General features: G+C 50.2%; 1 protein-coding gene across 5 annotated transcripts; it reads left to right on the forward strand.

The window, feature by feature from the left end:
• Positions 1-6,999: 6,999 nt before the first annotated feature.
• On the forward strand, positions 7,000-95,403 carry LARP4B (La ribonucleoprotein 4B). Of its 5 annotated transcripts, none has more exons than XM_032881689.1 (18): positions 7,000-7,056; positions 33,935-34,069; positions 34,672-34,731; positions 50,557-50,707; positions 51,081-51,221; positions 63,901-63,979; positions 65,446-65,582; positions 71,496-71,599; positions 75,058-75,168; positions 76,538-76,591; positions 76,675-76,884; positions 79,218-79,324; positions 79,836-80,087; positions 81,060-81,105; positions 89,553-89,717; positions 92,003-92,127; positions 92,222-92,330; positions 93,451-95,403. In XM_032881689.1, exons 2-18 carry the CDS (start codon positions 33,989-33,991, stop codon positions 93,721-93,723), a joined length of 2,205 nt encoding a protein of 734 aa, XP_032737580.1. In that variant the 5' UTR covers positions 7,000-7,056; positions 33,935-33,988; the 3' UTR covers positions 93,724-95,403. The 5 variants fall into 5 exon arrangements, with proteins under 5 accessions (XP_032737580.1, XP_032737582.1, XP_032737579.1 ...); XM_032881688.1 differs by having other exon boundaries at positions 7,019-7,253; XM_032881690.1 differs by lacking the exon at positions 7,000-7,056 and adding an exon at positions 25,052-25,069.
• The last annotated feature ends 46,064 nt before the right edge of the window (positions 95,404-141,467 follow it).

Below are 141,467 nucleotides of genomic sequence, written 5' to 3' on the forward strand. Positions count from 1 at the left end.
AGGAGCTGGTGTTACAGGTGCACCTTGAAGGATGGTGGGGTGGAGGCAGGTATTCCGGGAAGGCTTCCCGGAGGAGGTGCAAGCGTCTACCTTCCGTATGGGAAAGAACCGCTGACTACTTCCAGGAAGGAGGACGGGAGAGACCGAAGGGGAAGCACACTGGGGCGCGGGCTGCTCAGCATGCTTGGGGACACTCTGGCTGGTTTATAATCAGGGGAAGGAGATGTCAAGCCCCATCAGGTGGTTGTGGTTAATGGTTAAAAATGGAGCCCGCTGCCCTTCGGGCTCTCCCGTCTGCGAGCTCTTCACGGCTGGTGAGCAGCAGGGGCCACACGTCTCTGATGACTGCACGGGGGCGTCCATTTCAGAAAAGAGTGAGGCTGACAGTCTTCATTAGAGAAGTTTTGCGGGGAGAGGCCTGCATCTCAGGAGACTTGTGGGAGCACAGCCCGGGGCACCTGCTCGGTCCTCCGGGAGGGGCTGGGGCCACGCTCCAGCTGGGGCAGGGGTGCTGCGGAAGCGGGGCGCAGCGGCCCAGAACAATCAGGAGCGAAGCTGGTGGTCGCCGTGGGCGCTCCAGGCTCAGGACACTGGCAGCCCACCTAGCCCGGGCTTCCTCTCCCGTTGGGGTGTCTCTCATTTCTCAGTAGGCAGAGTGTCCACAGATGCTGGGTTAAAAAGAGATGTCCAGTGTGCCAGGTCTCCAAGATTAAAATGTTCCCATTAATTTAAAAAGAGTTTATTTAGCCCAGTTTTCTGTCTGAAACATCCAGGCAAGTGTCTCCAAACGTGTCTCATCAACTCATCCTTCCTTTGGCTCAGGTCTCCTGCACAGGAGAACTAGTTGGGCAGCTAGTCATGGTGGAATGCGGTCTTTTCCCGGACCTAGAGGCAGCGAGGCCCCCGTGCAGGTCAGCTATCCCAGACGATCTCCGCCGGAAACGGCAAGAATTTAAGCTGCGGTTCCGGCCAGTGTCCTCCCTCCGCCCTGATGGAGCTGCTCTCCAAGGAAGCACGAATCCAACCACAGGAGCCTTGAAAGACCAACCTGGGTCTTCACCGTGGCTTTCCACAGAGGAGCTAGACTGAAACTGCATGGAAGTTTCTCAGACACTTTCTTGAAGTAGGGCCTCTCTTTCCAGAATTTCTGTACTCCCGTAAGCTCTGCACCTCCCCCAGCAGGCCCTCAGCCGTGTGACTCTCCCTTCTCCTGCTCCCCGTCCCGAGGCCTCCCAGACCTGGGCGATTGCTGCTAACACCCACACCCACCCTCCCAGCCTCTGCAGGTGAAGGCCTGGGGGTCTCGCCCTGACGATGTTCCTCCAGCCAGAAGGCCCCGGCGTAGCCTGGGAAGAAGTCCTCTCCCGCTGCTTTTGAGCAGAACATGCTCCTGGGTTATGGACAGTGACTTGAAACCCTCCATCTTACCCCCACATTTTTGTTATCTAGGGGGAATTTAAACACCTCCAGGAGTGGGGAGGAGTTTTGGGAGCCCCTACATGAGGGGTCTATCCTGGAGCTTGGACAGCGGCCTGCCCGCTGGCCTCTGTTCCCACTGACCACCTCCCTATCCGATGATCTGGAAGGAAATCTGAGACATCAGGTCATGTCGTTCCCCAATGCTTCAGTACTACCTCTAAGAGCAGACCTCCCCTTTGAAGAGTTCCCAACTCAGACAAGTCGCAGCACTTCGGATCCTACACCTAGACCTACCGAGTCAGCTTTGGTCGTACTCTCTCTCTGTGTGGGAGTTCCGACCGCGTCCACCATTGCAAACGTCACTCTGACGGAGCAGCTGGGGTGGGGTCACACACCGCATTCACTTGTCACATCTCCTCTGTTGCCTTTGATTTGGAAAAGTCCCTCAACCTTTCACTGTCATTTATGACCTTGATATTTTTGAGGATTAGGGGCCCATTGTTTTGTATATGTCTTTGCTTTAAATTTGTGATTGTTCCCTCTTACTAGTTTTTGCACTTTCAGCAGGAACACCACATAGCTGAGGTCATGTCACCTGACATTAGGAGGCCACCATTATTGGGGATGCCAACTTTCAACCCTTGATTCACATGAGGTCCACATGTGTATCCACTGGAAACACACCCTGTCCCCCTTGAAATGACGAAGCGGGGGCAGTTAATGAGCTGTGAAATGGTGGCATAACTTGTCCCTCAACAGCCTTCCCCCAGTGACTTTAGCCTTCATGGATGACTCCTGCCAGGATCCCATGACAGCTGCATGGGGCGATGTGTGAAATCATTCCTTTTCGATGTCTTAGTCAGCATACTGTAAAGAAAAGCTTTCCCTTTTCCTTCCTCATCTTTAGTAGTTTTTTTTAACTTACCCATGTATTTGCATTTCCTAGTATGAACTCATGCATTCTTTTTTCCCCACAATGTGTTCTAATGTATTACTGTCCTATTCCTTCAGACACTGCCACTAATTTGACTAAGCTAGTTCCTTATTATATATCTATTCGGGTGACTTTTTGGGGACAGAGCTCCACCAAAGCTTAACACCTTTTTTGAGTCCCCTCTTGCCTCTTAGTAAAATTTTGACTCACTGTCAAATCCAAATATCCAAATCACTAGACCCCTGGGGTTCTTCCTTCCTTGCCCCTTTGGGTCGGGTGCCCTCCACGCACCTCACCAACTTGACTTTTTGCTTTGCCGTGCTCAAATACTTCTGTTTTGACCTGGACTGGCCTCCCCCTCCTTGCCAGGGTGCTTCTCTGCAGCCTCTCCACTCTGGTCTCCTTGGCCTTGCCTCACTTCTCACTCAGATTCCCCCTGCAAGTGGGCTCTGGCCCCTCCAGTATTTGCTCTCCCCCGGGCGCAGGTCCATGCACGCACCGGGGGAACCTTTCCCTCACTATCCCTGACTGCCCGTCTACTTGCCTCCTGGGCTGTGCTCCTCTGTGCTGTCTCCCCAGCACTTAGCACAGCCCTGGATGGGAAGCAGGTACCTGGTGAGGACTTGTTTAACTTAATAAGTGAATAGTTCTAAATCATTAGGAATAAAGCTTGAGCATTGTGGCTAAGCCACAAATGAGCTCCCTAACATAGAGGTAATTTTTTTTAAAGGTTTTATTTATTTATTTGACAGACAGAGACCACAAGTAGGCAGCGAGGCAGGCAGAGAGAGGAAGGGAAGCAGGCTCCCTGCCGAGCAGAGAGCCCGATGTGGGGCTCGATCCCAGGAACCTGGGATCATGACCTGAGTTGAAGGCAGAGGCCTTAACCCACTGAGCCACCCAGGTGCCTCCATAGAGGTAATTTTTGATGGTGCTATACACAATGGAGAAAAAGTGTTTATTTTTCACAGAAAATGCTGGGAGAATAAAAGAAAATGTTCTCAGACACTAGCTGAAATTTCGGCCTTTACTAAGAGAAAAATATGTTGTTTTTTTCATTGGGCAATTCAGTGGACACTAGGGAGGTCTTAGGCACCCCCCTCCTCCCCACCACACACACACACACACACACACACACACACACACACACACACACACGGAGCTAGATACCACGGATGGTTTCTACCTGTGCAACTGACCACTGTCGGGGTTGACCGGCGCGTCCGTGGCAAATTCTAGCAGTGTTGACAGAGCTATGAATACAGCACTATGACGACCCGGAAAGGAAACCAACTGTCAAAAAAGAAAAGGTTTAAATGGTTGACATTTGAGCAGTACCTTGAAAACAAAGCCTGATTTTACCAGAAGTGGAAGGGAGAGGGACAGCCAGGCAGAGGGCAGAGAACAGACCGGGGGAGGGGGGGCCCACTAAAGAACCCAGGTGCTCGCAAGTGAAAAGAGGCTCCAGGCTCAACAGGAGCCCATGTCCCTCCTTCTGCTCTTTCCTTACAAGGACTGTCAGGGACGCCTGGGTGGCTCAGTCGTTCAAGCCTCTGCCTTTGGCTGAGGTCATGATCCCAGGGGTCCCCCCACTGAGCTCCTTGCCCAGCGGGGAGCCTGCTTCTCCCTCTGTCTGCCACTGCCCCTGCTTGTGCTCTCTCGGCTCTGACAAGTAAATAAAATATTTTTAAAGGGACGGTCAGGAAATGGTACCATCCTACCGTGTAGAGCCCGTGCTTCACTCCGTGACCACACCCAGTGACTCCCCCAGAGTCAGGTGCATGTGATGAAGGTCAGGTGTCTGACCCTAGGGCAGGGAAAGAGATGTGAGGAAACAGCTGCATTGAGGACCAATTTGTGAAGGGCTTTCTGCTCCATAAAACACAACCTGGACTTCACCCTCCATGGCCATCATCGGAGGAGGACGGCAAGGAGGATTTTTAAGGAAGTGTGTGTTGGCACAGTGAGTGGGGATGGTGGTGAACAGATATGAAACAGAGACCAGCCACCATGCTATTAAATCAGGAGAGAGGAAACAGGAAGTGAAACCATCCCAAGGGGGAGGAACGATTTTTTAGGTGGGATAGGTAGAACTTTTAACTGTATGACATGGGAAGTGAGGGGGACCATGGGTTGAGAAATTTATACTGAAAAATTTTTTTTAAATTGATCTTATTTTTCTGGGATGCCTGGGTGGCTCAGTTGGTTGGACGACTGCTTTCAGCTCAGGTCATGATCTCGGAGTCCCGGGATCGAGTCCCACATCGGGCTCCCAGCTCCACGGGGAGTCTGCTTCTCCCTCTGACCTTCTCCTAGCTCATGCTCTCTCTCACTGCCTCTCTTTCAAATAAATAAATAAAATCTTAAAAAAAAATTGATCTTATTTTTCTAAGCGGAAATGTCATTAAAATGTGTTTTGTGTTATAACCTCACATTCCAAGGTGAAAATGGGTGTTTCTTTTGAAACACAGGTGAAAAAGAAACAAACAAAAAAACAAAAACAAAACAAAAACAACACAGGGGCGCCTGGTTGGCTCATTTGGTTAAGCGTCTGCCTCTGTGCAGGTCATGATCTCAGGGTCCTGGGATCAAGCCCCTCGTCTGGGCTTCCTGCTCAGTGCGGAGTCTGCTTCTCTCTCTCCCTCTGCCCTTCCCCCTTGCACATGTTCTCTCTCGCTCCCTCTCTCTCAAATAAATAAGATCTTTAAAAAAAAAAAACCCACAAAAACAAAGGGGAATAAAAACCCAGTTTTTCTTTTATTTTGTAGATTTTATTTGTATTTTCACTCCAGCACAGTTCACATACAGCGCGATATTAGTTTCGGGGGTACAATGTAGTGATTCAACACGTCCATCCACCACCTGGTGCTCCTGCCTCCCCACCACCCATTCCCCCATCCCCCACCATCTTCGTGCTGGTGACCAGCAGTGTGTGCTCCACAGTGAAGAGTCCGTTTCTTGGTTTGTCTTTTTTTTCTCTGTTTGTCTGTTTTGTTTCTTAAGCTCCACATGTAAGTGGAATCATATGGTGTTTGTCTTTCTCTGACTGGCTTACTTCATTTAGCCTACTACCCTTCCGAGGACCCTCCACACTGTCTTCCAGAGCCGCTGCACCAGCTTGCATTCCACCAACACTGCAGGAGGGTCCCCTTTCTCAGCATCCTGGCCAGGACCTGCTGTTTCTGGTGTTGCTGATTTTAGCCCGACAGGTGTGAGTGGTATCTACCACTTTTTGATTGAAGAAGGATCACACTGTGTGAGTACGAAAGAGGAGATGTCATTTCAATACGAAGTATTCTCGGATCACTTAGGTTACTGACCTTTTCCGTAATTTAGGAAATTATCTATGTGTCAAAATGTCTGCCTGAATGTTGACACAGGCAAAAACGGTGGAAGTCTACCACCAGCTTTGGAGAATTCCCCATCTTCCCAAGGTGGTCTGCAGCACTGAGTTCAGCAGTGGGGAGGAGGGATCTGGGCCCAGAAGATGACAAGTGCAGGGAAGGAGGCCGGGCGCACTCCACAAGGCCCCCCTCGACCGGCCAGTCCTCTCCGGAAGGGAGCTCCAAATGCTCCATGTCAGCACTCTCCGCACTGCGGGACGTTCCACTCTTACCTGCCTGTTACGAAGTCATTACAACGATTTTACTATTTAATTTATTAAAAAAAAGATTTTTATTTATTTATTGACAGAGATCACAAACAGGCAGAGAGAGAGAGAGAGAGAGAGAGAGAGAGAGAGAGATTGAGAGAGAGAGAGAGAAGGAAGCAGGCCCCCGGCAGAGCAGAGAGCCCGATGCGGGGCTCGATCCCAGGACCCTGAGATCGTGACCTGAGCCGAAGGCAGAAGCTTAACCCACTGAGCCGCCCAGGCACCGGCCCCCCTTTTAGAATATTTTTATTTATCTAAAATGATTTTAAATATCATTATTTAGCCTGTGAGCTTTCTTGCCGCTTGGACGTGACAACGTTATCAAAGGGGGGGTGGGGGTCTGGGGTGTGTCGCTGCCCCTGCCTGAAGGGGAGCGGAGGCCTGGTTCTGCGGGGAAGGGGCCGGGGGCGCGGTCCCGGGGTCGTGGGGGTTGGATCGCGGTGCCGGGAGTGGAGGGCAGGGGTGTGGCTGTGTGGGTCGCTGCCCCGGGGGAAGGGGGGGTGCGGTCCCGGGCGGGAGGGCGGGGGGGGGGGGGGGGGGTGTCTGTCGCTGCCCCAGGGAGAGTGGGGGCTGCGGTCCCGGGGTGAAGGAAGCGGAGGGTGCGGTCCCTAGGGCCGGGGGAGCGGGTGCGGCGGCCGCCGGAAGACGGGTATCGCGGAGCCCGGTCCACGCCGCGCAGGGTTGCCGGCTCCGGTCGCAGCGTGGGCGGCGAGGGCGGCGGGGCGGGGCGGGGCCGGGAAGCGTGCGCGGGACGGGGCGGGGTTGCGTGCGCGCCCGCGCCAATCACAAGCGCCGCCGGGAGGGGCGCGCGCACGGAAAGGCCGGGAAGCGGAGGGGCGGGCCGGGCGCCGCGCGCAGCCAATCGGGACGTCACGCCGCCCTGACGTGAGGCTCTCCCGGGCTCAGAGCGCCAGTCGGCAGGCCAGGCCGCGGAGTGCGCGGGCGCGCGGGCGCGCGGACGCGCCAGGCGGGACTTCCGCCGAGCCCCGGAAGCGGGAGCTGTGTGTTCTCATGCGAACGGGAAGGAGCGTTGGGGCGCCGGAGTCGCGAGGTTGAGACATTTTCGGGCCCGAAACGGGAAGGAGCCGCCGCCGCCCGCCGCCAGCCCGCGCCGCGCCGCCCCCGCCGCTCGTCCGGGCCGGCCGCGCCCTCCCCGCCCCTCCCTCTCGGCCCGTCCGCGTGTGGCGCGGTCGCCGGGCACCGGGGCTGCGGCGGTCGGCGGCCGGGCGGCGGCGGCGCTGCTGACAGGTGAGCGCGGCGGGCGGCGGGCGGGCCCCTCGGTGCCCTCCGCTCCTCGCTCGGTGCTGGGCCGCCGCCTCGGACCCGCGCCGCGCCCGTCTGTCACGGGCCGCCATCTTCCCGGAGGACGCGGCGGGCGGAGTGCGGGCCGGACGGGGCCGGGCGGCGGGCAGGGCCGCGGTGGCGGGGGCCGCGGGGCGGCCGGCGGGGCAGGGCCCGAGTGCGGGGCGGGCCGGCTGGAGGGGGGGCCGGGCGGTGCCGGGGGTGGGGCGGCGGGCGGGGGCCGGGCCGGGGTCTGGGGCCCGGCCGCGCCGCCGTCCGGCCCGCACTGCGGAGGCCTCGCCCTGCCCTCCGCCCCGGGCCCCGGCCCGCCGGCCGGCCGGGCGGGGAGGTGACGGGGTCACTGGGACCAGGAAGTGGGGATCCTGTTGCTCCGGGCGTGTCCGGGCGCTCGCGTCCTCCTCTCGGGCGGCTGGAGCCGAGGCGGGCTCTGGAGGGGCTGGAGGAACCCGGGGTCCGGGGACGCGGGGTGCTGGCGGCGGCGCCGGGACTCGCGGTGGCGGGGCCAGGTCAGCGGCGTCCCAGCAGCGGCGCGCCGGGCGCGGCCTGTCAGTGGGAACTTCCCTTCGGCGCGGTGTCGCGCTCGTCCGGCTGCTCGTGGTGGCTGCGAGCGGCGGCCTGCGCTTCTGGACGCGCCGCGGCGGGAGCCTCCGGGAGGGCTTCGGGGCGTCCGGCGTCGTCCGGCCGCGGGCTGTGTGTCCTGCTGCAAGGGGACGTTCCGAGCCGGGGGCGGCCGGGCGAGCGGAAGGGCTTTCCTGCGGGGGTCGGTCGGAGCGGGTGCGGCGTCCGGAAAGGCCGGCGCCAGCCTGAGGACGAGCGTCGTTAGCGTGCGGGGGTCCCTTCGGGAGTGCAGGTTCTCCTCCCGCCGCGCTCAGCCGCGCTCGCCAGCCGCGTGAGGGACGCACGACGCGCCTGAGTCGGGGCTCCGGGGTCGTTTGCGGGAGGGGGAGGGAAGGACGAGGTCCCCGTCTCCGGGGCTCTGCCCTCGCGGAGCGCGGGGCGCGGTCTCCGTACTTGCCAGCGGCCGCTCCGTCCGGGCCGCAGCCCCGCCGCTGACAGGAGTTGACCCGCTGCGGCCGCCCGGCCTTCCCCGCGGGCAGCGCAGGAGCCGCGGTCGCGGGACTCAGGCTGCGAGCGACCGTCCGCTGCGGTGCGCTGCGGTGGCCGGAGGCCTCAGGCCGGCCGTGGCGGGGACCGCTGACCTCCCTCCGACGCTCGCCCGCGGCCAGAAGCGCGGTTCGCTCGTTCCGGAGCAGTGGCTGAGCTCACTGACCGACAGCAAGTCGTCTTCCTGCTCGGCGGTGACCGGTCCTCTCGGTGCCTCGCTTTCCTCGCCTCATCGTCCGGTGTCGGGCTCGCGGGGCTGCCGTGCCCCCGTCGGTGGTGCTGTCTCCGCCGAGTCTGTACGACGGCTTCTCCCCGACACCGGCGAGCGCCGCCTCGCTGTTCGCGTTCCGTTCGCGCTGTCGGTGCCGGTGGGTCGACGGCGCATGCCGGGCTCGCTTTCAGAAGCTCGGTCGCCTGCCTTTGCGCAGGGGAAGCAGCATCCGAGGATCAGGTGTGTGTTGGAGAAAGGAGCTGCCTGTGCGGGAGTGGGAGCGGGGAGACAGTGCGGGTGACGAGCTGGCAGGCGGTTATCGGGCTTCGGCGGAGAGCGGCGGACGTTGCGGCGGCGCACGGAGGGTCGCGCCGGGTTTTATGCAGGGCTCCGGGGGTTGTGCTTTCTTTTATTGATGTATGTTTTTAAAGATTTTCCGTATTTGGCAGAGAGACAGCAAGAGCAGAAACAAGCAGAGGGAGTGGCAGAGGGAAGGCGGGCTTCTGGCTCGGTGGGCTCTATCCCAGGACCCCGGGATCATGACCCACCCGAGGCAGACGGAGCAGCGGAGCTCCCCAAGGCGTCCCACGGATTGTGCTTTAGAAAACAGTTGGGAGTTGGAGAATTTATGGAACTTAATATGATTTCTGCTAATAAGCACAAATTTTGACAAATACATATTTCAACTCTGCGAAACATTCTAGTCGCTTGTCTTTGCGAAGCTTCACATACGGTAAAACATGGTTCTGGGCCGCAAAGGGCAAGTTGAGAGCCCCAGGTTGTTAACAGTCATACCGTAAGCAGCGCCTGCAAGGAGCCCCAAGACTGTGAGTGGATCTGCAACAGTTTTACAAGTTTTTGTAGTGGGAGACCTGAGGCCCTGTTACCAAGTGGGAAGTGGGTGCGACAGACTCCTTCCACCGTTACTTCCACGTTATGCTGCAGTTCATACTTTCCATAGTGATAAGTAGGATTATTACTTAGGCCTTCTAATTTTAGTAACATGCTTTTTTTTTTTTTTTTTTTTAGATTTTATTTATTTACTTGACAGACAGAGATCACTAGTAGGCAGAGAGGCAGGCAGAGAGAGAGGAGGAAGCAGGCTCCCCACTGAGCAGAGAGCCCGATGTGGGGCTCCATCCCAGGACCCTAGGATCATGACCTGAGCCCAAGGCAGAGGCTTAACCCACTGAGCCACCCAGGCACCCCTAACGTGTGCTATCTTCATGATGGTCCCTCAAGATTTTAAAAGCTGTATAGATAAATGATACTTTAAATGCCATTTGTAGTGTCTTCATGTTAAAGGCAGGAGTATTAAATATGCGTTCATAACCCCTGGTTGTACTCTTGCAGAGTTCTCTCACACCTAAGGGTTTTTTCAAATAGGTAAAGGCAAGAAAATCTCACTGTGTTCTTGTAATTCCTCCTACAAGGCCATTGACTCAACAGTTTTCTAATCGACAGAAGAAAACAAACACTGAGATTTGTTTTTATGGAAAATACATGGTTAGAAACAGAAACTGTTGCTGGGCATTGTTGCTTATGCTGTTTTGTAAGATTTTATTCCCATGAAGAGTTCTCTTTTCTGTAAGAGCTCATTTTAGAGTCTGCAGTAAGTGAGGCCCTGCCTTTTGAGCTCACTCACCAGATCTGATTTGAGTTTAGTTCAGTTCAGACTGAGCCGCTCGTTGTTGCACTCGTTGGTGTCCTCCTGGAGGGACGCCGCTGCTCTTGCAGTTCTCTGGGTGAGAAATTGAATTTCTTTATAGGAATGTTGAATTGTAAAGTGGAAAGTTTAGCTTCTCTTATTAGAAGGAAGAGAACTCCAGTGTGGAAATGATTTTTTTCCCAGTGTTCCAACACTTTATTTTTCCTGCACGTGTCTTTAACCTCAGGAACAGCTAAGAGAAGTATTAAGTCAGCTCATACTTCCTTCCGTTCCTGTCTTCCCTCACCCCAAAGCCCCTTCTGTCCCTTTGATACTTTTTTTTCCTTTGATACTTTTTTTTTAAAAGATTTTATTTATTTATTTGACACAGAGAGAGAGATCACTAGTAGGCAGAGCAGCAGGCAGAGAGAGAGGAAGGGAAGCAGGCTCCCTGCTGAGCAGAGCCTGATGCAGGACTTGATCCCAGGACCCTGAGATCATGACCTGAGCCCAAGGCAGAGGCTTAACCCACTGAACCACCCAGGCGCCCCCCCACCTTTGATACTTTCATAAACTATCTTTTCACCATTTTTCTGTGAATCCCTCAGAGCTTAGTTAATAAGGGCTGCTACTGAGTGATGCCAACACTTTTGTGTCCTCTCTCATGGTTCGGTTTTTTCTTCAGTGTCCTCCCTGCTTCCCTGATAGTGAGACCTAGGTCACAGAGTGCATTGTTGAACACTAAGGACATTTTGTATTTAAGTCAAATTTGAAAGCGTGCTACTTAATTTTTAGAGGGAGTTTAATAATCATTGAGATGAGACTTAGTCTTCACTGAAAGTGTTCTTAATGAAATTTGGTATGCATATGTATGGGCTTGAAAACTTAAAATTAGGATAGTATGTATTTGTGTGATAAAAATAAAGTGCCTTTTTTACTTGCAACATACCATTTTACACTGCGGCCAGAGGTTGCTTTACAGGCATATCCTGATTGCTAAGCCCTTGTAAAAACTCCTCCGTGACTGTCCCCTGTCTAAATGAGAAACGCCCAGGGGCCCTGCTCCAGGGGCCTTGGCATTTCTGCCTCCTCCTTGCTGGCTGGGCTGCCTTGCCTTGGCCTAAACTGACCACTGCCTCTCCCTCAGAAGCATGGAGTTGCAAGTGGTGTTGCCTTTGCTTCCCATTTCTCTGGTTGAGATGGAATCTTTTTTTTTTTTTTCCCCCTAAACTTCTTCTCTCTTTAATCCGTCTTTTTAAAGGTATTTCAGGAGTCCTTCAGGAATCCTTGCCGTAATTTCTAAGGTTGTGCTTAGTGCTTTGCTGTTTCTGTAGCAGCTCAGGCACAGCCCCTAATGAATTAACTTAAGCTCCTGTGGGTGAGATCTTTTTTGTTTGTAACCTCTTTGGCCAGCTCAGGTCCAGGTGCCCTATACAGATCTTCTCGACTTGGGATAGGTTATGTCCCGGTATACCTACTGAAGGTTGAAAATACGGAGTTGAAACTGGGTTTCATATACCTGACCTAGAGTATCACAGCTTAGCCTTGTTTGCTGTAAACAGGCTCAGAGCACTTACATTAGCCTGCAGTTAGGACAGAATCATCTAACACAAAGCCTATTTTTTTATGAAGTGTTGAGTATCTGTCTCCTGTAATTCACTGAATACTGTACGGAAAGTGACAGAATGGTTGCATGGGTGCAGGACTGTAGTCAGTGTATCTCAGTTGTTACTCCTGTGATCTAGGGGCTGACTGGGAGGGAGCTTCCTAACCTGGGGCAAGATCGAAATTCAGAATTTGAGGTATGGTTTCCACTGAATGTGTATTGCTTTTGCACCATCGTGAAGTTGAAAAATTTTAAGTCCAGCCATTGTAGGTTGGAGACCCATCTGTAGATGTTTAGTAAACTTTGTTCAACCAGGTGGAAAAAGGCATGTCTAAAGACACCTCTCATTTTGGTTGTAGGAAATGATTTGCAGATTGTACAGTTGCACGCCTTTGTAAACAAACATAAAAATCTTCACTTGAAATGAGTGCATTAGAGAGTGCACGGTTATACAAAATAGACAAAATATTAGTGATTTGATAGTGGTATCTAGTGCATGCTGTGAATTGGATGGAGTCATTTAATCATGTGACCTAGATTGTACTCTTTCTCAGTCTTTAAAAACTTGCCCCCCCTTTTTATTATTATTTTTTTATTTTTATGTATTTATTTGACAGACAGAGATCATAAGGAGGCAGGCAGAAAGAGAGGAGGAAGCAGGCTCTCAGTGGAACAGAGAGTCTGATGCGGGGCTCGATCCCAGTACCCTGAGATAAAACTTGCCCCCTTTTAATAAAAAATGTTTCTTGGCTTTAAAGTTAAAACAGATTGTATTAACCTAAAACAAATCAACTACAATACACAAAAATTATATTTATTTATTTACTTATTACAAGATTTTTAAAATTTATTTGACAAGAGAGAGACACAGCAAGAGAGGGAACACAAAGAGGGGAAGTGGGAGGGGGAGAAGCAGGCTTCCCGCTGAACAGGGAGCCTAATGCGGGGCTCGATCCCAGGACCCTGGGATCATGACCTGAGCCAAAGGCAGATACTTAATGACTGAGCCACCCAGGCACCCTGGGAATGTATTTTTAAACTTCAGTGGATTTTTCCACTTTTCATTTCCTGTAGAGAGTCTTCGCTTCAGGGTTTGGTAGGAACGAAAGGCACTGGAGGAAAGACAGGGGTTTGTGCCTTCCTTGAGCAGGTGTTTTTGATCGGTAAGACACTAGCAATACGAAGACAGATGATGCCGGAACTTTTCTCTAAGGCTCATGGCCTACGAGGGATTAGAAAAGTGGGATGTTTTATTGAAAGGAAAGCAGACAGGCATTTGGAGTCTTGAAGCTTCCATCCACAAAACTTACTGCTGGCACTCAGCACCACACTCCCTCGAGTGGTCTCGCTCTTACTGTAGCACATCCTGTGGCGGACCCTCTCATCTCCCTTCCCTGCCTTATTTTTCTCTGCAGCTCTTCCTACATTATAACGGACCCTGTCATTTCCATAGTTCATGTATGGTCTGTCTTCTGGGGCTTGAATTAACTCTGTAAGCTTGAGGGTTTCTATTTTGTTTGTTGACAGGAACCCAGAACTCTCCGTGGTACAGAATATTCACTAAATAATTCATGAATAAATCTGGGGGCTAGAGTGGTGAACGAAAGGGATGGATTGCCCTGCTTTTTGGAGCTCATGGGCCACGGAGGCAGGTGGATGACCAAATAACCACATAGGAGAGCCATACATTGTGCTGGCCTTGTGGGCCTCGCGGGGCCGGGAGGCTCTCAAGGAAGAGTGTGGTGGGGCAGAGTCAGCCTGCTGGGCAAACAGGATGAGTGTCAACGGTTTCGTGCACAGGGATTTGGACGTATAATCTGAATGAGGCTCGGTAAAGAAGGGTGAGTCAAGATAGCAGCTGGATCATATAGGATGTGAGACGTCTTGTGTAGGTGAGAAGTTTGCTCTGTATCCCACGAATAGTGGAAAGCGCTTGGAGGGTTTCCAGCAGGAGAATTACATGACCAGAATTGCCGCTTTAAGTGATTAGCCGGCTTTATGGAGAGTGACATGGAGAGGACGGAAAGGGCACACACATGGACGGGTGTTCCACACTGGTCCCTGAGGTGGAGGGCCCTGGTGTTTTTGCTTCCGTGCATCACGGGGGCAAAGGCCAAGCCCTGGCCTAAATGAAGAATAGCTTGCTTAGAAACTCATTCAATTTTATTATACAGAATGTTTAAAGTGATGGTTTAAAAATATGCCTTAAATTTACTAGTATTTAACAGTTGTAAAGTATGTTACATCAGCTTCTAAGGTGGTCTAATTGACAGATTCCTTTTTTAGAAACATCGCTGAAAAATGAGAACATCCTGTTTTCAGAATTCAAGAAGCTTTGTTTTACTGTCAAAGCTCAAAATATAAGAACAAAAACATAGTGATCAATTTGATACACATTTACAAGTCACCTTAATTTACAAGTTGATTATAGCTCTCTGAACGTGTTAAACATGCCCTTTTAAGTATTTTGTTTTTTTTGAAGATACCGTGTCCTTGAAAACCTGTTCTTTAAAGACTGCTTTCTGAATATTTCTCTTTGTTGATTACTTTATGTCTATTTCATTCTTAAATCTTCCATCTGTGTAATTTCTGCCCTACCATGTATATATGTATATGCACACAGGGGTGCAGTACCGTAATCCTTTGCTGCCTGGCTCTTCCCAGCTCTGCAGAGTCATAGGATAGCAGGTACTTTTTTTTTTTTTTTTTAAAGATTTTATTTATTTATTTGACAGAGATCACAAGTAGGCAGAGAGGCAGGCAGAGAGAGAGAGAAGCAGGCTCTGCACTGAGCAGAGAGCCGGATGCGGGGCTTGATCCCAGGACCCTGGGATCATGACCTGAGCTGAAGGCAGAGGCTTTAACCCACTGAGCCACCCAGGCGCCCCAGGATAGCAGGTACTTTTGAAAGTAGACTTGAAGTCCCTGTGGAAAGTTACCTTTTAGCAGTCTAGGCGTTTAGAATGCAAAACCATTTTCTCCTTAGGTAAAATCATTCAAATAATTGGTGGTACGCTGGTTGTCATTTAGTGCAGACGTTTAGTGTGAAAACCTTTTTGGATGAAACTTTCCTTGGGATTATTGGAAGTTCCGTGTTCCTTTCTGATTAATATCCATAACTCCAGTGCTGCTTGTTTCCAGACTCTAATGCTGTTTCCGGTTTCTCTGCAACAGGTCACTTGTGTACGGACCATTGTACAAATGAGTAACTGGTGAATTGGCAATATTTTCTTCTGCACCTCTTAAACGCGGGGTGGGGCCAGTGGTGCAGACTGGAGGTCCGAATGACCGCGGCTCCGCACACTTCTTTCTGCGTGTTGTTGCGTTTCCATTTCTTCTGCTGAAATCATTACCTTTCAGGCCTCTGTGCCCGAGAGTTAACCCCTAAGGGTGAATGCACTGGGGGAAGAAGAAGATAGGTTTGCAGGCCGTTTGGGGGTTCAGTCGATTGAGCTCCTGTCCTCGGCTCGGGTCATTGTCCTAGGATTGAGTCCTGCATCAGGCTCCCTTCTCAGCGGGGAGCCTGCTTCTCCCTCTCCCCTACCTGCTGCTCCCCCTGCCCTCTTTCCGTTGTGTCAAGTAAATGAATAAACATTTTTTTTAAAAAGAAAGAACAGAATATGCGTGTGCCACACACATCTGCAGGGGTGTCTGACCCAGTGAGGCTTCCCTTGGGTGCGGCCTCTTCCCGCACAGGAGTTCCTTGAGGTCCTCCTGACCCTGCGTTTTAGAAGGTTCGGTCAGGCCCACGGACAGTCTTGGCGCTTTTCCTTTGAAGTTCAGAATATGGAAAGTGTGCTTGTCACTGTGCAGGTTTTTGCTCTGTTAACTCACTGTTTTTCCTGAAAATGCAAGATTACAGCTCAGGGTAATGAGCCGTAGGTCAGAAGTTTTCCGAGGGTCATTACGTGGCCACGAATGATAGTACCGGGCGGTTTTATGAGCAGGGAAATAAAAGCTAGATCATTAACTTCGGTTTACGTTGTAGCGCGTTGCTGTGGTACGTTTGTTGGAAACTTGTGAGCAACGTACTGACCGAGTGTTTAGTAATGACATAGTACATTTGATCAGCCTTAATCCAGTTGCATGGAGAATTTTGTTTTCTTCAGCACCATTGGTCACTGTGGAGTTACCAGACGGAGAAGAGAGAAGGGTTTTGTTCTTCCGCCTGTTCCTACAGTGCTCTGTGTGAGTGCGGTGACACTTGGGACAGTCACTGTCCGAGGCTGAGTGTTGGTCTGCTTTATTTTATTAACTGCGATTTGATAACTTATTTCTGAAATAACTGTCAGAAAAATAGTGTAACTCTGCAGTTCCTGTTTGAGGATTTTGGAGCTTTAAGGACTCAAACTGAAGGCCCAGAAGTGTAAAGTTAGTGCAGAGGACGGCCAGTTAGCAGGCGGCAGAGCGCCGCGCCTGTGCTGTCCTCCCTGAGCTCAGCCCTGCGCTGTACTCTAATTCCAGACCTCACGTAAGATGCTTCTTAATAGTGGGATTTCAAAAGAAAAAGTGAAACTGGTAAAAGCCTTCACGTTATGTATGCTACAGAATTTCAAGTTGGCATTTTATTATTTTTTTTAAAGCAGAACCTTAAAGCTGCTATTAAACTGTGTTTTTAAAAAAATTTATTTTAAGAAAAGTAAGGATATTGTTTATCATTTTAGATAATTTAACTTACTGGCTTTAATCAGCTTTGGAAGGCGCTAATAGGTCTTCCAGTTTGTGTCCTATATTAAGACTGCGGTTTACATATTGTCTTGGAGAATTAGTTTGAGAAATTCCTAAGAATTTGGTGGTTTCCTTCCTAAACCTCACCTTGGTATCTCCGCTGCTGGTGCAGGGTTCCGTGTTCAGGCTCTGGTAGTGTCCGCACCTGTGTTCGTGCTCCTCCCCTTTTGGTAAAGAGGAGCTCGAACCTGAGAGAGGGTCACTTCGGTGAGCGCTGTACCGCCTCTCCCGGCCAAGTTTACCGGTTTACTGGTTTACCGTCCTCAGCCGCTGTTCTCACCCGCTCCCTGCCGTGAGCAATGACTTCAGATTTTAGCAGCCTGGAGTTTGCCTACAAAATGTTGAGAAATGAATGCAGATTGCCACAGTTCTCACCCTCAGCAATGTGTTTGGCTTGGAATTCAGAGGACCCAAAATCCTTGCTTGTTTTTGTTTTCGTTTTTCAGAACACCTGTTTTGCTGTCTAGAAAACTGAGGCCTGGAGACCGTTTGCTTTACATGACATGATGAAGACCAGAAAATGGGGTCTATCTCATTTCTTTCTTCTAAGTCCGTTGCAAATAGGACCCAGCTCTTGGATATGTGTTAGGTACAGTAACCTGATACATTTGTGGCCTATGCTGCACAGCCCAGCCGAGCTTCAGAAATGCTGGTTTTATTTTAATTAATTAATTAATTAATTATTTAAAGATTTTACTTATTTATTTGACAGACAGAGATCTCAAGCAGGCAGAGAAGCAGGCAGAGAGAGAGGAAGAAAAGTAGACTCCCCGCTGAGCAGAGAGCCTGATGCGGGGCTCTGTCCCAGAATCCTGGGATCATGACCTGAGCCGAAGGCAGATAGATGCTTTAACCCACTGAGCCACCCAGGCGCCCCAGAAATGCTGGTTTTAACCGGAACATTTTAATAGTACTTTTTATAGTGAGTGTCATTGGGGCCAGGGGCTCCCCAAATCCCAGGACTGAGAGAAGTTTATTTACCTTGCTGAACAGCCTCTCAGAATTATTGGAGCCGATGCGGACTCTGATAGTTTGCTTGGAACTTCTATGGTGTTGTTAAGTTCATCTGTTGAACTCCAATCCTAAGTGAGTCGTGATCCAGTTATTTCTAAAATGGAGATGGTATTAGGCCTAGGATACATATCCTTTGGTATATCAGAATGAAAGATTATCTAAAGTGCTATGTATTTTTGAACTCCTTAACTGTGGAACTTAAATTCTTTTTTAAGAGTGGTGTCAGTTTTATAAGGAACACTTCATGCTAGGTGGTATTCGTTGCATTTCAGTATTCCCTTTTAGCATGGTCATGTTGGGAGATGTGAAGGCATGCTCAGGTTGTCACACCTGGCATTGGAGCCCTGAACTCAGGCTCCGGCTGCTGCTTTGTGAGTCAGGGTGGTGCTTCGTGGCTCCCCGCGTCCGGCCTCTGCCTAGTAATTAGTTATGACCGCATTGGTGTTTAATCGTGCTCTGTGCCGTACCAGCCCTAAACCCGCTCGCAGCAGGTCCGATGAGCATGCCCAGTGTCACTGCCCGGTTAATGGGAGTCAGGGTGCTGGGTGCGCCTCGAGTCCCTGCTCTTGACCTCCTCCTCAGATGGCCAGCTTGCTGTCCGGAAGGTGAGCTAGGGGGTCCTTGAACTTCCTAGTCTGTGTTTAACATTTCAGGTATATGTCTGTTTTCCCTGGGGAAGGACTCAGCTTTTAGCAGATTTTCAAAAAGATATTTGACCTCCACCTTCAGTAAAGTCATAGTTTTAGTGTGTTTGCCACCCGGAAGTTCAAGGATTCGTTGTTAATTTTTAGTTAAATGTGATTTTTTATTGTCAACATCACTCTGTAGTTAACTCTTCTGTATGCTCAGATTCCAAGTACACACATATGCACACACACATACAGCATCTAGAGAGTATTTGAAATGAAATGAAATGAAAATGAACCCACAGTAATTTTGCCCCAACCTAAAAACACTGCCTTTTCCTACATTAACACATTTTTGTAGTATGCAGCAACGGAGGCTTTTACTGGCCATCATCATTCTAAATACCAAGAATTTTTTCTCATGTGTTTATTGCATGAAAAACGCAGTGACTGAGCAAACATGTATCTGCTGAGGTTTAGTTCTGTTAGGTTCTGTGTCAGAAATACAGTGACCGAGAAGGTAGACTTCCCTGCCTTCCCAGCACTGAAGAGACAGTGTGCATTTGGCATACACTGTCCCTGGGTGTGAAGGGCTCGCAGCCTAGGCAGTGGAGACGATGCGGAGTCCAGGTGCAGGCCTTTGGGGATGAAAACTACGGCGTGGAAGACCGTCTCCTGTATCAGCAAAGTCCTCTACAAAGAATTGGTATGGGGTTGGAGATGCATAAGAAGTTGGGGTGGTGATATGGTTCAGAGATGATGGTTATCTGAGCAGTTTTTATCAGTAATAGAGATCGGGAGACAGATACAGGCTTCCTTGAGAGGAAGTTCAAAGTGTTTTGTAGGTTTCTGGATTGGGCAGCTGGGTAGATGATCTGTTCTCTTTCCTTGAGATGGAGGGATTGTCAGTTTTTGTTTATTTGTCTTAAATGAGAAGGGTGGTGGAAATGGTTTTTTGTTTTTTTTTTTTTTTTTACAGATACTTTTTACTCATTTGACAGACAGAGATCACAGGTTGGCAGAGAGGCAGGCAAAGAGAAGCGGGGGGAGGGGGGGAAGCAGTCTCCCTGCTGAGCAGAGAGCCCGATACCGGGCTCGACCCCATAACCCTGAGATCATGACCCAAGCCAAAGGCAGAGGCCCAACCCATTGAGCCACCCAGGCACCCCGGGAATAGATTTTTTTTAAACAACTGATTTTGAGCTGTCTGTAGGTCAAAAAATGGTCTGCAGAGGGGCACCTGGGTGGCTCAGTGGGTTAAAGCCTCTGCCTTGGGCTCAGGTCATGATCCCAGGGTCCTGGGATAGAGCCCCACATCGGGCTGTCTGCTCAGCCGGGAGCCTGCTTCCACCTCTCTCTCTCTGCCTGCCTCTCCCTCTCTCTCCACCTGCCCCTCTGCCGACTTGTGCTCTCTGTCAAATAAGTAAATAAATAAAATCTTAAAAAAAAATGGTCTGCAGATGTTTGCTTAGTTACACTGATGTTCGATCTGTGGTGTTCACTGAAGCCATGAACGCAGAGCCCAGGGAAGCACAGCTCACGTCGGTGAGCCCAGGTGCGGCGCCTAGTGGCCCGTGGGCCAGGCCGGCTGCGCCGGTGCCGCCTGCGCCCCGCCGTCCTCTTTCTCTGCCTGCCAGTTACGCTGCCGGCTCTGAAAAGCCAGTGCAGTGCGTTCCCAAACTTGTTCAGTGCAGTTAGACTCCTTAGTGCAGTTACATGATTTAACTAATAGAAATTGATAAAAATAGTAGAAAAACATTCATAGGAAAACTAATTTGAAAACTTGGGAGTGTCTCAGTAAAAACAGACCACCAAGAAAACTATTCACTTGGGTCTGTGGATAAGACAGGTGTAAAAACTGGGAGAATAAGTATTCCAGCAGGACTGTACCGTCCACACTTCGAAACTAAGCTGTACGTTAAAGAGACAGAGTGCAAGTCTTAGGTGATGCATTACGGCTTATGTGAGAAGAAAAGACGGCCTCGACCGCCGGATCGCTCGAGGACGAGATCCGCGTGAAGGAGCCTGTCCAAGTCGAAGTGGGTACGGACCCGTGCACGGGCTTTAGGGTGACCTGCTTTCATTTCCAGTTGCTTCCGGCCACGCAGGGCAAGCAAGCGCTTCACTGCGCTCTGCGGAGGGGCAGCATCTGCGGCGGCGAAGGGAGCAGGAGGCCGGCCGGCCGCTGGGATGACCTGTGTCCCGCGGCGAGGCGAGGAAGGGCGTGCGGAGACCTCGGGAGCGTCCCCGCTGCAAGCGGGGAGTCGGCCGTCCCGGGGAGCGGCATCTCTGGAGAGGCTGCACCTGCCGGGGAGGCCCCCAGCCTCTCCCTCCCGTCCTGCCCGGTCTCTGCTCCCGTCTCTGCTCCGCCGGCCTCTTCCCGCTCAGCTCCCCGGTGCTTCATGTTTGGAGGGAGCCCCGGCAAGCATGTTTGAGCGGCGAAGGGAGGGAGAAGGGGAGCTCCGGGCAGAGAGGAGAAGTGGGGTCCAGACCGCGGATAGAGGACCGGTGCACCTTCAGTGAATACGTTGTTTTTTTCTCCAAACCATTGTTTTGGTAGGATTGATTTGTTTGAGAGAGAGAGAGAGCAAGAGTGTGAGTGAAAGCTTGGCGGGGGAGAGCCCGAGCCTGGCGGAGGGGCGGAGGGAGAGGGAGAAGCAGACTCCCGACATGGGGCTCGATCCCAGGACCCTGCCATGTTGACCCGAGCCAAGGGCAATTCATCGGCTGAGCCACCCGGTGCCCCCTCCAGACCTTCCTTGACGTGGGAACTACTGAGGGAAAACTTGGTCATTTTCGTGAAGTTTTTTCAGGTTGTCTTATGTATAGGCTGTAGCTGGGTCCCTGGCGTTGACTTACGAGGTCTGATTTTCACGAGCTGTGTAGGAGTATAGTTGTTACAGGGTATTTCCCTCTCACCACAGTGCTAAGAAATACACATCTGTTAGGAACATTAAATTCAAGAAAGGAGGGACGCACTTTAATGTAGGTTTTGAAATTAGGCATATTTTATCACCACTTAGAAAGCTATTAAATGGCTTTTAATTTTTTTAAAGACTTACTGGAGTGAGCCCCGGCAGGACAGCTTGAGCGGGGGCGGGGAGAGGGAGAGAGAAGCTTCAGACAGACTTCCCGTTGAGATCGGAGTCTGACGCGGCTCCATCCCAGGGCCCAGAGATCCTGACCTGCACGGAGGGCGGACGCGTGACCCAGTGAGGCCCCAGGCGCAGTAGTCGTCTTTATCACGTCCATCTGTTGGATGAACAGCTCTTAGAGGCCTGCACGCTCTTGGGAATGTTTTCACGACTGGCTGAGTTCCACTGTCCTTCATTTGGAGAAACACGGTGCCTTCAAGATGTTCTTCCTTTGTTTTGATTAATTGGCTGTTGATTAACACAGATCAGAAGTACCTTTTCTGAAAGTAAAGCTTTTTTTTAAATGTAACATCTTTGCAAACTGCATGCCTGTTACAGGGTGAAGAAGTGGAAATTGTCAGTGTCAGGTGTACAGGTTTTTGTTGTGTTGGCTTTTCTTAAATTTAACTTTTAAATTTTATTAAATTTATTATTTAATAATAAAATAATTTATTATTTTATTAAATTTAAATTTAAATTTCTTAAATTTAACTTTTTTTAAAGTAAACTACGCTATATATAGTTCACCTCTGGTTCTATCTTTGGCGCCCTCCTGGGTCAGCGGCGCTCTCAACTTGTAGTCCGGTGAAGTAGATGCAAAGGGTAATAAAATGTGATCGGCATTCCTCCGGGGAATGAACGATGGACAAGAAGACCGAGGTGCATGGAGACCTTTCCTCTAAAAAGGGTGGAAGCAAGGTCCTATCCGGAGCCTTGGTTTTTTTTTTTTTGAAGAGGACTTCGGGGTCTCTTGAAAGACTTTTTTTGTGGTGTTGATTCTGACCTTTCCTTGGCGCAGCTGTACACTGATACTACTTTAAGCCGTCAGCATTTCTTGTGTTCAAATTAAATGAGAGAAAGTGAAGATTTTTAGGGAGAGTGTGGATTATCTCAAGAAAATGGTGCCACGTTCAAAATGAAGTTAACAAAACTGCGTCATCAAACAAGGGAGAGCCACACGTAATGCAGTTCCCTGGGGTAAAAATAAATTCTGAAAGAGATTGAATGAGGCAGTTCTGCTCTTTGTGCATAAGGTGATAATACAGATGGAATGCCAGCAGTAGGCCGTTTTTCCTCCCCTGGGCACTAGACACACTTGGCTTGCAATCCGGAGGTTGTGTGCAGCAGAGGAAAGAGATGGCAGAGGTGGAGGTGCCCCTTGGCCCGAAAGTGCCTGGGTGGCCGTGATCCTGGGACTGAGGGGGGTTCAGCGGGCTGTCCGTCTGGCCTGCCACTGTGGCAGCTCCGGCTGGCCCGGGCTTATGGTTTACAATATGGGAAGTGGTTCTTAATGGGGAAATGATGATAGACAAATGGAGGTCAGAGTACATTCTAAACAGGCTGGATTCAGGGCAGTTACCTTTTCTTTTTTTTTTTTCTTTTTTTAAAGATTTTATTTGTTTATTTGACAGAGATCACAAGTAGGCAGAGAGGAAGGCAGAGAGAGAGGAAGGGAAGCAGGCTCCCTGCTGAGCAGAGAGCCCGATGCAGGGCTCAATCCCAGGACCCTGAGATCATGACCTGAGCCGAAGGCAGCGGCTTAACCCACTGAGCCACCCAGGCGCCCCAAGGGCAGTTACCTTTTCAACTATGGGATTGCACTTTGTGGAAAACAGTTCTTCCTGTATTTTACTCCTTTCATTTTGGGCGGCACGGAGTAGACAGGCTGCATCGTGTCCGTGGAGGCCGCCGGTTTGGTCTGGCCTTGCACTTGCTGCCTTCAGGCAGGCGTGTGGACCACCTGAGCTCGTGCCCTATGTAGCTAGGCCTAATGTGGTCGATGCTCCTTCCATCTGCTTCTCTTGGGTGAAAAGATGTGTATCTGTTTCAGGAGATGGTCTTCTCCTGGAAGAGAAGTGACTCATGGTCAGAGGAAAAGATAGAGTTTGAGGGCAGAAAGGCGCTGTATCTAGGGATATGATCGCCTACCCCAGCTTTGTGCCCTCTTTTACAAAATAACCATCACAGTCACACGCAGAGTAAGAGATAGGACTTTTTAGTGTTCATATTTGTTTCACTTGTTTCAAATAATATTTTATTTAGGCTTCCTTATGACCAAGTATTAGACTGGTAGTTTGAAGTTTGTCAAAAATGGTTGTAACCAGAGGGTTAATGAGTGACCTAAACTCTCCCTTTGTTTTGTGCTATATTTTCATAAGAATTCCATCTAAGACAATCTTTTTTGAAATAATTGATCTCTCCAGAGTGAGATAACGTCATGCATCAATTTTTTTTTTCTTTTGAGGTAGTGCGTGGAGAGGCAGAGAGAGAGGAAGAGGAAGAATCTTTTTTTAAAGATTTTATTTATTCATTTGACAGAGATCACAAGTCGGCAGAGAGGCAGGCGGAGAGTGGGAAGCAGGCTCCCCGCTGAGCAGAGAGCCCCATGCGGGGTGATCCCAGGACCCTGAGATCATGACCTGAGCCGAAGGCAGAGGCTTAACCTACTGAGCCGCCCCCAGGCAGCTCGGGAGAGAAAGAATCTTAAGCAGATTCCATGCCCAGCGGGGAGCCCGATGCAGGGCTTCATCTCGCAGCCCTGAGATCGTGATCTGAGCGCAAACCGAGTGTGGATACTTCACCGACTGACCCACTCAGGCGTCCTGCCACCAACCAGCTTATTCTTAAAACTAGAAGGGACCTTTCTGAGTGTGTGTGCGTAGTTTCTAAAGAAATTCTAAAAAGCTGTTAGTGGGAAAATTTTTAAATGTAACTTTGGGGGTTTACTTCTCATGTGGGTACTTTTCCAGTCCTATTTGCTGGAGAAATAAGTGTGTCTTGTGTCTGATTCCATGCCCTCTCTAGGAGCAGAATCAGATCGAACTGTAAAAAATAAGTTACCTTTTCCCACTGCCGGCTCTTTCAGTAGAAGCACAGGTGTACATGTGTAAAAGGAAATTTAAAAAATTAATCTGGAAGCTTACTGACAGCATCTGTTCAGGACTGTTTCCCTACAGGGAGCCAGTTTAAATGTGTAATTGAACAACCACTTACTAAGGTTGGATTCCTTTCTTTCATTTGTTTGTGTCTTTGCGTGCCGCCAGTTACGGGGAAGAAGCTCTGTGGGGAGAACGGGCTGTCGTGGAGATAGTGCGTCTGAGAACTCGCTCTCCTGGAGACCGCTGTCTGTTGCTCCGTGGACGTTCCCACTCTTCAAGCCTGCAGAGTCCGTTGAATATCTGATCTTTGTAAGGTGCTGTGGAAGGTACGCAGACTAACCCGTCCTAAGACAGGAACACGCGATGCAGACGGCCGCCGAGCCGCGGGATAAACCGGGTAGTGTGGCCCGCGGCATTAGGCGAGAGCACGAGGGACCCTAACTCCTGTGGCAGTATTTCATTTTCTTACGCCTCCATTTAGAGGTGTGCAAATGGAGTTCCTAGAAGAAAGGTGCTCTTCTTTAACACATGTCCTTCCAGAGCTGCAGATGCTCTGATTGTACTGGAATGATTTGATTTAGCTTCTTTGACCATTTCTGTTTTCCCCAAGGTGTTTTAGTTCTAGAGGTCTGGAGGTGGAAGGTGCCTTAGCTGACTTGACCTCTCCCTCATTTTGTGGTTGCGGCATGGAAGCAGGGTGTGGAGACAGCACTGCAGCTAAGCCACCTGTATACGGGTGTTACTGACAGAAGGACTCTCTCGGGGGTCAACGGTAGCAACCATTGCTGGGATACATACTCCTCCCGTACCCTGTATGTAAGGACATGAAACACCTGGGTTCCTTTAAGAGGGTCGGGATAGTAGGGGAGAAGCACAGATCTGGTCAGTGCCCGGAAGATCCGGAAAGGCTTTGCGTGAGTGGAGGAGGGAGAGAGGAATGGGAAGGAAGCCCTCAAAGAGGGAGGAGCGGCCCAGGCCAGAGTAGAGCGTGTGAAGTGTTGACTGCCCCGGTGAGTGGAGAGACTGGAGCGCGACCTGGGGAAGTAGAGACTCTTGGCTTCCGAAGAATGTTTTTCGATCGAGAAAAGAGGTCTTATATCTGGTCCTCATATAGTAGAATCTCATCTCATATGAAATGTTTGCATTTCAAGGTCAACTGATGAAAAATTTTCTGTATACGTGAAAACTTCCCGGGAAGGTGCAACAAATTGTCTCTCAACGCGAGTTTTTCTTTTGGCATTGAATCAGCTTGTCGTCGTATAAAGAGATGAAATATTTGGCTTCTATTTAGGCACCATGTTGGTTTTTTAAAAAGTGCTTGTTTTTAAATGCTTTCTTCAATCATCTGTGCACCGGTGCGCTATGGCCTGTTCCCAGAGAAGGGAGGAAGGCATGGAGACCGGCTACGGAAGCTGCGGGTGCTGGAGGTCGTGTCACGGTGGGGACGCCCACTGGCGTGGGTGGGCGGGGGGAGGGGGCCTGCCCTGCTGAACTCCTGTGTGGGCACAGAGAGTGGCAGAGCAGAGACTAGATGTGTCTGTGGATGGGCTCGCTGTGTGACCTCTACCGAGTCATCATCCCTGAACTCATTTTCCCAGTCCGCTAAGTGGGCAGGAGACCTTACTAAGAGAATTGAAGTCGATTCAGTGACCTGTAAAGCACTTTGAGGAATTATTGCATAACAGAGATCCAAATGCTCATTCTTTCCTTTTTGGATTTCTAATATGCAGACAAATCATCTATGTTTACACACCACCGTCTTGTAAGCAGGGGGAAAAAATCATGTTTAAGAGAATGAGATCTTTATTTTGATTGTTTTAGAAATTATCAAGTTCTTCAGCAGTGGTTCTCATTGTTTGAGGCATGCCAAGCACATGGACGAAAATAAGGATCTCGACCTCTAATTGTTATTTCAGTTACTTCCACTTTCTGGCTGATACGTTGCGATGAGTACTCATGTGCAATTTTTGGTGATGATAGGAGCTTTCTGTCCTCTTGGGTGTGTATCTGGGTGTGGGATTGCTCGGTCATACATAGCTTGTGTGAACATAGCTTGTGTTCAGCGTCTGCAGCCGTTTCCCAGAGGGGCCGTGCGGCCGCCCGTTCCCAGGCAGTGCGCCGCGATGCCACTTCTTCCTGTCCTTGCTGACACTTGTTGTTTGTCTTTTGATTATATCCGTTCCAGTGAGTTTGAAGTGGCATTTCGTGTTTTGGTTTGCATTTCGCTAATGACTAACGAAGTTGAGCATCTTTTCATGTGCTTATTGGCCATTTGTATGTCTTTGGGAAAATGTCAGCTCAGACTCTGCCTTTTACTTACTTGTCTCTTAGAATTGAGTTCTAGGAACACGCGCTTCCCTCTCTTGCTCTGTATATATACACATACCTTTACGAAGTATGTAATTTGCAAATACTCTTTTCCAGTCTCTGGGTTATCTTTTCACTTTGCTGGTGCTGTGCTTTGAAGCCCAAAAGTTTTTAATTTTGATGAAGACCAGTGGATTTTTTTCTTCTGGTACCTGTGCTTTTGGTGTCCTGTCTAAGAAGACATGGCCTGATGCAGGCCATGAAGATTTACTCCTACATTTTCTTCTGACTGTTGGAGTTCTAGCTCTTACATTTAGGTGGGGTTTTTTTTTTTTTTTTAAGTTTATTTTACTTTTTAGTAATCTCTGTACCCAACGTGGTGCTTGAACTCACAGCCCTGCCATCAAGAGTTACGTGCTCTACCCACTGAACCTCCCAGGTGCCCATATTTAGGTGTTGGATCCATTTTTAATTAATTTTTATGCACAGAGTTGGACAGAGTCCGCCTTCGTTCTGCTGCACATGGATACCAGTTGTCCCAGCACCGTTTGTTGAGAAGAGCTTTCTTCCCCCATTGAAAGGTCTTGGCACCCATTTGAGAATTAACGGGGTCTATTTCTGGACTCTCAGTTCTGTCTGTTGATCTGTGTGTCTCTCCTTATGCCAGTACCACACTGTCTTAATTGCTATAGTTTTGTAGTAAGTTTTGAAATTAGGAAGTGTGAGTCTTTCCCTTTGCAAGATTATTTGGCTATTCTGGGTCCCTTGGATTTCCATAGGAATTTTAGGATCAGCTCATTAATTTCTGCAGAAAGGGCAGGGGGGATTTTGATAGGGATTGGGTTGACCCTTTAGATGTGGGGACTGTTGCCATCAGAATACCACGTCTTCCCGTCTGTGAACATACGGTGTCTCCTCTCCGTGAACACCAGGCATCTGTACATCAGGACTAGTTTTGTCGTCTGTTGGTGGTTCTCAAACTTTGTGGTCTTGGGACTTCTTTGCACTTTGAAACATTATTGCAGATCTTTAAGAATTTAGTCTGTAGGGCTTATCTTTGTATTAAAAATTAAGACTCAAATATAAAAAGATTTTTCTTTGAGAGTAATAACAAAGCCATTACATGTAATATAAATAACAGTGGTTATGATAAAAGGTAACAGTCTTTTCAAAAACAAAAAATAATTTGATGAGAAAGACATTGTTCTATATTTTTATAAATCTCTTCAATGTCTAAAAGACTCTCAGGTCGCTTCTCTGTTTCTGCATTTGATATGTTAGCGATATGTTATTTTGGTTGAAGAATGAGAAGGAAATCTGACCTTACACAAATCCATAGTTTGAAAAGTGAGGAATCTTTTAATAGTCTTTTCATATAACCTTGGCCATTCTCTGTAACTGCACCAGAACCCCATGACAGTTTACGAGGAGAGCATGTGTGGCATCTTGGCATTGTTGTGCCAATTCATATGACCTGCAGGCCCTGGGAAGGTCTCTGGGTCCCCTGACAGGCCCAGGCCACCCTTCGTGACCCTCTGTCTTAGAGAACAGGACTGAGTTATGCATTTTCAAAAGAAAAATGCTGTGACACCCATTTGGCAGTTTTATTAATCTGTATTGACAGCTCACTGGGAAGGCAGTTGGATGCTTTTCTGCTGGATCAGGGCTTCCTCCTTTCTATAGGAAAAGTGCATGGGACTCTGGGTTGTGTGCTCGCTTGGCAAACATGCCGCCAGCAAGCCCGATGAGTTTTCTGAAGTGTGTGTGGTTATGAAACAATAAGGTATTCAAAAAATTGAGACTACAGAAATGAAACAAAATAAAAAACTACCCTTTTTTTTTAAACAACTAGTTCATATTTGTTTTGCATTTTCCTTTTTTTTTTTTTTTAAGATTTTGCTTATTCTTAGATTGGGGGGGGGAGATTAGATTAGATTGATGAGTAGGGGAGTGGCAGAGGGAGAAGCAGAGTGCCCGCTGTGCGGGGAGCCTGTTGTGGGACTCTGTCCCAGGACCCTGGGATCATGACCTGAGCCCAAGGCAAACGCTTAACCACCTGAGCCCCATCCTAATGTATATACTTGTAAATATTCACGGTTAGTTATGTGAATTTTAGAACATAGCTGTAATTCTCCTATCCGCAGTCTGATACCCTGCTTTTTAAACTTAATGTAACCTCTGAATATTTTAAATAGTTTCTGCTTTTCTATAATTATTTTTTTGTTTCTTGCTAAAGCTGCTGTGAACATGGTTTGTGAAATAGTTTAGTTATTTTTATAGTATTTCATTAGCACAGACTTTTTTTAAAGATTTTATTTATTTCACAGAGATCACAAGTAGACAGAGAGGTAGGCAGAGAGAGAGCGGAGGAAGCAGGCTTCCCGCCGAGGAGAGAGCCCAATGCAGGGCTCGATCCCAGGACCCTGGGATCATGACCCAAGCCAAAGTCAGAAGCTTAACTCACTGAGCCACCCAGGCACCCCAGCACAGATTTCAAATAATAGCAAGCATGTGAAGTTTTAGATAGTTGTTGATACTATATTCTAGTCAAATTTTTCTTTTTACTTTTTATTGTGGGATTTAAAAAAAAAGATATTTATTTATTTATTTATTTATTTGACATAGAGAGAGAGAGAGAGATCACAAGTTGGCAGAGAGGCAGGCAGAGAGAGAGGAGGAAGCAGGCTCCCCGCTGAGCAGAGAGCCCGATGTGGGGCTCGATCCCAGGACCCTGGGATCAGGACCTGAGCGGAAGGCAGAGGCTTTAACCCACTGAGCCACCCAGGCGCCCCTATTGTGGGAATTTTTAACCACAGAAGTAGAGAGGGTGGGTAGCAGAGCAGCCCTCTGTGTGCCCATCTGTCTTCAACTGCCAGCCACTTGCTGCAGTCTTGTATTTTTGTTTCTTAAATTTACCAAAAAAATTATTAGCGTATTTTAAAGCAAATTCTGGGTATGTAATGTCATCTGTAGTCTTTCAGTTTATATATCTCCCAGATAAGACCTTTGAACAGACACGGCACTTGGATTGTGCCCAGTGGAATCAATAATCATTCGATAATACACTTTGTTACCTAGGCAACAGTCAGTTTTTCCTGTCAAAAGTGTCATTCTAAAGTTAATTTATTTCAATCCAGATACAGTTCTCACATTACATAAGGTTATTTTGGTTAAAGCTTTTGTATTTTGTGGCAATAAAAAATCCCTCCCGTTTTTCCATGTCTTAAGTGTGCAGCAGAAATGAGGTCATCTGTCTTCTAGAATGCCCCACATTTTGGATTTAGCTAATGGCTTTGTGTGGATGTGATTAAACATGTATTGTCCCAGAATTTCCTTTACACTGGGAGTCTGGTCTAGAGGTTTGATTAACTACAGGTTTTTTTTCTTTTTTTTTTTTTTTTTGGGAAGAATGACTGATAAATGGTGCTCGCTCTTCACATCAGGAAGAATGTGACACCTGGTCGTTCCACTTTCCTGACAGGACGGAAAAGTTGTTCGAGTGTCCCCTCTCATCCAGCCGTTGTGAAGTTCTCCATCAGCTCTGCCCCGGGCTTGAGCAGACATCAGTGGTTATTGCTTTTTTATTTCATTAGCTCTTAAAAACAGTTTCATTTTCCAATTTGGTCTCTCAGTGTTTATTAGTTGGGGCTCCTGTACGGAGAGCCGTTTGCCCTGACCAGCTGCGTGGCTGCGTTGCAGGCGTCACGCAGGAACAGCAGGCCGATGACTGCTGGCCTGTAGAAAGCTTCAGAGAGATGACTTGGTATCCTGAGAACCCCCAGAGGTGACCGGCGTGGTGTGTGGATTTGGACACGTTTGTTACCTGTTCGTTCTTTCCAGGCTCTGTCCTTCTGTGGCTGTGAGAGCCCAGCCCTGCCCTTCCCTTCCCTTCCCTTCCTTTCCTGTTGCTTCTGTGCCTGGCTTCCTTGCTGTCATAGTGAGTGTGGCCCAGGTTGGTGTGACAGAAGCAGTCACCGGCGCTCTTGGAAAGTGTGGACAAGATGAGGAAAGCCTGAGGAGTTGTCACAGGTGGAAGAGACAAGTGAATGCCGTGGGAGGTCCTAGATGGGACCCCCGAGACCTTAATGAATGTTTCGTTATGAAACAGACATCTCTGGTACATGGGAAAAGGATTCTTTAGGAACAGATCCGAGACGTCCATCCTCTCCCAAGTGTTTAATAAGACTGATTAAACTTTTAGGTATAGCTTTGACAGGTGAAATTAAAAATGTCCAACTGCATAGAGACCACAGGACAGGAAGGAGGCCCTTTGATTTCATCTCTGCCTTTTTACTTTCAGAGATGATATCAAACCAGGGAAGTAAGCCCTTTTGTTCAGCTCAGGAAGGCTTTGTGAAGGCTGCCTCTGAACACTCAGGTTTTCAAATTCCTAGGTCTTATGCTGGCAAATGCTTTGTTTTGGTGATAAATCTACCCCCCCCCCCACCCCTTTCTCTTTAAATCCTGGAGACCTGCTCTTCGCCATTCCTGGAAGCAGTAGTTTAAATGGTTTAAGTCTCAGGGTGGTTTTGGGCTCTTGAATGAGTGATGAATAGATGGTTTTGTTATTTATTGAACTATTGTCAGTGTTGCATCATCGTTCTCTGTCTTTATTTTAGATTCAGACATTTGATAAAGTCTGATTTTAATGCTTTGTACCTTTTGTGCTGCTTAAACAAGGTGGAGATCAGTAAGGTCTTTTCAGGTGTAGGACTTAGAAAAACAGTGCATGTTAGATCAGTAATTAAGAGATCTTGTGGCGTGACGTCAGGAGTATTTGTTTGTGGACAGGAGGCCTGGGATGGACCAGGTTGGCTGTGTCTGTTGTGCTAGGACACTGCCGTGCTACCTTTTAAGCCTTTTGTCATGGAACATTTTCAAGCATGTACAAGCAGACTGGATCGAATCGTGAACCCCCATATCCCTCTTCCAATGGGAACAAATACGAACTCCCACCTCTCTGTCCACATGTTGTTTTGAGGAAAATTCCAGACATCATATTACTGACCCTGTAAATATTTCAGTATGCAACTCTGTAAGGCCTGTTTTTTTTTTTAATTAAAGATAACCATAGCATCATTCTCACATCTTAGAAAATATAGTAATTTTTTGATACCATCAAATATCCCATCGGTACTGCTTCCCTGATTGTCATTTGTTTGAATTGAATAAAGCCACACAAACCAAGTAAAGCCAGGTTTGGCCAGTACGTGCATCGTGTGTCGTTGGTGTTGAGGAAGCCAGGCTACTTGTCCGAGTATTCCGCATCGTAGGGATCCGCAGGGGCACTGTTGTAGTGGGTTTGCAAGTAAGGAGCAGTGAGTCGGTAATGAGACCATCCTGGGCGTGTGCGTACTGTTGGTTGTTTGTTTTGCAAGACCACTTCCTGGCCTTGCTGCCGGTTCTATCAGGAGGCACAGAGTCTCTGACTGAAAAAATATAGGTAGTAGTTGTAATAAAGGATTCTTACAGTTGAATTTCCCCCTTTTGGCTGTCTTACCTTGTTTTTAACCAAACATTTTTTTTCGCTGAGAATCTTACAAATCGAGGAGTTCATAGTGGTAAAGTGTTTACAACACCTTCTGTGACATCTAGTTAGCATCCCATGACTTCATTTTCCGGTGTTTGGGGAGAGTCGATGTCCATCTGTCCGTCTGTCCGTCCCTTCCTTTCTCTTTTTCTTTCTTTTGGTTTTATTTATTTGAGAGAGAGAGGGAGAGAAAGAGTACCAGTAGGGGGAGGAGTGGAGGGAGAGAGAGAAGTAGTTGTCCAGCAGAGCAGGGAGCCCAGGATCATGGCAGGAGCTGAAGGCAGTCGCCCCTCGAGTCACCCAGGCGCCCTTTGATGTTCGTTTCTGTGATAGTTTCACGTGTTGCAAACTCTTAGAGTTTAACGTCTCACACCCTGACTTTGGAGGACATTGACCTCCATGAAACTGATGTTTCAGGCGTGTCTTCGCTTCCTGCAGTTTATATTGCCAAACCTGTCAGCACAGAAGTGATTTTGTGCTTTCGTGCCTGATGGTAGCGTTGTCCGTTGGAAGAGATTACCGCCGATCTTCAGATGGTTTCATCCACGAGCGTTTTGGGAATGTATCCTAAGCGGATTATTGAGAGACGGGAGCACCGTCGTAGAAACGAAGAACCTGCCTGGTTACCTTGCGAGACAGAAGTAGCCCGCTTTTTAAATCTCTGTATCTGGCCTGTGGCTGCTGTGTTTCAGGACAGCCTGAGAGGAACCTGGATTGAAGCCAGTCCTAGTGGTGCTCTGAGGCAGCGCCGCGCTGCAGAAAGAGGGAAACACCAGAGGTCAGCCCCGGGTGTCTGAGAACCCTGGTTCGTAAGCTGATCGTACGCAGTAATGAGTATTGTTGTTGTAAAAGAGTTATTATTTACGCTGTTTGGGAAAATCAGATGAGACTCTTGTTGGAAGCTCAGTCTCTAACTGTTGAGGCGAATCAGTGCTTTGGAAAGTCTGCTTTGCAACAGCGGGGCTCGATCCCAGGACCGTGGGATCATGACTGGAGCTAAAGGCAGAGGCTTAACCACCGAGCCGCCCACATGCCCCAGTCCTGCTGTCTTGAGGTGGTTTTCGGTTTGTGTGGGTCAGGATTTTGAAGGGATTCCTTTTTAACTAATTATTGTTTATTTCTCTTTAAAACTCTTGTTCTGGAACAAAATAAACTAATGGGGCCAGTCAAAATGATACATGTAAATTTGGGATTCATCAAATCATGAATTAGAGTCCTATTTTATTATTCTCTGTTTTTAAGAAAATGGATTTCTGAGTATGAGTGGGTTTGTATGTTAACACGTGATTTCTAGTCTTAGTATATTCTTGGGTTGAATTATGGGCAGATTCCTTTTTTTTTTTTTTTTAAGATTTTATTTGTTTAATACAGAGAAAGAGAGAGGGAGAGAATGTGCGCACGAGCAGTGGGAGAGGGAGAAGCAGGCGCCCCTGCTGAGCAGGAAGGCTCATACGGCTCAATCCCAGGACCCTGAGATCACGACCTGCGTTGAAGGCAGACACGTAACCTCTGGAGCCACCCAGGCGCCCTGTGGGTAGATTTTTTTAAACTACCCAGACTGCAGAGGCGCCTGGGTGGCTCAGTCCGTTGGGTGGCTGGCTCTTAATCTCTCCTGGGCTCTTGATCTCAGGGTCATGAGTTCGAGCCCTGAGCTGGGCTCCATGCTGGGCGTGAGCCCAAATTTAAAGTAAATGGGTAAATAAGCCGCTTAGACTCCAGAGGGATAAACACATGCCCTGGAAAACCCGAGAATTTTAAGACTTCCTAGTAACTTAATTTTGAGCATCCGTTGTATTCTGTACTTCAGGTTACTGATGTGTTGTCTCCTGTTGCTTCACAGCATTCTACGGTCGCCATTCAGCTTCTCCCAGGGCAGCCACAGAGTAAACAGCTCATGACTTCTGATCAGGACACTAAGGTCGTGGCTGAACCGCAGGGCCAGCGAGTCCAGGAAGGGAAGGACAGCGCTCATCTGGTGAGTGTGGGTCGAGGCCAGAATTGGCCTGGTGCCTCGCTCTCCTCTCCTCCTCGCAGAGGCTGTGTTGGATTTAATAAGTAAGTCAGAGTAGTAACTCTGGCAGATCTTACAACCGAAGTATGGGTGTTATATTCTGAATAAGTTTATGCGGAGCTTAGTAGCAGAGGAAGCAGTAGTGGGTGAGAGAGAAAACACGTATCTCTAGACACTGAAAAGCTTTCGGAGCCGAAATCACCAAGAAAAATGCAGTGATTTATAAATACTGTAATAACATTACACCTGTTCTACTGGTAGGTATTTAAAGAATTAACTAGGACTGTAAAATAAATTTTGACTGCTTTTAAGATTTTACCATATCAAGCAAAGCAGATTTTTAATTAATTTTCCCCATTGAAACTACAAAGAATTTGGCTTACAGTGGTCAGTTAGAATTTTAAAATATTTTAACTTTCTAGGCTCCTACATCTTTCTGAATATTATTGGTTTGTCATGTAAAAATGTATTTTTCTTAGGGAGTTTTGTTTTTGCTAAACTACTGTGGTTTGAAAATACTGCTTTCCATTGTAATGATGGTGTGTTTGATGTTTTCAATTTTACAGATGAATGGTCCCATATCCCAGACCACTCCTCAGACAAGCTCCATCCCAGCTTTGAGTCAGGTAATTCACAGCCTATGTATTGTAACAAAATTAGAACATGCTGATGTTTCCCAACAAAGAGGGTCTGGTGGTGGGGGAACCCCATGTGGGTTGTTGTAAGTGGCCAGTACTTTGTGTCCTCCTCTGGCTTCTGTGTGTGCTGCATGTCTAGGTCTACAGATGGGTGTGCGGCGTGTTCATTTAGTCTCAAATACTCTTCTCGGTGTTCTTAGTGATCCACTGGTAATCTGTGGGCTACGTATGATTAGAGCTACATTTTGAAAGTCTGTGTTCTTTAAAGTACACAAGTCATAGTAGGCTTTTACTAAGAAAATCAGCTTCACGTTTTGGCTGTGGTTAATGAATGAATAAGCAAATGGAGATGCACTGCTGTTCAACTCTGTCTTTACATTATGTGCATACGCATATGTCAGGTGCATTTAGGGCCACTCCAGACTTAGCTTGGCATCTTCTAAGTGATCTTACAAACCTGGCACAGTTTAAAAAATAAAAACTTCTAAAGTAATCTTAGAAAACTTAGAGTAAATTTTGTCCACATTGCAAGCAGTTCATGTAGCATCTGAAGGAGGGATTGGATTGCTGATCCTTTTAATAAGGTAGGATTTTTTTTTTAAAAGATTTTATTTATTTATTGGACAGAGATCACAAGTAGGCAGAGAGGCAGGCAGAGAGAGAGGAGGAAGCAGGCTCCCTGCCAAGCAGAGAGCCCGATGCGGGGCTCGATCCCAGGACCCTGATATCATGACCTGAATTGAAAGCAGCAGCTTAACACACTGAGCCAACCAGGCGCCCCCATTAAGGTAGAATTTTTAAAAATGAAAGATTCCCTCCAAACTATTATTATTTCATTGTTGTTATTGTATATGTACTTTTTTTTTGTATATTGTATTTTACATTGATTTTTTAAAATGAATTTTATAATATTTTAAGTAGTTTAAGATCCCAGTACAAGACCTTTAGTAATCTAAAAAGAAAATTATACAGAAATCATTAAAAAAAATCTTTTTAAGACCAATCTTCTTCCTCCCCATGGTTGATTTACGGTCCAACATAATATTCAGATAATCTTTTTAAAACTTATTGTAAGGATAAAACTAAATTTTGGATTCTTTGGTTTTTTTTTGTTTTTTTTTTTTGCCTGTTTTATTAATTTATGCATAAATATTGAGACAAGACCTGTCTAGGAAAGAATTGAAACACTTGAGCCAGAATGTAGAATTTCACTTTTGTACAGAAAAAATTGGCAACTAGTACCGCCTGTATGTGCTCTGTCACTTTTAAGAGCTAATGCCCTGTAAGAGACCCTTGATGGCAAGTTCTTGCTTCGGCCTTGATCTTTTGCATCTCTGGTGGCCCTTGGGCACATCCCGCCTGTGATGCAAAGTTTTGTAAAATGTGGATGTACTATTTGCCAGTGTTAACAGGGTGTTGCACACTTAGGTTTTCATAGGATCATTAAATAGTAGAGCTCAAGGTGCCCTGGGAGATATCTGGGCTTAGAACAAAGCTTTATTTACAACAAACTTAAGCATCTTTACAGAAAATGAAAGGATACCACATTTTTATGGAGTTGTAATCAGCATACGTATATTTCCCCTCATCTTTTCCCACATGGCATGATTTCGTCTATGTATCTCCTTGTCCTTGCCATTATGGTATTTTCTTTATGTTGTAGTGCTCTGGTTCTTTAGCCATTGGTTTGGGGGCATTTATATTGTTTTTCTTTCTTTCCTGCTGTTATAAACATCATGGCTTTGAACAGTTTCTAGCTGGCGTCATCACGGTGCACCCGAGTGTGTGGGCGTGGTTGTCGGTGTTGTGGTGGCTGAGTGAGAGGGTCTGGCAGGCCGATTCGGGAAGCGGTCTCTTGGTTCAGCCTTCCTCCGGCTGGACATGGTGAGAGGAGAATTGCCGTAGTGGTGCCCAAATAAATGTCAGAATAATTCAGGAGCAACTTTGCATTTATCCCCTGGTAATATTAATCCTATCTATTGTACAGCCCCCCCCCCCACTGAAACCTTACTGAATAGTAATTCTTTACAACCCCAGCCAATCAGTGAGCATCAAAAAAATTGATCTTTAGCTCATGAAGTTGAGACCCAGAGAGGCTTAAGTAATTTTCCCAAGATTACTTACCTGTAGAGTGGGAGAACCATGATTTGAACCCAGGCAACCCGGCTTCAGAGTCCAAACTCAAGGTGAGATGTACCTCCTCTCTGGTATCTGTTATTTCATTTAAAAAAAGAAACAAGTAGAAAATAATACCCCAAACAAAAACCTACTAGACTGACCTCTGAGTGGATGAGTTAACTTGGGATAAAGTCGTGAGGATTTTAGGTGGAGAATACATGACTTGTATTTTAGGAAGATGACTTTGGCTTCGGTATGTTTCTATACGTGATAGATTGTAGTGAGCAAAGAAGGCAAATGGGAAACTGTTAAGGAGTGGAGGTTAGAAGTGGTGATGGGGGATCGGACTAGGAATGAACGGATTTCAGATTATTCTGGAGGTGGGTTTAACCACACCAAGTGGTGGATTGGATTGGAGTGAGGGAGAAATAAATCAGGGGTAGTGGGACAGCTTGATGGATAGTGGTTTCATTTATTATGAGATGGAAGAAACTGGAGAAGGAAAGGTTTGTGGAGGGGAAATCCAGCTGGTGGAAACTCAAGCAAGGGGGGGGGGGGGGGGGGCAGTGGGCCCAGTTGGACCCCAGCGGAGAGGTTGGAGTCTGATGAGTTTAAGTTTGAAATAAATAGAGAGAGGTTTTATTACTTACTACTTTATAAATTTATTATATAGAAAAGACCATTAAAACTATGTAAATATGGATTTGGGATATATAATTGAAAAGTAACTGAGTTACTACTTGGAATAAAATCAACTCTAATCCCTTTTTTTCCCTCTGTAATTTTTTGCTTATCTTGGCAGACGTTTATGTCCCGCAGTGGCATCCTTGGCTTTAACTTTTCATTGATTCATCCTTTTCTAATCACCTGTACTGCTTTTATAATTTGATTAAAATTTATTTAAGAAGTTATGTTCTGTATTATTTTTAAAAAAGGTTTCAAGTGGGGCTCCTGGGGGGCTCAGCTGGTTAAGCCTCGCCTTTTGGCTCCGCTCGTGACCCCAGGGTCCTGGGATGGAGCCCCGCATCGGGCTCCCTGCTGGGCCGGAGCCTGCTTCTCCCTCTGCCATTCGCTCTGCTTGTGCTCTCCGGCTCGCTCTATCTATCAAGTGATAAAATCATTAAAAAAAAAATGTTTCAAATGTCTTAGTTTTCTCTCAGCAGTTTTAAGACCCAAAAGGGCAGGAACTGTGTAGTGGGCTTCATTGACATGTCTTTGCAAGGCATACTTCACCTAAATTGAAAATTGATAGTTTAGTTGTTTATTCTAAAACTTACCTTTATCTAATCATACATACATCTGGTTACCAGAGGAATTACGTATAATATCCAGAAGGTATAACTGCCTAATTTTTCATCCTACTTTAATAACACACAAAAACTGTTCTCTTGTAAAATTCTCCTCCTCATGTTACTCATGTCACAAATTACATCTTTATCGCTTCATGCCCAATAACATAGACTTATTTTTTTTTATGCATTTGCCTTTTAAATCTGTAGCAAATAAAAAATGGAGCAGTAAATCAGATAATAATACTGACTTTTGTAACTGTCCATGCACTCACTTTGTCAGAGAGCTTTGCGTCTTCACGCGGCTCTGTGTTACCGTGTCCTATGTTTCCTTTCAGCCTGGAGGACTCCTTCAGCCTTTCTTCCTGGGCAGACCCGGTGTTAACAAACTACTTCAACTTTTGTTTATCTGAGAATGTTTTAGTTTCTTCTTCAGTTTTGAAGGACAGTTTTGCTGGATAAGGAATTCTCAGCGGACAGTTGTTTCTTTCAGTGCTTTAACGATACCTGCTCCTGCCTTCCTCGTCTGTAAGGTTTCTGGTGATAAACTGGCTGATACGCCTACTGAAGAGCTCTTGCACCTTACAGGTGGCTTTTTTCTTGCTGCTTTCAAGATTGCTTTGCTTTTCAACAGTTTGATTGTAATGTGTCTTGGTGTGGGTCTCTGTGTTTATCCTACTTGAAGTTTGTTGAGATTGTGGACTTGTAAATTTGTGTCAAAATTGGGAAGTTTTGGGCTACCGTTTCTTCAAATAGTCTCTCTTGCCCTTCCTTTGTGGGGGCTCCCACGATGAGTGTGTTGGTCCACAGGGGACATAGATGATGTCCTGTAAGTCCTTCAGGCTCTGTTCACTTTTCTCTGGTTTGTTTTTTTTGTTTTTTGTTTTACTCCTCTAGATAATTTCATTTGTCCCCTGTTTAAATTTGCAGATTCTTCTGACTACCCAAGTCTGCTGTTGAAAACCTTCTAGTGAATTTTTCTTCAGTAACTATACTGCTGTTCAGCTCCAGAATATTTCCTTTTGGTTCTTTCTATAAATACCTGACTCTTTGTTGGTATTGTCATTTTCATTTTGTTCATATATCATTTTACTGGTTAACGTTAGTTCCTTGTCCATGTTTTTCCCTTGTTCTTTGAGGACATTTAAAAATGTTGTTTTAAGTCTTTGTGGAGTAAGTCCCATCTCTGAGCTTTCTCGGGGGTAGTGAATTTTGTTCCTTTGAGTGAGTTGTGTTTTCCTGTGTCTTGGTTTGCCTTGTGATTTTTGTTGCCGAGAACTGGGCATTTGATTTTATGTGTGTAATGTCTTACTGTTTTGAGGCTTTCCCAGATTATTTTTGTAAAGACTGTCCCTTGTCATATGTGTGTTCATTGAAGTCTTTGTGCTTTTAGCTGGTGTTAGCAAATGTTTTGACAGAGATTTCTGTTAATGCCGGGCACTCAGACAGACAGTCCAGACACCTTCCTCCCCGAAGGAAACAGGAGAGAGGCTACAACTACCCTTTCTAGTGTTCATAGACTGGCTCTTCTGAAACAGCCCCTCACTGACTAGCTCAGTGTGCTCGGAGACTTGCGGATCAATCCACGGTGAAAGCCTCAGGTCTTCCCAGGACTGTTCTGAGCGTCTCTCTTGCCTGGGTGTGGCTTTTGAAATTTCCCATATATGTGACTGCTATTGATTTCCCTGATTTCCCAGAGTTTCGCCCTAGCTTTTGTGGGCTTCAGACAGTCCTTTATTTACTTTATCTTTTTTTTCTTTTTAAAGATTTTAATTATTTATTTGACAGAGATCACAAGCAGGCAGAGAGAGAGGGGAGAAGCAGGCTCCCTGCTGAGCAGAGAGCCTGATGCGGGGCTCGATCCCAGGACTCTGGGATCATGACCTGAGCTGAAGGCAGAGGCTTTAACCGAGCCACCCAGGCGCCCCTCTTTTTTTTTTTTCACACTTTAAACTGAAATTTTTTTCAATTTTTAAAGATTTTATATTTTTATAAAATATGAGAGAGTGAGAGAGCACAAGCAAGGGGGAGGGGTGGAGGGAGAAACAGATTTCTCGCTGAACAGGGAGCCTGACTCAGGACTCGATTCCAGGACTCTGGGATCATGACCTGAACTGAAGGTAGTTGCTTAACTGACTGAGCCACCCAGGCACCCCTTTTCGTTGTTTTCTTGATATTTCTGAGGGGAATGAAAGCTTGGAGATACTTAGTTCCCCATTTTCCTTGATTTTTTATAACATTTTAAATGAGAACGTTTTCTAAGCTGTTATTAAATTGTTTTTCTAATAATAGGGAACTACTGATAAACTCTTACTGGATGTAACTTTTACAGAAATACAAAACTTGATTGCCCAAACCAATAAAATGCAAATTAATGACATTCATTTAGTCTGGCAGGTGATGTTTTATTGGAACTAAAGCTGCATTGCCAGATACTTGTGTTAGTAGTTTCCCAGGGTTTCTTCAGCCTGAGCTGCTGAACGCCACATGCACAACTTGCCCATGACTTTGCTGGTGTGTTTCTATGGCATACCTGGTATCGCTTGGCCCTCACCAGGCATGAGTGAGTTTGGGACACTTTTTTTTTTTTTTAATATTTTATTTATTTATTTTACAGAGAGATAGAGGGCACAAGTAGGTAGAGAGGCAGGCAGAGGGAGAGGGAGAAGCAGGCTCCCTGCTGAGCAGGGAGCCTGACGCGGGGCTCGATCCTATGACCCCAGGATCATGACCTGAGCCAAACTGAGCCACCCAGCTGCCCCTGATGCTGGGACATTTTAAATCCAACTCTTTTCTCAACATAGCAGGTCAGTTAAAGTATTGTAGCATAGTGCCGCCGTGCTCCTCAACTTATGTACAAATGTGGGCATGTCTTTAAGATTTTGTGTTTACATCTTTTTAAATTAAATTATTTACTTGAGAGTGAGAGAGTGTGCACGAGTGTGGGGAGAAGCAGAGGGAGAGGGACAAGCAGATTCCACGCTGAGCACGGAGCCTGACACGGCGCTCGATCTCATGACCCTGAAATTATGACCTGAGCTGAAATCAGAAGGTGGATGTTCAAGGGACTGAGCCACCCAGGTGTTCCTGTGTTTGCGCCTTTTAATCCTTTTAGAGCACATGCAGATTCCGAGGCCAGTACAGACCCCAGTTTGAGGTAGTTGATGGGACCAGTGCTGAGACTTGCTGTTCGCATGCTTTCCTAGAGGCATAAAGAGGGACCAGCGTGTGGGGTTGGGAGATGGTCGTCCTGCCTAGTTGGGGGGATGATCTTACAAAGGTTGGTGCCATTGGGAAAGCATGGCTAGAAGTCATGACAGATCGGCAAACGCAGGCCGTGCTGGGGTTGTTTGGTTGGGTTCCGTGGATGGACTAGAGAAGGTGAGGAGGGAGGCATGACAGTAGGAGGCGGCTCTAGAGCTGGCCTGGCGCCAGAGTGCGAGGACTTCAGAGGGGTATTCAGGTTCTGATCTGAGTATTTTACTTACTGTCCTCATGCCAAGTCTTTAAAACAGCTGTTTTGGCCCCGCTTTACAAATCAGAAAGCTCCTAACACAGATGAGATGATATTCCAAAGCTTATGCATGTAGTCAGCATAAACCGAGCCTCACACCTGGACCATAACCTGGACTAGGAAGGGTTTTGGGAACTTTCAAGGGACTTCGTGCTGTTGGCCTGGTGGGTGTTGATTTTCTTTTTTTCTCTCATTTGCTTTTTCCTTTGTCTTAGTGAGAATTTATAGACATCTGTGCAAGTGAAAATAATAAAGTAAACCTGATGTGCCCATCGTGACCTTGAAAAGCCCTCCCTTCCCCCTCCATTTTGCTACTGGTATTTTATCTCTTCCTTCCCTATACACACACACTTTTAATGTATTTCCTTCTTGACTTGCTGGGGTGTTTGAGAGCAAATCCCGACTGTGCACCGTTCACCATGAACACTGCCGTGTGTGTCCCTTGTGGACGCCGTTGTGGTGTCACGCCTCGCAGGTACCCCTCTGTACCTGCGGTCTTGGTTCTCAGAGCCGGGAGTGAGCTGCAGCTCCCGCTGCCTGTACACTCGAAAGAACATGTCTTTGTTGTCGTTTCTCCTTGGGGAACAAACACGCTAACCCTTGGGTTGCCGTCATCCCATGGCATGCAATTCAGAGAATGCGGAAACAGCGTGGAAAACGCAGCAGTCTGGAATGTCTTGTTCTGGCTGGGATAACAATTGTAGGGATTTTTTTTTAATTGAATTTATGAGAATAGGAAAAATACTACGAAAATTTTGTATTCTTCTTCTGAGGCTTTGGATTCCACGTGGCGTTTGGTCTCTAGTGTGTGGCGGAGGACGGCTGCTCACCGGGGCCTGTGGTAGTTCGGGTTTTGGATTTGAGTGGCAGGGACATGTGACTGCTGTGCAAGGGGTTATTTTTGGTGTCTGGGTGTCGGCCTCTCGTCAGAAGTCACAGCAAGTTAGCGCGAGATGCACTTGGGAGGCACCTCCGAGCACGGCAGGCGTGGCTGCGTGAGCTTTTCAACTTTCGAACATGGGTTGTTGCTTCAGCAAAGAAGGAAGCAGTGACAGGGACAGCGAAAAAGCTGGCCTGTTGCCGGAGTCTGTGGAGGAGGCGGAGTCGGGGCACCAGATAAGTAAAGCTTTGTCTTCATTATTTGATACCCTTGAAGGTGAGGGGCTGCCCGGTGTCCGACATGGAGGCGGCGGCCGGGCGGCTGCCGGAGCCGCTCTGTGGGTGAGGGCTTCCGCGAGCCCGGGGCCCCCGCGGGGGCTGCGGCTGAGGCTGTCGTCGGACTCTGTGTCCCCTCCCGTGCCCCAGTTCCTGCCTCGGTCTGAAAGCTTCGAGGAGAGAGAGACGAATTCAGAAGCCATTGCTCTTGAGCACGGTTGTGGCCGTGTCTCGGTCACTCGCCGCGTGAGCTCTGTCGGGGAACGGGGTGTCTCTGAAGACGTTTGTCCCAAAGGTGACGAGGCTCTGTCTTCCGGCCAGGGCGTGCAGGGAGGCGCCCACGTAGGGGGCCGTCTCGGTCATCCCCCAGCCGCTCGCATAAACGCCCTCACTGAGCACGACAGGGCGGTAAACGTTCAGCTCCCAAGTGACAGTAGCTCTTCAGACAGGTCTGGCAGGGGGGTGACGGGCAGACACCCTGTTTGCGGTGGTCACCAGGCACATGGGGCTTGGGGAGAGAGCGAGTTGTACAGTATCTGTGTTGTAGATCCTGACGGCCTGGGCCTCGCTGAGGAGCTGTGTGCCCCCGTGTGTGGTGCAGCTGCTGGGGAAGACAGTCGCTCAGCTGTCACCTCTGAGGGACTTCGCAGAGGGGCCCGGCCGCCGGGGAAGGCTGCCCAAGGCCCAGGACAGTTAGCTGCCCTGCAGGAAGAGCGGTCCCCACGGGGCATGCCCAGCCCGAATGAAAGGAAGGAGGTTTTTAAGGAAAATACCAAACCCGGTTTGGAACTAATGACTGTGTCTTTAAGGGCTCTCGCTTGCCCTGGGTTCCCCCGAGACTGCACAGAAAGCAGCGCAGTATGTAATGCGGGCGCACTCCCTGCACTTAACCGTAACGTGGGCACTAGCTCGCCGGGACGTGTGTGTGCCCTCCCTGAAGGAAGTGAGAACTGTAGTCTAGAACAGGTAAGCCCCACGGGTGACTCGCGCGTTGATTCACTAACCCACCCTTCAGAAACGGAGAGAAATGGTGACTCTGGAGCTGTAGCAGCGAGCGTAGGCCAGAGCTTAAACTCTGAAAAGGAAAGAGAAGATAATTCTTTGAGACCACTGAAAGACAGTGATTACTTCCGCTTTGATGTTAGCAGGCCAGAAGGTAGTCTCCTTCCCCAGAGTCTAGATAGGATTCATCCGATCCGGGAAAGCTGTGTCCCTTGCCTGAGCCTTAGAAACCAGCGTCTTCCAGTTCATGCCAGTTTCCGAGAAGTAGCCTCTAACGGACCCGGTGATGCTGGACCAGCCCGCCTGCTGACACCAGCCATGGCCGGGGGGCAGCAGCCCGGCGTCTGCAGCCTGAGACCTGGAAGCATCCAGCCTGTGAACAAAGCACACTTGTCTTTGCAATCTGAAAGGAGTTCATCTTACCCAGATAAGGATAAAATGAGCATTTTTGAAGAAGAGGGTCATGGACAGAGGGCTTTCGAATGGAGACCTTCACATCAGGTGGCAGACCTGTGCGCAGACCTTGGGGTCAGCCCAGCCCAAGCACAGATCTGCAGTGTAACTGCTGCGCCGTGCAAGACGGGCACGGAAGGGGTGTTCCCCACAACGGGCACCCCAGAACTCGGAAGCTCCCAGGAAGTGCCCCCAGATGGCAAGTCTCTTGACGGCTCCGGCTGTTTTCAGGGTAGCTTTATCTCCTCTGTGTTTGCTTTCGCCGGCCCAGAAGAACGTGAAACGGGCCCGTGTGTCAAAACGGAAGATGAGGTGTGTGTGAAGAGCACAGTGAGCGACCGGCCAGGGTCAGGAGGTGCCCGAAAAGAGTCACTGAAGGCCAGTCCGAGAGAGACCCGTGAGGATGACAGAGGAGATGTGAAGTCAGACTCGGAAACCACCTCCTGCTGGGAGACGGGCGCAGCCCCCCGCGGGGCGGCCAGCGGGCCCGCGGACTCCACGGCGCCACCTGGTGGCAGCAGCCGCTGCACGCGGGAGGGTGGCGCGGCCGGAGCCCTGAGTGCCTGCAGACGGGAGGGCCCGGGTCGCGCACCGCCTCTGAGCCAGGGTTCGAGTCCGGGCGAGCAGAGGTCACAGGCAGGAGAGGCGGACTCTGCTCACAGCCGTGAAGAAGCAGGACTGCAGCAGGTTTGCTCAGACTCTGCTGAGGAGCGCGCGGATGCCTTAGGGGGTGGCGCGACGGGGATGAGCACGCGGGCAACAGCAGGTCGGGGGGCGAGGGACAGCATCCACGTGTGCCGGGTGAGCACACACGCACGCCACGTCGGGCAACGCCGTGCCGGACCCGTGCCCAGCGGCCCTGCGTGGAACGGCGGAGTGGACTTTGTGGGAAGTCCACAGGTGACTGTCCGAGACCTGGAACTGGGGGAGACCCTCGAGGCATGTTCCCGTGTGGCCCGAGTGGGCGGATGCACCGACCCCCCTCACGAGGTGCCGCAGGTGGTTCCCGTCACCGCAGGGGACAGTGCAGGAATAGCGCCCCACGGCAGGGCCCGTGTCGTCCCCCTCACAGGAGACGCTGTACATACACCTGCGAGTCCTGCAGGAGGGGACCTGCCCAGCTCCCCAGGGCCGTGGTGCTCCCCGTCTCTGAATGAGCCCGCCTGTTACCCAGTGGGAGCGTTTGCAAGTGCGACGTCTTCTGGGGGACTGGCCGATGGCTGCCAGGAGCACCCAGAGGGCTGCGCGTGGGGTCGCGCCGTCGGGAACGAGGCCTTGGAAGAGGAGCAGGGGCCCAGCGCGTGTCTGCCCGGGAGGCCGCCGGCCGTGGAGGCCGCTCTGTTCTGGCTGGAGAAGCCCCCGTACCGGCTGCCAGCGGCAGAAGAGGCTGTTCTCTGGGGATGGCAGAGTAGAGGTGGACAGTTAGTAAGTATGTTTATCGCTGTTCATTACTGGGGAGTGCTGGGGCTTCACTTTGATTGCTTTTAACTTCCATGAAGTTCTGTTCTAAATAATGGACAGTCGTTTGAATGTTTACGTCAGGCCGTGAGTTCTTGTAGCATCTGCTTAACCGTTTCCCACCTGGGGACCGTGACTCAGTTGACTGCGTGATATATTTGGGCCAGCGTTTGTGGGCCAGCTGTCGCGGGCACGTGTCCGGCCGTCAGACGCAGCTCGGTGCAGGCCTCTGCGCTGAGGGTGCGGCGGCTGCCCCGCAGGGCTGCCCTGCCCCGCCCGCTCCTTCCTCACGACCCCCTTGTCGGAGCGGAGCAAGCGTTTGTCCCGTGGTGTTTTAAAGTCCTTTGACAGAGGCCACACTCGGATGGTGGAGAAGACTCCAAGTCTGTGCTTCCTGCTCCACGTTTGCTGCTTTTCACTGGCGTGGACGTCCGTCTCGTGTCCGGAGAAGCCCTGCAGGCCTTGGCCACAGGGTGCTGGGTGCTGCTCCTTGGAGAGGCCGCAGGCGCCGCCGCAGCCCGCGACGAGCCCGACCACCACCAGACGCGCGGCCCGTCCTGCACTTCACGGTCCTGGACACGCGCGACTGAAGGGCAGACGTCTAACAGCAGTCTCGTTGGCTCAACCGGCAGTTTGTTTTGTCTATAAATTCAGTTTATTTACGCTATAAACCGGGGAGCCTGGTGGCTCAGTCGGTTAAGCCTCTGCCTTCGGCTCAGGTCATGATCCCCGGGTCCCAGGATCGAGCGCCGCACTGGCCTTCCTTCTCAGTGGGGAGCCTGCTTCCCCTCTGTCTGCGGCTCCCCCTGCTTCTGTGCTTGCTCTTTCTCTCTCTCACACACACGTAAAAAATCTTAAAACTAAAAAAACAGTTCACCCGGTTTCCCAGCCCCCCGCCACAGCCACCAGATTTGTTCCACGAGCTTGGCTCATTTGTTCGTTTTTAAATTCCGCGCAGAAGTGAGATCGTCGGGTGTCTGTCCGACGGGTCTCCTTCCGCCAAGAGCCCGGCAGCTCTGCCTGTGTCGTCCCGGGCAGCTGGCCTTCCTGGTCTCACTTATGACCAAGTGAGGTTGCGTCACGCTTTATACAGCAGCACACGCTGCGGTGGCTTCCGTGTCTTGGCTTCTGTAAATAATGTTGCAGGGGACATCCGGTGCGGATACTTTTTTTCAAATCGGTATTTTTGTTTTCTTCAGGTAAACATCTAGAAGTGGGAGTGCTGGATCTTACGGGTTTCTACTTTCAGGTTTTTTTTTTTTTTTAAGATTTTATTTATTTATTTGACAGAGATCACAAGTAGGCAGAAAAGCAGGCAGAGAGAGAGAGAGGAGTAAACAGGCTCCCCGCCCAGCAGGGAACCTGATGCGGGGCTCAATCCCAGGACCCTGGGGTCATGACCCAATCCGAAGGCAGAGACTCAACCCACTGAGCCATCCAGGCGCCCCTTACTTTCAGTTTTTTGAGGAACATGCATACTGTTTTCCAGAGTGGCTGCCCCAGTCTGCATTCCCCCCAACAGTGCACGGCCTCCCCTCTCAGCATCCTCACCAGCACTTGTTATTTCTTACCTTTTTGATGATAGTTTATTTACCTCTTTAAATTATTTATTTATTTATTTTAAATAAAGATTTTATTTATTTATTTGACAGAGAGATCACAAGTAGGCAGAGAGGCAGGCAGAGAGAGAGGGGGGAGCAGGCTCCCTGCCTAGCAGAGAGCCCGATGCGGGGCTCGATCCCAGGACCCTGAGATCATGACCTGAGCCGAAGGCAGAGGCTTTAACCCACTGAGCCACCCAGGCGCCCTTGATTTATTATTTTTTAAGAATTTCTGGATGCTCTGCTTTGAAAGAGTGGTGTTGGTCATTTATATAAAATATAAATATATTTATTTATTTATTTATATAAAATTTATATAAAATTACTTCAGGGATGGGGTCCCTGGGTGGCTCCGTGGGTTAAGCCTCTGCTTTCAGCTCAGGTCATGATCCCGGGATCCTGGGATCGAGCCGCGCATCAGGCTCTCTGCTCAGCGGGGAGCCTGCTTCCTCCTCTCTCTCTCTGCCTGCCTCGCTGCCTACTTGTGATCTCTGTCAAATAAATAAAATACTCAAAAAAAAAAAATTACTTCAGGGCATGGCTACTAAGGTTAGCTCACTTTTTTCTTTTTTTTTTTTTAAAGATTTTATTTATTTATTTGACAGACAGAGATCACAAGTAGGCAGCGAGGCAGGCAGAGAGAGAGGAGGAAGCAGGCTCCCCGCTGAGCAGAGAGCCTGATGTGGGGCTCGATCCCAGGATCCCGAGATCATGACCTGAGCTGAAGGCAGAGGCTTAACCCACTGAGCCCCCCAGGAGCCCCAGGTCAGCTCACTTTATAATAACCGCTGCTTAGCCATGAATTTTCGTTGGAAAAAGAAGGTCGCCAAGCAGGTGAAACTTGAGTTGTTGATGGATGCTTCGAGTTCCACATGACTTCAGGAGAAGACCCACACCTTAAAGAAATACAACAGACAAGTTATTTTTCATGTGAATTACAAGAAGGTAATGAGTTTTTGGTAATGTTTTGTTTTTGCTGATGTTAGAACAGTTTTCTAGTTACTGCCTTTGTGGACATGTTACCTAAGCTCCCTCTGCCATCGTTTTCTTCTTCCTGACACCCTCATGGGGTTGTTGGGATTCCGCTCAGGAAGGTACGTGAATGTGCCCGGCACCTAGCAGACTCGAGGTAGTTGTCATGTCATCAGCTCCTAAGTATATGTCTCCATCCTTTCATCCCTTGTCACTCAAGAGCATCACTTGGGTGCGGTTAACGGCCTACGATGGTGCCGAGTCCCAGATTCTTGACTTGCGGTGGAGTGTTTGCCACCGCAGAAGGGCCTTTCATAAGGGTAGGTCTCTTCTCATTCTGGCGCAAAATTCTTGTTCTTCAGTAGACATTCGTTCCTGGAGCACCTTTCGCAGGCACAACTGTACTGGGGTCAGGACTACGAGGCACTAGCAGTACCGTGGCGAGCGGAAGGGACGGGCTAGTGGGAAGGTCAAGTGTGTTGTAGCAGGGCGAGCCCTGCGCCGGCTCTGAGGCTGTTGCTTTGGGCGTGGCGTCCTGGTGTGACGGGCAGTCCGCGCGGGGGACGCCGCAGAGCAGGTAGCTCCGGAAGGTGCTCACGCTGGGAAGGACCCGTGTCCGTGGGCGGCAGGAACTGGAGTGTGTGCCTGAGGTCGGGGCCACTTCAGGGGGTTGAATACGGTAACGTGGGAAGGCTTGATGTGTGTTGGTACATGATGGAGAGTCCAGCGAGGAAAAGGCCTTGACACCAGCATTGGACTGGGAAAGAGAGAGGGAAGGAGTTCAAAACAAAACAAAATAAAACACAAAAAGCAGATGGAAAACGTGGAAATGCTGGGGGAGGGTAGTGATGTCTGTGAAACACGGAGTGGCCCGAGTCGTCCTCTGCTCAGGAGGGCAGGGTCGTGTCTGCTTGCTCACTGTTCCACCCGGACTGCTGAGCGCCTCCGTGTAGGGAGCGCTTCCTGGAGAGACGGGTGGAAGAGAGCGAGAAGCTGGAAGTTTCGGTGTCCCGTAGGGAGGGAGAAGATCCGGTGCTTCCGGGGTGTGATACTCCGGGAGAAGGGGAGCCTCGCTTTCTGCCCTGTCACGCGTGCTTTATAAGGAGAATCCCAGGCAGGCCTCATTAGGCCTCTGGTTCCGGGGGGTGGGGGTGGTCAGTTCCCTCACCTTGTAGGTGTGAGCAAAGTGCGTACTGTCGCCTGACCACATGGCCTCTCGTGTCCGTGTTAGAGTTTTGGCTCTCACGGCAAGCCTTAATCACCCCAGCCAGGGGGACTTACTCTGTCTTCCGAAGGGTATTAATCCACACTTGTCCTCGATGGCGGATCATGATATTTCCTGACCCTTTGCACGTCTGGGGACAGTACAGCGCAACACCTGCCCTCGGGCTCATGCAGGGAGGCTGCTCCCAGTTCAGGGCTCCTGCCTGACATTCCCTGAGAGTTCCTGGGACTAGCACCCTTGTCGCTCTCCTAGGAAACTCCGACTTCTGTGTGGTGGTATCAAGGCTGTGTTACGTGGGCAAAGGAAGTTGTTTTAGGTTTGCTCAGAGCATTGTCACGACGAGTTGGAGTGAGTTGGAGCAGCTGCCCCAGGGACATTGATTTTTCTTTAGACTCAGATAGCCACTTGAGGTGTGTGAGCAAGAGAAGAAAAATCAGGCTAGTTAGGTGCACCAGAGAAGAGCTCACCCATCCCCAAAGGAAATGAAGGTGTGAGCATGTGGACAGTGGGGGAGCATTTGGGACAAATAGTGTGTCGGAGCAGGAAGGAGACCAAGGTCCTGCATGTGAGCGGCACGGAGCCCTTGCCCGACAGAACCATTGTGGGACCTTTGCTCTTCTGAGTGTCTTGTGTTGTCTGTCTCCTTTGCTTATGTGAATGGTGGAGATTGAAGAATTTTATCCATCTACAGTCCGTTCAGGTGGTCAGTCAGTGTCTGGGACAGAGATGACAGTTGGGTCCCCCGTTATTTCCTGAATGTCCACGAAGGCAGGTACCTCGTCTTTCGTGTGCGGTTTCTGGAGAGCCTTCTGCGGATTGGGAACTGGAGCCTGCTGGTGGACGAAGCTGAGCTCGGCCTGTCAGCTTCTGTTCCTTTGCACGACGTTTCCTCCGCAGTGGACGTGTAAATAGACTCCGCCTTTCTGGCCTAACTCTCTCACACAGACGCGTTTCAAGTATGAATTAGTGAGTAAAATTGTGTTTGATTGGATTTGGGATACAGATGTTTGTCACATTCTCCCCTAGGTACCGACAGCCAAGGTTTCGGAGCTAAACCCTAATGCTAAAGTGTGGGGGACGCCGGTGCTCCACTTGGAAGCAGGCCCCGCAGCGGACGGCGGTGTGAGTGCCGACTGGGAGGAGCCGTCGGGCCCGTGCACGGACTGCGGCCAGGAGGGTGAGCTGTGGGCGTGACCGGGATGAGGAGAGCCTTTGCTCTCACGCTGTGGTCTTTGGTGTGGTCCTTGTTCCCGTTTACCCATCTGAAGGAATTGCTGACTGGGGCCCTGCCTGGTTCAGTCCGCAGAGCGTGCAGCTCTGGATCTCAGGACTGAGCTCAAGCCCCACATTGGGCGGGGAGCCTAGTTAACATAAAAAAAAAATTTGAGAAAAATTGTTAATTAAGATTTGTGTTGTGGTTATCGTACTGAAGAGCCAAGGGGTGCAAGTTACAGGAACGGAAGCAACTGCATCTGTAAGCTTTTATTTTGTTTTGTTTTAAAAGGAAGTTATTCTGATTTTGCGTTTTGGGATCAAATTCCTAATTACAGGGTTGGATGCCAATGGTGATGGTGACAAAAGTCGTGAGAATGTGGCGCTGTCGGATTTGCAGGCGTCAGACCAAACCGCTGTGAGCACTTTGGCTCTGGGTCGCTCGGAACATGAGTCTCCGCCGGAAGATAGCGAGACCGGTAAGGCTGTGTCATGAGCTCATTTTTATATAGAGTGTGAGCTTTTTCATTTTTAAAATTTAGCTTAAGTCTTTCTCCAAACACCGTGCCTTTCATTGGTTCCTTTGATTCTCCTTGAAATTCCCTCTTAAGTGGGTACGAGCTCTGTCAGGAAGGCGCCGCAGGGAGCGGTCCTGGAAGGTGGGTCTGGGTGGGTGGGGAGAAGCGGGAGGGGGACTGCAGGGCGAGGCGTCCGGGACAGTGCAGCGAGGGGCAGGGAGCGCTGGAGGCGAGACTCAGCCTGGGAGCTTGCTTCTTCATAAAAAGGGAGGGTGAGTGGAAGGCTGTTTGCAGAAGAGAAGGAGCGGGGGCAGGGGGAAGAGAGCAGTTGTCGTGGGGCCGGGATGTGGGCGGCCGTAGAACCACGTCAGGGAGATGGACGCGGCCGCGGCTGGCTCCCCTGCGAGTTGGTTCTGCGTCTGGAAGGCGAGCGCAGCCGGTGGGACGGGCGGCGGCTGCCTCAGAGCGGCTGATGGGGCCGTGGGAGCAGGACAGGTAACTCGCTGAAGGTGGCTGACGGGAATCACGCAGACCAGAGGCGCGGGGAGTGTGTCTGGTGTCCCAGGGGACGGGCGGAGCCACGCGCAAGCTCGAGAAGGCCCACCTTCCCGGCGACGCCGCGCGAGGCTTCCCAGGAGGCGGTGTGTTAACACGTTCCTGCACGTAGTGCTCACGCGCTTCCAGGGGACAGCAGTGCGTCCGTGGTGGTGTGTCCCCTGACAGGGCGAGCCCCGTGAACACCTTGCCTTCACCGTGGCCGCTGGCGCTCGTCTTCCCGCCCTCTCTTCCTCCCACCTCTGCCTGTGTCAGTTCTCCCTTCCTTCCTTCCGTCAGCTCTCTGCCTCCGGTGTGTCTGGTCCTGACCGGATTGACGGGGGCCGAACAAAACATGTAGTGTGCAATGCTGTCATTTTGCATTCGGGATCACAAACTCCCTGCGGTGCTGCCATGGAGCCCGGTGTGGCCGAGCTCCTGGACGGCCGTAGCGAGCCCTCTGTTTTCTCCTAGACCCTGGTGCTCTCCTCCTCCTCTTTCTTCGGGCTGTAGAGCTGTACACGGCCGTACAACAAGCATCTCGTGCTGGAAGTGGAGCCCAGCTTTTCTGTAGGTTTTATCTGCCCTGGTTTGGCGCACACGGTTGGGGGCATGATAGGGTTGATTTGCTGACTTCTACTCCCACTCTGTTCTCTGCGGTGTCTGGTAGGATGTGTATGTCCCTGCGACGCTGACCAGATCGTGGCACACCTGTCACTGCTGAAAGCTTCCTGGGCCCCTCCCTGCCCCGGGCAACCACTGATACAGGCTCTCTGTCACTCTGGGTTGGTTTGCATTTTCTAGAATTTTATGTACATGGATTTTTATGGCATGTGTGCTTTTTGTGAGGCTTCTTTTACTTGGTTTACTAACTTCGAGATTCACTCATGTTGTGACATTTGTAGGTCATTTTTCACTTTTTCTGAGCGCAGCGTTCCATTCCATCCTACGCCCCAGTTGGTTTTTCATTCACCTGCTGGTGAATATTTGGGTGTTTTCCGGTGTGGGGTGGGGCTCTTACCAATAAAGCTGTTATGAACACTTACAAGGCAGGACTTTGTATACATGTATGTTTTTGCTTCTCTTGGGGAAATACGTAAGAATGGAATCGATGATCACCTGGTAGGTTATCTTCTTAAGAAGCGGTGGGGCTGTGGTCTGTAGTGGTGCCGCTGTGAGCGCGGCCGCTGTAGAGTGAAGCCCCGGCCGTGCCACCTGATGTGATCGGTCCTTTAATTTCAGCCCTTCAGAAGGTGGTTGGATCGTACTGTAGTTTTAAGTTCTTTTTCCTAATGACTAATAGCGTCAACCATCTTTGACACACGCATTTACCATTTTGGTGAAGGGTCTGTTTGGGTGCTCTGCCCGTTTTCCCGCTGGGTGGTTACGCACTGAGTTTTGGGAGTTCTTTATATGTTTGTACACAAGTTCTTATCGGATTTATAATTGCAAATACATTCTCTCAGTCTGTGGCTTGTCTTTTGTTGTTCTGACATTATCTTTTGAAAATTAGACTAGACTACCTATAAAATTTAGTAGTCCAGTTTGCTTTTTTTTTTTTTTTTAAGATTTTATTTATTTATTTGACAGAGAGAGATTACAGGTAGGCAGAGAGGCAGGCAGAGAGAGAGGGAGAAGCAGGCTCCCCGCTGAGCAGAGAGCCCGATGTGGGGCTCGATCCCAGGACCCGGGAATCATGACCTGAGCCGAAGGCAGAGGCACAACCCACTGAGCCACCCAGGCGCCCCAGTCTAGATTTTTTTTTTTTTTTAAAATCAGGTTTTTTTTCTTTTATGGATCTTGCTTCTGGTTTTGTATCCAAGAAATCTGTGCTTAACGCAGAGTCACAAAGGTGTTCTCCCAGAAGTATAATTTTAAATTTTACATTTTTAAGGTCTGTGGCTCATTTTAAGTTAATTGTTGGATATAGTGTGAGGTACATCAGCAAAGTCTTTTTTTAATCACCATTTGCTGGAAAGACTCCCCCTTTTCGTTTGAGCTTTGTGTTGTCATCAGGATCATTTGTCCCTACATGTGTCTATTTATCTCTGGACTGTGTCTTTCCTTTCCACGCATCTGTTAAATCTGTTTTCACAACAGTGCCACACTGTTGGGATTACTGTAAGTAGTTCTTAAAAACAAGCAGTGTTAGCTTTCCAATTCTGTTCTTTTTCAGAATTATGTTGGCTATTCTAGTTCCTCCTTTTCATTTCCATACAGGTTACAATGACCTGGTCAGTGTCTATCTCCAAAGTGGTGAGATTTTATTGGGATTGCATTGAATCCATAGATCTCTTGGAGAAAAATGGCATTTAAAAAAAAATTTTTTTAAAGATTTTATTTATTTATTTATTGGACAGAGACAGAGATCACAAGTAGGCAGAGAGGCAGGCAGAGAGAGAGGGGGAAGCAGGCTCCCCGTTGAGCAGAGAGCCCGATGTGGGGGCCGATCCCAGGACTCCGAGATCACAACCCGAGCCGAAGGCAGAGGCTCAACCCACTGAGCCACCCAGGTGCCCCGAAAAAATGGCATTTTAGTGTGGTGCGCGTGAGCTGTTGTATGTCTACACCTGCTTAGGTCTTCCTTAATATCTCTTGGCTGTATTTTTTATTTTTCAGTGTCCTGGTCTTCCATGTCTTCTGTATTTAAATAATTATCCTTAAGTATTTCGTATTTTTGGGGGGCTGTTGTAAGTGATTTTTAAAAAATTTAATTTGAAATTATTATAGTATATAGAAATACAGTTAATTTTTGTAAATTGATGTTCTCTGGAAACATGTTAAGGTCACTTACTAGTTGGAACTTTTTTGTGGATTCCATATCTTTTACATAGACAGTCATGTTATCGTGAATACATTCAGCTTTATTTCTTATCCAATCTGATTCCCTTTTCTTTCATTCTTTCTTTCTGTCTTTCTTTCTTTTTTCTTTTGTCTTTCTGTCTGTCTTTGCCTCTAACTTCTTTGTCTTGCCTGATCTCCCTAGATAGAGCCTTCATTACAAAGGGGAACGGAGGGGTACCTGGATGGCTGAGTCAGTGGAGTGTGTGGCTCTTGATACGGGGTTGTGAGTTCCAGCTCCACGGTGAGTGTGGGGATGACTTTTAAAAACAGGCGAGCAGATCATGAGAGCAAACATCTGACTAATCGTAGGGGAGAGACATTGCATTTTACAGTAAGTGTAATGTTAGTTTTGGTTTTATGTACATGACCTTTATCAGGTTCATGAGGTGCCCTTCTGTTAGGCTTGCCGAGAGTTTATATAAGGAGGGTTGTTGGAATTTGTCATGCTTTTTCCTTCGTCGTGGCAATGATCATAATTTTTTCGTTTAGTCTTAGGATGATTTTTCATGTATTCAGTCCACCTCATATTCCTGCGGTAAGCGTCACTGGGTCATGATGTAACACACTTGATTTGTTGTTAGATTAGATTGGCCAGAATTTTGCATGGAATTTTTATACCTGTGTCCATGAGGGATGTTGGTCTGTAGTTTCTTTTCAGTGTATTCCCTCCTGTGCAGTTTGTTTTTGGGAAGAGGTTATTTCTTTTTTAAATGAAGAAGTGGAGCCATTTGGGCCTAGGGTTTTGTGTTAGGGTAAGTTTTCAGCTGTAGCTTTTGTTTGTTTTTAAGTAGGCTCCACACCTAGCCCGGAGGCCAGCACGGGGCTGAAAACCCACAACCGTGAGACCAAGACCTGAGCCAAAACCCTAAGTCAGACACCCAGTGGTCTGAGCCACCCAGGTGGCCCTACAGTTTGCTTTTTCATGTAGGGCTACTCAGGTTTTCTGTATCTTCCTGAGGGAGTTTTAGTTACTTGGGTCTTGTAAAGATTCAGTCCCCGTCATCTGAAGTGTCAACTCTGTTTCTTAGACTTGCTCCTAATGCTGTGTTGATTCGCCGTCTGTAGGATCTGCAGCTGTGTCACATAACTCCTTACTGTTATTGGTAATTCGTGTCTCTTTCCTCCCTGTAATAAATCCGTGTAGAGGTTCGTCAGTTTTGGTGGTCATCTGAAAGAACCAGTAGTTGGTTTAGTTGTTTTCCTCCATTGTTTTTCTCCTTCATCTTTCCTTGGTTTTCTTCTGATCTGTATGATCTAGTTTCTCTTGGTTACTTGGGGTTTACTTTTTTCCCTAGTGTCTTACAGTGGAAACGGAGCTCATTGATGAGAGGCATTTCTTCTTTTCTGAGGTAGCTGTTCACTTCTATAAGTCTCCGAAGTAGTCTGTTAGCCTCACAAATTCTGATACATAGTGGGTTTTTGAAAAAATGCAGTTCAGAATTATTTCTGATTTCTTTTTGAATTTTTTTTTCTTTGATCCAATGGTAATTTACAGGTCTGGTATTTAGTTTCCAAATATTTAGGGATTTTCCGGGAACCTTTCTTTTCTTGGTTTCTAATTTAATCTCCTTATAGTCATGGGACATAATTCGTATGACTTGAATCCCTTTAAATTTATTAAGATTTGTACTGTGGCCCAGAATCTGGGCCATCTTAGTACATGTTCCCTTTGCCCTTGAGAAGAATATGTATTTTGCTTTTGTTAGGGGGGTGCTCTGTAGTTATCACTTCTGGTGGTCTTCATTCGTTTGTGTAAATTTGGACCTCCTTCTGGTATCCTTTTGCTTCCACCTCAAAGACTTGGATGTTTCTTGTAGTGCGTATCTGCTGTAGTGGATTGTTTCAGCCAAACCATTTTTATTTTACATTCATTTTTGCTTTGTATAGAATTCTCTGTTGTCAGACTTTTTTTTGGCAAGCCCTTTTTCTTTATCAGTGGTCTTGGGCGTTTTGATTATGATGTAACTTAAAGACAGTCTTTATGTTTCTTATGGTAGGTGTTCATTGAGTTTCTTCAGTCTGTGATTTATAAATGTTTTCACCAGACTTGGAGAAATGTTGGCTATAATATCTTCAAATGTTGCTCCTCCCCCAATGCCTCCCTGGCCGTTTCTTTTCTTTCTTGATCTCTGACTATTCCTCTGTTAAGACCCTTGAAGTTGTCCCAGAGTTCACTGATCCTCTCTCCTTTTTTTTTTTTTTTAAAGATTTAATTTATTATTTATTTGACAGACAGAGATCACAAGTAGGCAGAGAGGCAGGCAGAGAAGAAGGGAAGCAGGCTCCCTGCTGAGCAGAGAGCCCGACGTGGGGCTCGATCCCAGGACCCTGGGATCATGACCTGAGCCGAAGGCAGAGGCTTTAACCCACTGAGCCACCCAGGTGCCCCTCTCCTTTTTTTTTTTTTTTTTTTTAATACATATTTTTAAAGATTTTACTTATTTATTTGACAGAGAGTGTGATAGCACCAGCCAGGGGAGGGGCAAAGGGAGAGGGAGAAGCAGACTCCCCGCTGAGTAGGGAGCCTGATAGGGCACTCTGTCCCAGGACCCTGAGATCATGACCTGAGCCAAAGGCAGAGACTGAACCCACTGAACCACCCAGGCGTCCCATCCTCTGTCCTTTTTAAAAATTCTTATTTCTTGGTTTCATTTTGGAAAGTTTCTGGTATATCTGTCTTCAGGCTCATTAATCTTCTATACTGTCTAATCTGTTGTTAATTCCATCAAGTATGTTTTTCATATCAGACCTTGTAGTTTTCATCTGTACAAGTCTGATTTGGGTCTTTTAAATATTTTTCATGTTTCTACCTAACTTTTGAAGCATGTGGATAGTTGCCATGATAATTATCTCGGTCAGTGTTAACACCGTGTCAACTGTTCTTGCTAGGTCGCTGTTAGTTAATGGGTGACTTTTCCTGCTTGACATTCATGGTAATTTTTGGTTGGGTGCTTGGTATTTTTGTATTTCTTTCTTTGGATAGTTTGATTATTGTTCCAGGATGCATCTAACTGACGTGGAAATAGTTTGATCCTTTTTAAATCTTGTTTTAAGGTTTGTTAGGCAGGAGTGGAGTGCTGCTTAGGAGCCACTTACTTCCAGCCCCCGAGGCAAGACCCCATGCTCTGTATAGCTGTGGTGGGAGCAGGCACTGCTTCGAGCCCTGTGTGAGGGAGGGAGGCAGGCTGCTTCTCGTCCTTTTGGGTGGTTCTTACCCACTTCCCGGGATCACATCGCACCCACCCTCTGACAGGGCTGCCTGCTTGTGAGGCCTTCCTGGTGCGGCCTGTCCTGGCACCCTCTCCGGTGCCTCTTAGCTCAGCATGCCCACTGGCTTCTTGGCTTCCCATCCCACTTGCAGAGCCCGGGCTTGGGAAAGTTGTAGGTCTCATATCTCTTAGGGACCAGTGTTCCTACATCTGGAAAACTTGTTTCATTTACTCTGTTTTTCCATTCAGAAATATTTATTCAGAGCCCACCATGTGCCCTGTGTCCTTGGGACGCATCAGTGAGTGTAACTGACAAGAGCCCCTGCTGCACTGAGCGTCCTCTGCTTGGCAGAGATAGACAATTCCTACTACACATACTAAGCTTGTGATAGGTAGGGTAAGAGGATGGGAACGACAATAGAAAAGACAAAAGCGTAAGGAAACAGGGTAAGAAAAATGGGGTAAGGTGACAATTTTTTCTAGCTTTATTGAGGTATAATTGACAAGTAAAATTTGAATATGTTTACGTTATCCAACATTGATCATCTGATATTATATAGTCACTGTGAAATGATTACCATAGTCAAGCTAATTAACACATCTATTACCTCACAGAGTATTTTTGTTTTTCTGGTTTCGGTGTGCTGGGAACATGTACGATCTACTCTCTTAGCAAGTTTGCGGCATGTGATACAGTATTGTTGACTGTAGTCAGCGTGCTGTACCTAAGATCCCCAGAACCTCACTGAGCTGGTGACTGAATCGTATCCTGTGACCAGCACCTCCCCGTTGTTCCCACTCTCCAGCTGCGGGTCCGTCCTTTGTGTGTATGGTTTGGACTTTGTAGATTGCACATGCAGATGAGATCATGTAGTTTTTCCCTTTCTCTGACTTATGTCACTTAGCGTAGTGCCTCAGTGCTCACGTTGTCTCAAATGCCGGGATTCTTCCCAGTGTGTGTGTACATCACATTGTCTTCATCCGCGCATCCGCGGGCGGCCGCCGGGGTGGTCCTTGGTCTGGGCTCCTGTGAGCAGAGCCGCAGTGAGCACGGGCGCACAGAGAGCCTTCTAGGTGCTGACATCCCTTCTGTGGGATGTGCTTCCCCTCGTGCGATTGCTGGGCCGTAGGGCAGCTCTGGTTTTAACTTTCTGTGGACCCTCCGTACTGGTTTCCAGGGGGGTGGCCCCAGCTTGCATTCCCAGCAGTTCCTTTTTCTTCATACCCTCGCCAACACTTGTTGTCTTGGTTTTTGATGGTAACTGTCCTAACAGGTCTGATGAGTGATACCTCACCTTGGTTCTGATGCGCATTTCCCTAATGGTTAGTGATGTTGGGCACCTTTTCATGTACCCATTACCATTTGTAAATCTTCTTTGGAAAAATGTCTATTTAGGTCCTTTGCTCAGTTTTTTTTGAACATTTTATTCATTTATGAGAGAGCAAGTATGAGCAGGTGGAGGGGCAAAGAGAGAGGGAGAAGCAGGCTCCCTGCTGAGGATAGAGCCTGATGTGGGAGTTGATCCCAAGACTCTGAGATCATGACCTGAGCCAAAGGCAGACGCTTACCCGACTGAGCCCCCCAGGTGCCCCCTTTGCCCATTTTTAAATCACATTTTTGTTTTGCTTTTAAGTGTGAATAAATTTCTTATATGTTTTGGATATAACCCCTTATCAGATAAATATAGATACTATAAATATTTTCTCCTATTCATAGGTCACCTTTTCATTTTGTCAATGGCTTCCTTTTTTAGTTTGATGTAATCCCACTTGTTTGTTTTGTTTCTCTTGCCTGTGCTTTTGGTATAGGTCCAAAAAGTTGTTGCCAAGACCAGTGTTGAGGAGCTTTTCTCCCACATTTTCTTCTAGGAGTTCTACAGTTTTAGGTGTTATGTGCATCTTTAACCCATTTTGAGTTGATTTTTGTCTACTTCACAACAACGTGACATCTTACGTGATGTAAGATAAAGGTTCAGTTTCATTCTTTTGCATATGGCTGTCCAATTTTCCCAACACCACTCATTGAAGACACTTCTTCCCCATTAAATATTCTTGTTAGCCTTGTTGAAAATCAGTTGACTGTGTATGTGTGGGTTTATTTCTGGAGTCTGTTCACTGATTATGTGTCTTCTTTAATTCTCATACCAACCCGTTTTGATTACTTAACTTTGTAGTGTAATTTGAAGTCCCCTTCGTCCTTCTTGAGATTGCTTTGGCTCTTCAGGGTCTTTGTGGTTTCATATGAATTTTAGGATTGTTTGGTCTGTTTCTTTGAAAAATGCCATTGGAATTTTGGGATGGATTGCATTGAGTCTGTGGATTGCTTTGGGAGTGTGGACATTCTAATGATAAGGTTGCAGTCTGTAAGTGCAGGCTGTCTTTCCACTTACTGTGTCTTACTCCGTTTCTTTCATCAATGTCTGTAGCTCTCAGGGTACAGGTCTTTCACTTCCTTGGTTGAATTCATTCGTGGGTATTTTGTTCTTTCTGATGCAGTTGTGAATGGGTTTGTTTTCTTGATCTCTCTCTCAGGTTGTTGGTGTTCGCACGCGGACCGGCGCATGGTCTCTTCAGGTTGTTGGTGTTCACACGCAGATGGGCGCGTGGTACCCGTCACTCACGTAGACTTCCCCACTTGTCTTCATTCTTGGTTCTTGTCAGTGCTCTAAGGGGCTGTAGTCACGTGACCCATCTCTGCGTTTGCTGAGTCTTCCGTCCGCATGGCTGACCCTGCTGTGGAAGTGCTGTGTTGAGTTCTCGGGGTTTATCCTTGTGTTCTTCAACTCCAAGGTTTCTGTTTGGTTCTTTTCCTGTGGCTTCTGTTTCATTACTAAACTTCTTACTTTGTTTCTGCATCATTTTCCCGGTTGCATTTAGTTGTCTGTGTGTTCTCTTGGATTTCACCGAGTTTCTTTAAGGTGATTCGTTTGAATCCGTCTGTGTTTCATTGGCATCAGTTCCTAGAGCCCTGTTAGTTTCCATTGGTCGCGTCCTATGTGCCGAGTCTTGCAGCTGCGTTTTGATGCTGTGCATTTGAAGGAGCAAACAGCTCTTCCTGTCTTTACAGACTGGTTTTGTCTGGCAAGGACATTCTCCTGTGGGTTTGGGCTGATGGCATTCCCTCTGCTTTCACAGTCATGATGGGTCGGAGCTGGGTCACGAGGCTGCTGCTGGGTCTGCAGTGGAGTTAGTGGGCTTGTTAGCAGGCTGTGGGTCTTGCCTGGTCCCTGGGCGCGTCTCCGGGTGGGCAGAACTGCTTGTGGACTGTGGTGCAGCTGGGAGGAGCTGAAGCCAAGTCCCAGGTGCGCTTCAGGACCCTGAGGTCAGCTGGCCTGTCTCTAGGGGCACTGACTGCAGGCTTTTTCCTTTGGGACCCTTGGCCAACAGACCTGCTCAGGGACCAGCCGGAAGGTGGCTGGAGCCCACTTCCAGGACCCACGTAGTACGTGAGTGTGACTGAGTATGCTAACTGGACTGCAGCCCCGCGGGACTGGAGCTGGGTCGTCGGCCATTGTGGGGTCCAAAGCCAGGACTGAGGTCTGTGCGCCTATGACCCGGGGCTTGGGTGGGCAAGGCTCCTTCTTGGCAGAGGATGCTGGGGACAGGACCAAGTCAAAGGAGGCTATAGCTGGGGCCTCTGGCAAGTCAGCTGCCTGCATGCAGGGCCCGCTTTCTCAAACGGCTCTGCTTAGCCTTGGACTACATCTGGGTTTCAGTCTCCTCCCTGGATGCCACAGCTGCCATAGGGCATTTTTGTCTGAGGATGGATGCTGGGTTGTTGCTGAGGGGAGCACGAGTGGGGACCTCCTCTTCTGCCATCTTGCAGCTGGCACTGCCCCTCCGTTTCCAGCTGTTTGCTGGTTGTTCTCTCTCTTGCCTTGAAGCGGATGACCTCAGGTCTGTCTTAATTGTGAGGACTGGAGCGGTCAGAAGAGTACCTTACACCCTGACACCTGTCTGTCTCACATCCTCTGTGACCCCTTTGCTCGTACGTTCACAAGGGGCCCTCGCTGTCTTGTCTTCCCCCACCAGAACTCTCCAGAAGCATCGTCTGGATCAGCTGCCTCCATGTGCTTGCCTCCCATGCACCCTCAAGCCCCGTCCAGGTGGACTGTTGCCCCAGCCTCATCACCAGCACCGCCTTTCTCCAGGCCTCCAGTGACGGGGTGCTGCCAGGCTGAGTGGGGAACCCATGTCCTCCCTCATCTGGCCCTGCTGTGTCCTGTTTCCTGCTGACTCCATGTCCCGTCCCCCGGCCTTGTCCTCCTGTGTTCGTGGCTCAAGTCCCATCCTTCACTTAGAATAGTCCCAAATACTAGTTTGTCCTTGATTGTTGCACTGGCGTCCGAACTAGGCTCTTTGCTTCCCTCTTGCGCCTTCCCTGTCCGTCTTCAGCGCAGAGCAGAGAAATTGCTCCAAGACGACGTCCGTTGGCTTCCTATCACATTTAGGTTAGAATTCTCATGTCCTCAGCCTCCCTCTCTGCCTCTGAGGCCTCATTCCTCATGTGTTCCCCTGTGCACATGGGGGAACTGCCTGCTAGGGGGTGCGCTCCCTCGGATCCCTGCCAGGCCTGCCGTCCCCTCCGCCGGGCTCTGGGGCGGGACCCCTCTGGCTGGCGTGACTGGAGCAGCTCCGCCCTGCTCTCCCCGCACCTGTGGCATTCTCCTCGGTGTCCGGTTGCCCCTGACTTGATGTCCAATGTTTATTTATTCAGTTGGGCATTGCCTCTCCCTCCAGGAGCAGAGTTTGATGGCTTTAGGCTGAGGAAACAGCGTTGCAACAGTGCCTGGCGTGCGGGAGACAGTAGATGTCTGAAATCTGTGGTGGGTTATGAGTTTAAGTGAGTGCCCAGGAGAGGCCTTTCTGGACAAAGGAATGACATTAGATTGTGTTTCAAGGGCCTTTTGTAATTTCCAGCCTCATCAAGTCCATTGGTTTTATTTTGTTGGTTGTGGGTTTTTTTGCTTTGTTTTATTGTTTGCTTTTGCTGTTTGTGGGTGGATTTTGGTAAAGCTCTGTGTGAAACAGGCACGAGCTCTCTGTTCTTACTGTTAATAAATGCCCTGCTTTCTCCGTACTTTTTGTTGGTCTTTGACTTTTAAAATTTAAGTGTTTGTTCTCAGAAAATTCCACGTATAGGATTACACAGATCTACACAGAACTGTATGAAAAACTTGTTAGTTCTTTGTGTTTCCTTGCCTCTGCTATCCTGGCAACCTAAAAATAGGGTCCTCGCCTGCTATGCAGAGTCCAGGGGAGGGGAGCAGGGACTCACCCCAAACTCCAGTATGAAAACCTGCTGTCACAGTGTGTGGCTGCTGGCGGTGCCAGGGCCTTACCCTGAGCTCCAGCCCTCTGTTCCGTGATGACCAGTGCCTCGTGGGAAACACACTTCAGTGTCCCCCACTGTACCATCTGGCATCTTGGGAGAAGTCTCCGCTAGAAGCTGGTTCCGGCCCCTGCCTGCTCGTGAGGGCTGCGTACGTGGCCCCCTCCTGTCGGACCTCTGATGCCCGGCACTTGGCACCTGGAGCTTTGATTGCGTGGATGTTAGAACAAGTTCGTCGGACTCCGGTGTAGAGACTGCATCGTCCTGACGGCCCGTGGGCTTAGGATCTCTAGCCTTTATCGTTCTGGCCTGTGTTTATCTTTTTCCTTGCTTTTATTCTTTCCTTTATATTTTGTTATTGTTTACGTATCTGTGTTCTTGTAGGCTACCTGGAAGTCCTTTTTGAATCGAGACGAGGTATTAAAGAAACTTAACACTTTTTTATGGGGCGGAGGAGCGGGGAAGAAGGACCTCCTCACTTTACTAATAAGTCTTACTCCTCAGATTAACTCTTGTTTTGGCTTAGGGGAGAGGGGATTTTAAGTTTTTTTGCCTCTGATTTCCTTTTCTTAGTAGGTGAAGTAGCAGTTTTCTTACTGTCTGTGCACAGATGTGTAGATGAATTAATATGTATATTGGAAATAGGAGAATCACTGTGCTGAATCATCTGCTTGGTACATTTTAAACCATTTTTCCTGAGTTGATCATTTCTTTTATGTAGGAGGAAATGAGTCTCAGCCGGAAAGCCAGGAGGACCCCCGAGAAGTACTTAAAAAGACGTTGGAATTCTGCTTATCTAGGTAAGGATGCCGATGGCTGTTCTAGTGCCTGCTCACTTGGGTGTTGTGCCCTGGCTGTTACGTACAGATGTGACTCAGTGCAGAAGGAGCAGGGAGCTGTTGATCTCTGCACAGGACGTGGGGAACATGGAGGAGTGAAAGCCTTTGACGGGGAGAACCGAACTGAATCAGCTAGGCCAGTGTTTCCCACGGTTCTCCCCAAATTCATCGTGATGATCTTGACCTGGGTTGATTTTTGAAATTCAGAGTCCTGGACACGACCCCCCGCCCCCAGTCCACGGAATCAGACTCTGAGGGTGGGACCTCCCAGAGACACTCTTGAGCACAGTGAAGTCAGAACAGGTTTCCTGTTCTAGTTCCCCCAGTATGCCAGGCTCTGCAGTGGCAAATCGTTCTGTGTGTGCCGCTTGTAGTTGCACTTGTGCCTTTGTCCTGAGTACCGCCTTTTCTGTTGACACGCGGAGTGGAACCTTTAAACTTCCATGTGGCAGAAACATACATACAGGAAGATGGGACTGGGTTCAATGTAGTTTTCTTTGTGAGGATAACTGATGGGCCGTGTGTAAGGTTTTCTGTCCGCGATGGTGATATACATTTCAGGTGTTTCTCTGGGGCTGCCTTCGGACTTCCCAGAGCCCCTGGGAAGGGCCGCCGTAGAGACTGTGGGCCTATGTGGAGGGGAGAGGCGGGGCGGGTGCCCCAGCTTGCCTTCCTGGCCCACCCCTCCCCGGTTGTGGCCCTGGCACACGGCCTCCGCGTACGCTCTGCAGGGGAGGGCCGCTGCTCCGAGGCCGCGAGGTGGAAGGGCGGCATCTGCATCTCACACAGCTCCCTCTGTCCCTCCTGCGCTACCTGACCGGTGGGGATGGAGCAGCGTTGCCGTCTGCGGACCTTGAGACTGTCCTCTGCCTTCCCTAGGACCAGTGTGCGTTGAGGTGTTCTGAGCACGTTGTCCTGTTAACGGAGACTTACTGGAAGCCTCACCAGAGGCCCAAACCCCTGAGCTGCCAGCGCCTGCAGCCTGCCTGCTGTGACCCCGAGGGCTGTGGGATTGTTCCTGGTCCTTCCCTGCTCCCGGCTGCTAGCGTTCCAGAGGGTTCGGCGGGCGCAGCAGGCACTTGGGCACCGGCCTTTCCTGGCCTGTTCTTTCAGCTGGATTTTCTTACCTAAAAAACTGTGTGTATTTTTAATAAGTTACTCAGACACTTTTTAGAACAAAGATAAGCTATAAATACATTTTTAATGGATTATCCACTCATTCATTGTGATTGTAAAAGGCGCACTATACTTCTGCTCTCTCTGCCTCCCCAGATGTCTTTAAAAATTTTCCCTAAGGTCCAAGAGAGGACGAGGCACAGTTGGGGTTGGAGCTCTCCTCTGGCTCTGAAGCCGTGCCACGCTCACCCCCCTTTGGAAGCGTCCCTTTAGAGAAGGAGGCATTAAAAGCTCTTGTCTTCTTTCCACAGGGAGAACCTGGCTAGCGACATGTACCTCATATCGCAGATGGACAGTGATCAGTATGTGCCGATCACCACGGTCGCCAACCTGGACCACGTCAAGAAGCTGAGCACGGACATGAACTTGATTGTGGAGGTGCTGAGGTGTAAGTAAACGGCGGTCGTGGGGGTGAGTGTGTGCTCTCGCCTGGTACTCGATGGCGAGTGGGGTCTTCTTTTGGCTTCCTGGCCGCTCCGGCCGGTGCCCTGTCTGGCGGGGGCCGTTGACGGGCTCAGAGACACATCTCACCAGGAGTGCGCCCGAGAAAGGCTGCTGCAGAGGCGGAGGGCCGCTGGGGCTGGTGACAGATGTGGGGAAGGACGGCGCTGGAGGCCAGTTCCATTAGCATACTAGCAACAAGAAGGGCTTTAAATTTCAAATTCCGGCTCAAGTTTGGGTGAATTGGGACTGTTTTCTTTAAAAGGTTATTGTGAGTGAAGTTGTTTCTTGGATCTCTGACAACATCAGAGCAAGGTTTAATACCTCAGAGACCGACAGGGGTTCCGGGACTGTAGGCTTCTAAGCTGTGGTTTGCTGGTGCAGGCATCTACAGCCCAGCCACTTGGTCGTGTGTTTCCGAAGACACCATCTGCCTGAGGTTACAGCCGACGTCCAGGGCGCTGCGCCGTGCGTGCGTGTGCCGCTTGGCTGGGTCAGCGTGGGCCTTGGCGTACGGCTGCGAGACCACCACCGCCTGGAGTTTTTGGAGGGCCTCTGTACTGCCTCCACCTCACCCTGCTGCCTGGGATAGCTTCTCTGGGGATGAGTTTTAAATTCAGTGTACAGTATATTGGATATCTTTTCAAATGGGATTGTTTTTAATTATAGAAAGTCACTTTCTATAATAGGACTGCAAGTACCAGATGATTTATTTCTGTAGTCTCCCTTCTCAGGGCTGCTCTGACTCCTTCACAAAGAACACAGTGTACAGTATGTCCCCTTGCCCCAAATATTTCTAAATGAGGGGACATCCGGCAAGCCAGAACTGAGACCCCATTTCCCTGTGTCACCGCTGTGACTCTCCGTCATTGAGGCAGCAGTGATTCCACACTCCCCAGCATGACTGGCAGGTAGTGATGACTTTTTCTTGTGTGCATTTGACTTCATAGAGGAATAGGTGAACGTGAACATCTTATCTTAAAACTTGGTTGGATTTCTTTTCGCAAATGAACGTTCTCTGCTTCCTGTTCCCAGACAGATTTGGTAAGGTCACTCCGTTATTTGAGCAGGTAGTGAAGAAATGGGCAAGCATCATCTGTGAAGTTTGAATTCTGAAAATTAGAACCGCTGTTTCCCAAGATTGCTTATGCTTTCCAGTGTGGCTTTGGTTTTGACGTTCCATTCAAAGCAGAAGTCTGCTTGGTGGGTCGGGTTGAGTTTGGTCCTGTCGGGTGCACTTAAATAAAGGCCAGTGGCTTTCCTAACCTGAGAACATTTCACTCAGTTCACGGCCTTTGGTCATTATCAAGAGTCCCAGGTGTAGTTATTTCTTCTAGGCCTTCCTTGGGAACTCGGCTGCCCCGTGGATGATTCCTGGTTGACGCCGGCAGGAGTCCTGCAGAGCATGAGGCTGTTGGGTTGCCTTGTGCGGTTGCTGCAGGGAGGCTGTTTCTCTCTGTGGACCCACAGCCCCGCCGCCCTCTCCGCCCTTCTTCTGCCTTCCCTGCTGGGGGCGGAGGGTCTGGAGTTGCGGGGTACCTCCTCGCCTTCCTCCTCAGCTCTGAAGTGTCTCACTGCCTCCCTTCACTTGGCTTCAGACAGAGACATGTGCCGGCACGACGGCCTGATGGATCGTGGAGTTAGCGTAGCGGTTGTAGTTCTGCGGACGGTGAGAGAAGTGAGCCTCTGTGAGCAGAGATCTCCTGTTTAAATCTTACCCCGTCCCCAGAGTGCCTCGCATGGAGCTTTAGATACACAGTAGACACTTGATAACATTTTAACTTGAATATTCCCCGGTACAACACCAAAACTCTGGTGTTGGTTGAACTGCATAAATTATGTTTTTGTGTCATAATACACGTGGTACACAGTGCATGGCACAGAATGCCTGATTCAAATGCTTTGCTTTTATACTTAATACAGTTGAAATTGCTAATTTAAAAACAGACTCAGGTGTTTGTCAGCAGAGCATGAGTAGATGCATTGTGACGCAGCCTCACCGTGAACGCTGCAACAATTACAATGAACTAGGCTGCGTTTTCAGCAGGAATCCATCGTAGTGCTGACCACAGAGCCCGTTTCACACACCTGCGGGACGGTAATGTCGGCAGTGCGCAGGTACGAGTCCCGTAGATCCGAGTCGGCCTCTCATGGGTTCAGAGGTCCAGGGGTGAGAGTGTATAGACCCGAGTGGGACTGACCTTCCTGGTTCAAGGTGAACCTTAAGGCAGGGGGTGGGGGGCACACGAACCGGGGACAAAACCGGGACATGAGAAGCACAGGGAACCTCGCCAGTCCCTGCTTCTTTTGTTTTTACAGCTTTCCTGAGGTAGAGTTTACACACCTTAAATTACTGCCTGTACATCTGTCAAGTCACGACATCTTTATGCACCTGCAGAGCTACTGTAATGGCGATGACGACCATACTGTCCACCCGGGAGTTTCCTCCAGCTTCAGGCCGCCCCCCATCTGCTTTTTGTTACTGTGCCTTAGTTTGCGTTTTCTGAAGCTTCATGCAAATGCAGTCGGTCCTGTCGTAGCCTTTGGGGGTGGGGATCCGGTCTCCTGGCTCAGCACGATGGCTGGAGAGCCCGTCCATAGCTTTTGGCCTTTCATTGCCGAGTCCTGCTCCACGCGGTAGATCGGCCGCAGGTGGTTTTTGACCCCCGTTGGTAGACTCGCTCTCGCCAGGCTTGGACCACTGCAGATCAGGTGCCCCGAGCGCTGCTGTGCACGTCCCGTCCTGCGCGGGGCTCTGCTTCTCTCTCCCAGTAGCCAGGACAGGATGGAGGGCGTATTCTGACTTGTGAAACTGCCTGCGGTGGTGCGGCCGGTGGCCCCACACCCTCGCTGTCCCCACCCTGTGGGGCGTCTCACATGCAGATTCTCCGACTTTATCTCTTTGCTCTTTCAGTTTCCGTTTCACTAATGGCTGGTGACACGGAACAGTCTTTTCACGTGCCTCTTTGCTCCCCTTTTATCTTTGTTGAAGTGCCTGTTCTTGTGCCCCCAGCCCCACCTTTTTATTAGTTTTCTTACAATTGAGGTTTGTGGGAGGGTGTGTCCTGTGAGATCTGTATTATCATTATCTGTGTCCAGATATAAGCTGTTACCAGGTATGTGATTTGCAAATACATTCTCCTAGTTTCTAGCTTCTCTTTTTTATTCTGCCAATAATAGTGTCTTTTGAACAGCACTCTTCTGAATTTTTGGTATAGTCCAATTTATTAATTTTTTTCTTTCATGATCTTGCTTTTGGTGGCATAGCTATTAAGTCTGTGGTTACCAAAGCCATGGAGGTTTTTTCCCAGAAGTTTTATAGTTTTAGGGTTTACATTTTTAGGTCTGTGTCCGTTTTAAGCTAATACTAGTATGTGCTTTGAGGTATGGATCTAAGTTCTCTGCCCCCCTCACATGTGGATATGCAGCTGTTCCAGCCCCGTTAGCTGGACGGGCTCTCCCTTCTCCCCTAAGTTGGGTGGTGCCGTTGTCGGGACCATCCAGCCCCCCACTGCAGATTTATCTCTGGGCCTGTGTCCTTGATCTGCTTCTCTGTTTTGACACCTGCCCTGCAGTGTCTTTTTTTTTTTTTTTTAAGGTTTCTTGTTGTTAAGATTTTATTTATTTATTTGTCAGAGAGAGAGAGAGAGAGAGCACGCACAAGCAGGCAGAGGTGGAGAGAGAAGCAGGCTCCCTGCTGCACAAGGAGCCTGATGTGGGACTTGATCCCAGGACACTGGGATCATGACCTGAGCTGAAGGCAGCCGCTTATCTGACTGAGCCACCCTTAAAAACATTTTTATTGGGATTGCATCGAATGTACAAATCAATTTGAGGAGAATTGACACATAACGATAGTGAGGTTTACATTACATGAACACAGTAACTCTCCATTTATTTACATCTTTTATAATTTGTTCTTGGTAATGTTCTGCAGTTTTCAATGTACAGGTAGTCCGTATCTTAACAGATTTATAATTATTTTCCTTTTTTGACACAGTTTTAAATGTGTTTATTTCAGTTTCCCATCAGTGCTAGGATGTAGAAATAGAATTCATTTTTTAATTTTTTGTAACAAAGTTTGATGAAAACTTTGTTAAAGCTCCTCAATTCTAGTTTTTTGGGAAATTTTTTCAGATTTTCTTCATAGAGATAAGCTTGTTGCCTGTGAATGGAAAGTTTTTGCTCTTCGTACCCAGTATGGGTGCGTCCAGTTTCTGTCGCTCGCGTTATTGCCCTGGTTGAGCCTCTGGGACAGCGCCGACCAGGAGCGGAGAGAGTGGCTATTGTTGCTTTGTCCTGTCTTCAGTAAGTGTGCTGCTAGACGCCGGCTTTTCCTACGTGAGGAGGTTTCTCTCATTCTAATTTGCTGAAAATTTCTTTTCAGGAATGTTGGGTTTTGCCACATACTTTGCATCTGTGAGGTGATGAAATGTTTTTTTTTGTTTTTTTAGTCCATTAATGTGAATTCTGTTGCTTAATTTTTTTTTAAAGATTTTATTTATTTATTTGACAGAGATCACAAGTAGGCAGAGAGGCAGGCAGAGAGAGGGGAGGAAGCAGGCTCCCCACAGAGCAGAGAGCCCAATGCGGGGCTTGATCCCAGGACCCTGTGTTCATGACCCGAGCCGAAGGCAGAGGCTTTAACCCACTGAGCCACCCAGGCACCCCTGTTGCTTAATTTTTGATTGGTAAACCAACCTTTCATTACTGTGCTAAACCCCACTTGTCATGGTTTATTATTTTTATGTATTGTGGGGTTTGATTTGGCAGAATTTGGTGAGAATTTTTCATCTGTGTTCGCAGGGGATATTGGTCTCTAGTTTTCTTGCTTTGTGTTGTCTTTGTTCGGTCTGGGCATCGGAGGGCGGCCGGCTTTGCAGGTGGAGCTGGCGGGTTTTCTCTTTCAGGTATTTAGGAAGAGGTTGTGCTGTAGAACGGGTTTATTTGTTTCTCAAGTGTCTGATAGGGTTCTCCGGGGATACCACGGGGGCCTTGAGTTTCTCGCTCTCATAGATCTGGGTCTGTGTTGGTGACTGTCTTCTTAGAGCGAACGTTGATAGTGTGTATCTTTAAGGATGTTTCTGTTTCGTGTAAGTTGTCTAACTTACGTTTATTGGCAGGAACTTTTTCATAATGTTCCCTTAGGGTACTTTCAATATCAGTAGATCTTGTAGTGAAGTTAGTCTTTGTTGCTCATGTTGGCAGCATGTCTTCGTTGGGGGGTGGACAGCTCTGAGCCCTGTTGTGCTGCGTTGTGACTGGAATCTACACGTGGTACAGTTTCGTAGACGTGACACCAGAACAGAACATCACAAAAAGGAGCGTATGCAAAAACTTGTGAGGTCTGAATCTGGCTTGTCCCTGTGCTGGCACTGTTGCCCCAGCACCACCACCCTCCTTGTGTTGACCGTGGGCTGCGGTTATGGAGGACGTCACTGCTGGGAAAAGCTGTGTAGGACCCCGTGGCACCTTGTGATTCAAAATAAAGAGTCGTGATGGTCAGAAAATTATTTTACGCTGGGGGCTCGTAGAAAAGAGGAAGCCAATAACTCTGCGTTGTGATCTACATGTCGTTTGCACTGTTGAATCCTTGTTTCATGGGGTTAAATTTATTCTAGATCTTAAAGGACTTTTTAAATTCCTGTGCTCCTTAGTTTTGAGAAATTTAACCTGTGAGATGGGTGTAAAACCTTCTGATGGGTTGTCTTAAGGTGTCCCACCACATACAGGTGTCTTCATTGTGTTTAGTGAGTGAGATACAGCACATCACACTGCAGTGTCTGTTATGTCATAACTAGAATACAGACAATTTGTTTGAATATTTGTGTTTTACCATTCATTTTTCCTCTCTTTGTAGCTTTACCGTTAGTCCAAGTGGATGAGAAGGGGGAAAAAGTAAGGCCAAATCAGAGTCGTTGCATTGTGATCCTGCGGGAAATACCGGAGTCCACGCCTATAGAAGTAAGTCTCCTCTGATGGGTGCTCGGACTTTCTTTGTGGGTTTTTGTTTTATTTCTGTTTACTTCTGTGGTTTTTTTTTTAGAGGGCATATTGTAAAGAATACGTACAGTAACACTTTCTTCCCAGGATTTATACATTGTCGGTTACAGTGTGACTCATTTTTAAGAGTGGTGCTCAAACTTTTTGGTCTTGGAGCTCCATTATATTATTCATGTTAAAAAATACTGAAGAGGGTGGGATGCCTGGTTGGCTCGGTTGGTTAAGCGATCCCCAGGGTCCTGGGATCGAGCCCTGTGTGGGGCTCCCTACTCAGCGGGGAGCCTGCTTCTCCCTGCTACCCACCTTTGTGCTCTCTCCTCTCACTCTATCTCAAATTAAAAAAAAAAAAAAAGGTACCAACTTGGGCAATAATTTGAGGGAACCGCAGTATTTGATAGTGTCAGAGTCGTGAAAAGTCTTCCACAGTTACTGTGTTGCTTTAAAACTCCTCACTTGTCGGGGCACCTGGGTGGCTCAGTGGGTTAAGCCTCTGCTTTCGGCTCAGGTCATGGTCCCAGGGTCCTGGGATCGAGCCCCACATCGGGCTCTCTGCTCAGCGGGGAGCCTGCTTCCTCCTCTCTCTCTGCCTGCCTCTCTGCCTACTTGTGATCTCTCTCTGTCAAATAAATAAATAAAATCTTTAAAAAAAAAAAAAAAAAACAAACTCCTCACTTGTCTGAAAGCGTAGACTGCGGTGCCTCTTGGCAGTGACGAGCATTTCTGCCTGTCTGTGCCCCAGAAATGATGAGGAGCCTTCATGTGAGGCTCCGACAGTGCCAGCTCTGGCCTGTTGACAGCACGGCCGCTGTCTGCTGGGGGGACTGTCCGCGACCCCGGGAGGTCCGTTCTGTCCGTCACAGGTGTTCCTGGGTCGGGCCTGAGGGACTCGTGCCGCCCGCGTGCTCAGCGCCGTCTCCGTGGAGCCGGTCTGCGTGTGTCTGAGGGACCCGTCTCGGCGCGCTGTGGCGGAGGTGCGCTCTGACAGCCCTGGCCGAAGAAGTCTCGCCCGTCTGGAGTGCGGCCCTGTTCCAGCGAGTTTTACTCTTCGTTCAGCTAACGCCGTTTTCTAGTTCTGTGTTCTCTGTGAAGAAAAAGAAATTGGGAATGAATTTTTTATCCTCTTCTTTTTAAGGTTGTAAATATGGAGTGTCACCTTACTTCTTTCTAGCAGTCCGGAGTCTTTGTTAGCGCCCAGTGGTCCCGCACACGGAGGTCCTCTGAGACACTCGTAAGGGCTAAAGCGGAGAAGAATTTTCTCTTTTGGGCCGCACACGTTGATCTTGGTGTATTTGTGTTACTCCAAACAGCACACCCTAGATCTGTTGTAAAATGGAGCCATGGAAGTGTTTTAGATTTTTGGTAAACTGAGGTTGAAAGAGAAGGGAAGGGGGAGAGCGGGGCTGGCTGCAGGGGCGGGGGCGAGCGTACGGGGCGCGGAGTGCAGAGCCCTCCGCCCCGGCTGCGGAGTGCGCTTCCCGGTGCCGCGCAGCCCCGTGCCTGTCCGTGGTTGGAAAAGTCTTTAAATGGTAGTTCATTTGGTTGAGTAATAGACTTTCACAAAGTGGCCCTGATTCCCCGGGAATACTTTGCTCTGGAACCAACCGTGGTGTCCGCGGCGCCGCCCCTGTGCTGTCCTGTCCCTGCGGGTGCGGCCCCGGTGTCTGTGCCTTTAGCGCCTTGGCTGTCGGCGGCCAGAGCGGGCGGCCCGCGGGCTGCCTGGACGGGCGTCCTGCTCTCCTGGGCCGCTCGGAGGTTCGCGGCCTTCTCGGCGGGGACTTGGGACCGTTCCGTATGAGCCCTCAGTGACAGGACTGGGTTTGGATTCACACCTGCTGCTCCGTCTCTCCGTGCTGGTCCTCATTTCCTTTCTTCCCGCGCCTCCCGTTCGGCTTGGGTCACATTCATTCTCTCTGTCTCCCTTTCTTGGCTTCTTGCTCTAACTCTTTTCGTTTTCCTGGCCGGCACGTCAGTGGGTGCGTCCGGGATCGGTGGGGCCGTCCTCCGTGGGCCGGCGGCTGCCCCTTCCCGGGCGTCTCCGCTCCCATGCCCAGCTGGCACGCGCTGCCGCCCCGAACCACACGGTGTTTTGTTACGTTTGCGTCAGACAAGCTCATTTTCTTTCCGAGAGATTGAAAATAAGAAAGATGTGTTTATCCAGCATTTGCCATTTACGGTGCTTTTTTATGCGCCCGTCCAGGTCGGCACTTGCTCTGGCTTCCTTTCTGCCCGTGTCGTCCTTCAGTTCTCGGGCTGCGGCTCTCCTGGCAGGGAGGGTTTTCAGCTTTTGTGTGTTTGAGAAATTCTTCTCTTTTTTATTCATTCTTTTTGAGAAAATCTGTATTTGCCTTCATTTACGGAAGCCCTTTTCTCTGGGCGTAGAACTCGGGATTCCAGGTGTGTGTTCCCTTCCGGTGTCCACAGCTGCTGTCCTGCGCTCTGGTGCGCGGCGTTCCTCCTTGGCTCCTCTGTGTGTTAGCGCTGCTCCCTTTCTCCCGGTGCCGTGAGGTGTTAGGCTCTTTGGTGATGATGCCCCTTGGTGCCACTTGCACGTCTCTTGAACGGAAGTTTCCTGAGGGGTCATTTCTTCACTTTTTCTCTTCTCCTGTCTTTTCTTGTCAAAGTTCCTAACTAACTGCTAATCCTACGTACGGCATTTTTCATTCCAGAAGTTCTTTTTGGATCTTTGTTTCTTTCCTCTTCTGTGTCTCTTTTTAACATGCTCAGTCTTCACCTTTTTGAATATAGAATATATATCCCAGAACTGCTTTCATATTCTTGCCCTTTTATTCTGTCGTCTGTATCATTTCTGGGTCTAATGTGATGGATTTTTTTTTCTCCTTCGGGTCCCATTTTTCTTTTCTTTTCTTTTTTTTTTTTTTGTTAATATTTTATTTATTTATTTGAGAGAGACACAGTGAGAGAGAGCATGAGCGAGGAGAAGGTCAGAGAGAGAAGCAGACTCCCCGTGGAGCTGGGAGCCCGATGCGGGACTCGATCCTGGGACTCCGGGGTCATGACCTGAGCCGAAGGCAGTCGTCCAACCAACTGAGCCACCCAGGTGTCCCCGGGTCCCATTTTTCTGTTTCTTTGTGTGCCCAGTAGATTTTGAATGGATTCCAGGCATTTTGGATTTTACTTTATTGGGTACTAAGTGTTCGTGTATTGTTTCCTGGAACTGGTGTGGAGCTTTGTGTGAGGCTCCCTTCGACCCTCCAGGAGTGCTGTGAAGCAGAAGTAGGGCCCGTGACTCCAGAGCGGTGCCCTTCTGCTCGCTGTGCCCGAGCGCCTGTGTGCCGGGGGTGTTCTCTGCTCTGCCTGGTGGGGGAGACGCACCCCCCCGTCCCTGGGCGTCGTTTATACTTGGTGAGGACACATGTGGCATAGATGAGAATTAATTTCTCCCTCTCTCTTTCCTGTAGGAAGTAGAAGCACTATTTAAAGGAGACAATTTACCGAAATTTATAAACTGTGAATTTGCCTATAACGATAATTGGTTTATTACGTTTGAGACTGAAGCTGATGCACAGCAGGTAAGCCGTCCCCCACCGCTCCCGTGGCGCTCAGTGTTACCCTGACCTCACAAGCCAGACGTCGGGGGGCCACTAAATTGGGGCCTGGAGATTACTGCTGTGTGGTGGTCCTAGGTTTGACTATAAAGCACAGGGGAATCGGGTTATAGAGACTGAGTAGGCATGTTTGTGAAGACCGTTCGTGTGGCAGTAGAGCATGTGACATTATTTCCCAAGGACATGTACGACAAGTAGCCCGTGAACATGACTTCTGTTCGTTCATCTGGGTGAGAGAAAGTTTTAATATTCGATAAATGTTCTGGGAAATTTGAACATCATTTTAAGTTTCACGAGGCATCATTGTGCGTGTCAGAGAGTTGCAGAGGCCCTGGGGAAGCTCTGTGAGGAGAGGGAAGGAGGGAAGATGCTCTCCCTGGCCTGAAAGAGGAATCTTAATTGGGGGAAACGTTAACATGCTTCAAGGAATGCCAGTACAGTTGACCCCTGAGCGACAGGGGAGTTAGGGACGCTGACCCCATGCAGGGGGGACGCACATCGAACTCTGGACGCCTCCCGTCTGAACCGCTCGGACTCCACCGCCAGCGCCCCGCGGCCTGACTGATAGCAGTGACATTTGGCACGAGTTTTGTGTGTTATTTGTGTTGTGTACGGTGTTCTCGCAATAAAGCAAGCTAGAGGAGAGAGGAGACTGTGAGGAAAATCGCGGGGAGGAGAAAGTGCGTTCATAGTCCCGTCCTGTGTATGTCCGCCAAAGCCTGCCTTTGAGTGGACCCTCGCAGTTCCGACTCCGGTGGTGGTTCGGGGGGAGCTCCGTGGTGGGAAGCGATGTGGGTGCTGCGACGGTCAGAAGAAACAGGCCTCTGAAGGGCGGGCTTGACTGCGTTGGAGGGAAGGGGCATGAGAGGGGCCGGGCGGTGGGAGATGAGGGGAGTCCCGTTGGCGGAGCAGGCGCAAGGCCCCTCAGCAGCGCGGGGCGGGGGGCGGCTCAGAGCCTTCCCAGCTAAGGAGGGCGCTTAGGGGAGGCGTAGGAGCTGCGCCGGCGCCGCCGTCAGAGCGTCTCCCTTTCTCCGACTGTGCATCCGCTTTCACATCAGGGCAGCTGCTAGGCGCTCGGTGGCCTGAGCCTGTGGTCGTGGGAGGCTGTGGTGGTGTGTGTTAGCACTGATAGAACCGTACGTCATTCAGGAGGGTGTTTGCGAGAGGCTCCCTAGGTCTGAGAGGTTCTTTGAAGGAGTCTGTGACCCGAAGTGGATTAAGAATCGGTGTTTGGGGTTTTGTCTGTCCTACCTTACTGTCGAGGTGCTGGGCTGTCAGTTCATCTGACTTACAAGATTAACATGGTGGCATTTTGGGTGATTTTTGCCCTCAGGCTTACAAGTATCTGCGAGAAGAAGTCAAAACTTTTCAAGGAAAACCAATTAAGGTAAGTAAGACCTTGGTTATACTTTGTTTACCTGCAGACCAGTTCTGGGGCACGCTGACCGAAATCTCTCTGTTCCCACATAGGCACGGATAAAAGCAAAGGCAATAGCTATAAACACATTTTTGCCAAAGAATGGATTTAGACCTCTGGACATGAGCCTTTACGCGCAGCAGCGCTACACAGCCTCCTTTTACTTGCCTCCGGTCTACAGCCCCCAGCAGCAGTTCCCCCTGTACAGCCTGATCGCCCCCCAGACGTGGTCGGCGACACACAGCTATCTCGACCCCCCCCTGGTGAGTCCTGTCGTTACTTGGAGCTCGTGCAGCAGGAGGCTGTGGACGCTGCCCTGGGTGCTCGGGAGGGGTTGTTCTGGTAGCGAACCAGGGACGTGGGTGGTTGGCCGGCATGAAACAGACCTGAGTTCTTCGGCGGATTTAAACTTAGTCGGGAGATCAGTAGGCAGCTTCGTACCCGTAAAAAAGTGTTCGGAGGCTCTAATACTGATCTCGGCCCAGTCCCCCGCCCTCCTGTGTGGCGGCACCTTCCTACGCTGTGTAATCCCCAGTAAAACACACAGCGTGGTCCGGGCTCTGGGAGGCCTGGGTTACCCCTGAGTGCAGGGCGGGTTGCAGGGAGAAGTGCTTTTGAGGAGACAGAGGTAGGCGTCCCGGTAATTCCAGCAGCCAAGGACAAGTGGAAGACCTGCGAGCCTTTTCCCTCACACCAGCCCTAGAGTTGACCGGCCTGTGAAGTGGAGCCAGTCGCTTTCCTCCAGGGGCGCTGCTGGCGAGAGCGGAGAGGTCAGAGAGGTCAGGTGGACCCTGCCTCGGCGCTGCTGCGCGCTTGGTGGAGTGTGGGGTGTGAGAAGCAGGACTTGTCTGCTCAGTCCCGGCCACTGGCCTCCCGTCCGAGACAGTGCGGATGGACGGACAGATGGACAGGAGTGCCTGGGGCTGCAGGGCGGCTTTAGTGGGCACCAGAGCGGGGGGGGCAGTGGAGTGTGTGGAAGGTCGTGGTCGGAAAGCAGGAGGCCAGTTGATGACAGGATGCGGCTGTGGCCTGAGTCAGGGCCAGTCGTGCGGCGCTCGGGTCAGGTGCGGGGCATGGGAGACGCCTGCGAGCCAGGCCGGGCCGCAGCGCTCCTTACCACTGGCAGTGGGAGGAGGGCGTTGGCTGAAGGGAGAGCTGGAGAGGAGCGAGTCGCCTAGCGGGGACGGTGCCTGTTCCCTGCTGACTCGTGAAGATGTGTTCGTGAAGGGATGCGGCCTGGGGAAGACAGCGGTGTCCGTCAGACACGCGGTCATTGGCAAAGCGGGACTGAATACGGTGAAACCTCAAATTTGGAGGTTGCCAGGTGTCCCATCCTCCTCCGTTGAGCTTACAGCAGGGGTGTGAGGGAGGCGAGGCTGCAGGAGAGGGTGCGGCGCGTGCCGAGGCGCTGGCAGCGGTGGCACCGTGGGGGTCTCTGAACTGACCCAGAGGAGGGCAGACGGGGAAGGGTCAGGAGGGGTCCTCTCTGGCGCTGGCAGAGCCCGGAGGTCTAGAACCCCGCAGTGGCGGAGGCAGTTAGCAGACAGGTGCTGGCGTTAAGAGCCGCTTCTCTCTCTTCAGAGGGACTCCTCATAATGCACCCCTTTTCTGAAACCTTTGTTGCTTTCTGTAAAAGCGTGCCGAGAGCCTTGTAGCTGATACATGATGAGGGAACCTTCCAGGGAGATGAAGTCCTCACATTCCTGTGTGGGAGAATTTCTCCCAAGGAGGCTAGCCGCCATGGTTGTGCAGTTTAGTTCCTCTTAAGTCTCTCCTCTGATTTCTCTAATTGCACCCATATCGGGCTGGAGTAGGGGCTCTTGGCACCTGGGGTCAGTTGTCTGCCCACTTAGGAGGGTTCCTGTGATCCCGGCTTGGGGGTGGGCACCTGCGGCCTTGTGCTTGCTCGAAAGCGTGCTGTGTTATTTTGAGCAGATGTGAACATACGGTGCCTGTGAATTCTCTGCGAGTCCTATTAAATTACTGGGTCAGGAGCTAATTTATTTTTTAAACTCTTGAGCTCAGTCACGCAGATAGCAGAGTTGTGTATGTGAAAGTACATCCAGGAAGTGATTTGTTACGAGTGACCTTAGCATAGTTTATAATCTCAGAATCGGGTTCTGGTGTGATTGATCCATTTTTAAATCGTCTCACTCTGGCGGCTCTTCTCAAGCAGGCTGTTGAGGTGGCTTACAAAGTTCCAAGGGTACCTTTCTGACCCAGAGTTTCCCCCGCTGCTTTTCCTTTTTCCTTTTTTTTTAAAATCAACTTTGGGTCTTCCTCTGTCCTGAACATCCGTTTTCTGTCCCGCTTGCTCTCGGCTCTAGCTTCCGAGTAGGTGTCAGTGGCTTCCTCAGCAGGCTGCTGTGAGATCACCCGAGTCGGCCCGGAAAAAGGTCTTGCGCCAGCCTGGCTCAGGAAATACTGGTCGTTGGTAATGATCTAACACCATGTTCTTTTCAGCCTGGGAATATTTTCGGTATATAATTGAATAAAATGTCGAGAAACAGCCCAGATAAGCGGAAGGTCTCTGTGGTGTTCGCCAATTCCAGGTCTGTTTATGGCTTGTTGACTTGTTTGTTTTTAATGAATCTAGGTGACCCCGTTTCCAAATACTGGATTTATAAATGGGTTTACGTCTCCAACCTTCAAACCTGCAGCATCTCCTCTGACTTCCCTCAGACAGTACCCTCCACGAAGCAGGCAAGTTGCATGAGTGGTCGAAGGGCTGTGGTGTCCGGGGTTGGTGGTGGCGGGTCACTGCCATGTGGTGTGCTTGCGGGCAGAGCAAGACAGATGGCCTTAAACCAGGTGGTCCTCCCCACGTGCACGAGTCCCTTTGACTTAGTGAAGAAACGGCCTTGGCGATCTGTCGGGATGTGTTTGACCGTGCGAATCACACTGCTTGAGGCACGGACTTACATTCCGTGGGATGAAGCCCTGAAACGTGTGCTGAGAGCCTGCAGGTTGTCTGCACCGCGTCTCTGCGGGCGTCTGCTTTTAACGTGGGCTTGGACGCCGCTGAGCAGGACGTCGATACCTTGTCGATTCACGCTAGCAGACATGGTATGCGTGAGCTGTTTCTTCAGTAACATTTTTAAGATTTTTCTAAGTAGAGAGCGCATTTTAGCCAGAAGTCCTATATCAGTAATCCCATTTTAGGATTCCATGATGCCATTATAACTGAAAGAGCATGCAAACCCTTTGTTTACAGGAATCCTAGTAAATCTCATCTTCGCCACACCATTCCCACCGCAGAGAGAGGAGCTGGGCTATTAGAAAGCCCTTCGATATTTAACTTCACTGCTGATCGGCTAATTAATGGTGTTCGAAGCCCACAGACACGGCAGGCAGGTCAGCCTAGAACACGGATACAGAACCCTCCGACCTACACCAAGAGGGAGGTTGGGTCTGGCCGAGTGGAGCAGAGCAGCGCGGAGTCGCCTCCTGGCTTAGGGAGAGGGAGGTGAGTCCTTCGAGCTTCGGTCAGACAGCTATGACCTGCCTTTCCTAATAAGTTCTTAATATTTACAGGTTCCATCAATTTAGGCATGTTTTATAAATGTTACTTTCAAGTACATCACAGGCAAGGGCTCTCAGCTCATTAGGCCATCTTGGGCAAGACTGCTTCTAGGTTTTCTGGAAAGGAAAGGAATTAGTCAAAATTACTTCTTTGAACTCCTTTCCAGCTCACACAGACAGCACCAGCGTATTCAGTAGGAATAATAGAGGGATAAGTAAATAAAAACAAAATTATGGAATAGAATTAGCCTGTGGACTGTGAGGCCACAGAAGCCTGTCTAGGGCATGAGAGTGGCATGTGGCCTCGGGGCCTGCCAGGACTTGGCCACTCCATCGGTGTGTGTTGCTTCAGTGCGGGACACGGTGCCGGTCCCAGACCTCTAGAGCCCTGTGCACACAGCTGGGAGCTGGCTGTCACAGGGGCCTGGGGCTTGGAAACCTTAGTGCCGGCCGGTGGCCGCAGACAGGGGCTGATGTGGTCATGTCAGGGCTGGGAGAGAGGGAGAGCACGCCAGGCTGCTTTGGCATCTTTGCACTGTGACGATTAACCCAGTCCGTTTTCATTAGCAGTGGTTAACAGTTCACCTGTAGAGCTCATTGTCTGGTTCTGTGTGTCTTGTCATGGCAGCTGAATGGACATTCAGGTATCTCTGTAACAAAAATTCTAAATGTCCACTAGGAAAATTCTCTCAGTAAATGTTTTTCTTACTCTTCTGTGTTTTTAAAATCTTGACATCACTTTTAGTCTTTTACTACAAAATTTTTGGTTATACTTCCTAAGGTTGGGGTTTTACAATAAAAAGTCAACGGTAACAGATTACAAAGTAAGAAAGACTATGTGTGCACATACATGTGCTCAGTGAAAAACCTTTCAAGTGGGAAAAAGTTCACAGTGTTTTGCTTTCCTCTTCTCTAGGAAGAATTCCTTTGGCTACCGGAAGAAACGGGAGGAGAAGCTGACAGTGAGTACATCCAGCCCTTGACACTATTATAAAACTTGTAAACCTAATTTGTACTAAACAGACGTGCGGTTTAACTGCGTGATTGAAGGTTAGGACGTGTGGAGCTTTTCTTTTACCGTGATGAGCGTCAGGTGGTAACTGACTCGGCGGCCTGAAGGGGACAAGCTGGCGGCGTGTCTCTAGACATGCTGCTGGCCCCCACGGCTGCAGAGTGTCACTCCCTGGTGTCTCCGTGTGCACGCACTGTGCGGCAGGCACGGCCGACCACCCAGTAGGCACGCAGGGCAGTCTGTGCACACGTGGAGATGCGTTCTCTGTCTGGGTAACCGTGTGGTGCGAGTGAAAGTAACTGAACTTAACGGTTCTTGACAAGCAGAGTGAACTTCTGTGTGGGAATTAGCTCATTGGTATGTTTCGTCCGGAACATTTAACGTGTATCCCTACACAGAAAGCATTACTGCCGGGGCTCCTGGGGGACTCAGTGGGTTAAGTGTCTGCCTCCAGCTCAGGTCCTGATTTCCAGGTCCTGGGATCGAGTCCTGTATTGGGCTTTCTGCTCTGTGGGGAGCCTGCTTCTCCCTCTCCTCCTGCTTTTACCTCTTTCTGTCTCTTAAAAAAAGAGCAAGAAAGCATTACTGCCTTCTGTTGTAACTTACGTTCGGAACAAACGCAGAAATAAAGGGTGGCTCGTGTGGGTGCTGAGTACCTGGGGCACGGCCGCATTTGCTGGGGTTCTGTACGACCTGCTCCCGTGGCTACAGCTTCTGCCCAGCTCTGGGGTGTGGGGGGAGCCGCTGTGTGTCCACACGTGGGAGGAAGGCTACAGACATCGACACTTGGAGGACTGCAGAGACGGAGTGAATTCTTGGTCTGGCCCCCTGAACCAGCGGGTATGTGCGCTCCCATTGTAAAAGATCTGTTTTCTCTGTCTTGAACTCAGGAAGTACGAATCAGTAGTTAGTAAAACACCCAGAATTCTACCTTGTCGGTTAGTTTAGTCTGGTTTTGGTGAACCCTTTGGTACGGTCATTTTTATTGGCTGATTATAGTTGGAATTAATTCCTGTAACGTTTGGACTGGCAAGGCTAGCATCAGAGTAGGTCGTCAGTTAATAGTTACCTTAAATAAATTATTCTCCTTGGTTACTATATTACATTTAGAGGTGACATTTCTTCCCATTGCCATCTCTGCTACATTTTGTGTTCCTGACTCCCAGTGGTCGTGGCCACGTGGAAGGCCAGGCATGTGATGCAGGCGCATTTCTTAAGGGGAGTGCATTTGTGGTTGCGTCGGGACAGTTTCTGGAACTTAGAAATGGGTAATAGCGTGTGCTCGCTTGGCCCAGCCGGGCTGTGGGACGAGGGCCACCGTTCGTACCTCACCTCAAGCCGTGCACATCCTAAAAACTCTTGAACACTGCACTCAAGACGAGCCCTCACCCGTGGGCGCTGCCGCTTGGCAGCTCTGCGCCTCGGCCGGTGTTGCCTGCCCCTCTTGTTCCCTAGGCCTTGGGGTCTAGTCAACTTTTCTGAAGTTTGAATGCTTGGAAATGCGGTCTTCGGAAAACCTGGGTTCCCCTCAGAAAATGCAGATGTTGCAGGCCCCTGAGAAGTACTTTGAGACCACAGGTCTGGGCCTCACGCAGAGCCTTGCCGAGTCACAGAGGTTCCTGAAGCGTGGAGGGGCCGAGTGATCGTAAGTGCGGGCCTGCTTCTGAGGGCACGTCGCCCCCCGGAACGAGCTGAGCTTCAGCTACCTGCACGGTGATAAAGGTGAGAAACGGGCAGGGACGCTGGAAAGACACGGTGGGGTTGATATTTTTAACTTCTTACCGCGTTGTATTGGTTTATTGTTAAAAATGTTCAGTTGCACTTAGTCGACCCAGTGTCGCTTCAGCGCGCGGCATAGTGATTCAGGACTGCCACGCGTCACCAGGGCTCGTCACAGCAGGTGCGCACCTTGCTCCCCGTCCCCTGTGTCCCCCATCCCCGCCCCTCTCCCCTCTGGCGACCAGCAGTGTGTGCTCTACAGTGAAGAGTCTGTGCCTTGGTTTCTCTCTTCCCCTTCTTCATCTGCTCTTTCTTCAGTTCTGCATGTGTGTGAGACCATGTGGTACTGTCCGTCTTTGACTTACTTCACTTAGCGTAATACTCTCTAGTTCCATTCATGTCATTGCAAATGACAAGATTTTGTTCTTCTTGATGGCTGACTAATATTCCATTGTTACACACACACACACACACACACACACACACAGAGTTTGGCTGTTGTGAATAGCGCTGCTGTAAACATCGGGGTTCATGCATCCCTTTGAATTAGTGTTTCTGTTTTCTTTGGGTAAATACCTAGTGTAATTGCTGGGTCAGAGGGTAGCTCTATTTTTATTTTTTTGAGGAATCTCCATACTGTTTCCCAGAGCGGCTGCACCAGTTTGCGTTCCCACCAGCAGTGCACGAGGTTCCCCTTTCTCCGCACCCTTGTCCACACCTTCATTTTCTGACTTGTTAATTTTAGCCATTCTGACCACTGTGACGTTTTATCTCATTGTGGTTTTGATTTGCATTTCCTTGATGATGGGTGATGTGGAGCATCTTTTCACGTGTCTGTTCCCCATCTGGATATCTCTGGAGAAATGTCTGTTCATGTCTTCTGCTTGTCTTTTAATAGGAGTATTAATTTGGGGGTGTTGAGTTGTAGAAGTTCTTGTAATTTTGGACACTAACCCTTTATTAGTACCTCACTTGCATGTCACTTCTCCCATTCTGAAAGTTGCCCTGCTGTTGGGTTGACTGTGTTTCCTGTGCTCTGCAGAAAGTTTGTATCTTGATGAAGTCCCACGAGTTCATTTTTGCCTTTGTTTCCCTTGCCTCTGGAGACTTACCAAGAAAGAAGTTGCTACTGCCACGGTCAGAGAAATTACTGCCTATATTCTCCTGAGGATTTTTATGGTTTCAGGTGTCACATTGAGGTCTTTGAATTTATTTCTGTGTGTGGTAAGAAAATGGTCCAGTTTCAGTCTTCTGCATGTGGCTGTCCAGTTTCCCCAGCACCATCTGTTAAAGAGACTGTCTTGTTTCCATTGGACATTCTTTCCTGTTTTGTTGACGATTAGTTGACCGTAGAGTTGAGGGTCCATTTCTGGGCTCTCTATTCTGTTCTGCTGATCTATGCATCTGTTTCTGTGCCAGAACCACACTCTCTTTATGACCTCAGCTTTGTAATACAGCTTGAAGTCTGGAATTGTGAAGCTTTCAGCCTTTTTTTTTTCCTCCTTTTTCAAGATTGCTTTGCCTATTTGAGGTCTTGTGTGATTCCGTTCAAATTTTGTTCTAGCTCTGTGAAAAATGCTGTTGGTATTTTGGTATTCAACGTGCAGACTGCTTTAGGCCTTACAGACATTTTCACAACATCTGTTCTTTCAGTCCATGAACATGGAACGCCTTTCCGTTTCTTCAGGTCATCTTCAGTTTCTCTCCTCAGTGTTTCACGGTTTGCAGAGTGTGCGCCTCTTTCTCCTGTTTGGTCGGGCTTCTTCCCAGTATCTTACCTGTTTTTGGTGCAGTATTGAATGGGATTGATTCTTGAATTTCTCTTTGTGCTGCTTCAGGATTGGTGTATAGATAAACAGCAGATTGCAATACATGGATTTTGTAACCTTTGACTTTACTGAATATGTTTGTCAGTTCTAACAGTTTTTTGGTGGAATCTTTGCAGTTTAAGGTGTGGGCCATTATCTGAAAATAACGGACGTTTTGACTTCTTCCTTGCCGGATTGCATGACCTTCATTCCATCCTTCCTTAAGATTTGATTTAATTATTAGAGACAGAGACAGTGAGAGAGTGCAGGTGGAGTGGAGAATGAGAGAGCCTGACGGGGGGCTCGATCCCAGGACCCTGGGATCATGACCTGAGCCGAAGGCAGACACTTAAAGGACTGAGCCACTCAGGCGCCCCTGGATGACTTTTTAGTTCTCTCTGTTGTCTGACTGCTGAGGCCAGGACTTCCAGTGCTGTCACACGTAACAGTGGTGAGAGCAGACATCCTTCTTGTGTTGCTGACCATACAGGAAAGGCTCTCACTTCTTCCCCATTGAAGATGCTGTGGGTTTTTCGTAGATGGCCTTTATTATCTACCGAGGTATTTTCCCTCATACCTGCTTTATTGGGGGGTTTTTATCGTGATTGGATGTTGCGCTTTGTCTGCCTCTACGGAAATGATCATGTGGTTTTTTATTTGTAAGCATTTTATTTATTTGACAAAGAGATAGCGATGGAACACAAGCAGGGTCAGTGGGAAAGGGAGAAGCAGGTTTCCTGTGGAGCAGGGAGCCTGATGTGGGGCTTGATCCCAGGACCCTGGGATCATGACCTGAGCCGAAAGCAGAGGCCTAACTACTGAGCCACCCAGGCGCCTGCTCATATGGTTTTTATCCTTTCTTTCATTAATGTGGTAAATCATGTTGATTGATTTGTGAATATTGAACCATGCTTGAAGGCAGGAATAAATTCCACTTGATTGTAGTGAATGATTTTTTAATGTGTTGTTGGATTTTGTTTGCTAGTATTTTATTGAGAATTTTTGCATCCATGTTCATCAGGGATAAATATGCCTGAACTTCTCTTTTTTTTTAGTGGAGTCTTTATCTGATTTTAGAATTAGGATAATGCTGGTAGAATTCCCCCGGGAAGCCATTTGGCCCTGGACTTTTGTTTTTTTGGGAGTTTTTGGATTACTTATTCAATTTCTTTGCTGGTTATTTGTCTGTTTAAATTTTCTGCTTTTTCTTGTTTCAGTTTTGGTAGATTATATGTTTCTAGGAACTTACCTGTGTCTTCCAAGTTGCCCATTTTTTTGGCATGTAATTTTTTTATAATATCCTCTTATTATTGCTTGTATTTCTGTGGTGTTGGCTGTTATTTCTCCTCTCTCATTTGTGATTTTATTTATCTAGGGCCCTTTCTCTTTTGTTTTTTGGTAAGTCTGGCCAGGGATTTATCAGTTTTATTCGTTTTTTCAAAGAACCAGCTTCTGGTTTCATTGATCTGTTCTGTTGTTTTCTTTAGTTTCTGTATCACTTTTTTCTGCTCTAATCTTTATTATTTCCTTCCTTCTGTTGGTTTAGGCTTTGTTGTTCTTTTTCTACCTCTTCTATGTGTAAGATTGTTTATTTGAGATTTTTCTTGCTTCTTGACATAGGCCTGTGCTATATACTTTGCTCCTAGAACAGCTTGTGCTGCGTTCCAAAGGTTTTGGAGCTTTGTGTTTTCATTGTCATTTGTTTCCCTTTGGTTTTTTTTTTTTTTTTTTTTTAATTTCTTATTTGATTTCCTGATTGACCCGTTCATTCATTGTTTAGTAGTATGTTGTTTAACCTTCAAATATTTGTGGTCTTTCCAGATTTTTTCTTGCGGTTCACTTCAAGTTTCATAGCCTTGTAGTCTGAAAAGATGCATGGTATGATCTCAGTCTTTTTTGTAGTTGTTGAGGCCTGCTTTGTGACCTAATATGTGGTCTGTTCTAGAGAATGTCCCGTGTGCACTTGAAAAGAATGTGTATTCTGCTGTGTTAGAATGAAATGTTCTAAATATATCTGTTAAGTCCATCTGCCTCATTGTGTCATTCCAAGCCATTGTGTCCTTGTGGCTTTGCTGCTTATATGATCTGTCCATTGCTGTGAGTGGGGTGTGGAAGTCCCCTACTGTTATTTGGGTTATCACCCATATGTTTATGTTTGTTATTGATAGGTTTATGTATTTGGGTGCTCCCATGTTGGGTGCATAAATACAATTTTTAGGTCTTTTTTGTTGGATTGTCTCCTTTTCTATGATATAGTGCCCTTCCTGTCCTCTTGTTACAGTCTTTGGTTTATAATCTAGACTGTCTGTTGTAAGTCTTGCTACTCTGGTTTTCTTTGACAGCCTTGTACTTGGATAAATGGTTCTCCACCCCCTCACTTTCAATCTGGAGGTGTCTTTGGGTCGAAAATGAGTTATAGCCAGCACATAGATGGATCTTACTTTTTTTTTTTTTTTAATCTGTTTTGAGGCTTTGTGTCTTTTGATTGGAGCATTTAGTCCATTTACGTACAGAGTGATTGTTGATCTATATTTAGTGCCATTTTATTACTGATTTCATTGTTTCTGGAGATTTTCTCTGATCATCAAAGGTCTTTGGTCTTTCTTTTCCCCTCAAAGATTTCTTGCAGGGCTGGTTTAGTGGTCATGAACTTCTTTAGGTTTTGCTGGTCTGGGAAACCCTTTGTCTCTCCTATTCTGAATGACAGCCTTGCTGGATCCAGTGTTCTTGGATGCAGATTTTTCCCATTCAGCAGCACATTGACTGTATGATGCCACTCCCTTGTGCTTTGCCAGGTTTCTGTTGCAGAATCTCCCGCTAACTTTATGGGTCTTCCTTTTTAAGTTAATGATTTGTGTTGGTGCTTTTAAGATGTTTACTTTATCACTATTTTTTGCAAGTTTAATTTACAGTATGTCTTGGTGTTGGCCTGCTTTTATTGGTTTTGATGGGAGTTCTTTTTTTTTCTTCTGGATCCCAGCGTAGGGAGGTTTTCAGTTGTTACTTCCTCAAATAAACTTTCTGCCCCCTTTTCTCTCTTCTTCTGGGACTCCTGTTGATAAGAATGTTACAATGTTTGATAGGGTCACTGAGTTCCCTGAGTCTGTTCTTGTGTTCCTTATGTTCCATAATGCTTGCTTTCTTCTGTTCAACTTCATTACTTTCCATTACTTCATCCTCTAGGTCACTAATTTGTTCCTGTTTCCTCCAGCCTGCGGTTCATTGCATCAAGCCTGTTCCTATCTTATTTATTGTGCTCATCACCTCTGATCTGTTGTTTTTTTTGTGTGTTTTGTTTGTTTGTTTGTTTTTGCTCTTTTATCTCTGGGGTAAGGGTCTCCCTGATGTCTTCTTTTCTCAAGCTCAGTGGGCATCCTTATGATCATTACTTTAAGTTCTCTGTCAAGCATATTACTTACATCTTTTTTGCTTAGATCTCTGGCTGTGGTCTTACCGTATTCTGTGGTTTGGGATGAATTCCCCTAAGACACAGTGGGATTTTTTGTCAGCGTGGTTCCCTTTTCATTCTTTAACCTGCTGTCTCTTGAGTTCTAACAGACTTTCTCCAGATTCTGCCCCTGTAGGGAATCATCTTCCTGTTGGTGTACGTTGCCGGGCAGTGTTGGTCCTTTGAAGCTACCTGAGCCCCATGAAAGCCTTGTTTCCGGTCAGAGTAGCCTGCACCTCACCCAGATAACTGTCCCCTGCTGTCCCTTATCTTCTCCAAAGAACTGGATGCTCACAGTATGACTCTAGCTTGTTAAAGCAATTTGCTCTGATAATTTTTCAATAAAAATACATCCCTTGCTTCGGGATCTTGGGTTTATAAATTACTCTTGGATATATTTGTGAAGAAAACTCAAGAAATCTGATAAAAATCTGTCCTCAAATACCATGTTTTTACATAGTGATTTTAAAGTATGAAGTGTTTAAATAAATAAGGTTTCAGGTGACTGAAGTCCCTTCCCCCTTCTTAAACTATTTTTTTTTAAAAGAATTTATTTATTTGACAGAGATCACAGGTACGCAGAGAGGCAGGCAGAGAGGGTGGGGAGGGAAGCCGGATCCCCACCTAGCAGAGAGCCTGATGCAGGGCTCGATCCCAGGACCCTGGGATCATGACCTGAGCCGAAGGCAGAGGCTTTAACCCACTGAGCCACCCAGGCACCCCTTACACTATTTTTTAAAAGATTTTATTTATTTATTTGAGAGAGTGAGAGAGCAAGCCAGCAGGAGAGGGGAAGAGGGGCAGAGGGAGAGGGAGAAGCAGACTCCCCACTGAGCAGAGGGCTGGATGGGGGAGTTGATCCCAGGACCGTGGGATCATGACCTGAGGCGAAGGCAGATGAGTGAGTGAGCCACCCAGGCCCCTTTTTAAAACTATTTTTTAATGGAAATCTTTGTAAAGTTTCTTACATAAGTTTCAGAGCAGAGTGGCATAGTTTTGTTTCTTTCACTGTCTCCTCTGTAAGTCAGGTGACAGGCTCTCCGGTAATAGCAGTCCTTGTCTGGAGATGCACACGGTCAGTGGCCATACTCGGGCTGCTGTGGTGTTCAGCCGGTGGGGTTGAATTTGCCTCCCTCACTTGTCCCTCCGCTGTCCGTGTGCTGTGCTCTGCTCTGCCGCATGCTCGTGTGTCCCGGTCTGTGGCCGGCTGTGGGCCGGGAACCGGACGGTCTCAGCATCCCGGAGAGGTAGCTCTGTACAGCTGGCGGCAGCCTCAGATGACGAAGTGCCATGGTGGTGGGAGACCTCTGATGTTCCCAGACGGGCGGAAGCCGGAACGTATCGCTCGCCTTGCTCTTGGGCCCCGGGGCGCAGTCCCGGACAGTCTGCACTCCTGCAGCGTGACCGTGTTTTCTCTTTCAGAGGAGTCAAACTCAGTCTCCAACGCCACCAAAGCCCCCGTCCCCGAGCTTCGAATTAGGACTGTCCAACTTCCCTCCGTTGCCTGGGGCAGCAGGCCATCTGAAGACAGAGGACCTGTTTGAAAACAGGCTGTCTAGCTTGTTACTAGGGTCCTCGAAAGAAAGGGTAAGCTCCGGACCGTGGTGTCTGCCTGGTGCCGAGTCGGCGCCCGGTGCTCTGCCACACTCTTCCTACAGGCAGTGCTGGCGTGTGCGGGAGCTCCAGGGAAGGGGGTGAGCCAGAGGCTACGTGGGTGTGCAGTGGCCGGGTCAGACCGGAACCTGTGACTAGACCTCCTCTGTTCGTCCCCTTACTGCCCACCAAGGTCGCGTGCCATACAGATGCTCCCTGTCCCCACAAGGCTCAGATTGCGCTTCTGTTGTTATTCAGGACCTGCCTTTATTTTACAAGTCCACAAAATAAAACAGAAATCTGAGTTGCAACAGAAGCGGTAGACTTTTTAGTGATGCACGCCACTGCAAGGGGCCTGGAGACATCCTGCTGCAGTTCTGCTTGGCGGCTTTGGTCAGTTCTACGACCACACTAGTTGCTCTCCCTCTTCTGTAAGCACCTGCTGAGCTACGTGAGCCAGAGACTGAGAGTCTGCCGTGCTCTTGCTGGCTTCTGCAGCAGTCCCAAGGGACGGAGGGTCTGTGCAGCTTCTGGGAGTGATGCATGGCGCCTGGGTGAGCTCTCGCCGGGGCAGAGGTGTGGGGCACCTAGCAAGTTGCCACAGTAACATCCGTCCTTGTGTGAGATCTCTGCCTGGCTCAGTCACAGTCCCCTCTTGCGCCCTGATGGAAGGCCTCTGGATTGGGGCAGGCGCCGCCTCGCAGCTGCACTGGCCCGTGTAGACGTAGGGGGCCACCACAGAACCCCTGCGCTACCAGCTCTGGTAACCAGAGGCTCGGGGTACCAGGGGCTCGGGGAGCGGTTCATCAAGCCCCTTGTCCGGTCCCTGTCATGCTGCCATGTGCTTACCGCTCTGGTCCTTAACCTTGGAGGGTGCGTGGACTCCAGGAGTCTGTGCGTGACAGTACCCAGCACATGCTGCCCTTGACATGTCTCGTGCGTTATTTTAAGTCTTGCACCTTCAGACCGTAGTCTCTGGGTTACAGCTGCCTTCTCCATCGATGTCAGAGTGCGAGCGCTGGAGGGACCTTGACTTCCAGCATTCCCCTGGCCTTAACTCCCCTTGGTGGCGGGAACGGGGAGAGACCAGGCTGGCCTCCACCTGCTTCAAAAGCAGGAACTGCAATGGTTTATACTTCGAGTCTCCGTGCAATTTTTTTTTTTTAAAGAAAGAAGGGCCATTTTAAACAGGTCTGAGCTGGGTCCCACCGCCAGGGAGTCACAGCTTCTCCCCAAAGTCCCTCCAGCAGCTTTCCCGTTGCCTCGGTGCTTGCGTGTGGGAGGGGCTGCAAGGGGCTTGACAGCTCGCCCCCGAGGGGAGCGGGTCGCGCACCGGCTGCAGCGTCGCGAAGCCCCTGGAGTCGATGAGCCTTTATAGAAAGGAGGCGTTTTCTGCTCCTGCAGCTCAACAAGGACTTGTGAAGAGTCTGGTGCTTTGGTAGGGCCCGGTGCCAGGGGCAGAGGGCACAGACGGTGCCATCCCGCCCGCCTTGCTCCCTCCAGGTGTTCTCGGCTCAGTCCGCCTCTGAACCTTTGGTCTCCTTGGAAAGTAGAATTGGAGGAAAGCGTTCTTTGTCCTTGTGTGGAGCTGCAGTGACACGGCTGGCTCCCAGCACGAGGAGCGCCGCCCTGGTGCACTGCCTGGAGCAAGTGCCGCGGGTGCTGCTCACGGCCAAGGACAGGTTCATGTCCATGTTCCCAGCCTCCGTTTCCACAGCTGTGAAACGGGATTCATACACCTGCTTCCGGGGTGGGAACTGTCTGTGCCTGCCACCCACCTTGAGGCACCCAAATTGATTTGTCTGTATTGAAGGGTCGATCTTCGGGCTTTAGTTACAAGGAGCTGTGCGGAGTTCGGTCGGGAGCTCCACATGTAACAGAGACTTGAAGACTCCTCGTGTGCCAGGCTGTGCTGGGCACTGGGGTGTCAGGAATAAGATGCCTTTGATACTTACTCCGTGCAGAAAACCAGCTTACGGGCGATGCAAGTGGAGCCCAGAGGGGAGCCCAAGTCGCAGAAGTGGTGAGGGGTCCTTGGGCCTTGGGAGGGGCGCTCTGGACAGGCAGGGCTCTCTTTCCTCATGCTGCTAGTTGGCAGTGTTTTCCAGCTGCCCCGCTTGGTCTAGGCCATGCTTTGACCCCGGTGCCCCTCCACCGGCAGAAGGTGGGAAGGTTTGTCATTCAGACTAGGTCCTTTGTTTGTGTGTCTAATTCACGGGGACAGAAGTCTGAGGGCTGCGTCTCTACCCAAATTAAACCGTCCTCCTCCTGGTTTTCAGAGCCTAAACGCGGATGCAGGCACGAGCACGCTTCCCGCGGTGACCCCCAGAGAGCCCTTAGTGCCCGCTCCCTGTGCCGCGTCTGCAGCCTATGGGCGCTCCCCCTCCCCCGTCCGGCTGCCGGAGTAAGTACTGCCTTCTGCTGCCCTCGGCGCCGTTGGACTGCTCTTGCCTGTCGCGGGTGAGCGCGAGAGTCACGCCTGTGGTGGCGTCTTACAGGGATCCCAAGATGGTGGAGAAGCAGAGAGAAGCCTCGAGTGTGGACAGACTTCCTTCCGCCCTAACTACGACGGCCAGTAAATCGGTGCAGGTGAACGGCGCTGCTACGGTACGTGTCCAGCCACCCCAGGGGCTCGGGGCTCCATGTGCCTTTCCTGTGTCCGTTGCTTCTCAGTGACCTGCGGCCTGCTGGGTTTTCACCTGTGTCGGTGCCGTGCTTTCCGCACGGAATACCTCGGGTATGGGTACGGCTGCCGACCCCCCACCGGGGGCGCGGTTGTCGCTCGTTGCCGCCACCCTGGGGGCTGCTGCTTTCACTGCTGGTTGAGTGAGGTCGTCTTTCGAAGCGTCAACACTGCAGCCCCATGTTTTCCGTCGCTTCTCATCACTCGGGCAAGTCTCCTCCCAAGGGATGTCGAGAAGGAGCCGAGCCACCCCCGCCCACCTGTTCTCCCCGTTGGGCGGCTCCATGCTGGCCACGGGCCTCCCCGCCAGCTCCTCTGCCTGCCTCCTCCCCCGTGGCGCACCCGGCCTTTCTGTTCTGGTGTGGGGGACTTTTGCCATTAGATTTGGGAGGGAAACCCCAGCTATAAGGTCGCATCTCGGAAGGAGACGTTTATAGATTACAGTTGCTTTTAAGGGAGTGCGTGGCTTATGCAGGTGAGACAGTCTTCAGTTTCTCCTCTGTTACTTGGCTTTCAGGCTTCCACTTACCTGAAAAATTAACTTTTTAAAAAGTGTTTAACTCTGTCTTCACCTTTCCTGAATCCACACCACCAGCCTCTGGTTTGAAATGGGCACAAACATTGTTTGAATCTCCTTGGGCTTCCAGGAGGCCCATGCTGTGGTGCAGAGTGACGGTGTTTGCAAGGTCCCGTGGGCAGGGAAAGTAGATGCTGCTTCTGGCTCTTTCCAGGGGCACCTTTTCTCACACCTTTTAGGCTTCCGTGTGACTCGGGAGGGCACAGAGGTCGGCACTGTGTATCTTAGGACTGTTTCTGGTTTTACCCATTTTTATAAGATGTTCCTAGAGTGTCTCGGAGAGAACCTTGTACTGCAGGGGAAACCAAACCTGTTGAAATGCATGAACTTTTACAAGTGATAGCACTTCCGAGTGTGGAATTGAGCACCTGCTGAAAGCTTGGTTCACTAAGCAGAAGCGAACTTACTCTCGCACATGTGGAGGTGTCCTTCCGTGTACGTAACCCCAGCGTTGTGTCTGTTCCCAGGAACTGCGAAAACCCAGCTACGCGGAGATTTGTCAGAGGACGAGTAGAGAGCCTCCGTCTTCCCCGTTGCAGCCGCCGAAAGAACAGAAGCCCAGCGCCGTCAGCTGCGGGAAGGAAGAAAAGAAGCTCGCCGAGAGAGAGCCCCCCGCCCCCAAGTCCAACCCGGGACCACCCAAAGACCAGAGGAGGCCGCCAGGCCGCCGGCCCTCGCCCCCAGCCGCCGGGAAGCGTCCACACAGAGAACAGAGCACCCCTCCCAAGTCCCCTCAGTGAGCGCCGAGGTCTGGGAGGGCTGTGAGGAGCTGGGGTCACCACAACTAAGCACTGCCCCCCCTCGGGGCCGAGAATGAGCCGCTGGTTAGGGGCTTGCAGCGTAGACAAGGCCGGTGAGGTGCCTGCAAGTGGTTTTTCTTCCATGAGTCAGATTTCCCCCCTCTTGAAAAAAATCTATTTTTCAGGATTTAATTAATATAAACCTTATTTTAGGTTGGTGCTTAACTGGAGGTGATGCATAAGTCTGATTTTTTTCAGGATAGAAAATGCATTTATCCTAACAAATTGATATTTTTATTAAGCCTCCATGTGGCTATGAATGCAAGCTATATATAGTGAGTTTTTCTAAATTAAGCGGAACTATGCTACTTCTTTTTTTAAAATAACTGGTTAGCAAGTGCATTCCTCTGCGATGTCCAGACCGATGCGTGGGCTGAGGACCGCTGGGATGGAGGTTGGAGGTGACACGGTCCGTGTGGCCTGGAGAAGAGATGGGATCAGGTCACGCCCTCGCTGGCACAGGAGTTGTACTTCATTCAGAACCTTAGCAAGTGACGCTAGTGTTTTTGTTTTTGTTTTTGTTTTTTAAAAAACGTATAGCCCGTTTTTGATCTACTGGGCGAGATGCACCCAAGAGAGCCCTGAAACCTTGAGTTTTGATGTGCTGCAAGCTAGTAACCAGCCACTCAGTCCTGGCTCACACGGCTGTTGTGTAAGATAGAGTCAAAGCACATTGTGAATAGAACTGAAATGAAAACATAAACCTGGTTGCCCACTGACGTGTTCCCGCGAAAATGTACCCTGATGTTGTCTTGCTCCTGGGAGCTGCGGGGAGGGCGTGGGTGCCACCGTGGCTCCCGCGTCTGCCCCGTGTTAGCCGGCTCCGTGGGCGCCTTCCCGGACCTCCGCGGCGGCACACAGTGGAAGTGTTCCTTAAGTCGTGAGAGAGTGGTGTCTGCAGTGCCCTTGGTGGCGAGGCTCGCCGTTCCTCCGAGACGAGGGTCTCAGTGACCCCTCTGGAAGTGCTGCGCTCTGAACACCACGCATGCACTCACGCTAGCAGTTCATAATAAAGTTAAATATAAATTATTTTGTTTTAAAATGCCTAAATTTTTTCTTGAAGTATTCTAAGCAGCAGACATTAAAACATTTCCTGCTAAATGTAACCATACAGTTTATTCCACAAAAAGTTATTTAACAAGACTGAGGGTTCTTTTTAAAACATTATTTCCATCCAATATTTAAAGACTTGAATTTTATTTAAACTTGAAAATGACTTTGCCTTAACTTTTGTATAAGACAGCTTAGAGTTGGTGGAGACTGGCCCCTGGGTTGGCGCGAGTGGGTCACGAGCCGCTCGGTTTGGTGGGGCTGCCGCCGCGGGTGTCGCTGAGCACACGCTCTGTAGCACAGGGCCTGGCAGTGGCGTCCGTAGTAGACCCGAAGATCTTCAACAGTTGACCTTTTTCAGATGGTTGGGAAATCCTGTAAATGCGGATGGTCAATGCTGTATTACATGCGTGCACCTGGGAGTGTGTGCTTTGCTTGTACAGTTGTAAATAATCAGAACATATTAAAAAGGTACCCTACAGAGAAAAATCTGATAAAAATTATTGATATATTATAAATGTTGCTATTGAGCTGGATGTAGATAAACTAAATGTTGTGGTTTGAATATTATTTTAATTTGTTGAGGTGTTTTTTTTTTTCTCTGATGCTGGTGTGTTGGTCTGATTCTGCCTCTTTGCTGCTGCAGAAGGGAAATGGAAAGTCCTAGCAAAGCCTTCCGACGTTTTCATGCTCTTCTCACAAGTCTGTAAATATGTACTAATCGTAGCTAATGTGAGAGCAGAATGTAGGAGGCAGAAACCGGCAGGGGCTTCAGGAGACCGTAAGATAATCTACTTAAAATCAGAACTAGCACGGTTCGCCCTGCCGGAGGGGCGCACGCCCCGGTGCGCGGGACCGTCTCCTCAGAGAAGCCGCCAGGACTCAAGTGTCCGGAGCACACCATGCTAGCATAAGAGGAATGTGGGAGTTTCTTTTTTTGTAGGCGAGGGATTGCTGACTTAAGAAATCAGGAATTAATTGACCTCTGACGCTGCAACTCCGACGAGTGCTGTAAGGAGAGCTGGAAAGGCAAGGCCCAGGACGTCCTGCCTGCGGTGGTCTTTGCCGGCAGAGGGAGCGGACGCGGTCTGCCTCCGTCACCCCCGTCCGCAGACCCCGTGGAGCTGAGACTGCTAGCGCCAGCTGTAGCCGTCCCCCGTAGGCAGGGTGAAGGTGGCCAGTAGTGACAGCAACGGGGCCCGGCCAGGCCCGGGGGCAGCTGGTGCGTGGGAGCGGCGTGGCCTGGCGGTCCGGCCCCGCGCTGCTGCCCCGCGGGCCCGCCGGTGGCATCCAGGGTTGCGGCTCGCCCTGCGGGGGTTTTTATAGCGCCCTTTCAAGCGAAGCCAAGATGATCTGCCAAGTAGCTCCATCTCCTGTCCGAACACCAGCTTTCGGAGAGCACCGTGAGACTTTCCACTCACGGAAGGGGAGCCCGCGCGAGGAGGCTGGGGACGCGGCCGGTAGACGGTGGCTCTGGCGCGAGCGGCCAGCAGTCGGAGGCTTTTGTCCATTGGTAGAAGCGGAAGTCTTTCCTTTCCCCGCAGCGTCTCAGGGCGTGGAATCAGAGATGCAGCAATCACAAATGACATGTTAACTTGTGAAATCGTGTGAGGACACTTGCAATTTGGAAATAGAGGGATGAGAATCTCGCCCCATTTCACCAGACATGAATTTCCGTAGAGTAGTTGCTTTCTAAGAGTTGGTGTCCTGATGTTCCTGGTCTGGCCCGCCTGTCCCCGCATCATGAGTGTCACTAGCGGGCGGCAGTAGACGCTTCCGGTGGCTGAGTTCGCCAGGGTCACGCAGTTTACGTCCACAGGCCGGCTCAGCTTGTGACGAGAGCCGCGGGTGAGGAGGGTGCGTGTCTGTGCCTGCCGCCAGCGGGCTGCGGTCGCGGGCTCGTGCGCTTGGTGGCCTGTCCCCAGGAGCACGGCAGACAATCCAAGCCAGAAGTGGGGCCAGCAGCCGCCAGGCCATGGAGCGGGACGTAATCCGGAAGCTTTCTGGAGGGCCTTTGTTTTTGTTCTACTTCTTTTCATTAAGACTGGAATCAAGCTTACGTGTAAACTATCGATAATTTAAGTTTCCTTTTGTGTCATTCAGTGTAAAACTGTCTAATTTGGAAAAAATGTAGGTTATGAAAAATAAAGATTTAGGCACTGTTCAGTTTTTCTTTTGATTTTTTTTAATTAAAAATTCCTTCAAGAATACATCTTTTTAAAAAATAATTCTCGTCTCTTCCCGTCAGTGTGTGAGAATGGAATGTGGTTGCCTCCCAGCTGGTGTTGGACTGTCGCCGCTTCTCGCACACTCCGAGCGGGAGCGGCCGCAGCGTGAGGGGCCCTGGGCGGCGCGGCGGGCTGAGGCGTGCCGGGGAGCCCTGCGCGGAGTCCAGGTTTGACCACGGAGCGGAGTATCCCCGTGTTGGGGTCTTGCATTGCTTGCGTGAAACGGCCCATCTCTTGGGCGGTGTTCCCCCAGAGGCCCTTGGAGAGGGGCTCTTGTGGTGTTCGGGTCAGACGGAGCCTCGGAAACAAGGTAACCGACTCTCCCCGAACACTGGCGACGCCCCTGGCCAGGGCTGCAGGCGGGCGCACGGCCCGGACGTGGCTGAGTTGGGGCGCGCCCGGGTGGGCTGCTTACATGGCGCTGGACTGCCCGCCCTCGTCCGGCGGCGGCCTGTCCCCGTTTCCTCCCGCGGGGCTGTCTCTCTCGCACTGACGCGCTGTTCTGCTCTGTCCGCTGCGGACCGTCGGTGTGTTACAGGCACGGCCCTCGACCCCGCCGGCTGTCTTGTCGTACCTACAGTTTCGATTACCATGGAGTGGAATTTGTCATTCTTCTCCTGTGGTCCTAGCGTCTTGGTCTTGTTTATGAAGTGTTTTCCTACCCTGAGGCGTAAGATAACGTGTGCACCTGCGTGTGCGTCCGTTCAGTCCACCGGGGACCGCCGGCCTGTGCGTGCGCGTGTGGTCTGGGTCACGGCCGAATTCTGCTTGGGCCCTACGGAGACTCGCTCTTCTCTGTGTCACTCGTTTCTTCTCCGTGATGTGTGCTGCCACCCTTGGTGCCCGCAGAGTCCCCACAGACACGTGCGTGTTGTCTGGGTGCCCCGTTCTTTACTGTCCGTAGTTGGGTCTCTGCGGACACCGTAGGCTTCCGCTCAGCTGTCGTCCCGCGTTACTAGGAGTTTCTTTCACGGAACTCCCCGCAGTTATTCAGTGTGCGCCACGAAGGCAGGGACTGAGCCCATCCCAGTCGCCTCTATCCCCTGTTCAGAGTACACTGTCTGCCGCGTGGCTGGGCTCAGTAAATGTTTGTCAAGCTGACGAGATACTGAGTACCTATTCTTTTTAGCACAGCACGGGCCTAGAAAATTCGAAAACTGGGCTGATGCTTTGCTGTTTCCAGGCGACCATCCAAAACTGAGTGGCTTGACCTGACAGTCACACATCAGGATTGGCTGATGAAGGCTCGGTGTGGTGGCTCCGCTGACCCCGGCCCCACTCGTCACAGACGTGTGGGGCGACAGACGTGTGGGGAGACACACGCCTCACCACTGCGCGCACCTCTTCTGGGCCCGCAGGCCAGCCAAAGCCCGTGTTCTGACGGCCACGGGAGGGTGCAGGAGCCGTACCGGGCGTGTCGGCGTCCCTCCCCCAAGAAGGTGGAACGGTGGCATTCCGCTCCGTGGTCCACCCGCGGCTGTCACCGACGTTGAAATCCTGGGTTTTTCTGAACCTTGGATCCAAAGCGGTGGTTGAACACCAGCAGCAGACGGTCTCTCACTGCAGGGTGCGAAGGGCAGGGAGCCCCGTTGGAGCCCAGGGCGCAGACTGGCATGTCTGGGATTCCCTTTGACGCTCTGTTCCTGGCCACCCTGCGGAGGCGGGTGGGAGGTAAGGTGGGAAGTCAGAACGACGGGGGACTTGCAGCAGCACCTCCCCACTCGGGTCTGCGTGTCCGTGGGACCAGAAACACCACAGAGCGCTGCTAACACGTCGGGTGCCCACCAGAAGCTCAGGCTTGTGCTCCCGTGCCGGGAGGCTGGATGGGCGGCGTGGCCTGCTCCGAGCTGCAGCGGGCAAGTGGGCCACCAGACAAGGGGCTCCGCTGTACTGGCAGGGCCCAGGGTGGCATTACCAGAGGAGCGCCCCCCCCCCCCCCCCCCAGCCCCCGGGGGGGGGGGGGGGGAGGAACGGCTCTCCGTGGCAGGCACTGGTGATGGCGTGTGCAAGCCACAAGGTGGCGCTGCAGCCATCAGTGCGTGACCCCGGTGGGACAGCCAATGCCTGGGTTCACTCCAGCTCAGGCTGTCCTTTGAGCCGAGGTTGCCCCTTGTGTTGCTGAAACTCATGACCTGTTCAGGAATGGTTGTGTACCCATGGGCTCTGTCAGAACACACGTGTGTGCAAGGGCCCTCTGGAACACGGAGAAGCAAAGCAGGAGCGCTCGGGGGGCGGCCGGTGGTCCCGCAGACGGGATGCGTGCTCAGGACACTCACAGGGCCGGTACCAGAGGGCCCTTCTGAATGGGTGCGGTGGCGAGGCCCCGACGACTGTGGTCGCACGAGTCTGGGATCTATGGAAGGAAGAAAGAGCTGGCCGTGCCTGGCCTGGCCCCCTGTGGCCAGCGAGGCGATCGGCACAGAAAGGTTGGCCGGCGGTGTCCGAATGTGGGAATAGGTGGGAGAGGTGGGAACGGGCAGGTGGCCGCATGTCAGGGCCGAAACCCCACGCAGTCCGCACCCAGCCCTTAGAATCAGCCCTTTTGTTGTCGTGACCCGGGAGCGGTCCCAGCTGCCACAGCAGGGCCGGGAGTGCCAGAGGTGAGAGCCGGCCCCGGGCCTTGCTGCAGGCAGCCAGCTCGGCTCCCAGCCACGTCCGGCTCCCACGGACCCCGGGCAGCCTCCCCGCAGAGGCCGTGTGCCAGCGGGTCGCTGTCCGACCTGGGGACAGGGCTCGCTTGCGGCCGGGGCCTGGCCCGATGCCCCTGAAAACCACACCAGCAGACTCTTCTTGTTGGGACCAGCTTCCGAACTAGCCTGAGCCCAATCAGCAAAGGCAAACAGATTTCTTCCTGCTGCCTCTCCTGCCGTGAGCTTGGGGTTCAGGGCGGGGGGTGGGGTAGGGACACGGGAGGGTCGCCCTGCACGCCAGCCACTGTGGAGGACAGTCTGGAGGTACATGTGGTCGACAGGTCAAGTGCCCTGGGGAAGAAGCGGGCAGCCCCAAAGGAACCCTGGGCTAGTGCAGGCTCGGGGGCAGCCTGGGGGCAAGCCGGGGCTCAGTCGTCCTTGAGAGTTTCCTTCCTTCCGCTGGCTTTGGGTTTCTTTTGCTCTTCTCTCCCTAGTTTCTCGGGAGCTTAAGATGACAGATTTACGATCCTTTCTGAGGTCAGTGTTCCATGCTATACATTTCTCTTGAATCCCAGTTCTTTTTTTTTTTTTTTTTTTTTTTTGAGGTTTCTTCTTTGACCCATGGATTTTGTAGAAGGTGGTGTTTCACTTCACGGTGTTGGGAGGTTTTCCTCTTGTCTTTGTGTTACCGGTGCCTAGTTTGGTGCCACTGTGCTCAGGCAGGTCGCCGTATGACCGCTGTCCCCTCCGATGCGTCAGGCTGGGCTTGGTGGCGCGCTGTGTGGCACTGCGGGCCTGCACTCTGTGGGGCGGCCCCCGGTCCCCGCTGTGGCGCACACTCCGCCGGCCAGTGAGCATTTGCGGGATGTTGGGGAGCTCGGCTGTGGGAACCTGTGCCCGTACCGTCTCCCTCCCCGTCCCCTCGCTCTGAGGTGTCCCCTTACTGGGTGTCATTGCTCCCCTTCCCACCTGCGCCCTCTCCGGCCCTCTGTCTCCGCTCGTGGCCTTGTGTGTGCGCACCGAGGAACCGTCCCTGCGCCGCGCGGTGTGTCTTCCACGAGCTTCTCTGTCTCGTCCTGTCCTCCCTTCCCGGACGGTGCTGGGCGTCATCTGCCAAGTCCTCACGCCCCAGGTCTCCCGGGGGGTTAAACACACGAGTCAGCTGCCTGTCAGAGCCGCCAGGAATTTCTCACCTCCCTGGGTGGACTCGGGAGCCGACTCCATCCTTGAGCAGCACTGGTCAGACCTGCAGGTCCACCCTGGGGTGGTGGGAGGGCACCTGCGAGGGGTGGCCCGGACACATGGGGACGCTCCTCGGGAAACGCCGCTGCTGACACCGTGCATCCCGACCCCTCGGGCCCCACGGTCCCTGAGCCCTCCCTGAACCTGCCGGCTCGCTGCCACCGTGCACCTGTGCCGGGCAGCTGACCTCCACGTAGTGCCCCGGGCGGCCCACGGCCTCACAAGCCTCTAACGGCTGCTCTGACCGGCCATCCATCCCAGCGCGCACGCCTGCCGCCACCCATGGGAGTGTATGTGACCTCCGGGCCTAATGACCTTGCGGCCCAGTGGCCATCTGACAGGATGGGGCCATGTGTGGCTGTCCCCCAGTGGAGTGCACGCCCCTACTGGGGCACTCACTGATTTGGGGGGTCTGTTTCGTGTAACGCCGTTGGCCTGGTGCCTGGAAGTGTTCGAAGTGTTGGGTAGGGTGGTCCGAGTGGCGCCATGTGTGAATGGCGTCCAGGCCGCCTCGGGAGAAAGAAGTGGTGGGTGGGGGTCGAGACGGAGTGTGGCCGGGAGAGGCTGGAGGACCATGGCCTGAGCCCTGGGGGAGCAGGGGTGGAGCATGGGGCAGCTCCGGAGTTGCGTTTGTACACTTGAATTTTATGAGGCCACAGTGGTCAGGGAGTCCGGGCACCAGCGGAGCTGGAGCACAGAGGAAGGAGGCGACACGGGCCAGCACATGGGGACAACGCCCTGTGGGCAAGCAGGCCCCCCCAGAGCTCCCTGCATGACCACCGCTGCTCCAGGAGGGGCCCAGATGCAGTGTGGGCTGGGGACGCTGGGTGCAGGGGTGCCCGCCTCCTCCAGGAGGTCACCAGGCTGACGGGCGTGCCAAGCATCTCGAGGGCAGAAGGGCTAGTGGGCTGAGGTGGGCCATGCTTCCCACGCAGACAGGGGAGCTGCAGGGATCCCCTCTTCTGCCCTCGTGGGCCCCTCCTTGACCACCTGTGGGCAGCAGTCTTGGTTTCCCTGGCTTTCTGTTCCAGTTTGCAGAAGGGATACCTTCAGGGCCAGTCGCCCTGACCACAAGCCCGATAGACTGGGCTGGAGGCCGGCTGAGCGGAGCCCGGTGGTCACAGGGCTGTCTGTCTTGCTGTTCTGATGGAACACACAGTCTGCTGTAGTGGGAGTGGCTCAGAGGAGGCCTCTCACCTGTCGGAAGACGGGAACAGCGCTTCCCACCCTGCCCTCCGCCCTGCCCACCTTGGCCCTTTCCCAGTAAACCCACTCATGGCCAGTGCTCTTGGCCAGCACCGTCCTGCCAAAACGCAGCGTGAGTCCACACGGAACCGTGAGCACCCTAGTCAGTAAGAGCATAAAAAGAAACAGGGGCCACTAACTGGAGCTAAGTTCACGTCCTCCATCCGTGTACGCCTTCTTTGCTGCAAGACGCTAGGCTTCCTCGGAGCTCCAGACGCCTTCGGGGGTGCATGGCCTTCGGGGGTCCCAGCACCACTGGTCCCACTTGTGTTTCTGGGAGTGTCTGACCTTACTTGCTTGCTTTGTGGAATTAAGCCAGGAGTCTGGAGAGGCTGTTGTGCAACCTTGAGGGTCTCCATCTGACACTCCGCCGCCCCTCCTGCTTGGACCATCAGCGTCCCCATGACCTTCGCTGCTAAGGTCCACACTCTGGCCTGTGCTGGGTCCCTGCGCAGTGGACGGATGCTGGCCTGTCACCCGGGCAGCCGCGATGTGCTCACAGGGGACCTGCACCCATCAGGGGATCGCGGGACAGCTCAGCGTGGACGGACACTTCTGGCTTCTCTGCCGCCTGCCTGTGCGCCTGCTAGGGACCTGACGTCCACGTGTCCAGATCCCAGGGTCAAAGCAGGTCTTGCCACCCCAATGGCAGTCCTGGCTCCAGCTGCCGCCTTCCAGTGCATGTGGCATTGCACGACACGGGTCTGTCCCTCGCCTTTCCTCCCCGATCCTTTCGGGAGCAGAAGTTCCTCATTCCGAGGCAGAAAGCTCTGCAAACCGCGGTCTCGGAGATTACCTGCCCCGTGTTTTTCTGGCGGTTCCATGGTTTCAGTCCTTGCGTTTAGCTCTGAGATCCATTGTGCTAACTTCCGCGTGGGAGGTGAGGGGCGAGCACGGTGCCGCTGCCACCCGTGGGTTGAGTGACTTTTCCCCGGTGGTTTACTTTGCACCTTTGTCGAACGTCAGCTGCTCCGGTGTGTGGGGGTCTGATTCCCGACCCCGCTGTGTGCCGAGCCTGCCCGTCTGTCCGCCCTCTAACATGTTGGCCTCTGCTGACCGTGGCTTCTCGATGGCTGGGGACCAGGAGGCGCCCACCCTCCACTTAGTCCTTCATCTGCGAGGTCGTGGGGCCGCTGCAGCTGGTCGGTTCTCACCAGAACGTCCTTCTGGGATTCGGATGGGAATCGGCCCGGACCCGCAGACCCGTCGGGGGGTACAGAGCCCCCGGCCCTTTCCGAGGCCCTCCTGGCAGCCCTCCGATGGGTTTTGGACCTTCCCACGGCACTCTGTGTGTCTTCCATTAAATTCATCTCCGCACGGTTCGTGTCCTGGCGCGGTCGTGACTGGTGCTCCCCACTTTCTTGCCATCATTGCAGGCACGTGGGAACATGGAGAATAGGCTTCTGCGTCCTTCTGCTCGTCCCTGCCGGTTCAGACCTCAGCTGTGCCACCGGCAGCGACCGTGGGACGGGTCTGGTCCTGCTGAGCCCTCAAGAATGTGTCTTTATTTATTATTTATTTTTAAATATTTTATTATTTCAGAGAGAGAGCATGGGGGAGAAGGTCTGAGAGAGAACAGACACCCCCGTGAGCAGGGAGCCCCATGCGGGACTTGATCCAGCACCCCAGGATCATCACCCGATCGGAAGGCAGAGGCTTCAGGCATGGAGCGCCCCAGGGGCCTGGGAATGTGTCTTTAAATCAAACATTTCATAGGGTCAAATAAGCCTGGTGAAAAATTGGAGTGCTGTCTGGAGACCAAGGGACCAAAAGGCTTACAAACGCCCGGACGCCGCTGGCCTCCCTGCCCCGGCCTGCCTGCCCTCTCCTTTGAAAATTAAAAATGCTCAAAAACAGCCCACAGCCTGGAAGCCGCAAATGGCACAGCTCTGCCAGGACTCAGTGCCTTTCGGGGGCCCACGGAGAGCGGGGGGGGGGGGGGGGACGACACCCGGAGCGTGGGATGGAAGCCCACGTGCCCCACCGGTGCCCCGGGGCGTCTGGCCGTGCAGCCCTGGCCCCGTCCGAAGACCATGCGTGGCCTCACCGGGCATGGGAGCTGGGGGCTCCCAACCTGGACCCTGCAACCTCAGCTCGCTGGGGGCTCCGGAGCGCAGAGCCGCTCAGCTCCGGGTCCGCGGGATCCAGGCGCGCTGCTGTCCAGCGCCGTATTGTGCACAGCTGCAGCCGCCAAGCCCGCACGCACACGGAGCACGCGCGCCCGAGCACGCACGCCCGAGCCCGCACACGCCGGGGCAGCCACAGGAAGGCCAGCCCGGGCCCCGGCGTCACATGTCCCCAGCAGGGACGCCCCAGGGAGTCAGCCAGCAAAAGAGCAAGGTCACAAGGACAGGGGAGGGAGCCGGCGCCACATGGGAGACCGCGCGTGGACGGCGCGTGGACGGCGCGGAGGAGCTCCGTGTCGGAGAGAGCCGGTGCGCCCACGGTAAGGACAGGCGCCCGGACTCCGGCCCCGGAGCGCTTTACTGACCCGCGTCGCTGATGCCGGGCTGAGCCCGGAGCCTTTGCATTGCGCGCGGTGGAGCTCAACCATTCTGCTCGTAAACGGAGATGCAAGTGACTGCAGCCACGCACAGGCTGAGGGGTGCGGGTAGGGACCCGCAGCGCGCACGCCCTGAGACAGTGCCGTGCGGGGTCCAGGGCGCACGCGTCACCGCGCCCGGCTCGCGCTCCCTCGCGGCGATAAGAGCACTTTGGGTGGGCGCCGGCCCAGCTCTCCGGGTAGGAGCGTGTCAGGACGCCCCCAGGCCTGCTTCTGTTATGCTGCGAGTCTGGTCCCTGTTGACCCGCTTCCTCGTGTCGCCTGCGCCCCACCCCCTCCGCTGGGAACCACCAGTCTGTTCTCGCTCTGGGAGTTTATTCCATTCTGTTTTCCTAGGTTCCACAGATAAGCGAGGTCCTCCGTCATTGCTCTGACTTAATTCACTCCACACAGTGCCGTCAGGATCCCTCCCCGTGCTTGCAGATGGCCCGATCTCACTCTTTTTTATGGCTGAGGAATATTTATACACGGTCCTCCCTGTCCCTCCATCCGTGGACGCACACGCGCTGCTTCCGCACCTGCCTGCTGGAAATGATGCCGTGGGGAACGTGGGGTGAAATGCCTGTTTGAGTTCCAGTTTTTGTTTTCTTCAGATAAATACCTGGCAGTGCAATTGCTGGGTCCTAGGGTCGCTCGGTGTTTAACATCTCGAGGAACCGCCATGCTGTCGTCCAGAGCCAACGCACCAGTTCGCATTCCTGCCCGCAGCTGCGGGAGTTTCCGACTTCTCCACAGCCTCTCAACACCTGCTCTTTGTTCTGCCCTTGACTTCTGCGGTTCCGGCCAGAGTGAGTGGTAGCGTAGCGCACTGTAGTTTGGATATGTGTCATGGTATGTCCCTGATGACCCGTTGTATCATTCGTACTCCCTGATGACACATTGTATCATTCATACTTCCCTGATGACACGTTGTATCATTCGTACTTGCCTGGTGACACGTGCTGGTGACCATCTTCTCATGAGTCCGTTGACGGCTTTCTTTGGAAAATGTCCATTTAGTACCTCTGCCCATTTTTAAATTGAATTTTTTGTTTTCCTACTCTTAGGTTTTATATTTGCATATTTTTGGATGTCAGCCCCTTATTGGACACATGACCTGCAAGTACTTTCTCCATTTCGCTGTGGTGATGGATTCCTTTGCCGTGCAGAATGTTTTAGTCTGATGTAACCCCACTTATTTATTGGTGGTTTTGTTGCCTTTGCTGTTGGTGTCAAATCTAGAAAATCCAGGAAAACAACACCAGGGCGTTTACTCCTAAGTTTTCTTTTAGGAGTTTTATGCTTTCAGGTCTTACTTTCAAGTCTTTGATCCATTTTGGGTGAATTTTTGTGTATGGAGTACAGGAGTGGTCCCGTTTCATTCTTCTGCCCTTGGCTGTCAAGTTTCCCAGCACCAGTTACTGAAGAGACTGTCCTTGTCCCATTGCATATTCTTGCCTCCTTTGTCGTGAATTAATTGCCCATACATGTGTGGGTTTATTTCTGGGGTCTCTCTTCCATCGACCTATAGGTCTGTTTTTAGGCCAATACCAAATGGCTTTCATTACTGTGGCTTGTAATACAGACTGAAACTGGCAAATGCGATGCCTTCAGCTTTCCTCTTCTTTCTCAAGATTACTTTGGCCATTTGGGCCCTTTAGTGGTTCTGTATAAATTTCAGGATAGTTTGTTTTATTTCTGTGAAAAATGCCATTGGAATTTTGGTACGGACTGAATTAAATCTGTAGATTGCTTTGGATAATGTGGACATTTTAACCATGTTAATTCTCCCAGTCCACGAACGTGGTAGATCTTTCCATTTGTGTCTTCTTCAATTTCTTTCATCAATGCGTTATAGATTTTTACGTATAGATAACTTACCTCTGTGGTTAATTTTATCCCTAAGTATTTTATTGTTTTTGATCCAATTGTAAATGGCATTATTAATTTCTCTTCTGATCATTTGTTATTAATGTATGGAAACACAACAGATTTCTGTGCATTGATTTTATATCTCACAATCAATAATCAGTATTGAATTCATCGATTACATCTAGTAGTTTTAGTCTTCAGGGTTCATTGTGTAAATATGATGCCATCTGCAAAAAGTAATGGTTTTACTTCTTCTTTTCCAATTTGGATGCCTTGTATTTTTTGTCTGGCCTGGTCACTATGGGTAGGATGTCCAGGAGTGCCTCGAACAGGAGTGTAAGAGTGGACCTCCCGGTCCTGTCTCTGGTCTTAAGGGAAGAGCCTTCAGCCTTCCACTGTTGGGGTGATGTCAGCTGTGGGCTTGTCATACGTGCCCTTTATCCTGCGGAGGAGTGTTTCCTCTGTTCTCACTTTGTTGGAGTTTTTATTGTGAATGGATGTTGAATTTCGTCCAGTGCTTTTTCCACACCCAAGTTTCTGCACCATGTGCTGAAATGCTGATGGCACTTCTATCCCTCATCATGTCACTGTGCTGCATGCCACATCGGTCTGCAGACGTCGAACGCTCTGTGCATCCCAGGGGTAATCCTACTGGATCGCGGTGTAGGATCCTTTCACAGTGTTGCTGGATTTGGTTTGCTAATAATTCACTGAGGATTTTTTTTGATCCACGTTCGTTAGAGATACTGGCCTGTAGCTCTCTTTTCTTGTGTCCTTGTGGCTTTGTTATCAGGGTGATGCTGCCCTCGTAAAATGGATTTTTAATTGTTCCTCCTCTTCTGTGTTTTGGAAGAGTTTGAGAAGGACAGCTGTTAATTTTTTCTCTGAATGTTCTGTGGAATTCACCAGTGAGGCTGTCTGGTTCTGGACTTTTGTCTGTTGTAGGTTTTCTATCACTGAGTCAACCTCCTTAGCAGTAATCGGTGTTCAGGTTGTCTATTGCTTCACGGCTTGGTCTCCTAAGTGACCTTCTAGGCGCACGCACTCAGACAGGCTTCTAAAGTTACCGGGAGTCTGTGAAGCTGGGGGCTGGAACTGCCCCATGGGCCTCTGGGTCAGGTCCCTGCAGCTCTTAGGTCTGCTGCTGTTGGAAGGAGGCTTGGAGGCGGTTGAAGTCTTCTCCATGGACGGAGCCCGCTGCTGGGGATGGTGGGCAGGCGGGCAGGCCCATCTGAGCATCAGCAAAGGGAAGGGGAGCGTCAAGGAGGGCCAGCCAGGCTCAGATCCCGGAGCGCAGGCCCTCATCAGGATTTGCCCCTGTGCCCCCCCACGGCTCCTGGAGCTCTGGATGTCTGTCCTGCATGCCCCGCCCCTGCCCCGGGTCAGCAACTGCCAGGCCGTCTGCAGGACACACAAGTGCAGGTTTGGGCTCCCGTGCTCGGTCACCAGAGGGCGGTGGAAGGCCGTGAAGGCTGTAGGCTTTGCCGCGGTGCCTCCTCCTCCTGGGGGCAAGATCAAGGCTCCACTTGATGCCCGTGGACTCTGGGTCTCGTCCGTCCTTGGCGCGTTAGTGCCTGCGGCCACAGTCCTCTCAGGCAGCTCTGCGCCTGTTTCAAAGCCGATTTCAGGGCTGTGAGTTCTGGCCGGGTCTGGGGAGGCCCCCGGGCAGCCGCTGTGGGCAGTGCAGGCCTGGCCTGGGACGCCCAGGAGGTGCTTTCACACCCAGGGCCTGCACAGAATGTGGTGGTGGGTACTGTCTAAACGTCTCCCGTCCTCTGTCCCCATAACCATAAGGGTCATATCAGCCACAGACCCGGGGGCCTCCCTGTTGTTCATCCCTGTCCAAGGCTGCTCGGGGGCTTCCCAGCCAGACCCCAAGGCTCCGTGGCCGGGGTTCCCGACCTTCAGGCACAGTGGGGCCCAGGGAGCCGTGGGTGCTGCTGTGGGCCTGCAGCCCGGGAGGTAGATGGAGCCGCGTGTGGGGATGACCCCCTTTGCCAGAAGAGCTGGAAGGCACTGAGGCCAGGGTCTGTGTTTTCTTGGGGGGGAGGCATGTTTAGGCTGGACAGCCCCTTGTCTGGTGCTGGAGGATCTGAGGACATGGCGGTCTCCCCTGTGTCACCCTGTGAGTCCCCGGGGTTAACCCCATGTCTGCCGGCTCGGCCCTGCCGGCTCCAGGCCCTGTGCGGGCGGCTGCCGAGCCCCACAGTGTCGTTCGCACGACGGCCCAGCCGCCGCCTCTGCCTTCTCTCCTGAACACGTTTTCCTGCTTCTTCCAGATTCTTCCCAAATGTCCCCCATCTCCAGGCTCTGGTTCCTCTTCCCTGAACAATTCCTGCAATTTGTGTCCCTTCCCTCGTTTTACTGTGAGCTGTCAGGAGAAGTCAGCGCAGTGCAGACCCAGCTCAGAAGCCTCCCGGGTGCGCAGATCCAGCCTCCGCCGCGGCAGCTCTGGCGTTCGCGGTTGTGCGCGGTGTTCCCGAGTGTGCGCGGGTGTTCCCGAGTGTGCGCGGGCGTGCATGGGCGTTCCCCAGCGCTGGGCTCCCACCGTCCGCGCCACGGAGGCCTGGTTCCCACCAGACGCTCTGTAATGCGGGGGTTTCTCTCCAGCCCTCACCCGAACGAACCCCTTGAACATCCATGTTCTGGCCGACAGATGTATGGTTTTCCAGAAGCTTCTCTAAGTGCCTGCCCCGCCATCACCCAGCCCGCACGTACCGGAACCGGGCTCTGCCGCCGCACCCCGCCCCTCTGCGCCTGGATCTCACGTGTGCCAGGAGAGCCGCAGCTGGGCTTTCTCACGGTCAGGGGCTCGTTCCTGCGGGAGGGATTTGCTCTGGCCTGGGGTGGCACCTGCTCGCTGTCCCCGTGCGCCTTCCCCCTCTCTTCTCAGGCGGACGCCGGTCCTGGTGGGTCAGGGCCCCCCCGTGGCCTCACTCACCCCAGCGTCCCTCTGCAGAGTCCCCGTCTGCCTGCAGCCACGCTGGGCTGGGGTCTGCATTCCACGCGGATGGAGCCGCGAGGGGCAGAGGCTGTGGGCGTGAGGGGCAGGGGTCCGGCGGGACCGAGCACCTCGGAAAGCCGGGCTGGAGCAGCGCAGGATGAAGGAGGAGGGCTGGGACCCTATCCCAGGCACCAGGAATGGTATCAGGTCACACTTGGGAAGTTCACGGCAAGTTACAAATGGGGGGACTGGGCAGGGAAGAGGCTGGGAGAAGGGGTGCAAGTCATGAAGACAGTGCAAGGGAAGGTTGGATCTTGGTGGGAACGGAGAGAAAGGGGCCTGGGGGGCTGGCCAGGGAGCCGGGCACCACCAGAGCTGTGAGCAGTGGGGCGTGGGCTGGCGGCGGGGGCGGGCAGTGCGGGGGGCCAGCAGAGGACACGGGCTCTGACAGAGCGGGACAGAGCAGTGTGGGTCCGTGTGCCCATCTCCGCTGCAGATGGCAGGTGGCTGGTGGGGGCCTTCAGGAGACACACGTGGTGTCAGTGTCCAGCGGATCTGGGCTAGTCTCCAGGGCGGGGAGCCCTGTGTCTCTTCGTGGAGAATGGGGGACGTGGGGAACTACTCCCTGTCCTCCTGGTCCTGTACCAGTCTCCACAGAGATGGAAGCTGACCCAACACCAGCCCAGCTGGCAGCTGGAGAGACGAGTGTGGTGTGGATAAATCCTGCAAGGACAAGGGTCGCTGAGCTCCGTGGGAAAAAAGATAAGCCCCTCTCTGGCTCTCCACAGGTAGAGGTCCCCACGGGACCCTCTTACCGACCACAGGACAGGGAGGGGATCTCGGCAGAAACTGATGCTGGGTTGGGTTTGGGGAAGGACAGGAGCATGGGGGAGGGGCCTGACCTGCATCTCACTGAGAATACTGTCACACTTCGGGGTCCTTGGTGCTGTGTGCATTTTCTGCCTATAAAAAGTAAAATTATTTGCATTCTGCTTGGACTGTAAAAAGGAAGGATCTGAGCGATGTTGTCCGATAGCACGAGTTACTGAATTCTTCCTTTGGCCCTCACCACCTCCCTGGCCCTGTGTGCCCAGAAAGCCTTCACCCCAATCCTCCTGCCTCTAGCCAGCCTTGTGCACCGATGTCACCGGGCCCCCGAGCCCAAGCCCTCCTCCCTGCTTGTCCACCTTCGCTGACTCTGCTGGGGTCTCCAGGCTGAGGGAAGCCGCTGGGTTGAATCTGGTTGAGGCCCAGGGGCTCTCTCCCTCCTTAAGGATCCCACTGTGGGGTTATGTTTGCCAGAAACATTGCCACAATTCCTTAAGCACTCAGAGCTGACCTCGGTGCCCCTTCCCTTACCCGTGCTTCGGTCCTTAGACAGCAGGGGACCGGGGATCCAGCATTGTGGACACTGCTGCCCCTCCCCCCCAAGGGTTCCCCATGCCCCGCCTTCCCTGCCCCTGTATCCCTTCCCGCCGGACCCCTGCCCCTCAGGCCTGTCGGAAGTGGCAGGTGTCATCCGAGGGGAGCATCTAAGAGCGGGTTCTGGATTCTCTGTGTGCTTTCTTCCCTCCAGGATGTGCGACCTCTCTGTCACTGGAGGCCTGGAATGAGGCAGGTGGAGGTGGGTGCGCTGGAGAGCCACCGGCCGCTGGCAGGCAGCCCGTGTGAGCAGGCAGGAAGGCAGGTGTGTTGCACGGGGTGACCGGTCGTCCTGGTGGCGCACACACGCTTTTCCCTCTGACATGTCTCTGAGGCCGGGGGCCCCCTCCTGCCTCCTTACTCACAGGCGATGCTCCTGCAGGGAAGGGCAGGGGCGGGGCTGGGAGCACCAGCACCTCTTTCCGGTGCAGGCGAGGGCTGCCGCGGGGTGGCTCCGCGTGCTCGGGCTCATCAGGTGCAATTCCAGAAGCCTCGGCCCCGCCCCCAACCCCCGCGGCCATGGCTTTCCGGCGCCGGGAAGCCTCGGCCCGCTCCCGGCTGCAGACCCCCCTCGGCTGGGCCCCTGCTGGGTGCTCAGGAAAGCTAATCGCGAGCGAGGGCGACAGAACCAGGGGAGGAGGGGTGCGCAGCGAACACAAGAAGGAACCCGCTTTGCTGCGGCGACGGTCTTGTCCTTCCCTGTGCTGCGAGCGCGCACGCCGGCTCTGGGGACGCAGACGGCCCAGTCCCCCAAGTCAGGCGTCAGCCGCAGACGTGAGGCGTTCAGCACGGATTTCCAAACACAAGCACCGCGGTGGAACGCGCGCCCCGCGGTGAGTGCGGCGGCTGCGCGCTCAGGGCGCAGCCGGTCCTCGTTGCCGAAGCTCCAGGCCGGAGAAGGCGCGCCGCGCAGGGAGGAGGCTGGGGTCCGCGCGGCGCAGGAGCGAACCCCGGGACTCCGGCTGCTGGGCGGGGAGGGGGGCTCGGCATCCTCAGCGGTCCAAGAGCCCTTTGCCCGCAGCAGGGGCTGCGGGCCGCGACTCCGCGCCCTCCTCCTGCTGCGGGCCCGGGGGCGGCGTCCTCCGCGACCCGCACCCCTGCAGGCGGGCTCTGCGGGCTGCGGGCGCGGCTGGGAGCGGGCGTCTGCCTCCAGGCAGGGGCCCCTCCCGGGTCTCTGCGGCTGCCCAAACGCGGGTGGGCGTCCCGCCCGGCTCCGGCGCCTCCAAGGGCCTTTCCGCGGCGAGGATGGGTTCCGGGAGTTCCGGACCGGACCAGCCGCTCGCCTCCCCGTGAGGGGCGGGAATGCCCGCTGCCGCCGGGGGATTCTGCCGGGGCGCCCCTGCCCGCCTCCGGCTCCCCGCAGATGCCCCCACGCTGGCCTGACGGCCAGTCCTCCGCCTACCGCGCGGGGACTCCGCACTCGGGGGAGGGAGCAGTTCGAGGCCCCCCAGGGTCTGGACCACCGGTGCCAGTAGAGATGCAACGCGAGGCACGGAAGTAATTTTAAATTTCCTACTAGCCACGATAAAAAATATATAGAGAAAATTAATTTAAGTATTTTTAATTTACTCAACACATCCAAAATACTCCCGGTTCAATAGATAATACCAGAAATGATCAAAGCCCCGTGGTGCTGCACACCCAGCACAAGGCGCTCTGGAGAGGGGCGGCTCTGGCCAGAGGTGCTCCCCTTCCGCACCCGAGTGGGCCTCCTGAGCTACGTCTTGTCCACCAACCAGGGACAGCAGAGCTGAAAAGCTGAGCAACACCAGCCCATCTCCCACGAGGGAAAAGCCTTGGGACAGTGGCCGGCTCTGGGGCCACAGTGGTCTTGTTCCAACTCCCACAAGGGCCAAGGGGCCTGTGGGCCGAGGGGATGCAAGTTCAAGTTCTGCTTTGCCATTTAATAGCTGTGTGACCTGGGGCATGTCACCTAACCTCTCTGAGCCTACATTAATGCAGATGACAAACGGGGAAGTAAAACCCACCTGTTGGGTCTTTTGAAATGAAGGAAATCATGCGTGAATATGCTAAGACCAGGACCTAGGAGGACCCCGTGTGGGGTGACAGTGAGGCTCCTTTGCCTCAGCTCGGGGAGCTCAGTACCATGAGCGGCTGACCTGTCCTCCCAGGACCACTGAGCTTTAAGCCCAGCCCCCCGCACCCCTGCCCCATGCCCCATCAGCCTCAGCGGTCCCCAAGAGTCTGTCAACCCCCTGACCCATGCAGGGACCGACTCTGAAGGTCCACCGCTGTGCCCCCAGAGCCGGCCACTGTCCCTTCTCTGAGAAGTGCCTGTCCTTCCTACCTCTCAGGCCGTGCCCCAGTGGCCACCTCTGGTTATGTGTCACCTGAGGCATAGAGAGAGACAGAGAGGCAGGGAGAGACAGGAGAGGCAAAGAGACTTGGGAAAGACTGGGCAAGGGGTCTGGCCTGGGTTCTGGTTGGTTTTCCTTGGTCTAGCCCCTGGGGAGACCAGATGGTACCCCTGCCCTCGCCTTGATGTGAGGCTCCTGCCACCTGACAGGCTAAGCCAGGGTGAGTGGTTTCCATGTGCCCGCAGAGTGAGCTGAGCCGGCCTGAGCACGGGGAGGAGGGGCCGCGGCCTGTGGAGCTGTCCCATCGTGGAAGGGACGGGAGCCTTCTTGAGATCCCAGCACTCCCGGGCTGCTGTGCAGTGCTGGCCGTGGTGCTGGGGGGCCAGATCCCGTGCATCTGGGGCCCCCAGTCTTGCTGCTGGTGGACATGGAGCTGGGCCTCCCGCCTTGACCCAGTATCCTGGGCCCTTGCCTGCCTCACAGGGACTCCCTCTGGGACCACCTGCCATGCCTGGGGGGAGCCAGAGCCTGGCTGCCCTGACTGGTCAGCCTGTCCTCCCATCCAGGCTCTGGACACTTGTCTGTCTGCAACAGAAGGCCGCAGCAAGCCTGCCTCCGTTCAGGTGCTCCCCTATGACTGGGTGACCAGGACGCTGGCCCAGCCGCCCTCCCCGTCGGCCGACCGGGGGAAGCAGGCCTCTTGGTGTCCTGCAGAGCATGCGTGGGGCCTCCAGCCGGTGTGGCTGGACCTGGCGACTCTTCTGCTCTGCGTAGAAACCCGTGCAGCAGATGAGCGGGGCTCTCATTTCCAGGGTCGGGTCACAAGGGGCTCTTCCGCTGGGCAGGGGAGGCTGGCCACCACCAGATCCTGGCAGGAGCCGAGCCCTCAGAGCTGCTGCGAAGCCTGGATTCCCAGGCAGACATACAGCATGGTCTGTGTGCCGGGGCTGTGCGCTGGGGCTGCTGACGGACGGGCGGTTTGCTACCCAGCAGCTGGCAGCCACAGCATTCTTCCTTGTCCAGTGTGATCTCCAAGGATACTGGAAGCCCTGCAATGGGACTGTGCCCTTGGCATTATTTGGGGGACCCACAAAGCAGCGGGACGGGATGATCACAGGTGGAAAAATCAGGAAAGGTCCAGGACAGGGGTACCCCCCAGCTGTGGCAGCCTGTACCCACGCGCTCGCCCATGATGGGGGCATGGCAGTGCTTGGTCCTGGCGGTGACTGATGAGTCTGAAGGTGGTTGAGGGGGTCTCCCCCCTCTGGTCCTCAAGAGCAGCCCCGGGCGTCAGACACTCGTGGGGCACAGACCTAGCGCAAGGTGTGCCTGCAGCATTCACGGCAATCACGCCAGCTAAACCGCCATCTGGGCTACCGTCTGTAGGGGAAGACATGGAGGGGGTTATCTGCAGTCCCCCAGTGATGGGGCCTGTCCCTTAGGGAGTTGTACACGCTTCTAGGACCCGCTGAGGGAGCCCCAGCTTTTTTCCGAAGACTGTCCTGCAGTTAGCAGGGCCCATCCCACGTCTGTCCTGTCCACTGTTCAGTTACATTTTGGGGGGAAATCCAGGCAGGGCACACCTCTAAGGCAGGACGTCACCGAGTGAGTACCACTCTCCGGCTGGCTGTCTGGGATGCGGGGCCTGGTTCCCAGGGGTACCTGGCCCCAGGTCTGACTGGCTTCATTGTTGGGGGACAACATGCTTCCAGTTGTGGGCTCCCAGTTTAGAGCAGGGTCCTGTCTAGACCTGATCCCCCATTGTAGGCCTCGCTTCTATCCCCAGGCAGATCCCCTGTTATAGATCTGGGTCCTGTCCCCGTGCAGACCCCCCGATCACAGACCCAGGTCCTGTCCCTGTGCAGACCCCCCCATCACAGACCCGGGTCCTGTCCCCGTGCAGCTCCCCGCCACCACAGAGCCAGGTCCTGCCCTGTGCTTATCCCCTGTTACCGACCAGGGTCCTGTCCACAAGAGATGCTCCTCCACAGGTCTTGGCAGAACCCACACTGAAGACCCAGGTCAGCTCCCTGTGAGATGCTCTTCCGTCTGCTGGGCTCCACGTGTGCAGTAGGACCTGATCCTCAGTCAGAGGGGCCCGAGGCTGGCAAGGTCCCTGTGGGCAGCCGCATCTCTTGGGGGGGGGGCACTTTCTCTTCCGGTTCTGCCCGCTGGGAAGTAGTGCTCGCAAATTCTATTTTGATAGTGGGATTTCTGATTCACTGGCACTGAGCCCTCAGTGAGGCTCTAAAAATGGCTTTTGTGAGCACTGACTCAGTGGTTCAGAGGCATCTGGAAGGCTTGTCCCTGCGGCAGAGGAAGGAATGACTCACCCGCCCACGCAGAGCTGGAGAGGTCCTTGACCTAACTCAGGAGTCGGAGTCCAGGTCCAGGCTACTGCTGAGCCAGGCAGCCCGGGGAGAGAACGTGTCGGCCCAGCCTCCCTGCCTCCCAGGAGGGATGGACTCTCTCTACCTGCCCCAGCTACGAGGTGGGAGCCCACTGTCCCGTGAGCTCGGAGCTGGCCTCCAGGAGCCAGCACACCTGCCCTCGGCTCCTGCCCCTCCCTGCACGGAGGCCTCTTGCTCTGCATCACAGAGAGGGCACCACCTTTGACCAGAGGTTCGGGGCCAAGACCAGGGTGCAGCATAAAACACACTCGGTCCGTCTCTGGTGCTGGTCCCACTCTCCTTTATTTTGCCGCACTCTCCAGACAAGGCCCCTGCGTCTCCCCGGGAAAGTCTGGTGCTTCCAGACTTCCAGGCTTCAGCCCACATGCTGGTCAACGGCACGTCCTCTGCTGCTGGCCCCACCTGCCAGCCAGCCCCTGGGTGCTGGGGAGCCAGGAGGGAGCAGAAATACCTTGCCTCCACCAGGAGCTCATGGGAGGCCTCCCCATAAGTAGTGCCAAAGTTGGCATTTGTGGGCACAGGGCCTGCAAGAGAGGCCGGGAGAGGACAGCAGACGCACAGGGCCTGCAAGAGAGCCCGGGAGGGGACAGCAGACGCCAGAGCCTTGTCCAGTGCCGAAGTCCAGGCAGATCCAGGGTGTCACTCACGGCCCCACACGGGAGGAAAGCCCAGCCCAGGTCTGGGTGATCAGGGGACAAGGCGGGTGGCAGGTGGCCTCAGTGGTCATAAGGTGTCCAGCCTCTGTCCTTGGGTGACGCCCACAGCCCTCAGGTCAGACCATCCTTCTTTCCCACGGGGAGGAAGCAGGCGCGTGCTGACTGCGAGTCCACGGCCCACGAGGTGCCATGGCTTTGGTGATGCCAGCGGCCAAGCCCTGAGCGTGCAGGAAAGCCGGGAACGCTGGAGATGCGGTGAGCAGGAGGACGAGCATGGGAGGGAAGGCCGCGCGCCCAGGCCGGCCTGCAGAGGCCCCGCGGGCCCAGTTCTGAAGGGCGCGGCGTGTGCGGCCTGACAGCCTCCTTCCCCAGCGAGAAAGGGTTTTCCGCTTCCAGGCTCCCCGGCAGCCGTGGATGGGGGGACGGAACGGGCTCTGAGTGCACCTTTGGCTGCCCGCCAGGGCTGAGAGCAGCTGCAGACAGCACAGAGGGACCTACCTTATAAATAATCCAGGGGAGGGAGCCGGCCTCACCCTGCGGAGCCCAGCCCAGCCCGTGGGCCTGGACTTCTCTGCAAAGAGGGCAGATCTTTCTGGCTCAGAGGGCACCCAGAGGGCCTCCTGGCCCTGGAGGCTCAGCTGCTGCCTTGGAAGGAAGGTGAAGGCAGAAGGCTAATGCGAGGCTCGGGGTCCTCACCAGCGCTATGTTAGAAGGCCCTGGAGACTCCCTGAAATGCAAAAATCAAAACGAGCTTCACATTTGGAGGTTAGGGCTCCTGGTCAGAGCTGGAAAGAGGCCCCCTGTGCCTCAGGCCCTGCTCATGGTGGGGTGTTGTCTCACCAGGTGGGCTGGGAGCCTCTGTGGGGCACATAACACCCTCCTCCAAAACCCAGCAGCATAAACTCACAGCTGTTTTACTGATTTGGGGGGCCAGAGTTCGGGTTCAGCAGAGCTGTGTGGGGTGGGTGGCGGGGGCTCTGTGGCCAGCCTCCAGTGGGCCAGGTGCCTTCACCTTGTGCATGCGGCCTCTGCAAGGGCAGGAAGGTGCCGGTGGTGTCCTCCCTCGGGGGTGGAGCCCCAGACACCTGCACGGCCGCCGCTCTCCCCACGGTGGACCTCAGGGGCTGATGCAGCTGATGGGGTCTCCAGGGGGCAGCCCTGAAAACGGCACCACACGACTGAAAGCCCAGCTGAGAACAGAGGCCACGTCTGCCACGTGGAAGGCTCTGGAGACACAGGCTGAGGGAAGGAGTAAGTGCAGGAGGACATGAGGCCGAGGTGTGGTGACTGTTCTTGGGCAGCAGGGAAACAGGCGTCTCCTGCAGGGGCAGTCCTACAGACGAGATCTGCCCAGCTCGAAGGGCTCCCAGGGACCCGACTCGCTTCCTGCATGGACCTCCACCCGCAGGCCTCCCCGGTGGGGTCTGCGGCGGCACCCAGGCCCCTGCGGCCATCGCAATACCAATGAATGAGATTTGAGGAGGACAAGCCAGAAATCAGGAATGCCCACAGTCCAATGGGCAGAGCATGGTGGGGACCAGCTCTGCAGAGGGGACCTGGGATTGCAGAAACATCTAGAAACAGCAGGCCCTGACCACACCCTTCCTGGCCACCTGGATAATCCCTCCGACAGCCCTGCCAGCCGTTACTCCCTGGATCCTTACGTGCACGCGGGTTGAAGAGCGGACTTGCTCAGGGCTTAGAACCCGGGCCCTGGAGACGGGCGGAGCGAGACGGCGGAGGGGCGGGAGAGGGTCTCCTCGGGCCGCGGGAGTCCATAGGGCGACTGAGCCGCGCCGAGCACCCCTGAGCTCAGCGGGCGCGCGACGGGCGAGCCGCCGGTCTAGACAGAACCAACCACTCACCGACAGGCGGGACGTGCGGAGAAGCGGCCCAGCGGCAGTCGCGGGCGGATGGCCGGGCGGAGGGAGGGGTTGGCGGGGAGCCCTGGCAGCGGCGCCCTTACCAATTCCTTTTTAAAAATCTTTTTAAATTTTAATCTTTAACACTGAGCCCTGGGTGGCTCAGTGGGGTAAGCTTCTGCCTTCGGCTCAGGTCATGATCTCAGGGTCCTGGGATCGAGCCCCGCATCGGGCTCTCTGCTCAGCGGGGAGCCTGCTTCCCCCTCTCTCTCTGCCTGCCTCTCTGCCTACTTGTGATCTCTGTCTATCAAATAAATAAATAAAAAATCTTAAAAAAATTTTAATCTTTACAGTCATATTCCATCCCTTCATCATATTTACCCTTATTTTTGTATTTATATGTTTATTTATATAAGTTTTTCTTTCTTCAAAATTTTGGGAGACAGTTTCTTCTAACAGACCAAAATAACCCAAAATCTAGTGTGTGGCTTTGTTCTATGCACCAGCCTGATCATATTCTTTTTTTCCCCTTTCTTTCTCCCTGGGTTTTGAGTCTCCTCTTATTTTTTTAGCGTATAATTTTCTGGTGTTATTGTTGCCCTTTTAGCATTTTGTTCTCTTGTTCATCTATTCTTCTGTGGACAAAATGACAAAACAGAAAAACTCACCTCAAAAACAAAAACAAACAAACAAACAAAAAACCAAAAACAAAAACGAGAGACAGTACTTCCTGCCAGGAACCTAATCAATACAGACGTTAGTAAGATGTCAGAACTAGAGATCAGAATGATGATTATATAGACACTAGCTGGGCTTGAAAAAAACAGATGATACTAGAGAATCCCTTTCTGGAGAAATAAAATCTAACAAACTTGAAATAAAAAAGGCTATTAATGAGGTCCCGTCAAAAATGGAGGCTCTTACTGCTAGGATAAATGAGGTAGAAGAGAGAATTAGTGATACAGAAGACCAAATAATGGAGAACAAAGAAGCTGAGCAAAAAAAAGACAAACAACTACTGGACCAGGAGGGGAGAATTCGAGAGATAAGTGATACCATAAGATGAAACAATATTAGAATAATTGGGATCCCAGAAGAAGAGAGAGGGGGCAGAAGGTATATTGGAACAAATTATAGTGGAGAACTTCCCTAACTGGGGGAAGGAAACAGGCATCAAAATCCAGGAGGCACAGAGAACCCCCCTCAAAATGAATAAGAATAGGTCCACAGCCTGTCATCTAAAGGTGAAACTTAAAATTCTCAGAGACAAAGAGAAAGTTCTGAAAGCAGTTCAGGACAAGAGGTTGGTAACCTACTATGGTAGAAATATTAGATTGGCCGCAGACCTATCCACAGAGATCTGATAGGCCAGAAAGGACCAGCATGATATATTCAGAGCACTAAACAAGAAAAATATGCAGCCAAGAATACTATATCCAGCTAGGCTGTCACTGAAAATAGAAAGAGAGATAAAAAGCTTCCAGGACAAACAAAAGCTTAAAGAATTTGCAAACACCAGATCAGCTCTACAGGAAATATTGAAAGGGGTCTTCTAAGTAAAGAGAGAGTCTAAAAGTAACATAGACCAGAAAGGAAGAGAGACTATATACAGTAATAGTCACCTTACAGGCAATACAATGGCACTAAATTCTTGTCTGTCAATAGTTACCCTGAATGTAAATGGGCTAAATGCCCCAATCAAAAAATACAGGGTATCAGAATGGATTAAAAAAATTGATTGATATGCTGTCTGCAAGAGACTCATTTTAGACCCAAATACACCTCCAGACTTAAAGTGAGAGGGTGGAAAACCATTTATCATGCTAATGGACATCAAAAGAAAGCAAGGGTGGCAATCCTTATATCAGACAAATTAGATTTTAAACCAAAGACTATAATAGATAACGGAGGACACTATATCATACTTAAAAGGTCTGTCTAACAAGAAAAGCTAACAACTTTAAATATCTATACCCCTAACATGGGAGCAGCCAACAATAGAAGCCAATTAGTAACAAAATCAAAGAAACATATTGACAATAATACAATAATGGTAGGGGACTTTAACACTCCCCTCACTGAAATGGACAATCATCCAAGCAAAAGATCAACAAGGAAATAAAGGCCTTAAATGACACACTGGACCAGATGGACATCACAGATCTATTCAGAACATTCCATCCCAAAGCAACAGAATACACATTCTTCTCTAGTGCACATGGAACATTTTCCAGAATAAATCACATCCTGGGTCACAAGTCAGATCTCAACTGGTACCAAAAGGTTGGGATCATTCCCTGCATATTTTCAGACCACAGTGCTCTGAAGCTAGAACTCAATCACAAGAGGAAATTTGGAAAGAACCCAAATACATGGAGACTAAAGAGCATCCTACTTAGAATGAATGGATCAACCAGGAAATTAAAGAAGAATTTTAACAATTCATGGGAACAAAGGAAAATGAAAACACAACTTCAAAATCTTTGGGACACAGCAAAGATGGTCCTGAGACACATGAAAAAATGTTCATCATCACTAACTATCAGGGAGATTCAAATTAAAACCACATTAAGATACCACCTTACACCAGTTAGAATGGCCAAAATTAGCAAGACAGGAAACAACATGTGTTGGAGGGGATGTGGAGAAAGGGGAACCCTCTTACACTGTTGGTGGGAATGCAAGTTGGTGCAGCCACTTTGGAGAACAGTGTGGAGATTCTTCAAGAAATTAAAAATAGAGCTTCCCTATGACCCTGCAATTGCACTACTGGGTATTTACCCCAAAGATACAGATGTAGTGAAAAGAAGGGCCATCTGTACCCCAATGTTCATAGCAGCAATGGCCATGGTTGCAAAACTGTGGAAAGAACCAAGATGCCCTTCAATGGACGAATGGATAAGGAAGATGTGGTCCATATACACTATGGAGTATTATGCCTCCATCAGAAAGGATGAATACCCAACTTTTGTAGCAACATGGACGGGACTGGAAGAGATTATGCTGAGTGAAATAAGGCAAGCAGAGAGAGTCAATTATCATATGGTTTCACTTATTTGTGGAGCATAACAAATAGCATGGAGGACATGGGGAGTTAGAGAGAAGGGAGTTGAGGGAAATTGGAAGGGGAGGTGAACCATGAGAGACTATGGACTCTGAAAAACAATCTGAGGGTTTTGAAGGGGCGGGGGTGGGAGGTTGGGGGAACCAGGTGGTGGGTATTGGAGAGGGCACGGATTGCATGGAGCACTGGGTGTGGTGCAAAAACAATGAATACTATTACTCTGAAAAAAATTTAAAAAATTTAAAAAAAAAAAGATGGCTCTGAGAGGAAAGTATATAGCGATACAAGACTTCCTCAAGAAACAAGAAAGTACACAACCTAACCCAACACCTAAAGAAGCTGGAGAAATAACAGCAAAGAAAGCCTAAACCCTGCGGGAGAAGAGTAATAATATCAGACCAGAAATCAATGAAATAGAAACAAACAAACAAAAAAAGCCCCCAAAACAGTAGAACAAATCAACGAAACTGGGAGCTGGTTCTTTGAAAGAATTAATAAGGTTGATAAATCCCTAGCCAAACTTAAAAAAAAAAATAAAGGACCCAAATAAATAAAATCATGAATGAAAGAGAAGAGATCACAACCAACACCAAAGAAATACAAACAATTAAAAGAACATATTATGAGCAACTATACACCAGCAAATTAGACAATCTGGAAGAAAGGGATGCATTCCTAGAGAGGTATAAACTACCAAAACTGAACCAGGAAGAAACAGAAAACCTGGGCAGACCCATAACCAGTAAGGAGATTGAAGCGGTCATAAAAAATCTCCCAATAAACAAGAGTCCAGATCCTGATGGCTTCCCAGGGGAATTTACTAAACATTTAAAGAAGAATTAATACCTATTCTGAAACTGTTCCAAGAAATAGAAATGGAAGGAAAACTTCCAAACTCATTTTATGAGGCCAGCATTACCTTGATCGCAAAACCAGACAAAGACCCCATCAAAAAGGAGAATTATAGACTAATATCCCTGATGAACATGGAGGTGAAAATTCTCACCAAAACACTAACCAATAGGATTCAACAGTACATTAAGAGGATTATTCACCACGACCAAGTGGTATTTATCCCAGGGCTGCAAGGTTGGTTCAACATCCACAAATCAATCAATGCGCTACAATACATTAATAAAAGAAAGAACAAGAACCATATGATACTCTCAGTAGATGCTGAAAAAGCATTTGACAAAGTACAGCATCCTTTCTTGATCAAAACTCATCACAGTGTAGGGATAGAGGTACATACCTCAGTATCATAAGAGCTGTTTATGAAAAACCCACAGCAAATATAATTCTTAATGGGGAGAAACTGAGAGCTTTTCCCCTAAGGTCAGGAACGTGGCAGGGCTGTCCACTATCACCACTGTTATTCAACATAGTACTAGAAGTTCTGGCCTCAGAAATAGCAAAACAAAAAGAAATAAAAGGCATTCAAATTTGGCAAGGAAGAAGTCAAACTCTCACTCTTTACATACGATATGATATTTTATGTGGAAAACCCACAAGACTCTATCCCAAAATGGCTAGAACTCATATAGGAATTCAGTAATGTGGTAGGATATAAAATTAATGCACAGAAATCAGTTGGATTTCTATACACTAACACTGAGATAGAAGAAAGAGAAATTAAGGAATTGATCCCATTTTAATGTAAGATACCTAGGAATGAATCTAACCAAAGAGGAAAAGAATCTGTACTCAGAAAACTGTAGAATACTCCAGAAAGAAATTGAGGGAGACACAAAGAAATGGAAAAACATTCAATGCTCATAGATTGGAAGAACAAATATTGTGAAAATGTCTATGCTACTTAGAGCAATCTACACATTTGGAGCAATCCCTATCAAAATACAGTCAACTTGCTTTCAAAGAAATGGAAAAAATAATCCTACAATGTGTATGGAACCACAAAAGACCCCAAATAGCCAGAAAAATGTTGAAAAAGAAAACCAAAGCTGGTGGAATCACAATCTGGACGTCAAGCTCTATTACAAAACTATGAGCATCAAGATGGTATGGCACTGGGGGCGCCTGGGTGGCTCAGTGGGTTAAGCCTCTGCCTTCGGCTCAGGTCATGATCTCAGGGTCCTGGGATCGAGTCCCGCATCGGGCTCTCTGCTCAAGCAGGGAGCCTGCTTCCCTCTCTCTCTCTGCCTGCCTCTCTGTCTACTTGTGATCTCTGTCTGTCAAATAAATAAATAAAATCTTTAAAAAAAAAAAAAGATGGTATGGCACTGGCACAAAAACAGACACATAGATCAACGGAACACAATAGAGAGTCCAGAAATAGACCCTCAACTCTATGGTCAACTAATCTTCAACAAAGTGGGAAAGAATGTCCAATGGAAAAAAGACAGTCTCTTCAACAAATGGTGCTGGGAAAATTGGACAGCCACACGCAGAAGAATAAAACTGGACCATTTCCTTACCCCACAGAAATAGACTCAAAAGGGATGAAATACCTCAGTGTGAGACAGGAGTCCATCAAAATTCTTGAGGAGAACACAGGCAGCAACCTCTTCAACCTCAGCCGCAGCAACTTCTTCCTAGGAACATCGCCAAAAGCAAGGGAAGCAAGGGTAAAAATGAACTACTGGGACTTCCTCAAGATCAAAAGCTTTTGCACAGCAAAGGAAACAGTCAACAAAACCAAAAGACAACTTACAGAATGGGAGAAGATATTTGCAAACGACATATCAGATAAAGGGCTAGTGTCCAAAATCTATAAAGAACTTATCAAACTCAATACCTACAGAACAAATAATCCAATCAAGAGATGGGCAGAGGACATGAACTGACATTTCTGCAAAGAAGACATCCAGATGGCCAACAGACACATGAAAAAGTGCTCCACATCACTCGGCATCAGGGAAATACAAATCAAAACCACAATGAGATCCCACCTCACGCCAGTCAGAATGGCCAAAATTAACAAGTCAGGAATGACAGGTGTCAGTGAGGATGCGGAGAAAGGGGAACCCTCCTACACTGTTGGTGGGAATGCAAGCTGGTGCAACCACTCTGGAAAACATCAAAAAGTTGAAAATAGAGCTACCTTACGACCCAGCAGTTGCACTACTGGGTATTTACCCTAAAGATACAAACGTAGTGATCCAAAGGGGCACGTGCACCCGAATGTTTAGCAGCAATGTCCACAATAGCCAGATTGTGGAAAGAACCTAGATGTCCATCAACAGAAGAATGGATAAAGAAGTTCTGAAGCTTGCCGAGTTTTCAGGGATACCATGGAAACAAAATTGCAAACGCCATATTCTTTGATTGAACAAGTCACATATTCAGTGAGTCCCACGTACTTAGATCAAGCATGGCTCAAAGGATTCAAACATATGGCAGCGACGGGGGACTCGTTATAAACGTTTATTAGCAAGAACCTTGGGAAGGTGAGGACTATCAACTCATGAAGAAACCAAGGACAAAGTCTGTGGATATTTCTAAGACATTTGGAGATACCAAGAATATAAATCTCTGTTTTCTATTTTGTGTTAAAGATTTATCCATTTCAGAGAGAGAAGGAGAGCACACAGCAGGGGAGAGGGGTGAGGGAATTTCAGGCAGACCCCCTGAGTGGGAGCCTGATGCGGGGCTCGATCCCACAACCTTGAGATCATGACCCAAGCTGAGACCAAGAGTCAAATGCTTAACCGACTGAGCCACCCAGGTGTCTCTCTGCTTTCTTTTAAGAAAATTGCAGTGAACTACACATCATGTAGAAATGTACTGCCTTAACTATCTTTAACTACAACTTACTGACATTAAATACATTCACGTCCGTCGCCACCGTCTGCCTCCAGAACTCTGGTCATTTTGCAAAGCTGGAACTGTCTCTGTTGAGCAATGACTTTCCACTGTCCTCTGCCCTCGGGCCCTGGCGCCTGGCGTCTGTGTTCTGTCTCTGTGAATCTGACGACTCGGCAACCTCACTGAGTGAAACCATGAGGTATCTGTCCTTTCCTGAGCGACTGATTTCATTCAGCGTACTGTCCTCAGGGTCCATCCACATTGCAACGTGGGTCCGAATTTCCTTGCTTCTTCAGGCTGGATGAGATTTCATTTTATATGCAACCCCACATTGTCCTTACCCACTCATCCATTGATGGACACCGGGGTTGCTCCACTGTTCAGCAGCTGTAAATCGTGCTATCAACACAGGGGGGCACAGATATCGGGGCAAGTCCCCACTTTCATTTCCTCTGGATACATACCAAGAAATGGAATTACTGGATCATGAGCTAATTCTAAATTTTTTATTTTTATTTTTATTTTTAAAGATTTTATTTATTTATTTGACAGATAGAGATCACAAGTAGGCAGAGAGGCAGGCAGAGAGAGAGAGAGAGGAGGAAGCAGGCTCCCCGCTGAGCAGAGAGCCCGATGCGGGGCTCGATCCCAGGACCCTGGGATCATGACCTGAGCCGAAGGCAGAGGCTTTAACCCACTGAGCCACCCAGGCGCCCCTAAATTTTTTATTTTTGTGAGGAATCATCATACTGTTTTCCAAAGCACATGCACTATTTTACATTCCCATCAACCACATACCGGAAGTTTTGCCAATACGTGCTGTTCTCTGGCTTTATGGCAGTCGCCATCCTAGTGAGTATGAGGGGGTATCTCATTGTGGCTTTGATTTGCATCCACCCAATAACTAGTGACACAATATTTTCATGGGTTTAGTGGTCATTCATGTATTTTCTTTGGAGAAACGTCACTTTAAGTCTTTGCCTATATTTTAGTGGGTTGTTTTTTGGTTGTAGTAGCTCTTTATGTATTCTGGGTGGTAACTCCTTATCAGATGTATAATTTCCAACTATTTTCTTCCATTCCATAGGTTGCCTTTTCACTCTGCTGATTGTGTATTTTGATGCATAGAAGTCTTAAATTTTGATGCAACCCTGTTCATCTACTTTTAATTTTGCTGCTTGTGCTTTTGGTGTCATATCCCAGAAATGACTGCCAAAGCCAAATTCATGAACATTTCCCCTGTATTTTCTTCTAACGAGTTTTACAGTTTTAACTCTTGCATTTAGGTCTTTGATCCATTTTGGGTTAAGTTTTGCATATGGCATATGTTACAGTTATGTTTCTCTTTTGTTTGTGGACAGCCCCTTTTCCCAACCCCATTTGTTGAAAAGACTGTTTTTCCTGATTTAGTGGTCTTGGCGCCCCTGTTGACAATCACTTGACTATGGGTGTGAGGATTTATTTCTGGGCTCTCCATTCCGCTGTTTTATTCTGCCTGTCGGTCTGTCAGTGGCACAGTTTTAATAACTTCAGTTTGTAGTAAGTTTTGAGATCAGCAAGTTTGACCCCTTCAGCTTTGTTCTTCTTTTTCTGGATTGTTTTGGCTGCTTGGGGTCCCTTGACGTTCCATATAAATTTTAGGATGGGTTTTTCTATTTCTGCAAAAATTGTCATTGGGGTTTTGTTAGATTGCACTGAATCTGTAAGGGAATGTAAAACTTGATCCAAGTCAGGTCAAGGTCCTTTTCTTTTTTAAATATTTTATTTATTTACTTGAAAGAGAGAGAGAGCATAAGTGGGCGGAGGGACAGAGAGAGGGAGAAGCAGGCTCCCCGCTGAGCAGGGAGCCCGATGCGGGGTTGGATCCCAGGACCCTGAGATCATGACTTGAGCCGAAGGCAGACTCCTCACCGACTGAGCACCCAGGCCCCTCATGTTGACATTTATAGCTGCTCTAGATCTTGCGCTAGTTCCTGGGAGAGGTTATATCTCAGGAGCTCCTTTCTGTGTCCTCTAGAATTCAGACACTCACTTTCGAATAATCTCTTGTGGAGTACAGCAGTCCTGAAGCTATGCACACGCTTGCTGGTCTGGGGAAACGGCACTTTCTGTCTCCTCACTTGTCTGAAAGGAGCTTCGTAGACTTTCAGTTACGAGAAAGCTTCAAGACCTTCGTGTGCATTTCTCGGTTCAAGCTTGACTGCCGCACATCGGCAACTCAGATTCAATTCTTAGAAGCACACGTGACAAATTTCTATTTCTACTCCTTGTCACATAAAGGAAGCTCCCACCCTTTCCAAGGTTGCTGGAAGACTTTATCATAAATGGGTGTTGAGTTTTGTCAAGCACTTTTTTCGATATTTACTGGGAGAGTCCTGTGAGATTTCTCTCATGTAGCTTACAAAGGTGGTAAGTTGCATTAATTGATTTTCTGTGTGGAACCACATCATGCAGTCGGGATAAGTCCAAGCTGTTCGTCAGACATTACTTTCCTCGTGTGGTGCTCGGTTCTGTTGCTAAAGTTTTGTTTAGGATTCGGCCCTGTGTTGGTAAGTGATGAGGTAGTTAGTCTTCACAGACGACCCCGCGTCTCCCGGAATTCGTGCAGAGCGTGGGCAGTCCCCGGCCCTTCGAGCCGGGGTGCAGCCCAGTTCAAACACTCGGGTGCAGCGGAATTAACGCCGAGCTCCTTCTGGGCACAAGTCTCAGAAAAGCTGTGTAGGTCTGGCAATGTCACTGCCGAGAACTGCCACGTGCCTTGCAGCAAGCCTCGCTCACGGGCAGGAGAATCCGCAGAGGGGCCGCATGCTCGAGTTCACGTGCTGAGACCGAGTGGGGAGAGGGCCGGCCCGTCGTCCCCGGGTGCTGCCTGAGCCTAGTGTTCCAGGGGTCCCCAGCCAGGCGGCACACAAATGATGAAGCCACCTGGGACAGCCCCGCAGCTGAGCCTGACAGCGCCCCACCCCCCACCCCGGGAGCCTTATGTGCGCACGAGGGCCTCTGCAGGCGTCCTGCCCGTGGAGAGAATGAATGTTTGCTCTGCAGCCACTAGGTTTGGAGGGTTTGTCCCGCATCGATACGCCGCCAAAATGCTGCTTTTGTTTGGTCTTTGTATTAAAATTAAATCGGTTCATAAAATCATTTGGGAATATTCCCTACCCCCCCTTCTTTCTGTTTCCTGGAAGCGTTTATGTAATGTCGGAATTAACTGTCGCCGGCAGGTTCAGTAGAACTTGACTGTGCAACGTCCTGGCTCTGATGCTTACTTTGTGGGAAGGCTTTCTTAACCCGTGGTTCTAGTCATTGACTCATTAAGTCCGTGCTTCTCGGGCTGAGCACAAGGCTTCCCAGCGTGCCGCCTGACGTCACAGGGGGCAGATTTTTTCATTTTAGAGGGAAAGATGTTGTCACGTGACACCTGTTGGACACTGCACACACTTGTGACTCATGATCTCCCCATCGGGTCACATGAGGCTCCTGTCGATGATGTGTCTTTATGGAGCTGGTTTTGGGCCATGGGGGTCCGGGCTCCATCAAATTCCACGTCTGAGAAGCTGAGCAGGATCCAGGGGGCACCTGCTTCCCAATACGGAGCAGTTGTGGTTGAGAAATTACTTTTTCTTTCTGTGTATGTGTATATGTGTGTTTTTTCCCAAAAGGCAGATAAGTTGTTAGGACACAGCGCGTGCTTCCTCTCTGCTGTCTTTGTCCACAGGCTCCGGGTTTGTGAATTTTATGGCTCTTTTCGAAGAACCAGCTCTTGGCTTTATTGACATTTTATGGTGACTTTCTATTCTCAATTTCTTTGATTTCTGCTCTTATGTCTATATTTTCTACCCTCCACTTCCCTTGGGTTTCTTTTGCTCTTCTCTTGTCTCATTTCTTAAGGTGTAAACCTTGATTATTCATTTGAGAACCTTTTTTCTCTCTAATAGAACCATCAAGTGCTTTCATTTTCCTCCGAAAGCACTGCTTCTGCTGGATACTACAAATTCCGATATGATGTATTTTCATTTTCATTTAGATCAAAATACTTCCAGTTTCCTTTGAGACTTAATTCCATTATTGTCAGAGAGCGCTTTTGAAATGATTTCCCTTCTTCAGGACTGTTTTCCGCGGTGACTGCACCATCCGGCCTGGCCCCAGCAGCGTGCGAGGGTCCTGCTTTCCCCACATGCTCGCTCCCCAGCACTCGTTCGCCGCCTGCCTTCTGGTTGTCCTGCTCGGTGGGACGCTGTGCGACTCCCTGCTGTCGGCCTGCACTTACCTGATGGCTCAGGAGGCTGAGCTGCTTCTCACGTGCTTGTTGGCCTTTCGTACCTATTTTTTGGAGACAAGTTCATGCATGTCCGTGGCCCATATTTCAGTTGAGTTCTTGGTCTTTTTGGTGTTGAGTTGTAGGAATTATTTATATATTTTGGATGTTACACCTTCCTCAGATACATGATTTGCAAACATTTTCTTCCATTCTGTACGTTGTCTTTTTATTTCTCAGTGTCCTCTGATATATGAAAAGTTTTAATTTTGATGCAGTACCTTGTGTCTCTGTGCTCTCTTGCTAATCATTCATTCTTTTGTGGCCGTATCTGAGGATCCATCGTCAATTCAAGGCCATGATGATCTACCACACTGTGTTTCTATTAGTTTTAGCTCCTATATTCAGGATCCATTTGAGTAAGTATTTATATCTGGTGTGAGGTAGGGGCCAAATTCATCCCACTCAGTGTGGAAATCTGGTTGTCCCAGCACCGTCCGTTGAGGACACTTCTCCTTCCGCACTGGGCAGACGTGGGTCCCTTGCCAGAGGTCAGTCAGCGGTAGATGCGTATGTAGGTCTCCACCTGGACTCGGTCCTGCTCCCTTCCGCCCTGCACTCCGCTCGTCTTACGCAATGCCGCACTCGTTCGATGACTGATGCTTTGTGAGGACTTCTGAAATCAAGAGTCCTCTAACTTTGTTCTTTTTCGAGGTTGTTTTGGCCTTTTAGGGTCTGTTGAAAAACCAGATGAGTGTGAGGATCACCTTCCTCGTTTCTACAAAAAAAGACTGTTGGAATTTCAGCTGGGAGTGCACTGACGCTGTAGACAGCTTCGAGTAATGCTGGCGTAACAGCAACATTGTGTCTTCCTTCTTAGGAACAAGGAACGTCTTTCTCTGTTTAGAGTCACTACATTTCAGTGGTGCATGGCAGTTTCCAGCGCCCAGGCTGGGTCCTGGCTGGGTTTATGGCTGGGCATTTCATTCTGCAGACGCTGCTGCGGTGCCGGGACCTCCCTAACCACCTTCAGCTTGCTCCTTGCGTGTGTGCGGAATTGCTGCTGGTTCGTGAATGTTGGTCTTACAACCTGCAGCTTTGCTGATTTCCTTTATTAATTTTAGTAGCTCCCTTGTGGCTTCTCTAGGATTTTCTGTCTATAGCATTATGCCATCTGCAAATAGGGAGGGTTTAATTTCTTCCTTTTGAGTTGGGATGCCTTTGTTTCCTCTCCCGTTCCAGCTGCTTCTGCTAGACCTTCCAGCGCGAGGCTGGATAGCAGGACTGGAAGTGAGCGTCTCTGTCTTATTAATCTCAGGGGTGACGTTTCTGATTTTCGCTGCTGGGTATAATATTAGCGCAGGTTTCTCATGAATGTTGTTTATCACATTGAGAAAGTTCCCTTCCATCCCCAGTTTTCTGAAACTTTTTATCATAAAAGAGTTGGGTTTTTTCAAATGCCTTTTGCATTAATTCAGATAATCACTTGCCTTATTGCCTTTGCTCTAGTGACACGGTGGATTGTAGGCACTGATTTGCTTACGGAGAACCACACTTGCATTTTTGGAATAAATCCTGCTTGGGGAGGTGTGTAATCCTTTTAACTTGCCCTTGGATTTGGTTTGCTAGTATTTTAGTGCGGATTTTTAGAATCAGTATTCATAAGGGTTATTGGTCTCCAGTTCCTCTCTTCTGTTGTCTTCATGTGGCTCTGCTGTCATTGAGTGAGTTAGCAATGTTCCCTCCTTCTTTCTTTCTTGGAAGAGTTTGAGAAGAATTGGTGCCAATTTTTCTTTAACTGTTGGATAGAATTTTCCAGTGACGCCGTCTGGTCCTGGACTTTTCTTCGGTGGAAGATACATGATCACTGATTCAGTCTCTACCTGTTACAGGTCAGTTAGGATTTTCCATCCCATACTGAGTCTGTTTAGGGGGTTTATATGTTTCTAGGAATCTGTCCATTTCACTTAGGTAATGCGTCTGTTAGCAAAGGACTGTGTGTGTATCATTTCCCTGTGATCCTTTTCACTTCTCTAAGGTCAGTGCTTTGCACCTTCTCTCTTTAGTCTTTTTCAATTGAGGTTTCTCAATTTTGTTGATCTCCAAAAGAAGCTTTCTTGTTTTGTTTTGTTGATTTCATCGTTTTTCTATTCTCCCGTTTACTTATCTCCTCCCTAATTTGTATTATTTCCTTTCTTCTGCTAGCTTTGGGTTTGCTTTTCCTTTTCTGGTTCCTCACAGTGTGAAGTTAAGTTATTGATGTGAGATCATTCTTCTTCTTAATTTATTAGTTGGTTAATTTTTAAGTTGAAGGATAATGGACATGTATCAGTTTCAGGTGTACCCGGTGATTTGATATTTATGTACGTTACAAAATGGTCAGTGTAACAAGTGTAGTTACCATCTGTGGCCGTACACGTTTATCACCACGTTTCTATTGCCCATGCTGTGCTGTTCATGCCTATCCTCGTTTACTTTGCAACTGGAAGATTGTAACGTTTAGGCCGCCTCGCCAATGTGCCAATGTTGTCCCTCCCAACACCGCTCTCCCCTCTGGACGCCACTAGTTTGTTCTCTGCATTTATGAGTCTGTTTTGTTTTAGTTTTTAGACCGCACATGTAAGTGAGATCATATGGTATTTGTCTCAGTCCGACTTATTTCACTTAGCACGACACCCTCTAGATCCATCCATGTTACCACAAATGGCAAGATTTTCTTCTTTTTTATGGTTGAATAATATTCCATTGTGTTTTTGCACCACATCTTTTTTTAAAAAAATTTTTTAAGATTTTATTTATTTATTGGACAGAGATCACGAGTAGGCAGAGAGGCAGGCAGAGAGAGAGGGGGAAGCAGGCTCCCTGCTGAGCAGAGAGCCCGATGCGGGACTTGATCCCAGGACCCCGAGATCATGACCTGAGCCGAAGGCAGAGGCTTTAACCCACTGAGCCACCCAGGCGCCCCTACACCACATCTTTTTTATTCATTCATCAGCCAATGGACACTTGGGCTGTTTCCATATTGTTTATAACACTGCTGTAAACATCAGGGTGCATGTATCCCTTTGATTTAGTATTTTTAGATTCTTTGGGTAAGTGCCCAGTAGTGTGATTGCTGGATCGTAGGACAGCTCTATTTTTAACTTCTTGAGGAACCCCCCTACTGTCTTCCAGAGTGGCTGCCCCAGTTTGCATTCTCACCAGTGGTGCAAAGGGTTCCCCTTTCTCCACATCCTCTCCAACACCTGTTCTTTCTTGTGTTGTTGATATTAGCCGTCCTGACAAGTGGGGGTGGCATCTCACTGTGGCTGTGCTTTGTATCTCCCTGATGACGAGTGATGCTGGACATCTTCTCATGTGTCTGTTGGGCACCCGTGGGTCTTCTTTGGAAAAGTGTCTATTTATATCTTTGGCCCATTTTTAAAATTGGATTATTTGGTTTTTTGGGGTGTTGAGTTGTATAAGTTCTTTATATACTTTGGATACTAACCCTTTATCCGTGGTTTTGATTTGTTATTTCTCTGAGGTCTTCTTTTAGAATTTAGGCATTTACAACTTATACCTGCAAGTTTTAGTATGTTGTGTTGTTTTTTATCTCTAAGTATTCCTTCATTTTCTCTTCGACTTCTTTGGCCCATTGGTTGGTGGAGACTGTTGTTTACCACATATTTGTGAATTTCCCAGTTTTCCTTTCATTATCTTTTCCAGCTTCATTTTATTGTCATCAGGAAAGATACTTTGCATGGTTTTGATTGTTCTATTTACGGAGAATTGTTTTGTGGCCTAATGTATGGCTTATCCTGGGTCGAGTTCTGTGCGCACCCAAGCAACTTGTGTTCTCCGCCGGGGCTGGGCCGTGTGCCCTGTGGGCATCTGTTGCGTGCAGTTAGCGTGTTGTTCAAGGGGCCGCTCTCCTTAGTGGCCTGTCTGCACTATCTGTCCAGTATTGCATTTCACTGTGTAACTGTTTCTCTCCCACTTCTGTCAGGGCTTGCTCTGTACATGTTGGATCTCTGTTGGGTGCATATATTAATATATAATGTCTTTCTTTCTTTTAACAATTTCAAAATTTATTTAAAACAATTTTTGACATGGAAACATTTTAATTTTTTTAAACTTTTCTTCATCAAGTCATCTCTACACCCAACATGGGGCTTAAACTCATGACTCCAAGACCAAGAGTCACGTGCTCCACCAACTGAGTCCGCCAGGTGCCCCAGTGGTTTTTTTATTTAAAGTCTGTTTTGTCAGATGTTAGTATACCCACCCAGGTCCCTTTTGGCTACTGGTTCTACGGAATATCTTTTCAGTCCTTTCACTTTCAATCTATTTGTGTCTTTGGATATCAGGTGAGTCTCTTGTAAACATCATATAGTTGGATCATGTTTTTTTTTCCTCTTAATTTTAATCCATTCTACCAATCTCTGCTGTTTGCTGATAAGAAACATCTTCTACCCTTTTGCTCTTTTCTTTGTATCTTACATCCTTTTCTGTTCCGTATTTCCTCCATTACTGCTTTCTTTTGTGTTTAGTTGATCTTTTTTTTTTTTTTTTAAATAGTGAACCATTTGATTGTCATTTCGTTTCCTTTTGTGTATGTATTTTTAAAGATAGTTTCTTTTGGTTACCTTAGATACTGTGTCTAACATCCTAAACTTCAAACATTTTTTGAGTTGTTACCAGTTCATATTCAAAAGCGCACAAAACTGCCCTGTACAGTTCTGCCCTCTCCTGGTCATGCTGTCGTCACAAATAATACCTTCCTACAGATGTGCCCAATCGTATAGATGCACCCATTTTTAAAAACTTCGATAGGAAGTAAAAAGTAGAAATACAAACCAGAATCCAATATGCTCACTTTTGCATTTGTACGTGTGTTTACCCTCACTGAAAGTCTTCACGTCCTTTTAGAGCCCTGCGTTGCTGTCTTCTGTCCCATCTCTAGGGCAATTCCGGTGGTGGTAGACTCCCTCGGATTTTGTTTTTCTGGGACTGTTTTATTTCTTCTTATTTTTAATAGACACTTTTGCCAGATATAGGATTCTCTGTTGACAGTATCTTTCAGCTCTTTAAATATGTCAACCCACTGTCTTTTGGCTGCCAAGGTTTCTGGTGAGAAACTGGCCGTTAATCTCTTGAGGATTCCTTACACACGATGAGTCACTCCTCTCTGGCAATGCTCTCTCTTTGTCTTTGTCTTTCCACAGTGTAATTATAATGACTCCCATGTAGGTCTCTGAGTTCAAACTATACAGAGCTTACTGAATGTCCTGGATTTGGAGGGCTATAGGTTTTTTGTTTAAATCAAATTTGGGACATTTTAAGAAGAGATTTTATTTATTTATTTGACAGAAAGACACAGCAAGAAAAGGGCCACAAGCAGGGGGAGCAGGAGAGGGAGAAGCAGGCTCCCCGCTGACCAGGGAGCCTGACGTGGGGCTCGATCCCAGGACCCTGGGACCATGACCTGTTCTGAAGGCAGATGCTTAACCCATTGAGCCACCCAGGTGCCCCTGAATTTGGGATATTTTTAATCATTATTTCTTCCAATATTCTTCCTGCCCTGCTCTGTAGCTCTCTTTCTGGGGCTTCTACGTGTACGTGCTGGTTGACACGCACAGAACGCACACGTATCCGTATGTTCGTTGTTCCGCCAAGTCCCTTGGGAACTGTTCTTTTCTTTTTTTTTTTTCCGTCTTTTTTCTTTCTGCTTCTTCAGACTCAATAATGTTTTCATTGTCCTGTTTTAGGTTTGCTGATTCTTCTACCTGCTCAAACCTGCCATTGAAACTCTCTAGTGAGTTTTTATTTGTTTGCTGTATTCTGCTCTGGAATGTCTTTTTGATTCCGTTTTCATTGTTTCTACGTCTTTGGTGATAGTCTTTCCTGTTTGTGCATCATTTTCCTGATTTGCTTTAGCACTTGTCTGTTTTACTTCAGGTCCCTGAGAATGTTTAAAATGGTCATTTTAATGTTTTTGTCTCCTAAGTCCGAAGTCTGGACTTGCACAAGGTGATTTCTGTCTGTTATTTTGTTCCTTCGGACGGGCCATGCTCTCCTGCTTCTTTGCACGCCTTTTGCTGCTGCCGCAGATGACATCTGAGCAGCGCGAGGTGGCTCCTCTGGAAAGCAGACTCTCTGGCTGTGGCTGCGCTGCTGACGATCGTAGTGGCTAATGTGAACCTTCCCTGAACCCGAATCGTTGTGCTCCCTGCTGACGTGCTCCCTGAGGGCTTTGATCGTCCGCGCCCTGTTCAGCTAGTGTCTTTTTTTTTTTTTTAAGATTTTATTTATTTATTTGAGAGAGAGACAGTGAGAGAGAGCATGAGCGAGGAGAAGGTCAGAGGGAGAAGCAGACTCCCCATGGAGCTGGGAGCCCGATGCGGGACTCGATCCCGGGACTCCAGGATCATGACCCGAGCCGAAGGCAGTCATCCAACCAACTGAGCCACCCAGGCGTCCCTCAGCTAGTGTCTTGATGAGACTTTTAGGATGCTGGGAATTAAGACAAGAAACAGACAAACATGGAGAAAAAGAAAAGAGTAACAGAGACTACGAGGCAGAGCAACTGGGACACAGGGAGCCGAGACGCAGAGACGCAACGAGAGCGAGCACGGCCTCTCCCAGCCTTTGCAAACTGGTGCCCTGCGGAACCCTCCTTCAGCTGTTAGCCGGGCTCGCACTGAGTGACCCCCGCTGGAAACTCAGGGTCTTCTCTGGCTTTTTCCAAGCATGCACTGTGATTGGGCATGTGTCTGGCTTTCTGAATGTCCCAGTATATACAGTTTATTTCACGTGTCCTAGTTTCCCTCAAAACCTTCCCAGCCTATGCCGTAGGCCGGTAATTATGTATTTTCTACAGCAAAGTGTTGCTCCAGAAATCCGAGGGCTGTCGGTTTGGCTTGTGGTATTTTCACATAGTTCTCCTCACTTTCTAGCCTGTTTCCAGCTGGGCGAAACTGACCTGAGTGCCTTGTGTGGGCCCTTCAGGTCGACCGCATACGGGTGCCTCCGCGGGAGTTTGTTTGTAAGGTCCACTCTCTGCGCCCTCTGGGACCAGGGAAGTGATTCCACAGCGGGAGCGTGGCCTGCTCTGCACCTGCTGCCTGCTGAGATGTGTGTGTAAGACAGCGGCCGCGCCGGGCGGGAGCGGCCCTGGGACAGGGAAATCGCCACAAAGCTTTCCTCCCATCCCAAGTCCCTCTTTCTTGATACGGTGTAAACTCCTGCTGTTTTCCGGCATTCTCAGAACATTGATTCTTACAACTTCTGCTGGTTTCTCAGGTCTCGTTAGGGGGCTGAGAGCTCGGAGCTCCATACTGCACCGCTCTCTGATGTTGCTGTCAAGTTTCACCGTGATTAGAATTCTCATGGCACGTTTTGCCGTCCTTTTACCTTGAACCGTCTGTATCACTGTATTTGAAGTTGATTTCTTGTTGACAGCATATATTTAAGTCCTTTCCTCCCTATGTTCTGAAAGTCTCTGTCTTTTAATTGGTGAGTTTAGATGACTTATACTGAATGTAATTATTGATATGCTTTGAGATCCAGGATTTTATTTTTATTTATTTATTTATTGAAGATTTTATTTATTTACTTGACGGAGATTGATCACAAGTAGGCAGAGGCAGGCAGAGGGAGACAGAGGGGAAGCAGACTCTCCGCTGAGCAGAGACCCTGATGCGGGACTCGATTCCAGGGCCCTGAGATCATGACCTGAGCTGAAGGCAGAGGCTTAACCCACTGAGCCATCCAGACGCCCTGAGATCCATGATTTTATTACTTGTTTTCTTATTCCCTCTGGTTTTTATTCCTCTGTTTCCCCTTTTCTGCTTCATTTTTGGTTATTTGAATATTTTAAACATTTAACTTACCTATTCTAGTTTTTATTCTATCTCTCTGTATGGTTTTTTCCAACAGGGTGTTGTAGGGACCAGAGCATACGTGGGTTTCCATAGTCCACTCTACGGCTTCAAGCCGGACACAGAAGCCTCTTCGCCACAGCGGCCTCACCGTCCCCTCTTCATGTCACCCTTGTCACACACAGTGCGTCTGCTGACGCTGGAAAGCCAATCAGTGTTGTGGTTTTTGCTTTCCACTGCCAAACATTTTCAAGAACTGGAAAAGTGGTCGATCCTTACGCAGGTGTTTTAAGGCTCTTTCTGGTACCCTTCCCTGTGTCAGAGTCCCCTTCAGCGCTTCTCCTGTAGCCGGCCTGCTGGCGTGGGATTCTCTTTGTTTTGCTTCATCTGAGAATGTCTTTACTTTCACTGGATATATGGTTCTGAGTCAAACCGTATATCAGCCCTTTCTTCCCAGCACTTAAAAAGTGTGTCATTTCCTTCTGGCCTCTGTGGTTTCCGATGTGAAATCTGCAGTCATGTGAATCCTCGTGCCCCACAAACAGCCTGTCATTGTACTCTCATTGCTTTCTAAGTTTTTTCTTCGTCATTAGTTTCCATCTGTGTAATTATGGTGTGTTTGTGTGTGCGTTTCTTTAGGTTTATCATACTTGTGTTTTACTGAGTTTCCTGAAACTGAAGACATTAACTGAGGTTAATTTAATCTTTAACTGAGTTAAAGACATTAACTGAGGTTAATGTCTTTTGTCATATGTGGGAATTTTCCAGCCATTATCCTTTAAATAGTTTTTTCGGCACCATATTCTTCCTTCTGTCCTTCTTGGACTCCAGTGGCATGACTGTTAGACAGTCTGATGTTATCCTACAGTCCCTGAAACCAATCTTTTTTAAAAATCTTTCTATTGTTCAAGTTGGAAAATTTCTATTAATGCTTGTTCAAGTTCACTCTTTCCGCTCCTATCTCCATTCTACTATTGAGAATGTCCACTGGGTTTTTTTTTTTTTTAGAGATTTTATTTATTTATTTGACATAGAGACAGTGAGAGAGGGAAGACAAATGGGGGGAGGGGCGGGGGAGAGGGATTAGCAGGCTCCCTGCTGAGCAAGGAGCCTGATGAGGGGCTCGGTCCCAGGACCCTGGGCTCATGACCTGAGGCTGATGGCAGATGATTAACGACTGAGCCACCCAGGCGCCCAATCCACTGAGTTTTTAATTTTTCCGTGGTTGTATTTTTCATTAATAAATTTTCCGTTTAATTTTTATTTATATTTTCTATTTCTTTGCTGTGACTCTCCATCTTTCCATTCATTTCAAGAGCATTCACTTTCACTGCCTTTTTTTTTTTTTAATACGGCCAAAGGATTTGAATAGATCTTTCTTCCCAAAGACATGCAAATGGACCATAGAGCACATGAAAAGATGCAGAACCATTCCACCTCAGGAAAATGCAGACCAAAACCAAAACCATGAGACATGCCCTCACGCCCACGGAGGCGCTGCGTCGGAAGACAGTGGCGGTTGTTAACAAGGCTGCTGAGAGGTTAGAGCCCTCGAGCGCCGCTGCTGAACATACAAGGTGAGGTGGCCGGCGTGGAGAGTCCTTGCAGGTTCCTCAGAAAGTTGGACACCGAGTATTTCCACACCATTGGCGGTCGTTTCCCATACTTCATCCTGCCAACCGCTGATCTGCTTTCTGCCCTGTCTCTGCGGACTTGCTTCTTTTGGGCGTTTCGTACAAGCAGATTGCGCAGCGTGTGGCCTCTCGTCTGACCGCTCTCACCTGGCGTAACGTTCTCAAGGTCATCCATGTCGCAGCAAGTACGAACACGACTGCATTCCTTTTGATGCTGAGTAGCACACCCCTGTGTGACGATGTCATCTTGGTTTACTCGTTTCCTCATTGACAGAAATTGGATGGTTTTTCTGACTCTTGTGTGCATAGTTCTACCATGAACACGCATGTGCATGTGTTTATTCAAATGCCTGTTTTCAGATTTCTTCACCTTCGCGTCTTGGAGCATTTTTATAATAGCGCACTCCAACGTCCCAGGGGTTCCAGCGTCTGTGTCCTCTTGACATTATGGTCTGTGGATTGTCGTTCCCATGCAGTTTGAGGTTTGGCTGGTTCTTCTTACGTCAAGTGATTTTGATTGCATCCTGGGGAGTTTGAACATTCTGTCGCGGGGCTCTAGGGCTCGTTTAACCCTGGGGAAATTGCATGTGTGTGTAAGGTCATCGCACACACACTTCGGAGGCGAGTCTGGATGTCCTCGCACAGCTGCGTGGGTCCGCTTTCCTGAGATCCTCCTTCTCCACAATTTCCCTGGCACTTTGTAAACTTCCCAGAACTCCCCATTTCAATCTTCCAACCAGAGAAAAGGGCTTTAACTGCCTTCCTCTGCTATACATTCATGCACCTAACCACATGTCTGGGGCTGATCCCCCAGAGAGGGATAAGGAAAAGCAACGTTTGCTTCTGTCTGTCACACCATCTCCAGACGGAGAAGGCAGAGGAAGTTTCTGCTTGTTCGGTTAAGCTTCTGGGCGCGGCCCTTACTGTTGCTGTCTCCCCTGCTACCACTCAGAACTGTTCCGAGACTGAGATGCGAGGAAGTAGAGAAAATGGAAAACAGATTTCTGAGCACTAGGACCCTCCTGTTCCATTACTCAACCCAGAACTGGACAGCTTCTGGAGACGTCTCTGTCTGCCCTCTCCTCTGGACTGTAGGCCTCGCAGAGTCCGGGCTGGGTGACACTGGAAGTGAACAGGGGTGAAGTCACTGCTGGTTTGGGATCGTTCGAATCCCGCCCTTCTGCTCCACCTGCTGCTGCTGTCCGTGCGCTGCTGCGCCCGTGACGCCGCTGTCGTGCGAAGCAGCTGCCTTCCGCGGGACAGACAAGGTGCAGCGCGTTCCAGCAGAGCCGGAACCCACGTTTTCACGTCCCAACTACTCGCACTATTGTTTTTTAAAGACTTTATATATTTATTTGTCAGAGAGAGAGAGTGAGCGTGCACAAGTGGGCAGAGTGGCAGGCAGAGGCGGAGGGAGAAGCAGGCTCCCCGCCGAGGAAGGAGCCTGATGCGGGGCTCGATCCCAGGACCCTGGGATTATGACCTGAGCCGAAGGCGGCGGCTTAACCCACTGAGCCATCCAGGCACCCCTCGCACTATTTTAATGTATCACATAAAACACGGAAACCTTGCCGTGAGCCGCACCGCTTCCACGCCCAGCCTGAATGTCATGGCTGTTGGGTCTGTTTTAGCCACGTGTGTGACGGACTGCAAAGGTGCTATTACAGTATCGGCTTGAAATAGTCACTTGTGGATGTAGAAATTAGAGGCAAATACAGAAAAAAAGGTCTTGTATTCAGCCAGACAGTTACCCTTTCTTACGCTCGTTATCCGCTTCTGACAGTCCAACTCCGATAGCGCCTCCTTCTGCTGCGCAGAACCGGCTTCCCCATCCTTGCAGTGTTAGTTTTCCGGCAGCAAATTCAGTCCTATTATACGAGAAGGCATTTTGCCTTGAGTCTTTTTTTTAGACTTTATTTTTTGTAGAGTAGTTTTAAGTTTACAGTAACACCGAGAGGGAGGTAGAGGGGTTTCCATGCGCTCCGTGTCCCCACATGCACAAACGCCATCATGACCAACACGGCTGCCGCGTGGTGTGCTCGTTCCCGGGGCACCCGGTACCAGGCCTCCCCGTAGTCATCCAGACGCCACAGTTAGCTGAGGGGCCCGTTCTTGGTGCTGCCAATCCAATGGGTTCGGGCAAATGTATGACAAGTCTGTCATCGTATCATACAGTGGTGTCACCGCCTTGTACACCCTCTGCACTTGGGACAGTTACCCTCCCCACTTCCACTCCTGGCACCCAGTGATCTTTTCCTTGTCCTCATAGGTTGGCCTTTTCCAGAAGGCCATAGAATTTTTTAAAAAAGTATTAGGTTTTAAAAAAAATATTTTTTATTTATTTGACTGAGAAAGATCACAAGTAGGCAGAGAGGCAGGCAGAGAGAGAGGAGGAAGCAGGCTCCCTGCCCAGCAGAGAGGCCAATGCAGGGCTCGATCCCAGGACTCTGAGATCATGACCTGAGCCAAAGGCAGAGGCTTAACCCACTGAGCCCCCAGGCGCCCCCTCAGAAGGTCATACAATTCAATCATACAGTATGTAACCTTCTCAGATGCGCTTCTTTCACTCAGTAATACACATTTAAGATTCCTCCGTGTCTTTCATAACTTAATAGTTCATGTTTTCTAGTCCCGAAAAATATTCAGCGTCTGGATGCTGCACAGTTTATCTACGCGTTCCCC

The sequence above is a fragment of the Lontra canadensis genome, unplaced genomic scaffold, assembly GCF_010015895.1.
Source record: "Lontra canadensis isolate GAN:19392208 unplaced genomic scaffold, GSC_riverotter_1.0 scaffold76, whole genome shotgun sequence".
In the NCBI taxonomy this organism is placed as follows: domain Eukaryota; kingdom Metazoa; phylum Chordata; class Mammalia; order Carnivora; family Mustelidae; genus Lontra; species Lontra canadensis.

Bases quoted from the DNA above. Each gene is read 5' to 3' on its own strand.
- LARP4B (XM_032881687.1), top strand. From the start codon at position 42,682: ATGGGTTGTTGCTTCAGCAAAGAAGGAAGCAGTGACAGGGACAGCGAA. The intron at 76,592-76,674 runs GTAAGTAAGACC...GTTCCCACATAG, and splicing joins TTCAAGGAAAACCAATTAAG to GCACGGATAAAAGCAAAGGC. The intron at 79,325-79,835 runs GCAAGTTGCATG...CTTTGTTTACAG, and splicing joins CAGTACCCTCCACGAAGCAG to GAATCCTAGTAAATCTCATC.